The sequence below is a fragment of the Rattus norvegicus genome, chromosome 12 (assembly GCF_021556685.1).
Source record: "Rattus norvegicus strain SHRSP/BbbUtx chromosome 12, alternate assembly SHRSP_T2T, whole genome shotgun sequence".
Taxonomy (NCBI): Eukaryota; Metazoa; Chordata; class Mammalia; order Rodentia; family Muridae; genus Rattus; species Rattus norvegicus.
The window spans coordinates 10,698,717-10,808,197 of record NC_141545.1 but is presented as its reverse complement, the minus strand read 5'-3'; the positions used below and the strand labels follow the sequence as shown (position 1 = coordinate 10,808,197).

General features: G+C 39.7%; 1 protein-coding gene, 1 long non-coding RNA gene and 2 pseudogenes across 4 annotated transcripts; 1 reads left to right on the top strand and 3 right to left on the bottom strand.

Moving 5' to 3' along the window:
* The first annotated feature begins 1,267 nt into the window (after nt 1-1,267).
* On the top strand, nt 1,268-45,863 carry Ralbp1l1 (ralA binding protein 1 like 1). Of its 3 annotated transcripts, XM_087578212.1 has the most exons (15): nt 1,268-1,383; nt 3,207-3,387; nt 6,255-6,401; nt 9,466-9,507; nt 10,068-10,149; nt 14,531-14,608; nt 16,210-16,273; nt 19,755-19,937; nt 22,069-22,247; nt 22,661-22,822; nt 23,777-23,886; nt 24,271-24,460; nt 25,904-26,162; nt 41,322-41,461; nt 43,686-45,863. In XM_087578212.1, exons 2-15 carry the CDS (start codon nt 3,245-3,247, stop codon nt 45,687-45,689), a joined length of 3,783 nt encoding a protein of 1,260 aa, XP_087434338.1. In that variant the 5' UTR covers nt 1,268-1,383; nt 3,207-3,244; the 3' UTR covers nt 45,690-45,863.
* LOC148002153 (N-alpha-acetyltransferase 11-like) lies at nt 7,384-8,141 on the bottom strand (annotated as a pseudogene).
* LOC148002152 (thioredoxin-like protein 4A pseudogene) lies at nt 8,076-8,384 on the bottom strand (annotated as a pseudogene).
* A 4,391-nt stretch (nt 45,864-50,254) lies between the features above and the next one.
* Nucleotides 50,255-57,167, bottom strand: LOC148002151 (uncharacterized). Its single transcript, XR_015634575.1, has 2 exons — nt 56,515-57,167; nt 50,255-56,480 (listed from the first exon to the last, which is right to left on the bottom strand). It is a non-coding gene; the product is annotated as an uncharacterized LOC148002151 (long non-coding RNA).
* Between the last annotated feature and the right edge of the window lie 52,314 nt (nt 57,168-109,481).

Below are 109,481 nucleotides of genomic sequence, written 5' to 3'. Positions count from 1 at the left end.
AAATTACTTTTAAGATATGTTACCATATTCTATGACTAAAGGAGTGCTAATATTTTTATAAATTATTTTAATTTTTATATAAAAGTATGGCACACATGGAGCTCTCTATGAAGACCAAAAGAGGATGCAGGGTGAGTTGAAGATAGGGTTATAAGATGTGTGAGCCACCAAAAGTCAACAATAGGAACCAAATCTAAGTCCTTTGGACAGGCAGGAAATGCCTAGACAAGATAACCTATGGATGTTAATCTTTGGGCACAAACTAGGAAAATCAAGTTTCCTGAGAATTTCAAAAGTAAATGCTGGTCTTGTATTTCTTCTGTTTTTTTTTTACTGTGTTTTGTTTTAAAAAAACTTGACTAAGACCAAACAAATTGGGTATAAGTTCAAATACTTTGAGTTATTTAGTAATAATAATCTAATTAATTTATTAGGTTAATAATTTTAATTTACAAATTAATTAGATTAATCTAGGCTTTGCTCTATAAAATTTACTATATATTGATAGCTGTGTGTCCTCCTCTGTATCCTTCAAAGCTGTCTGACTTCACAGAAGTGTGTGAAGGTTTCTGATTCTATGTCAGGAAAGCACATTACAATTTAAAGTTCCTTGTGATTTTGTGTCTATTCAGCTCTAAGGTTCTCAGTGTTAAAGAAGTCTCCATGCTACCTTTTTCATAAGGAACCTTAGGTTGAAAAAATAAGAATTGACAATTTTTGAAGATTCAAATGCATTTCACAATATTTTAAATCAATATCTTCTTATACACGTCTGTCTAACCATCTGTCTGCCTGTCCATCTGTCCATCCATCCATCTGTCCATCCATCCCTCTCTATCTATCTCTCTCTCTCTCTATCTCTATCTATCTATCTATCTATCTATCTATCTATCTATCTATCTATCTATCTATCTGTCTGTCTGTCTGTCTGTCTGTCTGTCTGTCTGTCTGTCTGTCTGTCTATCTATCTATCTATCTATCTATCTATCTATCTATCTATCTATCTATCTATCCTATCTATCTATCCATCCATGTATGTGTCTTCTAGCTCATCTATATCATATAGGTATATCTACATCTATATATATATATTTAAAGTTGTGAAAATGTTATTCATTACAACACTTGTGGTTCCACCTGTGTACAAAAATTATGTTTAAAAGCCACAGGGAGAGTAAATGAAATGCACGTGTCACTTTGCCAGATGACATGTGCCTTAGAATATTGACATCACAATGGTCCTTCAGCCTGACAACTACAGAATCCTGAGACTTCAGTAGTTTTCTAGCCACTGTAGTCACCAGTTTGGTGTCTAGAGGCAGGAAGGCAAACGAAAATTTCACATTGTTTGATAAGTTCTTCATCGCAGGCTTTACTAAAAAGGTATATATTTATATAATTTGATTCTCATGATAGACTTATGGTATCATGAAGTGTTCTGTCTTGATTATTCAAGATCATATGAAATAACTCAACTCAGCAGTGGTTTCTTGATAGGGTAATCATTGTAGCAATATTCAGTACCAATGTTCTACAGAAACAAAGTTATCACATGGAGAGGGCTATATTTTGTGCTACATAGGAGATAAATTTCTGTAAAGTTTTAAAAACTGTACAAGTTAGAAGTGAGGATTATTTTATGCTAAATCCAATTACTTCACCCCCAATGACTGTAGATTTTTATTTTAAGAAACTGGTAAATCTAACCCACAATCTAAGAATTCTCTGGTTTTTAAGAAATTGTTATTGTTTCCAACACACATTGTGCTCTTTGGAATCTAATGCTCAGAATTTAACACTGACTCAGATGAGACATGCACAACTTTGATGACATGGTCATTAACTTAAAATTTTGTTCATGAAGCTGAGGTAGTACTATTTTTTAAACATATTTTTACAATATTGCTTGATGTGTGTGATGGCAACTATTGTCTGTTCTCCTTTTGATTCATGTGAGTCTTAAGTCCTTTCTAAGTGAAAGCTATGACATTTCTGTACATATTCTTTGAAAGATGTAACATATATTATGGGATGAATTATAGTCACTTTGAGTAACTATATATTTTAAATATCCAAACTGAAAGAGCAGGGCACAATAAAGAAACCACCAAAACGGAAGCCACTCCCTTATTATAGGGAACAATTTTATTATGGATAAGAGAGAAAAATGTTCAGAGGCACATGGAAAATTTCAGAATATAGAAAACAGAAATAGGCTTGACCAAGTCTGGGAAAAGACAAGGAAGACTATCAGAAGAGAGAATGGAGATAGCTTGGTCACGGAAAAGGACTCACAAAGAGAGGAAGGGGTTCTAGCACATGTTAGGAGTTAGTATAATGAAGAAGGGGATGAGGATGTTGGAAAATGTCTGTAACCTAGATGTGGGATTTTAAATTTATACCAAGTATGATTACCCCCTTCAAGAATAAAGAAGGTCGAATGGAAATTTATATCCTAATATGAACAAGTCAATGGAGAGCATTATGTCCCTTCTGCCAGAGTCAGGGGAAATGTCTACCTTTGCTAGACAAGACCAATTTCACAAATTTTTTGATGAATGCTTGTATTGTTTTCATTTTTCCTGTTGTTGTTCTTGTTGGTTTTTTTTTTGTTCATAACTATAAGGAATCTTTGTTTCCTGTATCTTGAGCTGGACCAAGCCTGGCAATTCTGAGACTCTCCCAGAGACCTAACTGGTTTAAATCAAGATAACCTGATGATTTTCAGCACATCTACAATATTAGCTCACAAAGGTTTAGTTGTAGCATTTTCTCAGAGTATCATATCTGATATCTGACACAATATATATCTACATTAGGATTTATAAAAGTTTCAAAAAATCAGTTATAAAGTTGCAATGCAATAATTTTATTGGAGGGTATCACCACAAGTTTAGGAACTACATTAAAGTGTTGTAGCATTTAGAGTTTGAGAACCATTGCTCTATATCCTACCAACTACACTTCTTCAAACTATTCCCATGACACTTCTGAAAAGGGTCCCTCTTCTGGAAAGATCCTACTTCTTCAACATGTTCCCAGTAGTTCCCTTCATCCATGACATATTTTCTGTTACATTTTAAAGCTGTCTATAGCTCAACAGAATCATGCTTGGAAAACTTAGTCTGCATTTTAACACCGTTCACCCTTAGAAATACAGTATGAACATTGGTTTTTAACTTATCCACTGAGTACTTGTTCTCTAGGTGGAGCTCTGCATCAGGAGAATTGGTTTTTTTTCAATATGGATACGACTAAGGAGGAAGATGTAGGAGAAGAAAATCGAACCGTGGTTTGCCAAGGTGCTGCGGTTATCCAAAGAGGCTGGAAAAGAAAGAAACAATATCTGACCTTGTTCAATGACATTTTGGTGGTATCCAGTAAACTGTAAGTAAAGCATCATGCTTTCCTTACTATAAGAGGCTACTCAGTGGAAAGGCCTTAAGTTACAAAACTGTTTATGACTTCCTTTATTTTTGAGATTATAATTACTTCACATTCTCCTTCCTTTTCCTCTTCCATGTCCTTTCACATCCTTACATATACTCCTCCTTATTCTCTTTTGAAATCATGGCTTTCTGGTTTTTTTATTACTCATTCTTACACATTATTTCTATGTAAGCTAACATAAGATACACATATATAATAGATATGCATGGATACATTTATATGTACAGTTTCTAAGTACTTACATATAACCTAATCAGTCAGTATAGTATTGCTTGTATTTGTGTTTTCAGGAATGTGTATTTGGTATTAGATAAGCAATCTAATTGACAATCCTAGGGGAGATTTCTCTTACTCTCAAGTTTCCTTAGTGGCATATACTTCTTTGAGTAGGATTGATGTTTACTGGACTACTCCTATATATTTCTCAATTTGTTTTGACACATTCTTTGGGCACATTTAAAAAACTAATTAATTAAGGTACTACTCTGCTGTTTGAATCTGGTGAAAGATTAGCGACAAGCTACCAAGGAGACAGTTATGCAGGCATGTGCCCACATTTCTAGCATTTTTTAAAACTAACTTAGGAGTATTACAACTGGTAATGAGAGCCTTGTGAACTATATAGTGACACATTTCTCTAAATAAAATATTAAACTCCTGATAAGCAGGAGCCTTCTTGCTTGGTGTTTACAAATAGATTACAGAAGCAAGATTGTTGGTCGTAAGGGGCCACACATGTAAGCCTCCTGACCTCATAGCTTCCAGATTAGCATGAAGAGACAGGAAGCAGCTTCTATCTCTCCACTATCAAGGGAAACTGCTGGCACTAAGTCTTGCTTGGTGATTCTGCAGACACTAGAGAAAACTGTTGTGATTGAACGAAACTGTGTACTTGGTTATATTAGAAATTATGACCATAGAGATGTTTTCTGGGACCACATCATGTATAATCTCCACTACTTATGATCACAGCCTTCTAGAATATGTGATGCTGGTATTGATACTATCAAGTAAATATCTTAAGTGGTGTTCTCATAAGTACATAAATTTATCAGACAGACATCAATAAAATAGTCTATTCCATTTTTGGGGGGACAGGGGTTAAATTTTCTGATCATCAGTGAATCATTTTCCAGAAGATCCATTTCACAGATTGTGAGAAAAATAAAATATTCAGGTGAGAGTTCTTCTATACATTATAAATACACCAACTGGGTACGTTTTTCTGGCAACCCTGATCAGTCATGTAAGCTCCTTCACAGAAAATGGTAATTAGTGTCTGAGGCAGGCTGAAAATAAAAGAATGGACTGGGTGTCTGTCAATCTGTCCATCTTTCTTGTTTTTTGTACACAACTCCCTTTCCACAGTGGGAAATCTTCACATTTTATTTTAAAAGATAGTAATCAACTCATCGGAAATGTAAAAAGAAATAAACTGATCATTTGCCATATAAGTGTAGTTGATGGAAGGAAGTAAACTTAACTTTGTGTTGAGAATAAAGGAAACGGAAATGGTTGGTTTCTTAAAGGCAGTACATGTGGTCCCTTCTGTCGTGTTGCAATTGTAATTAAAACTGTTTTTAGATTCTCATTCACATTATGGAAAGAAGTTTATCAAGTTTATAAGGAGTGATTATTGTTATTTCCATTTTCAAGGAAGATTATCTCTTATCAGACATTGGAATTAGAGGTTTCAGGTTCAAGCATTTCTTGGGAATTTTGAGATATATATATATGTATATATATGTATATATGTTTAAATGGTGAATATAAAATGTAAATATAAACATCTCATTGTTGAGACATGTGTGTATGTATATCTTGAAGTACATGTTGCATGACGGCTTGTATTTTAACTATAGTATGTTACATTAGATTATATGAGGAATCTTTCTTTGTAGTGCAATTAGTCTTCCCATGTTTTGAATATTAAAGGTTTATATACAGGATTTTTGAACCATGATTTATTCTTGTGATATTCTGTCCCCTGAATTTGAGAGGGAGTCATTATCTTCAGTTATGTAGCCACATATTAGCTCACGAGTATCTGAAGGAAAGTTCAATACCTAGGTTTACACAGCAAATGCACCAGATAATATTAGGTCCATCATTAAAAAAATACAAAAAAAATCATGAGTGTGGGGAGGAGATCTGTCAGGAGATAGAATGGAAGGAAAAACTGACAAAAAAAATCATCAAATGCATTGTATTTTAATGTATAATTCTCGGAGAGCAAATTACTCAGAAAAAGAATGACAAAAGGAGAAAATTTATGCTTCAAAGATTATTGTTTCTTAAAAACACTTCTAATAATATCAGAATGCTTGATAGGAAGACATTATTCTAACTATTTGGCTAAATTATTGGAAAAAAGGATCGCCTTTTTGGTTACTTGTGTGATATGTACTTTGCGGGTTTTCTACAGGAGCTACTGGAATGAGGTTATTGACTATTTCAGTACAGGGAGATAGACAACAGAAAATTAATTTAGTCAAATAAATAAATTAATTAAGTCAAACAATATTTTTGTTCTTATTCTGGAAAGATTTTTTCATGTAATTAATTAAAAAAAATCTTGAAATAATTTCCTTTGTGTATTATGGGAAAAAAACAAAGCAATATAGTTACTCCTTAACTAAATCCAGGTAAGAAATATTGATACAGGTGGCTTTCTGTAAATGCCGCTGTGCTTAGATTTAGCAATGGATGTGTCGTTTTTTGCTCTGGGGCAGGAAGAACTTGGTTTTACCACAACACCAACTACAATGCAAATTAAACTAACAGATATTTGATTCTCTTTATAGAAATAAGAAATTTAAGATAAAACATGTCATTCCATTGGCTTACCTGTGGATTGGTGATGAAGTGGACGCATTCAGGTCAGACAACACTGCTGCTTCCAAGTCCATTTACCTATACTGGCCGATGGGACATGTTGTTGCCACCTTTCGGTAAGACCTAGAGTTCGGACCTGTGATCACAGGATGATAACTTCAGAGATTGTGGGTCAAATTAATGGAGTGTAATTCACTTCCCAGTGAATGAGTATACTCATTCTAATATTCTCCAATTAGAAAACAATAATCAGGCTATGGCTATTGGTGACCATTGAAGAGTGTGTATCTAGTAACTCCTTTCACCAAATGCTTTCATCATCCCAAAATGTTTGCAAAAATAGAATCAATCTTAGTCTGATTATGTACAGGATGCCAACTCAAATTTCCCCCTTCTATGATGATCCTAGATTTTTCTATACTCTTCATTATATCCATTTCCACATGTAGGTAGGTGCTTTATGGTTTTTTGTTTTGTTTTTGTTTTTTGTTTTGTTGTTTGTTTGGGTTTTTTTCTTCTCCTTATATTTTTATTTGTTCAGGTTAGAGATTGCAGTTTAATTTCTGCTTGTCCTTTCCTTAAGATCTACAAATTCTGCTCCCGTATTAGTCCAGAACCTATCATCGTCTCCCACCAGGAAAGAGAGCATTCTTCTTCAAAAGGAGGGAGGGCAAGGCCAGGCAGTTCCCCAGAAAGCAAGAGCGGATAACTCCCCACAAGGGAGAGGGCATGAGGACTAGCTTGATGGTTCTACTCCAAGGGAAACCCAGATAAACACTGGCAAATGCAGGACGCTGGGGTATTCTCAAGTTGTCCCCACTTCCTGTTTAGCATTCTAGGGTTTGGAAACCTGCAGGATATACAGAACCAGTACAGCACTGAACAGAATCTGATGGCAGCATGAAGAAGCCAAGAAAGGCGCTGCCTGGCAGTCCTCAGGCCTCCTTGACTCCGCACAACAGGTTCTGTGTCCAGGTGTGCCTCCATGATCACACAGGTTATGCAGAAGGTTGCTAAGCATCGAAAGGAGAGTCATTTAGGTCACTGGACTGCAGAACAAGGTTCCCAAGAACAATATGACTAAAATACAAGGACCTGTTTTGCTCAAGCAGGTCCTAAGAGGCGGACCCCAAGGCCTGCAAGCTGTCTTGGACACCAGTGCTATCTTTGCCATTACTGCCACTGTCACCTCCAGCCAGGTTCTCCTGCTGATAGGCCTCTTCGGAACCAGGAAGTGTGCTACCCTGATTCTCCTTGGAACCGAAAACCACATATCTGCCTTTCTTCAGCACCAGTTGCCTTCTCAGCTCATCTGCCATCTGTGAGAGATCTCGCTTCAGAGCATACGCATCTTCGCCATCTGCATAGTACTTGGGCTCCACCTCACTAACCTGCAAGTTCAGGGTGTTGGAACAGAGGTGCAAGGCTGCTCGGTTGCTCTTCCTGGCATGCAGGGAGACATACTTTGCACTGAAATTCTCTATCATGGCCTGGGAGGCCTGGTCCATTAGCTTCTTGGCCAGGCCAAAGCGTAGGTGGGAGCGTTTCACAGCCAATGAGGTGATGTGTCCATGAGGGACATTATCAGGATCCTCTTCCACTTTGGCCAGAACATAACCCACAATCTTCCCAACCTCATCCTCAGCAATGTAGGAGAGCTGGGCCACGAGAGACCATGATAGTAGTACTTCATCTGGTAGTTCTCGGGCAGGCAGAGCAGGTTGCAGTGTTGTATGTTTATCAGGTCATATGGTCGAGCCCAGCACTTGTTCATATTGGTGGCAGAAAAGTCTATCAGACTCGGGAGAATCAGAGAGGATGCCACAGAGCGCAAGCGACACCAGCACCATTTGCTTTAAGACACCTGGGTTATCCAAACGGAACTCATACAAGATGAGGAAGATCTCTCACTATCTTCCATTTCGTTTCGTCGATGCTGTACAGAACTTCATCTATCTTCATGCAAGTGGGGTCCTAGTCGTGTCCGAAGTGAATGACGACCACGCAGTCCTCCTCTGAATGGATTGCCTGGTCTACCTGCCAGCCATTGTGTAGATGCGGAAGCATGGACAACATCTTGAACGCGCTTGCGCAGCAGGACCTCGCGAGCTACCTATAACCTGTGTGAGCCCACAGGGCCGGACCAACAGGCCCTCCACCCAGCACAGCGCGCTTTATGTTTTGATCTGCGATGTTCAAGACTCCACGAGGTCCATGGGGCAGGACAGAGGTGCATTGTCTTCTTAGAAGAATATGGACAGGACAAGATCTTATTTATCCTAGACATTCTTCTTCCCAAAATGATCTGATTTTATCTGTGTCTTAAAAGTACACAGATCTATCGCTTCCCAGTAATATTGTGTAGTATAATTAAATTTGAAAAATACTTTATATACTCCCACGTTTTCTTAAACATTAGTATTTTAATTGAGTGATGAAAAGTTACTCATGCAATACTCAAGTATTTGAATGTCTCTGTAGCAGAATATCACTGGTTTTTATAGTCAATTAAAAAGGACTGGTGTCACAAGACCATCAGAGTCAGGTATAATTTTCTGAGTTCAGGAAAATTTCAAATTTGCATTCTAATCTTTCATGAGAAGGTGTGCTCATGGCATATTGATATTATATTGAGTGTAGTTGATGGAATCACAGAGATTCTGTAGCATGTGCCTTCTGCTCTAATCAAACATACACCAAAATTCAAGTTGTTTTCCACGTGAAAAGTTCATGCATACTCCATATTTGAGCTCTTCATTCTTCTATCCAAATTCTTAGTGTCATCACACAGTTGACTCAAATAACACAAACATAGTTTTATGAGCATTCTAGGCTCTGTGACTTTGCTCTTTACCTGGAAAAGCATTTGTCATAGACTCTGACAAAAGAGAAGATCACCTTTTGTTCTCTGAATGTTTTCTATTCCTCTAGTAAAATCTCAAAAGTTTGTTCTTTAATGCTTAGGGTTTCTCTCTTATCAAATATTATATTTAGGGATGGTAAAGTGTCACATAGCAGCACGACAGTACAAAAATTAGGTCATTTAGAGGTGGAATCATGTAGAGACTGACAAATATACCTATACCATAATTGATGACCACAGACGTAAGTTATTTTTATGCATAATAACCTTAATAATTTTACCATTTATCATGACTCTAATTTTTTTCAATTTCACAGTTCCATGGAACAGACCATTTGGTGGTATTTCTTTCTACAAAGGTATTTTACTTTTGTTAATATTTTAATTCCTTGGTGATATAGGAATGATATATATATACGTATATATATTATATATATATTTGATATTCTGTCTCGAAATCAGTTAATTAGATGGTCAATGGAAAATGCTTTGCATTCTCCTGTCCATTCCTTATTTTATTTAATTTGGTGGAAGTTCTGCATTTATTATTTCCTCTTTGTATTAGAGTAAACAGTACTCTCAAGTCTTATTTTAAATTCCACTAAGATATCACTCTGGCATGCACATTCCAACCATCTGCTGCTTCCTCCTTTGAGGTCAAGCAAATTTCTATCCTTCTGTTTGTTTCAGGCACATCATTTTGAGGACTGGCTATACTACTTAGGTCAATGTGTTATTACCTGACTATATCTGTTTCTGAAACATTTTTGAGTATTCACCAGTCGAATGGTGAATATTGCTGAACTTATTTCCTTATATTGAAAGCTAAGATGATCCTGAAAAAATATTAACAGCGATTAGCTTGAAATATGCTCCTAATTAATCTTGCTGTATTGTATATTTTTGTTGCATTTCACAGATCCATTCGTGAAGCCAAGAAACACAACAAAATGGGACTTCCCATGCAGATATTCACTGAGGACATTGCAGGCTGTGACACTGTATGTGAATACAAAACCAAAATAATATTCCATGTTCATGACTAGGAGAGAGACAGTTTGTAAAGTAATGGAAGATGGAGACATAAGAAGAGCATGGATGGGGAGAGCGGGACAGAGGGAGAGAGGGACAGAGGGACAGAGAGACCGAGGGAGAGAATTTAGACAGTATTGTGTGGAACTAATTAAATTATTTTACATTAAATTATATTACATTATATCTGTAGTCAATGCAGACATAGGACTCTCATATGTGATGTGTAGAGAGCAACATGAAACAAGACTGATTCACGTACTAGAGATCCAAAAGAGAAGAAATACTGTTTGTTATATCACTGAAAATTGAACCAAATATTTCCAACAGCATATATTTCCAAGTGAAGTATTATTACTACAATTAAACTGCCCCTTCCTGAGTCCTTATGGCTTATATATAGACTTGTGTGTTGTTTCCACTATTCCTTATTCATTTTAAAATATTTATGACTAGTAAACAATTTTTATTATATAATATTATCATAAAGCATAACATTTTCTCTCCATTCCTAAGTGTTCAATGATATATTAGCTCTTTATCTCCATTCTGTGCTCTTTCTCTAAGTCTCTTACTATGCATCCTTATACCTTCCTCTGAATACCAGCTACAAAGTCATGGCTTTCATCCTCATGTTTATGTAAATAATCTAGTCATAATCTAGTCATGAGGGTATCTTTGCACGTGACTTCTGTTCAGAAATTACCTTTATAAATTTAACAGAGGTGTGTGTGTGTGTGTGTGTGTGTGTGTGTGTGTGTGTGTGTGTGTGTTCATCTTTGTGTATGGTGTTTAGGATAAAACTCACAACCTCACAATACTATACAGTAGTTCTATCATTGAGATAAACATAAATATCTATTGAATAATTGTCTATTTTTCTCAGGCTCATATTATTGTCCACTTTCCTGTATTGGGTTTAGCGCAGATCAAAAATGTAACTACTATGTAACATGTAGAGCATTGAAGACATTTCCTGCTGTAAAGCAGAATAGACTGTGACTCAGGGATCACAACCTCTCTGCCTTTCATAAATGCTAATGGGTACAAAATGGACCTAGAGTTAGTGTTCTAACATGTCACTGTGGACACTGCACTAGACTTACAAAGGGGACTATAATGAAGATATTTTAGATCACCAAGCAATTTCTTACTCATACCAGGTCCACGTTACACAAAACAGTATTTAAATATAGTATAAAATAGATTTTGAGTCAGTGACATAAATCAGGGAACACTCATTAGCTTGGCTGAACCATATGTGTCCTCAGGACAGAGAAGAGCAGAAGAGCAGAACGTCCCACAGGGAAATGGTCTCTTGCCTCTGCTGTTTGACTTCAGCTGTGGCAAATGCTCAGCGTTGTACACTTTTGTGACTTAGATCCATTTGCTTTAACATGAACATTTTTACTAATTCTCTCCCACGACTCTAGTGCTTTAATATTTTATCCTACCACAATTATTAAAAACCTTTCGTGTAGTTCAGAAGATTGGTAATAGATAATTTTTAACTTTTATTCATGTTATATGTTTATTTCCTTTTTGTCTTTGAAGAGATATTATCAGATCATCAAAACATTCTTCTACCTTTCTTTTTTTTTTTTTTTTTTTTGGGGGTTCTTTTTTTCGGAGCTGGGGACCGAACCCAGGGCCTTGCGCTTCCTAGGCAAGCGCTCGCTTCTACCTTTCTTAAATATCTTCCCTTATTTTCTTTCTCCATATTCTCTAGTCAGTATTCAGAAATAATTCTTCATATGTATATTATATATATCAATTTCTTATTAGTTTTCTTTGATATTTTTGTTTCTACTTTAGCCTTTTCTTTAATAGTTTGAAAATTCTTTGAATCATCAATGTATTTCATTACACTTAAGATAAACCTGTAAAGTTTTTCTATGGATAAATTAGGAAAATGTTTTAATCCTATTTTTATATTAGGATTTTCCACCTAATTTTTGTTTTTTCTTTACTCTTAAGATTGAATGTAGATCCCTCAGACACTGCTTATATTTTAAAATAGGTAGATGCAGATGATTTTAGAATTATCTTTACTCGATAATTTCATGTAAGTATAGAAATGCCAAATCACCTGCACAATCACAAGATATCCCCAAACCTTTCCCTATATTCATGTTCTTTCCCTTTCTTGACTTTAATAATTACCAATGTATAAAATATCGACTTTTGGTCTTAGCATTGTATAGAAAACAACTGCACTGTCCTCATGAGTCAATGCTTATGCCATGGCTAGGGGACAGCATTTTACTACATGCCTCCATGATTTTAGTAATCTGTTTTAAAATTCATACCTTGCTAGTGATAGTATCACCTCACTGTTTCACATTTAGTCTATTAATATGTAATTTCAATATTTACAGTTATTATTTCTATCTGAAGATATAGGCAAATATATTTACATTAAATGTTTTATTTGTCTTTGAACAATTAAAACATTTTATTCCTCATAGAAGGAGCATGAGAACTATTCTAAGGTTGATCTTCTCTCTTAAGAATTGTTTACATTTCTGTGGTTCATCATGAGTCAAGAAATATTTTAGTACATATAATAAAACTACCAGTTCTATTTTAACTTTCATGCTTTAAAAATGTTATTTGTAGAAATATTTTATTTAAAAAGTCTCTTTGTCTTGAAATCTGTTTTACAAAGAAAATCACCATCAGAAAGAGATGTACACATCTTTGCAATCATTAATTAGACATTAATATGTTTCTAATGCTCTGAAAACAAAATATTTTTCAATAATGTGAAATAAAGTCTTAAAATTATACCAATGTTTTCAGATATTCATCAAAATATCAGAAGCTTTACTTTTCTTTAAATGTTCTATGCTTACGTGTTTGTGTGTGTCTGTCTCTGTGTGTGTGTGTGTGTGTGTTCCTATGAGTATGTGGTTTATGAATATATGTACATATTTCAATGTGCCATATTGGTGTAAGAAGGAAACTTGCAGGTGATTATTTCCTTCTGGGATGTATGATTTCTGAGCCCTGATCTATATTTTCACCCATAGGCGATTAATTTTACATTCTGAACAAAACCTTAAATTTGTTCCTTTCTTGTTACATTCCAACCACAAGATCAGAGCTGTTTTTTTTCATATTCTAAGATGCTTTTGCATAATTGTTAGCCTCTGCATAAAAAGATACAAAGTCAGTTAGTATAAGTTGTCCTTCTCATAAAATTCTACTACGCTGACATGTGACATTGGGGTCTTGGATGAATCATCAGAAGCACTCAAACATATGCACAAACACAGACACACACATACACACACACAGCCACACGCACATGCACACACAGACACTTACTCATATTATTTTCAAAGTAATACATTATGCATAGCAGTTGATTAATAAAAAGTAAAAATTAAAAAATAATGAATGAAACCTCTGTAAAAGAGATGGCTTGTGAAGTGGTTTTCTTAGGTTTGGGTTCAAGGTTGTTATGGATAGGGAAAGAGCACATGTGCTGTGTTTCTTATTTAAGGGACTGTTTCTTAGATACTTACAATCCTCATCAAAGATAATTGATAATAAAGATACTAACTTCATAAAAATATACTTATCTACTCACTGTCTGGTTATTTATTAGATTTCCAGTACATCAGTGGTTTCTTGTCCGATTACTATGCTTTGATTTCATGCTATATTCTTGCTGCTGTCTTCCTAGGTCTCTGGAGCAGATTCTAAATGTGAGAGGCAGTAGAGAGCTAAACAAGTACCTTGTTTTTTCCTGGGAGTGTTAAGAAATGGCGTCTTGTTTCTAAAATATTCATTTTGGATCCCTAGATCTATCACCATAAAAGAATTCAACACTCTATATCTGTATGCCATCTAAGTATTTACAAACCCTGATATGATAAGAGTGCTCACTAATTTTAATTTTTATAAAAATAATTGTGCTGCTTCCCAACCTCATTTTCCTAGAACTGTGCATATGAAGCACATGGGAGTAAGGCTGTAATAATGGAAGTCCAGTTGGAGAGGAAGCAAACGTCTCTGCTCTCTTTTTAAGTGTCCTCCCTGACTACGTTCTGCCATAATGAAAGAGAAATCAGGATGCTGAGCTCTAGCACCCATGGCTTCTCAGTCACCCTTTATCATACACAACCTGTTACAGTTATGTTTGATTTTTCAGTACCCAAGAACTAAATTCTAAAATAAATATGGTAGACTGAGTGTCTTCCAGACTTAGCCTATGGGAAGAAAATAAGTTATACATTAGAGGAGTTGTTACAGATTATAAATTGTAAATGAGTAGATCATATTAATTTTGTATTCATGAGCTTTCAGGTTATTTTATAGCATTTTTCTCTCTGCATTCTATAGCCTCTGTATGTAACAGCAACAAACTTTGATGTGGTAAATGACATAATCAGCAAGTTACTACCAATGATAAGAAAGCATGTAAGTTACTTTCAATCTATTTTGAGTTAAAATTGAATTTTGCTTTTGAGATTCACATATGTGGAAATGTGTAAATACAGATGAAATTTGATCATGATACATTTACAAATCATATTTTACAAATGCCTCTTTTTTAGTCAGAAGTTATTGAAGACATAATAATAGTCCTTTGAGTGACATTTTTTCTTGAATTTGTGTCTAGTTTTATGTGAAATGAAACTCATAGCCCAATGGTTTGAGCTGTATGTGTAGTTTCACTAGATAATACATATCCACTGTAATAAATTGTGATTAATTTGTCATATGCTCACACCTAATTTAAAGGATGCCAATGTTAGAGGGAATATTTTTCTTTCTTTCTTTTTCTTTTTTAAATTAGACTATACTGCCTATTTGGTATGTAATTCTGTAGTCTTTCCCATTTCTTCTTGTTTTTATTTCTCTTGTGTGGATGTGTAAGTGTACATGTTCTAGTGTATTTATTTTTAACTTTTAATAAATCTTTAATGAATGAGTCTACATTTCTATGTCTTTTCTGCATACATATCTGTGTATATATTGTCTTTCTATTTTTAAATGTGCATGTGTATCTCTTTGTAACTGTGTGTGTGTGTTTCTCTGTGTTTATGCATCCCTGTCTATCACTTTCTGTGAGTTTGTACAGTGAGAATCCACATGTCAGTCTGCCTCTCTGACTTTATGCCCCTCTACCTATGCCTCCCTCTCTCTCTCACTCTCTTTCTCTTTCTGTTTCATTACCACCTCTCCATGTATGTTGGGGTGTAAATGGGTATTTGGTGGTGTGTCTGCTTGAGTGCTTTTTGTCTGCTATTTTAACACTTAAAAACTCTATGTGACAATGTCATTGGTTTTAAATAGGAGTCTACAAGAAAATAAAATTAATAATAATTCCAGTTAGAGCCACTCCTAGAGGGTGCTCAATATTTCAACAGAATGTTCTATTTAGATGATTATTTCAAATGGATCCATAACACTGTGTGCAGTAGTTATGTTCTAGAACTTCTTTTCAGCATGAGGCCTATTTTCCAGGATAGACACATGTCCTTCATCTCCACAGACTTGACATCTCTCAATGAAAGCCAAAGTCTGTTTTCACTTCTAGGCACCCTCAAAGACTCTCTGTTTTTGACTCTTGTGTTCACTGTTGTCGAAGTTATCATATCATTTGAACGTTAACTTTGCTAAACTCATCATAGCCACCATGAGTATATGCCTCTGTGGACACTAGGTTCTGTGCTCATGTTAAGTCGAAATTCAATATACCACACACAGTCTGCACAGATGTAAGAAATTTCATAATACTATTTGTCTTGGTTAGTGGTAATGGCTGAATGCAACTTCTTATTTTATTGTGGATCAGTAGATCAAGGCTCCCTCCAAGAGGAAAGGCAAGTACCCAAAGATTTTCTCCTGAAATCAGTCCCGTTTACTCAAACCTGTGGTCAGAGGAAATATCATTAATACTGGTTTAAATAATTTCCCTGCTAGAGAGCTAGAAATGGTAAGTAAAGGAAATTGCAAGACTCTTCAAGACTCTGATGTCAGTTTATTTGTGATGGTTGGTTCTTTTTGCCTCCCAGAACATTGAAGATTACCAACTGTGGTTCTGTCCTGGCCCTGGGAAAGCTCCAAGAGTACTCCAAGGTAATAACAGGGAAATCTAAGGAGGGACTAGCTGAGTTTGGTGAATCCTCACTATTTTCATTATTTAGTCTTAAACTTGAATAAACACTAAAGCAGAATGACTTAAATATAATTTCATTCATTTAAATCATAATTAATTACTAATATAACATTCAGATACAATTTAATACCTCATAAACAACAGCCTTAGAATGACAGGAATTTTTCTGTGCTTTCTGTTTCAGAAACAATTTTCCTGATAAGGCAAACAAAACAAAACTCTAGACATATTGTTTCTGGAGAAAACAATTTAAAAAAGTCATTTGGTGATCATTACAGAAACTCTTCCTAGCTATATATCTCAAGGGATTCCATCACTCACATGGTAGCTCATAACCGTCTATAACTCTGGTTTCAGGGGATCTAATTCCCACATCTGACCTGCACAGACACCAAGTCTAACAGGGAGATCAGGTATATATGTGAGCAAAAGACTTACACAGAGAAACAAGTTTAAATCTAAAATGTAAAATCTTCACTTTTTTATTTATTCCAAATTACATAGATTGTTTTGTAATAAATATTAGAAATATAGCCCTTTCTCCGAATCCATGTAAAATATTCAGTTCACATCTCCTATGACCAATAATTCTGCAACTGAATATGAAATCATATTCTGATTTCTGGAGACAACCTGACTTAATTACAGCTATTCTGTTTGTTGCCTTCTTTTCTTTCTCACTAGATAATTGCCAAATAAATAATAGTAATAAAATTATCAGAAAAGTTTGAATAAGAATTAAAAATTTGAGATCACCAAGTATTCTGGCAAAGCTGATCTTTTAAAAGCTACTGAAAATTTGAAGCTCTAACTGATAAAGTTGACCTTCATACCAGTGACATAAGTCTCTGCAGACTTAAGAGCATGCTCTCCCACTAATGCCAGATAAGAAAACATTCTCGTACGTAGGTGCCTGTGGCCTCTGAACAGCACATGTATGCTCTTTAGTTGGTGGCTCAGTCTCTGATAGCTCCCAGGGGTGCAGGTTGATATTGCTGGTCTTTCTATGATGTTTCCAATCCTTTCAGTTCTTTCAATTCTCCCAACTTTTCCATAGGGGTTGTTGACCTCAGTCCAATGGTTAGATGTAATATCTATATCTGTTTTAGTCAGCTGCTTGCAGGGCCTCTCAGAGGACAGCCATGCTAAGCTACTGGCTGCAAGTACAACATTGCATCAGTAATAATATTTGGGATTGGTGCCTAATAATGGGATGGATCCCAAGTTGAGCCTGTCTTCAGACTCTATTCCATTTTTGTCCTGCATTTCTTTTAGACAGGAGCAATTTGAGGTTGAAAGTTTTGTAGGTGTGTTACTGTCCCTATCCATCCACAGGTGTCCTGTCTGATTTAAAAAGGTGGTCTCTTCAAATTTTACATCTGCGTGATTTTGTGTTTTGGCAAAATTTCCTACCCTGACTCTTGGGAGCACACCTATCCCATGTCTCTGGGATATTCTAGAGGTTCCCACCAACCCCGAGTGCTGTATATTTCCATTCATTCTCTTGGGTACCTTGTCCTCTCTCATGTCTCTCCCATACCTGATCCTGACCGGTTCTCTTCTCATTCCACTCTCACACATATCTCTCCTTCCCTCTGCCTCCCATAGTTATTTATTTCCCTTTGCTAAGAGGGATTGAAGCATCCTTACTTAGGCTTTCCTTATGGTTTAACTTTTAGTGTCATGGATATTCTGTATATTTTGTGTAGTGTCACTGATTAATGAATATATACCATTCATGTCCTTTGGAGTCTGGGTTAGCTCACTCAGAATATTTTCTAGATCCATGCAATTGCCTGCCAATTTCACGATGTCCTTTGTTTTTAGTAGCTGAATAGTATTCCATTGTGTAAATAAACCATATTTTCTGTATCCATTCTTTGGTTGAAGGACATCAGGGTTGCTTCTTATTACAAATAAGGCTGCTATTAACATAGTGAGCTTGCATATTTGTGGTACTGTGGAGCATCTTTTGGGTATATGCCCAGGACCAGTATATCAGCATCTTCAGGTGCAACTATTTCCTGTTTACTGAGGAACAGCCAGATTGATTTCCAGAGTGGTGGTAGAAGTTTGCCATCCCACCAGCAATGGAAGAGCTTTCCCATTTCTCTACAATCTCACCAGCAAGTTCTGTAGTTCTGTTTCTATTTTGAGAATAGTTTAAGGAGTTTTGGTATTAGCTTTTATTTGAAAGTCTGGTAGAATTATGCACTGAATTATACATCATGCCCTAGTCTTTTTGTTACTGTTATTGTTGCTGGTTGTTTTTAATGAATTCTTCTAGTTTCTTAGGGGTTATGGGACTGATTAGTTTATCTGATCTTGATTTAACTTTGGTATGTGGTATCTGTCTAGAAAATCATCCATTTCATGTAGATTTTCAAGCTTTGTCAAGTATAGTCTTTTGTAGTAAAGCCTGATGATTTTTTTAAATTTCTTCAATTTCCATTATGTCTCTCTTTTCATTTCTGATTTTGTTAATTTGCATACTATTTCTGAGACTTTTAGTTAGTTTAGGTTTATGTGTCTTGTTGATTTTCTCAAAGAACGGAATCTTGGTTTTATGGATTCTGTTTCTAATTGATTTCAGACTTAATATTATTTCCTATTGTCTGCTTCTCTTTAGTGTGTTTTCTTATTTTTGATATGGGTTTTCATTGTGCTTTTAAGTTGCTAGTATAGGATATCACAATTATCTTTGTGAAGACAATTAGTGCTCATATTTTATTTTATGTATGCAGTGTGAAATATTTAAATTGCTTAATATGAAGCTAGAGGAGTGAAGTAGGATTCTTTTTTTTTTTCTTCTTCTTCTTTTTTTTTTTTTTGGAGCTGGGGACCGAACCCAGGGCCTTGCGCTTGCTAGGCAAGCGCTGTACCACTGAGCTAAATCCCCAACCCCGGTGAAGTAGGATTCTTATGATGTAAAAATATTATTGGTATTAATACTCCAACAGGCATGTCTTAAAACGGATAGAGAAGAATACAGCAAAAGTCCCCCTACATAGTGCATTCTTAGGTCTATATTCTCTAAACAAAGTGATACACTGAAAATTTTCTCCTCATTATTTTTAGAGTTCTCAGCTTAATTTATTATAGTATCCCTGTAATGGTTCTAATGTTCTAGTATGTATAGTCTACATTATCCTGAAGAAGGAGGAGGAGGAGGAAGAGAGGAAGAGGAGGAGGAGGAGGGAGAGGGAGAGGAGGAGGAGGAGGAAGAGGAAGAGGAGAAGGAGGAGGAGGGAGAGGGAGAGGAGGAGGAGGAAGAGAAGGAGGAGGAGGAAGAGAAGGAGGAGGAGGAAGAGGAGGAGGAGAAGGGGAAGGGGGAGGGAGGACAAGGAGAAGAAATACAGCAAAGCATTCTAAAGCATTGTATCAGAAGGGTTGCCTATATTCAGTTACAGTAGTTACAATTCATGTTTTTTTTTCTCATAGGGCATGAGTATCCACATGACATTAGAATGATAAATATTCAAAAGAACTTCAGTTCACGGGACTTAAGAAATTTTACAGCTTTCTGTTCCCTACATGGGGTAATCATGAAATACCTAAATGCTGATGTACATGGGAAATTCATCTTGAAGCCCAGAAACTCAGCAAGAAGCCAGCAGCAAAAAAGTGAGTCTGCCATCTTCCTTTGGGTGGCTTTTCTTAGTTCCCATTTTAATTTGTCATAAAATATCGCAGCATACTATCATTTTCTTGCTTAGGAAAGGGGCACTGTAAAAAAAACCACACTAAAGCAGTATGTTTCAGGTCCATATTAAGGAAACTCTAAATTCCGATGTAAAGACTAATCTTGGTTATAGGGAGAACATTTCATTTTTCCCAGGCAGATATTTGCCATAAACTGGTATGCCAAGACATTGTGTACACACATTTTTGTCCCATTAGAATAAGCAGGTCTAAGACATGGATCGTGATATGTTCCCATCAAGTGGTTTCATGATTAGAGCACAAAATTACTTATGAACTATATTTTGACAATCTATTGCAATGAAATCTACATAGAAAAACAAGATGTATGGTGTTGAAGATAATTTGTTGCAGGCTTGACTAGAAATTATCTTAGGCTTGTAGCCCAGTCTCTAATCTCATTTCAAATCATATAACAAATATCTTTTAGACATATATCCAGATTCCTAATGGCTCTAACATTGATAGACTGGGGCTTTTTAATTATTTTTTCAAATGATAGAATACTATTATTATTTCTCCTTATAGTCTCCTTAAGGAGACTTTCTTGAAAACCTCCCACTTATACCCTTGATTTCTTTTAAACTTTGCTTTCTTATTTATTAATTTTATTTACATTTGAAATGTCCCATTCCTGGTCCCCCCACCAAGAATACCCCACCACATCCCTCTTCCCCTTTGCCTCTAAGAGGGTGCTCCCCCACCAACCTACCTACTCCCACCTTACCCCTCTAGCATCCCTCTTCTTTGGGGCATCAAGCCTTCACAGGAACAAGAACATCCCTTCCCACTGAGGCTAGACAAGACAGCCATCTCTTTACATATGTAGCAGGGACTGCAGACTGGCAATGTATGCTCTTGGGTTGTTGGCTAAGACCCTGGGAGCTCTGAGGGGTCAAGTTAATTAATATTTTTGTTCTTCCTATGGGGTTGCTATCCCTCTCTCCTCCTTCATTTCTTCCCCTAACTTTTTCATTGGGGTCCCAGGACTCAGTCATGTGGTTGGCTGAGAGTATCTGCATCTTTCTCTGTCAGAAGCTGGTAGACTCTCTCAAAGGACAACCCTGTCAGGTTCCTGTCTGCAAGCATATCATTTCATCATCAACACTGTCATGGTTTGGTGTCTATGGATGGGATAGATCAGATGTTGAGGCAATCTCTGGATGGTCTTTCCTTCAGTCTCTGCTTGAATTTTTGTCCATGCATTTTCTTTAGACAGAAACAATTCTGAGTCAAAAATTTTGATATGTGTTTTGGTATACATATATATAAACACACACACACACACACACACACACACACATACACACACACTCAGACATCTTTGTCCATCTATCTAATATTACTTGTGATTTCAGCCCTCATAATTTTGCATTAGATAGCCAGGCAGGCAATATGTTTTTTTTTACAGTGAAGAAGACTATTTTATATTGTGTTATATGACTCATTTGTTTACTTTTAATTTATTTGTTTTAAGTAACATATTTAAAATTGTATTATAGTCCAATATTCTAAAAGAAAACTCAGAAGCGAAAAAGAAACTTAATTTCAGCTCTGAACTGACACTGTAGTGCACACTCATGTATATTTTCTCATGAGGGGGACATGCTGCTGCTGAAATAAACTTAACAATGGTTCTTCAAAATGCTGAACAAGAAAAGGATGAAAAGAGCTCCACTATGACATTTGAAAAAATAGAAAATTTTTAACTGAGAATAAAAGTGAGGGTGGCTATGAAAATGGATGTAATTATTGAAGCAACAGCCTATACATAGTTCAGGGAGCTTGTTCAATCAATGTATCTAGTATTTCATGATACAGTATGGAGTTAGACATCATCATGTTGTGAGAATTCCCACTACAGAACACAAGGCCATGTCTTAGAGACATCACTAAGATTAATAACAGTGTAGGGCATATGAGAAGAAGGTTACATAAGCACAACAGGATGATTAACCCATTATAACAGGGGCATTTTGCAATTGAAATTTGGTTTTGTAAAAGATCTTTATAAATTATACTATCCCATGTAATGATCTCAACTCCTGCTCAGATATGAAGGAAAAAACTTTTAAGAAACAAAGAACTTCTATGACGTCGCAGTTGGACAGGGGCTCTGTGCCCCACCAGGACCAAGTATGCACCACCCCACCAGTTAAAAAGGGAAGAAAACTGTTTGGAAGAGAACTCAGTTCCATTTGTCAGGATGGCATCCTGCCCGCAGCAATTCTGGTATGTCTCAAATGGTGTTTCTCTGCCTCTCCTAAGACAAAATCCTGCTTCTTAAATACCTGACCCCTTCACTTCTATCACCATGTGGAGCAAGAATTGTTTCTCAAATCATTGGCTTTCCAGTAGGACAATGAGAGAGGGCTATTCAGAAACCATCTATTGGAAAAGTTGGATTTAATCCCTTAACTATTTTGGAAAATCTGATATGAAGAAATGTTGCCTGATCTTTAAGGGATAATATTAGGGTGGGATGTGTAGAACAAAAGATTGAGGCACAAAACCAGCTTGAGGTCGTCTGTGTCCATGCCAGCACGTGCACTGCACCTGTGCACACCATTGGTCTGGTTCTCAAGGAACAAATAGTAGTCTGTGGTGTGTGAAGCCTGACCAGTATTTCTCTATCTTCTTCTCAGGACATGCTGTACCTACTAAAAAAGAAAGGGCCCACAACCACGGGTGTCTTTTTAGAACCTCCGAGTATAACTTTGTGGCAAACAGTAAAGGACAAATTGGATTCGGAAGAGGAGGTGGATATGAACAAGCAATCAGTTAATGTAGTGGCGTGGATCTTTAAGGTAGGGAATGTCTTTCCATCATCCACCTCAGGATTCCTCTCAGTCTATGGGAATAGTTGTCTTCATTTTGTATTCCCTTGAGTGACAGTAGATATGTATGAGAGAAATCGTATATGCTCAAAGTCTCCTCTGTTAGTGGATGATGTTTCAGAAATTGTTTAAGCAATGTGATTGTTGAACTATCAAAAGTGAACCGTCCCCTCATTTCTAGGAGACCAAATCTCAAAGCAAATGTCCCTATCCTCTGGTGTACGATTTTTCTGACTGTCTCAACCTATGCTCAGAGCCAACAGTTCAGGAGTTACTATGTATATATATATAAACTGGGGCTCAGAGTCACAGGATAGTTTGTTCTTTGTACCTTGACTAGCTGTGGTTTTCAGTAATAGTCTCCATCCATTTCAAAGAGAACCTTTTTTGATGGGTAAGGGTATCTTATCTGTGAACATTAAGTTAAATATTTATAATAGAGTTCAGAGTTACACCTGTTTAGTGAAATAGGGGCAGGGCATTATCTAAGAACCATGACCACGTGTGCCTCTACGCTTCCAGTACCAGACGTGGCTTTCTGCTCCTGAGAAATCCAATAATAACTTCCTATGGTTGTCTTTATTGTGGGTATCATAATTGTATGTTTCTATCATTTAAAAATAGTATTCGAACTGGAGTATTGATCGCTTATATGTGCTAGTTTGCTCAGCTGTCCACTAGAGGCATGCTGAGCTAAGGAAAGATTTTCCTATAGTCCAAGTAAATCTGAAAATTTACTCTTTGGTCTCTAGCTTAAATAGATAAAACTTACTGGGCCCACATATCATGGAACGTTCTAACTAGGGGAAATTTGGGGAACTGTGAAGAAAGTTGGAACTAAACTGAAATTTACAGGCGAATGTACTTTGAATAATTTCCATGTTTAATTTTTTTCCACAAAAATATTTTTCCTCTCTTTATAAGGACTTCCTCCAAAACATCGAGGGAAGTCTAATGACTTCAAAACTATATGATGAGTGGATTCGTGTACCCGAAAAGGTCAATGATGAAGAGAAATTAGCCGCAGTGCAGAGGTAATTGTTGGCAAACTGTGAACAACCTCAACATAGAAGTAACATTTGCTTACACACATTTAGAGATTATAAATCACAGAAACATTTACTAAGAACACTGACAGACAGCAAAAGCTTTCAATTGTTCACAGACATGGAAGACACTTTTAAAAGAGTGTGAGTTACAGTGGGAATCACAGTAGCCCAGGCTTATAATCTTACTTTCATATTCCAATTAGATTTGTCTCTTTTCTGAATTGGGTAAATATTTCAAGCAATAATTTGAGTACAAACTCTTTCATTTTATTTACAGTGCATCCTGCATACGATACGATTACTCTGTTCCCTTCCTTCATATTTACAAATTGAGTATACTTGTTTTAAAATAACTCTCTCTGTGTTCAGTCTTTTAGATAAAATGCCACCTGAAAATGCGGCTCTTCTGAGGCAACTTTTTTGTATATTATATGAAATTAAAAGTAACTGTTCTGTTAATGAAATGTCTTCTTACCACCTATCTGTTGGGTTAGCCCCATGTCTCTTATTCGTGCCCAGCTTCTGCAATAATGGAGTGACAAATGATATTGGCAAAAAGGTAATTAGATAAGAACTTTATGCCTAGCATTGATAAGCCTTTACAATGAGACAGGAAAACAGGATTACCCTGAGAATCTTGGTTATTTTGTTGTTGTTGTTGTTGATTGTTTTGGTTTTTGTTTTGTTTCATTTTGTAAAGTAAGTACAGCTTTGAAAGGTGTTCTTCTGGAGGGAAGGAATCATTGGTGAATTTTAAGTAAAATATAAATGGGTATTTGAGCTCAGTGACTCAGTCTTTTGTCTTTGTCATTTAGAATATCCTTAGACTAAGCCAGTGAGAACAAATGCTGTAAAATGATACAAAAAAATAAAAAATAAATCCTAGGTACTTGGTTCAGCAATCAAGACTTAATTCTGACATATTCAGTGTAGAATGTGTGAAATTCTACTTGTTTTCAAGGTGGTTTCCCCAACAAAAAAAGGCAATGCAATTTGGATTTTTTTTATCAGATATGGTCCTTAAGAATTCCTGATTAATGTGAGTAAAATACCATTGGCTTCAGGATGCTGTTTATGATTGGTTTAGAGAAATTATTGTGTATGCTTTTCTATGTTAGCCATCTTTCAAGTACTATAATAAACTACCAAAACTTACGCAGTACAGTGATCAAATGGTTATTTTGACTCTAAGTATTTGAGTTTCTGATCCATTATTAATTGACCAATTTGTCCTTGGACCTGTAAGGAGCAAACTGTAAAACAACTCAACTGAGAAACAATAATATTCTTCATATTGTGTAGAATCAAAGATCAGGAGAAGACAGGGTTCCAAAGTACCTGCCATTGAAGATACATAATTATCCCATTTCCTCCCAGTAGATCTTATTTCAAATACCTCCCAATATAATGAATCATAAAATCAAGATGTTACCATTGCATCTGCACTGAGTCATCACTGTATTAAGATTAAGTAATTAACTAAATATGTGAAGAAATGGCACCTACCGTGATATATTGATGCAGCTGTTACCATTGCACTGCACTGAGACACATGAATTTCACTGCTCAGATGGGTTTGCCTGTCTCTTACTTTTTAGACAGCCCATGGGAACTTTCAGTAGGATGGTACCCACATTCAGAGGCCATCTTCCCTCCTTAGCTCTGCCTTTCTATAAGCAGCCTTATAGTCATGCTCACACATTTATGTATAAATGTAACCAAAGCTATTTCAGTGTACAGTATGTATCACATACTGGCCATCACAATGTAAAAACTGGAAATCATTCTCTTATGTAACATTGCACTGTGATGATCACACTTGAACATCTGATCTCACAATCTTTTAAATTTCTGACAAAAGCCTGCCCCTATTTCTAACAGCTAAATTGTTCTCAGAACTTTGAACTGCATATTTTTAGCCCCCAAGACTAAGAAGTAAAATGTGATTTTGCAACCATGCAAAATGACAGAGACCCTCTGTGTTTGCCCTGTTTTTTCATAGATTTCTCTAGTAGAATTTATGATCGAAAATTCTACAAAAGTTTTTGGAGAAGACCTGGCTGCAGTGGGGCTTGGAACATCACTATATCATCCTCCTGGAGGAAAGTCCTCATGTTCCCAGAATAATGCAACAAATATTGGAAACATTAAGGAAACCGAACATGGACTTAGCAGCTGCCCCATTGGGAGAACATGCACTCCTGGCTATAATACACTGCCGAAAAGTCCAGCTGCTTCTCTTCCCTATGAAGGCCTTATAGGTACATATACTTGTTCTACTCCCAGAAATTAAAGTTAAACCAATGAGCACTGAAAATATGATTTATAACAAACAGCAATGAAGGATTTACCATGTGAGGGAAAATTTCACCTGTGCATTATAGATATTATCCTATTGTTAGAATTTGCTTCCAAACTTTAGTACCTCTTTCCACTGGTCCTGAGTTTATGCTAGAGGTTAAACACAGAAATGAGATTAAGAAATTAAGAATATGTAAAGAAATGATACTTACAGTGATATATTGATTCTTAACATTTTTTCCATCTTTATTAACTTGAGTATTTCTTGTTTACATTTCGATTGTTATTCCCCTTCCCGGTTTCACAGCCAACATCCCCCTAACCCCTCCCACTCCCCTTCTGTTCCCCTCTCTATCCTCCCCCCATTACCACCCTCCCCCCAACAATCAAGTTTACTGGGGATTCAGTTTTGGCAGGACCAAGGGCTTCCCCTTCCACTGGTGCTCTTACTAGGATATTCATTGCTACCTATGAGGTTGAAGCCCAGGGTCAGTCCATGTATAGTCTTTGGGTAGTGGCTTAGTCCCTGGAAGCTCTGGTTGGTTGGCATTGTTGGTCATCTGGGGTGTTGAGCCCCTTCAAGCTCTTTCAGTCTTTTCTCTGATTCCTTCAACGGGGGTCCCATTCTCAGTTCAGTGGTTTGCTGCTGGCATTTGCCTATGTATTTGCTGTATTCTGGCTGTGTCTCTCAGGAGAGATCTGCATCCTGTTCCTGTCGGCCTGCACTTCTTTGCTTCATCCATTTTATCTAATTGGTGGCTGTATATGAATGGGCCACATGTGGGGCAGGCTCTGAATGGGTGTTCCTTCTGCCTCTGTTCTAAACTTTGCCTCCCGATTCCCTCCCAAGGGTATTCTTGTTCCCCTTTTAAAGAAGGAGTGAAGCATTCACATTTTGGTCATCCTTCTTGAGTTTCATGTGTTCTGTGCATCCAGGGTAATTCAAGCATTTGGGCTAATAGCCACTTATCAATGAGTGCATACCATGTGTGTTTTTCTGTGATTGGGTTACCTCACTTAGGATGATATTTTCCAGTTCCATCCATTTGCTTATGAATTTCATAAAGTCATTGTTTTTGATAGCTGAGTAATATTCCATTGTGTAGATGTACCACATTTTGTGTATCCATTCCTCTGCTGAAGGGCATCTGGGCTCTTTCCAGCTTCTGGCTATTATAAATAAGGCTGCTATGAACATAGTGGAGCACATGTCTTTGTTATATGTAGGGGCATCTTTTGGGTATATGCCCAAGAGAGGTATAGTTGGGTCCTCAGGTAGTTCAATGTCCAATTTTCTGAGGAACCTCCAGACTGATTTCCAGAATGGTTGTCACCATCTGTTGTTGTAAAAATATAAAAACAATAAAAAGTATTGTTGGTCTTTTACCCCGCTGGGCCCACACCGCGGTGCCCAGATATCTGCTAGATTATCTTGGCGGAAACACAGCCCAGCCGCACACTTTCCTACACTCAAACCCTCACATAAAAGAACACACAATACAATAATCTTAGATCCAATTGGTAAGATATAATTGCCCACTTAAACATACAAAGCCTGGTACTATCCATCCCTTGAGAACATTAATAACAATCTGTATATACACAGAGCAGAATCTTTTTTTTCTTTTTTGTAAAATTTATTTAATACTTAATAATAATTCTTTGGTTTCCGGGCAAACATCCCCCTCCCCCCTCCCCTTCCTTATGGGTGTTCCCCTCCCAACCCTCCCCCCATTGCCACCCTCCCCCCAACAGTCTAGTTCACTGGGGATTCAGTCTTAGCAGGACCCAGGGCTTCCCCTTCCACTGGTGATCTTACTAGGATATTCATTGCTACCTATGAGGTCAGAGTCCAGTGTCAGTCCATGTATAGTCTTTAGGTAGTGGCTTAGTCCCTGGAAGCTCTGGTTGCTTGGCATTGTTGTACATATGGGGTCTCGAGCCCCTTCAAGCTCTTCCAGTTCTTTCTCTGATTCCTTCAACGGGGGTCCTATTCTCAGTTCAGTGGTTTGCTGCTGGCATTCACCTCTGTATTTGCTGTATTCTGGCTGTGTCTCTCAGGAGCGATCTACATCTGGCTCCTCTCGGTCTGCACTTCTTTGCTTCATCCATCTTGTCTAATTGGGTGGCTGTATATATATATGGGCCACATGTGGGGCAGGCTCTGAATGGGTGTTCCTTCAGTCTCTGTTTTAATCTTTGCCTCTCTCTTCCCTGCCAAGGGTATTCTTGTTCCCCTTTTAGAGAAGGAGTGAAGCATTCACATTTTGATCATCCGTCTTGAGTTTCATTTGTTCTAGGCATCTAGGGTAATTCAAGCATTTGGGCTAATAGCCACTTATCAGTGAGTGCATACCATGTATGTCTTTCTGTGATTGGGTTAGCTCACTCAGGATGATATTTTCCAGTTCCAACCATTTGCCTACGAATTTCATAAAGTCATTGTTTTTGATAGCTGAGTAATATTCCATTGTGTAGATGTACCACATTTTCTGTATCCATTCCTCTGTTGAAGGGCATCTGGGTTCTTTCCAGCTTCTGGCAATTATAAATAAGGCTGCGATGAACATAGTGGAGCACGTGTCTTTTTTATATGTTGGGGCATCTTTTGGGTATATGCCCAAGAGAGGTATAGCTGGATCCTCAGGCAGTTCAATGTCCAATTTTCTGAGGAAACACCAGACTGATTTCCAGAATGGTTGTACCAGTCTGCAATCCCACCAACAATGGAGGAGTGTTCCTCTTTCTCCACATCCTCGACAGCATCTGCTGTCACCTGAGTTTTTGATCTTAGCCATTCTCACTGGTGTGAGGTGAAATCTCAGGGTTGTTTTGATTTGCATTTCCCTTATGACTAAAGATGTTGAACATTTCTTTAGGTGTTTCTCAGCCATTTGGCATTCCTCAGCTGTGAATTCTTTGTTTAGCTCTGAACCCCATTTTTTAATAGGGTTATTTGTCTCCCTGCGGTCTAACTTCTTGAGTTCTTTGTATATTTTGGATATAAGGCCTCTATCTGTTGTAGGATTGGTAAAGATCTTTTCCCAATCTGTTGGTTGCCGTTTTGTCCTAACCACAGTGTCCTTTGCCTTACAGAAGCTTTGCAGTTTTATGAGATCCCATTTGTCGATTCTTGATCTTAGAGCATAAGCCATTGGTGTTTTGTTCAGGAAATTTTTTCCAGTGCCCATGTGTTCCAGATGCTTCCCTAGTTTTTCTTCTATTAGTTTGAGTGTGTCTGGTTTGATGTGGAGGTCCTTGATCCACTTGGACTTAAGCTTTGTACAGGGTGATAAGCATGGATCGATCTGCATTCTTCTACATGTTGACCTCCAGTTGAACCAGCACCATTTGCTGAAAATGCTATCTTTTTTCCATTGGATGGTTTTGGCTCCTTTGTCAAAAATCAAGTGACCATAGATGTGTGGGTTCATTTCTGGGTCTTCAATTCTGTTCCATTGGTCTATCTGTCTGTCTGTGTACCAATACCATGCAGTTTTTATCACTATTGCTCTGTAATACTGCTTGAGTTCAGGGATAGTGATTCCCCCTGAAGTCCTTTTATTGTTGAGGATAGTTTTAGCTATCCTGGGTTTTTTGTTATTCCAGATGAATTTGCAAATTGTTCTGTCTAACTCTTTGAAGAATTGGATTGGTATTTTGATGGGGATTGCATTGAATCTGTAGATCGCTTTTGGTAAAATGGCCATTTTTACTATATTAATCCTGCCAATCCATGAGCTTGGGAGATCTTTCCATCTTCTGAGGTCTTCTTCAATTTCTTTCTTCAGAGGCTTGAAGTTCTTATTGTACAGATCTTTTACTTGCTTGGTTAAAGTCACACCGAGGTACTTTATATTATTTGGGTCTATTATGAAGGGTGTCGTTTCCCTAATTTCTTTCTCGGCTTGTTTCTCTTTTGTGTAGAGGAAGGCTACTGATTTATTTGAGTTAATTTTATACCCAGCCACTTTGCTGAAGTTGTTTATCAGCTTTAGTAGTTCTCTGGTGGAACTTTTGGGATCACTTAAATAAACTATCATATCATCTGCAAATAGTGATATTTTGACTTCTTCTTTTCCGATCTGTATCCCCTTGACCTCCTTTTGTTGTCTGATTGCTCTGGCTAGAACTTCAAGAACTATATTGAATAAGTAGGGAGAGAGTGGGCAGCCTTGTCTAGTCCCTGATTTTAGTGGGATTGCTTCAAGTTTCTCTCCATTTAGTTTAATGTTAGCAACTGGTTTGCTGTATATGGCTTTTAGTATGTTTACGTATGGGCCTTGAATTCCTATTTTTTCCAGGACTTTTATCATGAAGGGGTGTTGAATTTTGTCAAATGCTTTCTCAGCATCTAATGAAATGATCATGTGGTTTTGTTCTTTCAGTTTGTTTATATAATGGATCACGTTGATGCTTTTCCGTATATTAAACCATCCCTGCATGCCTGGGATGAAGCCTACTTGATCATGCTGGATGATTGTTTTGATGTGCTCTTGGATTCGGTTTGCCAGAATTTTATTGAGTATTTTTGCGTCGATATTCATAAGGGAAATTGGTCTGAAGTTCTCTTTCTTTGTTGGGTCTTTGTGTGGTTTAGGTATAAGAGTAATTGTGGCTTCATAGAAGGAATTCGGGAGTGATCCATCTGTTTCAATTTTGTGGAATAGTTTGGATAATATTGGTATGAGGTCTTCTATGAAAGTTTGATAGAATTGTGCACTAGACCAGTCTGGACCTGGGCTCTTTTTGGTTTGGAGACCTTTAATGACTGCTTCTATTTCCTTAGGAGTTATGGGGTTGTTTAACTGGTTTATCTGTTCCTGATTTAACTTTGGTACCTGGTATCTGTCTAGGAAATTATCCATTTCCTGCAGATTTTCAAGTTTTGTTGAATATAGGCTTTTATAGTAAGATCTGATGATTTTTTGAATTTCCTCTGAATCTGTAGTTATGTCTCCCTTTTCATTTCTGATTTTGTTAATTTGGACACACTCTCTGGGTCCTCTCGTTAGTCTGGCTAAGGGTTTATCTATCTTGTTGATTTTCTCAAAGAACCAACTTTTGGTTCTGTTGATTCTTTCTATGGTCCTTTTTGTTTCTACTTGGTTGATTTCAGCTCTGAGTTTGATTATTTCCTGCCTTCTACTCCTCCTGGGTGTATTTGCTTCTTTTTGCACAGAGCAGAATCTTAACATCACCTGTCATCTTGTTCTGCCACGGTTTCTCAGCCCCTCTCCTCCGCCCTGTCTCCTCCTCTCTCCCCTAGTCTCCTCCTCTTCCTTCAAACTTCTCTCCCACCCATCCTTCCTTCTCCTCCAATGACAGGCCTCCTTCTATCCTGTACCTGCCTCACCTGTGACATCATCCTACATTTCACCCTTTTGTCTAATCAAAAAAAAAGTTTCTCTCAAATATAAGCTAAGCACAACTACTATCATTTTGTAATTAAGAGCATAAAATATATCTAACACCCTGTCCAACACTATATCAGTTAAACAGAACATTTAGTTATCCATTCCAGCTTAAGAAAGGCTTAAAATCTGTATTATATCTTGGCTAGCTTGCATACTACCTGATAACTATCCAATAAAATATGTATATTTAGAGTTAAACAGCCTGATAGGCTATGAGACTATAATCAGTCTTCAACCCCATCAGAAATCTGGGAATGACCAAATCTCTATACACATAGGAAGCCTAACACGGCTTCCAGAACTGAGAGGTTGTAGAGACAAATCTCTGCTAGCACAGTCCCTTGTTAGCAACATGTGAGCTCAAATCTTCAGCCTTTTGGCCCAAAATCAACTGACAGACTCTAGAAATGCAGATTTTGAAGGGCTGATCACCCTGTCTTGGCAGGGTTTATCAGTCAACTATTCTGCATAATTTGTCCTTTTCTGGACAGTATTAGTCTGCAGATGAAACAGGCAGTTTTGTCCAGTGGCTGCCTAGCCACAAAGTATTGCCTTACCTGGAGGTAGATATGTTCACATTCTTCGTTAAATCCACCAAAGGGTAACTGTTAGGAGCAGATATGTCTCAACAAAAGATAAATAACTTTAAATCTCAAATTTTGTGGATTTCTGACATTTTTGAAAACCATCTATCTATATAAGACAATCTCGACTGTTGTCTTTATATCTTAATATTGTCTTGAAAGTTCTCTCACAAAGTCAGTAATATGTTTGGTATTTGGCCCTTAACTCACATGTGTAATCAACTCATAAGTTTGTAATGACATCAATAGAAGGACTGGCTCTAAACCTTGTACTTTTAATCTCTTTTAACAAATAAATTCTATATCAAAACAAAGATGATTTTAGCTTAGTTAACAAATAGGATTACGACTCTATAACTCAAACTACCCAATTCCTCCCTGTTAAAATACAATCATTTCTAAATTTCTCATAAAAATAACTTTAGAATAACCACTTCCAGCCCCCCAAAGTCCAGGGAATTGGGGCGACGACTTCTCCATAACTTCTTCAAGCTGTACATGGGCATTGAGATATCCTTAGGGGTAGGGGGTAGGAAGAATGAAGCAAATACTGTAGCGGGATGTGTCCTGACTGGACCCAGCTGAAAGTCTTTGAGACCAGGATTCCAAGTAGGCACACTCTGTAAAATACAACTCTGAAGACAAAAGTTTAGAATTGAGATATCTTTTTGTTTGATTCTCCTGAATAAATTTTTCAGGTGGTCTACCTCTATCAAATCTGATCAGTATGACTCTGTGAGGTTTCCAGAGCCTAATCACAGGTTTTAGAAACACAAAGACAAAATCTTTCTCCCAAAATACTGTGTTCCTTAGTCTGAAACCAGAAAAGCTTGTATCTTGCACTTTCTCCCAGAGTAATAATATAATCATAAAACTCAAAAGTCACACCCATCATGAATATTAAACAATTTTTTAAAAAAGGAAGTAAGCTAAACAATGAACCTGATAGGCTTTTGTACTCTGTGATACTGGGAAAGTATCCCAAAGTTCCCATGGAGCCCACGTTAAGAGAATTCGAGCTTCATGTTGTGGTATATATCAAAAGTAACCACAAACCCTCGCTAGCCAGCATCAACGAGCCATATGGCCTTTAGTGGTGTAATTCATAAAACAAACCAAATACCTTTTATCAATTCCAGTATCAATAAGCAACACATCAAACCAGGACTTTAGCCCAAAATATCTCAATCTGTTAAGCTCTCTACCCGGAACCACAGATTTTTCTTTAACCTTAATAACTTCTAAAATATATGCCTGCATTCACTCTCCTTGGTGTTACAGACATTAAATCACAACTCTCTACTTGGAGTTAGTGACTAATTTTCCCCTAAGTTCTGAACCGTGGATGAAAATCCCCACCTGATTCAGGTAATCTCTTTACTCTCTTCTTTCTAAAAACAAACTCAATCACCTTTTAATAATACCTGTAATTAAGAAGTAGCTTGTCTAACTAGGATTTCAACCCAAAATTCCCATGGAGCCCACATTAAAAAGAATATGAGTATCCTAAACAACTTTCTTTAAAAAGCAGCTTTTAATCTCTAACTCTCTGAGCTGCCATTACTTATCACACAGCAGGAGACCTACAGCCTGCCAGCCCAGGTGGCTTCCCCATTTCTTTGTTTGAATTCCTGCCCTTAAGATATCACATGACTTAACATGACATTGGCCTCCTCTTACTTAGAAAATAAAAACTTTCTCTCAACTCTAAGGGTTACTAGTGGATTCTTGTCCATCACTTTGGCTTGCCATCTGTTGTTGTAAAAATATAAATATAAAAAAGATTAATGGTGTCTTTTACCCCGCTAGGTCCTTACCACAGTGCCCCAAGATATCTGCTAGATTATCTTGGCGGAAACACAGCCCAGCCGCACACTTCCCTACACTCAAACCCTCACATAAAAGAACCCACAATACAATAATCTTAGATCCAATTGGTAAGATATAATTGCCCACTTAAACATACAAAGCCCGGTACTATCCATCCCTTGAGAACATTAATAACAACCTGTATATACACAGAGCAGAATCTTAACATCACCTGCCATCTTGTCCTGCCACGGCTTCTCAGCCCCTCTCCTCCGCCCTGTCTCCTCCTCTCTCCCCTTGTCTCCTCCTCTTCCTTCAAACTTCTCTCCTGCCGATCCTTCTTTCTCCTCCAATGACAGGCCTCCTTCTATCCTGTACCTGCCTCACCTGTGACATCATCCTACATGTACTAGTCTGCAATCCCACCAATAATGGAGGAGTGTTCCTCTTTCTCCACATCCTCGACAGCATTTGCTGTCACCTGAGTTTTTGATCTTAGCCATTCTCACTGGTGTGAGGTGAAATCTCACAGTTGTTTTGATTTGCATTTCCCTTATGACAGAAGATGTTAAACATTTCTTTAGGTGTTTCTCAGCCATTAGGCATTCCTCAGCTCAGAATTCTTTGTTTAGCTCTGAATCCCTTTTTTTATAGGGTTATTTGTCTCCCTGCAGTCTACCTTTTTGAGTTCTTTATATATTTTGGATATAAGCCCTCTATCTGTTGTAGGATTGGTAAAGATCTTTTCCCAATCTGTTGGTTGTCGATTTGTCCTAACAACAGTATCCTTTGCCTAACAGAAGCTTTGCAGTTTTATGAGATCCCATTTGTCGATTCTGGATCTTAGAGCATAAGCCATTGGTGTTTTGTTCAGGATATTTTCTCCAGTGCCCATGTGATTGAGATGCTTACCCACTTTTTCTTCTACTAGTTTGAGTGTATCTGGTTTGATGTGGAGGTCCTTGATCCACTTGGACTTAAGCTTTGTACAGGGTGATAAGCATGGATCGATCTGCATTCTTCTACATGACTGACCTCAGGTTGAACCACCACCATTTGCTGAAAATGCTATCTTTTTTCCATTGGATAGTTTTGGCCCCTTTGTCAAAAATCAAGTGACCATAGGTGTGTGGGTTCATTTCTGGGTCTTCAATTCTATTCCACTGGTCTCTCTGTCTGACTCTGTACCAATACCATACAGTTTTTTATCACCATTGCTCTGTAATACTCCTTGAGTTCAGGTATAGTGATCCCCCCCCCCCAGAAGTCCTATTATTTTTGAGGATAGTTTTAGCTATCCTGGGTTTTTTGTTATTCCAAATGAATTTGCAAATTGTTCTGTCTAACTCTCTGAAGAATTGGATTGGTATTTTGATGGGGATTGCATTGAATCTGTAGATCGCTTTTGGTAAAATTGCCATTTTTACTATATTAATCCTGCCAATGCATGAGCATGGGAGATATTTCCATCTTCTGAGGTCTTCTTCAATTTCTTTCTTCAGAGACTTGAAGTTCTTATCATACAGATCTTTCACTTGCTTGGTTAAAGTCACACTAAGGTATTTTATATTATTTGGGACTTTTATGAAGGGTGTCGTTTCCCTAATTTCTTTCTCGGCTTGTTTCTCTTTTGTATAGAGGAAGGCTACTGATTTATTTGAGTTAATTTTATACCCAGCCACTTTGCTGAAGTTGTTTATCAGGTTTAGTAGTTCTCTGGTGGAACTTTTGGGATCACTTAAATAAACTATCATATCATCTGCAAATAGTGATATTTTGGCTTCTTCTTTTCCGATCTGTATCCCCTTGACCTCCTTTTGTTGTCTGATTGCTCTGGCTAGAACTTCAAGAACTATATTGAATAAGTAGGGAGAGAGTGGGCAGCCTTGTCTAGTCCCTGATTTTAGTGGGATTGCTTCAAATTTCTGTCCATTTAGTTTAATGTTAGCAACTGGTTTGCTGTATATGGCTTTTAGTATGTTTAGGTATGGGCCTTGAATTCCCATTCTTTCCAGGACTATTATGATGAAGGGGTGTTGAATATTGTCAAATGCTTTCTTAACATCTAATGAAATGGTCATGTGGTTTTGTTCTTTCAGTTTGTTTATATAATGGATTACGTTAATGGTTTTCTGAATATTAAACCATCCCTGCATGCCTGGGATGAAGCCTACTTGATCATGGTGGATGACCGTTTTGATGTGCTCTTGGATTCAGTTTGCCAGAATTTTATTGAGTATTTTTGCTTCGATCCTCATAAGGGAAATTGGTCTGAAGTTCTCTTTCTTTGTTGGGTCTTTGTGTGGTTTAGGTATAAGAGTAATTGTGGCTTCATAGAAGGAATTCGGTAGCAATCTTGTCTGTTTCAATTTTGTGGAATAGTTTGGATAGTATTGGTTTGAGGTCTTCTATGAAGGTCTGATAGAATTCTGCACAGAGCCTGCCTGGTCCTGGGCTCTTTTTGGTTGGGAGACCTTTAATGACTGCTTCTATTTCCTTAGGAGTTATGGGGTTGTTTAAATGGTTTATCTGTTCCTGATTTAACTTCGGTACTGGGTATTTGTCTAGGAAATTATCCATTTCCTGAAGATTTTTAAGTTTTATTGAATATAGGCTTTTGTAGTAGGATCTGATGATTTTTTGAATTTCCTCTGATTTGATAGTTATGTCTCCCTTTTCATTTCTGATTTTGTTAATTTGGACACACTCTCTGTTTCCTCTCATTACTCTTCTAAGGGTTTATCTATCTTGTTGATTTTCTCAAAGAACCAACTTTTGGTTCTGTTGATTCTTTCTATGGTCCTTTTTGTTTCTACTTGGTTGATTTCAGCTCTGAGTTTGATTATTTCCTGCCTTCTATTCCTCCTAGGTGTATTTGCTTCTTTTTGTTCTAGAGCTTTTAGGTGTGCTGTCAAGTTGCTGATATATGCTCTCTCCTGTTTCTTTCTGCAGACATTCAGAGCTATGAGTTTTCCTCTTAGCACAGCTTTCATTGTGTCACATAAGTTTGGGTATGTTGTACCTTCATTTTCATTGAATTCTAAGAAGTCTTTAATTTCTTTCTTTATTTCTTCCTTGACAAGGTCATCACTGAGTAGAGCATTGTTCAACTTCCATGTATATGTGGGCGTTCTTCCCTTATTGTTATTGAAGACCAGCTTTAGCCCGTGGTGGTCTGATAGGACACATGGGATTATTTCTAACTTTCTGTATCTGTTGATGCCTTTTTTATGACCAATTATGTGGTCAGTTTTGGAAAATACCATGAGGTGGTGAGAAGAAGGTTTATCTTTTTGTTTTAGGATAGAAAGTTCTATAACTATCTTTTAAGTCAATTTGGTTCATGACTTCTCTTAGTCTGTCTATGTCTTTGTTAAATTTCTGTTTCCATGATCTGTCCAGTGTGAGTGGGGTGTTGAAATCTCCCACTATTATTGTGTGAGGTGCAATGTGTGCTTTGAGCCTTAGTAAGGTTTCATTTATGTATGTAGGTGCCCTTGTATTTGGAGCATAAATATTTAGGATTGAGAGTTCATCTTGGTGGATTTTTCCTTTGATGAATATGAAGTATCCTTATCTTTTTTGATGACATTTAGTTGAAAATCGATTTTGTTCAATATTAGAATGGCTACTCCAGCTTGCTTCTTCAGACCATCTGCTTGGAAAGTAGTTTTCCAGCCTTTCACTCTGAGGTAGTGTCTGTCTTTGTCTCTCAGGTGTGTTTCCTGTAGGCAGCAGAATGCAGGGTCCTCATTGAGTATTCAGCTTGTTAATCTATGTCTTTTCATTGGGAGTTGAGACCTTTGATGTAGAGAGATATTAAGGAATAGTGATTATTGCTTCCGGTTATATTCATATTTGGATGTGAGAATATGTTTGTGTGCTTTTCTTTTGTTTTGTTGCCAAGATGATTAGTTTCTTGCTTTTTCTAGGGTGTAGCTTGCCTCCTTATGTTGGGCTTTACCATTTATTATCCTTTCTAATGCTTGATTTGTAGAAAGATATTGGGTAAGTTTGGTTTTGTCATGGAATATCTTGGTTTCTCCATCTGTGTTAATTGAGAGTTTTGCTGGATACAGTACCCTGGACTGGCATTTGTGTTCTCTTAGGGTCTGTATGACATCTGTCCAGGATCTTCTGGTTTTCATATTCTCTAGTGAGAAGTCTGGTGTGATTCTGATAGGTCTGCCTTTATACGTTACTTGACCTTTTTCCCTTACTGCTTTTAATATTCTTTCTTTATTTTGTGCATTTGGTGTTTTACTATTATGTGACGGGAGGAGTTTCTTTTCTGGTCCAATCTATTTGGAGTTCTGTAGTCTTCTTGTATGTTTATGGGCATCTCTTTCTTTAGGTTAGGGAAGTTTTCTTCTATGATTTTGTTGAAGATATTTACTGGTCCTTTGAGCTGGGAGTCTTCACTCTCCTCTATACCTAGTATCCTTAGGTTTGATCTTCTCATTGAGTCCTGGTTTTCCTGTATGTTTTGAACCAGTAGCTTTTTCCATTTTACATTATCTTTGACCATTGTGTCGATGATTTCTATGGAATCTTCTGCTCCTGAGATTCTCTCTTCTAACTCTTGTATTCTGTTGGTGGTGCTTGTATCTGCAGCTCTTTGTCTCTTCCTTTTGTTTTCTATATCCAGGGTTGTTTCCCTTTGTGCTTTCTTTATTGCTTCTATTTCCATTTTCAATTCCTTCACCTGTTTGTGTTTTCCTGGAATTCTTTCAGGCATTTTTGTGATTCCTCTGAATAGGCTTCTACTTGTTTATTTCTGTTTTCCTGCGTTTCTCTAAGGGAGTTCTTCTTGTCTTTCTTGAAGTCTTCCAGCATCATGATCAAATGTGATTTTAAATCTAGATCTTGCTTTTCTGGTGTGTTTGGATATTGAGTGTTTGCTTTGGTGGGAGAATTGGGTTCCGATGATTGCCATGTAGTCTTGGTTTCTGTTGCTTGGGTTCCTGTGCTTGCCTCTCGCCATCAGGTTGTCTCTGGTGTTACCTTGTTCTGATATTTCTGACAATGGCTATACTGTCCTATAGGCCTGTGTGTCAGGGGTGCTGTATACCTGTTTTCCTGTTTTCTTTCAGCCAGTTATAGGAACAGAGTGTTCTGGTTTCAGGTGTATAGTCTTTCCTGTCTACTGGTCTTCAGCTGTTCCTGTGGGTCTGTATCCTGAGTCCACCAGGCAGGTCGCTTGGAGCAGAGAAATTGGTCTTACCTGTGGCCCAGCGGCTCAAGTTGCTGGTTGGGGGCTGCTGTTGAGCTCTCCGTGAGGGCGGCAACCAGGAGGGCCTGGGCTGCCTTTTCCTGGCCCCCCTTACACCGGGATCCCAGATGGTATTATGTGTTTTCCTCTGGAGTCAAAAATGTGGGCAGAGTGTAGTGTCTTCTGGTTTCCCAGGCATGTCTGCCCCTCTGAAGGTTTAGCTCTCCCTCCCACGGGATTTTGATGCAGAGAACTGTTGATCCGGTGTCTTCAGGTCCGGGCTGTGTCTGGAGTGCAGGGATCCTGCTGCTCGAGTGCTGATTCTTAACATTCTCAACATAGACCCTTTTTTATTTTCCTCCATTATATTAACCTGGGTATTTCTTATTTACATTTCGATCTTTATTCCCTTTCCTGGTTTCCAGGCCAGCATTCCCCTAACCCCTCTGCCTTACCTTTTCTATGGGTGCTCCCTCCTCATCCTCCCCCCATTACTGCCCTCCCCCCAACAATCACGTTCACTGGAGATTCTTTCTTGGCAGGAACAAGGGCTTCCCCTTCCACTGGTGCTCTTAATAGGCTATTCATTGCTACCTGTGCAGTTGGAGCCCAGGGTCAGTCCTTGTATAGTCTTTGTGTAGTGGCTTAGTCCCTGGAAGCTCTGGTTGGTTGGCATTGTTGTTCCTATGGGGTCTCAAGCCCCTTCAAGCTCTTTCAGTCCTTCCTCTGATCCTTCAATGATGGGGGTCTCATTCTCAGTTCACTGTTTTGCTGCTGGCTCTGAATGGGTGTTCCTTCTACCTCTCTTCTACACTTTGCCTCCCTATTCCCTCCTAAGGGTATTCTTGTTCCCCTTTTAAAGAAGGAGTGAAGCATTTGAATTTTGGTCATCCTTCTTGAGTTTCATGTGTTCTGTGCATCTAGGGTAATTCAAGCATTTGGGCTAATAGCCACTTATCAAGGAGTGCATACCATGTGTGTTTTTCTGTGATTGGGTTACCTCACTCAGGATGATATTTTCCAGTTCCATCCATTTGCCTATGAATTTCATAAAGTCATTGTTTTTGATAGCTGAGTAGTATTCCATTGTGTAGATGTACCACATTTTCTGTATCCATTCCTCTGTTGAAGGGCATCTGGGTTCTTTCCAGCTTCTGACTATTATAAATAAGACTGCTATGAACATAGTGGAGCACATGTCTTTGTTATATGTAGGGGCATCTTTTGGGTATATGCCCAAGAGAGGTATAGCTGGATCCTCAGGCAGTTCAATGTCCAATTTTCTAAGAAACCTCCAGACTGATTTCCAGAATGGTTTACTAGTCTGCAATCCCACCAACAGTGGAGGAGTGTTCCTCTTTCTCCACATCCTCGCCAGCATTTGCTGTCACCTGAGTTTTTGTTCTTAGCCATTCTGACTAGTGCGAGGTTGAATCTCATAGATTCTTAAAATAAAGAAAATAGCAACTCAATAGCAAATTGGATTTTCTCTATGTAACAGCTCTGGCCGTCATGGAGCTTGATCAGTGAACCAAACTGAAATCAAATTTACATAGATCCCCTTGGCTCTGCTTCCTGAGATCTAGAAATAAAGGCATGTGCCAGCATCCTAGTCTTTTATGAAAATCTGAAAATATAGCATAATAACCCATATGGTTGACATAGACACTACGATCTCAGATTTGAGCTCACAGATCAGTGGAGAAAGCCAAGGAATGTAACAGAAGTGCAATTAGGCAAATTGTGTTGTGAAGCACAGATACTGCTGGTACTTTACTGTTGTCCACGGCAGTCACAAGTCACACAAGGGGATGAAAAGATTGGTACTATATGACTGTTTGACTCTAATACCTTTAAGCATAGCTTTCAAGGCAAACACAATAACTTACGCTTTATACATGAAGAATGGGCCATATACAACTATATATCGAGTGACTTATGAAGCAAGATCATTATAAATGTTGTAATATTAATTAGTTATTTTCTGTGTTGATATTGCATAAGGCATGCAGGTGGTAAAGGGAAAAAGGTACACTAGGGCTAAATGAAGACTAAATGAGTTCAGCAATTACAGCAATGATTTCCCTTCTTCCTTAGATTCACAAAAACACGAAGGCATTGTATATACTAACCCAACTGTAACATCTATTAATCCACCACAAGCAAAACAGAAATGTTTGTTTGGCAAATCTCTTTCGGGTCTTTTAGAAGACAAAACGTTGCCTACTCCAAAACTTGTGAGTATCAGTTTGGGTTTCTACAGCACCTTCATTCTAAGGAATTATTTAATCAAACAAATTAATGTTTAGATGACCTATACATGAAGATAAGATCATTTTAAAATAGAAATAATTTGCACTGAAGTTTGAGTCATGTAATTGAAAGAAATCAAAAATACAGAATAAAGAGAAATAATATTCCCATGTTTTACCCTGATTGCATCAAAGATCCTAACCCACCAGCTTCTTGGATGAAATGGGTCTAGGGAAGTACACCGCTGATAACCCTACTATAAAGTCTTCCAGCTTCTTTATGACTCCATATTATTCTGGAGTCAATCCCTTAATATCATTGCCTCTGAGATTACTCAATCTTTTATAATTAATGATATCTATAGACTTTTACTGTGCATTATCAATGAATTAGATATATACATTATTTTTTTGCTATATAGTAACATCTTTTATCATAGTGGACTAGATTTAAATGCTGCCTAATATGGCTTAATCTATTTTAAACTAGTTACTAAACTTCTTTGGAAATATATATTTACTGTCCACATCTATTTTAGCACTATAGCTGAGCTAGGAATTTATGCTATGTGTGATCAAATTTATCTTGTCAGACACATGAGCATTACTACACATTTCTTAGGTATTTTAGAGCAGAGTTTTCTGGTAACCATGTTTTTGATCATGTAATCAATTGAAAATAGAGAAAATATGGAATAAATCGGTGTATGGTAGTCATTTTTAGAGAATAAAATTATGGAGGAATAATTGACAAATACTTGGGTTCTTAAATGTGACAGTATCTTTAGACATAGTTAAAAATAAGAAGTCACAGAAAGGGTTGGGGATTTAGCTCAGTGGTAGAGCACTTGCCTAGCAAGTGCAAGGCCCTGGGTTTGGTCCCCAGCTCCGAAAAGAAGAAAAGAAAAAAAAAGAAAGAAGTCACAGAAAAGGAAATTAAAGTCTTAGAAGTATAGTGAAATAATATTTATTAAAATAAAAAACAGGATACATAATAGAGTCCATGACAGACAGGAAGTAAAATACTGATTTGATCTCTAGAAGGGAAATATCCCAATATTTACTTAGAATGCCATGCTTGAGAAAGATATTCATAGAAGGAAACAGAAAGTAATAAAGGACCATTCACCAAAATGCTTTGGGGAACAGAAGTCCAAACAAAACCATGATGTTACAAATGGGGGGAAAATGGATTAGGGAAGAAAATGTATTTGGAAGCTAAAACAGAAAAAAGTTCAATGACTACTTTATTCCTCTCAGTTATAGCTGTGCAGCCAAAACTGTTCTTGCTCAGGTTCACAATAAAAGACATATTTGTGCTTCAGGTGTGTATTTCTAATACTACAAGCTTATCCTTATCCCACACAGGATATGTTATCCATAATTGCAGAGAAAGGACAAGAATCAGATCACATATTCAAAATTCTACCTAAAGAATCACACTGGTCCCTGAGGTATAGGGTTGACAGTGACAACACATTGACTGGAACGAAGAATACGTGCTTATAACAGCATCGTTCTTAAAGATAAGGAAGGGTTTTACATCATCAACATTAACATCCCTCTAGAGATGCGTATGTCCTTTCTGTCCTTTTTTTTTTTTTTTTTGATTCTTTTTCTCAGAGCTGGGGACCGAACCCAGGGCCTTGCGCTTCCTAGGCAAGTGCTCTACCACTGAGCTAAATCCCCAACCCCCTTTCTGTCCTTGAGATTACATGAGGATGTCTGTTTCCTGGAGCTATGGACACATGGCGTCTTGATAAGAGGCATAGCATTTAAAAGTCTGACAACCTCAAAGATCCATCACAGAGACACTGGTGAACAACCTCTGTTGGAAGTTAACATCCTCATATATCAGATGGGCTTTAGTTTGGCATTACAAAAGTTTTCCTGATTTCACCTCTGACCATACCATGTGAAGTAATAGTGGAACAAGTTATAATAGTGGTAAAAGTGTGTTTCACAAAACACGTTTCAATAACACTTACCAAAAAATGTCCTTCAGAAATAACAGCTCAAAATGGCTAGTCCACCACTGATCAAGAATTGGTGTAAACAGGCGAAGGCTGGGCGGGGTGGGAATGGGGTTCCTGCGGTCAGCCAGGGGGACAGCACAGGAGGCAGCGGCTTCAGCAGAGCAGATTGTCGCTCGGCTGCAGGCACTGATGGAATGGATAGGTAACAGAAGACCACTTCTCTTCCTCCTCAGGGCTTCAGCATGACCGAGTCCTTCCTGCACCCCACCAGCAGCCCTAGTGAACACCGCCGGGCCGAGCATGGCAGCGGGCTGACCCGGACTCCCAGCTCCGAGGAGATCAGCCCTACAAAATTTCCTGGATTGTACCGGACGGGTGAGCCTTTGCCTCCCCATGACATCCTCCACGAGCCTCCTGATATCGTGTCAGATGATGAGAAAGACCATGGAAAGAAAAAAGGAAAATTTAAGAAAAAGGAGAAAAGGACTGAAGGGTACGCTGCCTTCCAGGAAGACAGCTCTGGAGATGAAGCTGAAAATCCTTCCAAGATGAAGAGGTCCAAGGGAATCCATGTGTTCAAAAAGCCCAGCTTCTCTAAAAAGAAGGAAAAGGATTTTAAAATCAAAGAAAAGCCCAAAGAAGAAAAGCATAAAGAGGAAAAGCATAAAGAAAAGAAATGTAAAGTCTTGATGGCAGCCGATGTTGTTAAAGAGTGGAAGGAGAAGAAGAAAAAGAAAAAGCCAACTCAGGAGTCAGAGGTGCCTCAGACGGACGCCCCAAGTCTCAGACCCATTTTCGGCGTTCCCTTGGCTGACGCAGTAGAGAGGACCATGATGTATGACGGCATCCGGCTGCCAGCTGTCTTCCGAGAGTGCGTGGACTACATGGAGCAGCACGGCATGAAGTGTGAAGGCATCTACCGAGTGTCAGGAGTCAAATCAAAGGTAGAGGAGCTGAAAGCAGCCTATGACCGAGAGGAGTCTCCAAACTTGGAAGAATATGAACCTAACACTGTAGCCAGCTTGCTGAAGCAGTATTTGAGAGACCTTCCCGAGAATTTGCTTACCAGAGAGCTTATGCCCCGATTTGAAGAGGCTTGTGGGAGGACCACAGAGACGGAGAAAGTGCAGGAGTTCCAGCGCTTGCTCAGGGAACTGCCCGAGTATAACCACCTTCTGCTTTCCTGGCTCATTGTGCACATGGACCACATCATTGCGAAGGAGATAGAAACCAAGATGAACATCCAGAACATCTCTCTAGTGCTGAGCCCAACTGTCCAGATCAGCAATCGGGTCCTGTATGTGCTTTTCACACATGTGCAAGAGCTCTTTGGCACCGTGGTCCTGAAGCAAGTAACAAGACCTCTGCGTTGGTCCAACACGGCCACAATGCCTACACTGCCAGAGACCCAAACAGGCATCAAGGAAGAGATCAGGAGACATGAGTTCCTTTTGAACTGTTTACATCGAGATCTGCAGCGCGGGATAAAGGACTTATCTAAAGAAGAAAGATTATGGGAAGTACAGAGGATTCTGACTGCCCTCAAGAGAAAGCTGAGGGAAGCTAAAAGACAAGAGTGTGAGACCAAGATTTCCCAGGACATAGCCAGCCTTTTGAAAGAGGATGTTTCCGAAGAAGAAACGAGCGAAAATGAGGAGGACATAAATATCCTCCTTGCCCAGGAGAATGAGATCCTGACTGAGCAGGAGGAGCTCCTGGCCATGGGGCAGTTTCTGCGTAGTCAGATCGCCTCGGAGAAAGAAAAGGTCCACTGCCTCCGAGCTGAGATTGCGGAGATCCAGAGTCACCAGCATGGCCGCAGCGAGACAGAGGAGCACTCTTCTGACAGCGAGTACGACAGCAAGGATGAGGAGGAGCTGCAGATCATTCTGGAAGACTTACAGAGGCAGAATGAAGAGTTAGAAATAAACAACAATCACTTGAACCAAGCAGTCAGTGAAGAGCGGGAGGCCATCGTTGAGCTCCGAGTGCAGCTCCGGTTGCTCCAGATGCAGGGAGCCAAGTCTGAGCAACAGCTCCAGGAGGAGGAGCCCGAGAGGCAAGGGGACACAGGCCCACTGCCCTGTGAGGGTGTCCCTGAGGTGATAGCAGCCAAGGAGCAGGTGAAGCCCTCGCCCAGCAAAGACCCGAAGGAGACGGATCTGAACTGCCCCGGCCCTGTGCATCATACTGTAAGCCAGAGTCCACTGCCTGTCCTGCCCGGCAGCGTTCTGTAAAGGCTCTCAGAGACGCTCACTCTTGCACACGTCTGACTCCGTGTCAGGCTCAGGTCCTGGGAGGGTGAAGCGGTGGACACTCGGTGGTGGGGGGCTTGCAGGGAACACAGGCATTTCCAGATAGTGTCAGTTTATTTGAAAATTAATTTTCTTTGATAAAAATAACTATTTTAACCCTTGAGTGGCTTCTTTTTAAACCAAAAAACTTTTTGCTTTTGTTGTTGTTGTTGTTGTTGTTCTTTAAATCACAGTAAAATCATGATCTCTTTCTTATCAAAGGGTGGGAACCAAACCAGGTCACTTCTGCGCCTGCCTTGTGGACGCTCGTGGTCTCACCAGCCCTGCAGGGTCCCTGGCCACTCTTGCTTGTGCCTTCCACACCTTTTGATGCAGATTGTTCAGTGGGGATCTGCCTCATATTCTCTGACTGGCCAAAAAGGCTCACGCTGGGGTTCCTTGTTCCTGCCCTGTGTGTACCACTTTTCTTTTCCAGCTCCGAGTCTGTCAATGTGAGTCAGGACGGCCCAGTTTGGTTGCAGAGGGAGATTACCATGCAGCCTGCCACCAGCCTGGGCAGGGCAGGCCACCCACTCACTGCCAGGGAGCAGCAAGGGCCTCTTCTCAGAGGTGACCCTGAGGTTGCAAAGGACGCTTCTCACACCAGAGTCCTTTTCCACACTGACCTTCCAGGAAAGTCACCTTCCACAGTGACTTCAGTTGCTAGCTTGGGCTGGGATACCCACACCTGTGCCAGGATAAGCCATGTAGATGCTGTCATGCACAACTTTCACCTGTCCATGTCATCTCAAGGGGCTGCTTAAGGACTCTGACAGAACTGAGCGGAAGGAAGGAAAGAATAACTGTAATTGACCCCACCTGGTGTTTGCCTCTAACCCAGACAAACTGCTCCCAGCCGTCTGGGAGGCCTGACTCTTAGGCAACCGGATTTCACTGTCAGATGAGTGGCCCCCAGGGAGGTCCCCTGTGGCTCTGAAGACAAATGCCACACTCTAAAGTGAGCAACAAACCCACAGGAGGGCTCTAGTCTACTCCTAGTTAGTATTTATTTCAGCACCTATTTTGTGCGATTTTTCATTAGCCTCTACCTATTGCACTGTTGTGACTTGTTGGCCATTATTTGATTTTTGTACAGTAAAAAAAGCTTTGTTATAGAAATCAGCATACTATTTTTTAAATCTGGAGAGAAGATATTATGGAGACTGGAAAGGTGGTCAGGTGTCAAATGCTACACCCGTCAGATGTGCGACACTCATTTTATATTTGCTGGCAATATTGAAGAATTCTTTTTGTTTGTGTAAACTCTAATTTCTATCAAGGTATCATGGGTTTTTAAAATTTCATTACAAATGTCTCAATGTTGGTTAACTAATTTTTGCCAGGACCATTATTAAGGAAATAAATTCAGCGACCTTTGAGAAAAAAAAATTGGTGTTCGATGTTGGATATTGCCCTCCCTACAGTAGATACATGAAATTGTTTTCATTCCCAATCAAAAAAAAAAAAAACTAACCAGCAATTTCACTTTATCTGAATATTCACACTGGTCCCTGAGGGATAAGATAGACACCAAACGATATATTAATTGGAATGAAGAACGGGTGCTTGTTATACCATCCCTGTTTCCTGGAACCATGGACTCATGATAAGATGCATGGCAGGTAAAAGTCTGACAAAGATTAGAATGTCACAAGATTCATCCCAAAGACACAGGTGAACAGCTTCTGTTGGAAGGTAAAATAATCACATAACAGATCGGCTTTAGTTTGGCATTACATATATTCCCACTTGTCCCCGCCAGCGGGGACCCAGTTATTCAGGGTCCCGAAGGGGCGCTACCCTTGGGCCTAAATGGGGGGCGAGAGAAGAAGGAGACCAAGCAAGATTCTGTTGTCAAGGTCTCGTTTATTGGGGTGAATGTTACAGCTTTTAAGGCTTTCAGGTAGGGGGAGTGTCCTTTGTGAAACACAGAGGAGGGGGAGGTGCGGATATAGGTAGTGATAGCTGGAGGCAAAGAGGTCAGGCGGTAGACGATGAGGTCAGGCGGTGGAGACACCGGGTGTTGATTCAGGAGGTAACAGGTATCTGCTAAGGGAGCTGAGGCATCCCTTGAATGTTATCTTCCTGTGCCATAAATTCATGGGAGAGGCTTTCATTCAACAATCTCAAGACTTAAGGCAGTCATCTTAGGGGTGAGTCTCTGTGGCCAAACAGCCCAAAGTCACCTAGCCACTTTGAGCCATGCAGTCAAAAAGCGGCTAGGCCCAAATCCAATACGGCTCCGTGCATCTCCCCCATTTTTCTTTTATAAAAAACCATTAGGTGGAAGTAGTCCCCCCATTTTTCTTTTATAAAAGACCATTAGGTGGAAGTAGTGGTCTGAGAGAGATCAGACATGCCTCACAGAGTGCCCAGCTCGGCCATGGTGAGCCACTCATGCAGTTAGGACTGCACCCCAATGGCTAGGAATGAACTTATGCTGTAACACACCGTTCTGGGCTATACGTGTGTGTTATTGGGGGAGAAACTGGGCAGAGGAGCATTTGACCGGCCCGCACGTTTAAACGGGGTGTAGCCACCTCTGTCTTAGGATCGACCTCTCAAACCCCAGCCTCTCTGTCATAGGACCACCTTGTCGCCCTCAAGGCTCCATGTCTAGATTGGTCAAGGGTCAGAGGAAGTTGCCCGTCACTGAGGAAAGCTACATTGGATCATCTTCTCATTCCTCTTACTTGAGCCCAGGGGCGAAAGAGTAGGAGCCAGATGGCATTAATATAAAAGATTGTGGAAATTGAGCCTCTCCCGATGATAAGTAGTGGGCACCTCATCTGGTTCTCCTCAGCTGCTATGGCCATACCACCAAGGACCTAGTCAAGCCTCTCCTGTAATAAAATTTAGAATTCCCAATTGTTAGCAACTACTCCAGAAAGTTCACCCACTGTGCTTGCCTAACAATAGATTGGGAGAGGGTAGCTCCAGACACTGCAGACACAATGGCTGCAGCAGTAATGGCTGCTACAATAGCAGCGAAAGTGCCAAGGTCTTTCCCAGGACAGTTCAGGATCGGCCATCCTTCTCTGGAACAACCAGCAGGCAATGGAACCATGTCTGAGATCTGCAAAACCAGGGCAGAGTTCCCCAGTCCACAGCAGCTTCCACCAAGCAACAGTGCACAGAGGGTCGGAGCGCAGGCCGTGGTGGGACGGGACACAATGACTGCAGTAACGCCAGAATTTCTGTGATGACAAAAGATGAGTGGGAATCCTCCATATTCCTCCAAGGACACAGGAATGACTCCATGGACCCGAACCAGGAGAGCTGAATCTTCATGCTCCCAGGATCAGCAAGTCTCACCAGCCACTCGGGCAGCTGGCACACTCCTATAGCCTCCTGTAGAAAAAACACAAAGATTCCCTCTTCCCCATATAAAATATCTGAACAGGATCATGCCAATATGTGGATCTTTCTATTTCACCTAGGCAGAAGTATGCTTAGTTGTAGGGTGCCATAAACTCAGAGTGTTCCTTGGCATCCAAATTTTAAAATTGAAATAAAAGGAGCATATTTTAGCATACAGGGATAACTCCCCTTTTTATTTATTAAAATATTGTTAAAATATTATTTATTAAGATAAGTCCTTGAGGATTAAATTGAGGACACTGAGCACTTGTATTTATAAATTGACTTTTATACCAAATTATTGTCTCCAGCATTATTGTTTTGGATATATAAAGAATGAGATTTTTTGACTAACTGTTTCTATATAAGGCCTATAATCTGCCTGGTATCATTGTCCTCCCTTGCTAAGTAAGGTGTCCAGGCAATCCAGTTTGAGTTCTTAAATGGCCTATAAAGGAACAGTACTTAGTGCTCTTAACCACTGAGCCATCTCTCTAGCCCCTCACCAGCTTTATTTACCTAAACATAAGCATTAATTAGAGATGCCAAATCCTATAAATATTGTCCAGATTTGGTCGCACTAGAAATCCCTGAGCCGGCAGGGTGAGGCTGGGTGTTGAAAGTAAGCAAATGGAGTCTTCCTCTTTTCAAGAGGGTGTGTTATCAACTCTATTACCATTTTTAAAGAGCTGGGTCTATGGTTTTGTTTAGTTGTCTGAGCCAGAGCACTGAAAGGACAGTGAGTTGTCAGACAATTCACACTGAAATCACTCATTGATTTTAAGTAGAAAACCTGTCTCTAATATAGCATTAAGTAATTGTATAATTTGAGGGCTAGTAGTATCTAAAAAGGGAAACTGTAAACCATAACCCATACATTGGCTATCAGTATATGACTTAAAAGCTTGATTTTTTTTTAAAAACAGTGGCTACAGCACGTAATTTAAAAATCTGTGCTAAAGCAGGGGAAACTGAAGAGAATAAACAAGTGATCCAATCATACATGTAGCCTTTTCATTAGATGAACCACCTATAAATACAGCAAGCTCATTTCTTATGGGTTGTATGTGAAAGATCTCACGCAGAGAGACCCTTACTCAAGTCTTGGGAAATCGCGGACCCCAGACACAGAGAGACCATTTTGGATGTAATAAGCAAAGGCGAGGTTTATTACGGAGACCTATTACAGAGATCTCCGGGCCGACACATATCCCACGCAGGAGACAGAGGTGTCGACCCCGAGAGGCTGGGAAAAAGAGTATTTAAAGGCAGAGGCTGTGAGCACCAGGGGATGGGGGATGTCAAAGGGGAATGCACCACAAGTTACAAGATTGTTTTATGGCTCCAGGAGATAAGGGGACGCCAGAAGGTTTTATGGCCCCCTGGTTCCTGGAACAGAGCTACTAAATCAGGAGAAGGGTAGGGTCTTCAGGTCCTCATTATTTTTAAAATTTTGTCAAAATTGATGAAGCATCTGTTTTGAAACACCTCTGGTTAGGCTTGGGCTGCCCGGTTTCTTGGAGTGCTCTCTGCAGGACACAATGGCTGAAAAGCACAAGTAGGGGCTTATCAGGGTCTGGAGGACATCTGGTTAAAGTATGACTCTGAGTAAGCTGGGGGGATGTCTTTGGATGGTTTATGGCTCAGTCCTCGATAGCCTGAGCTGGATCTTGCATTCCTTTTCTTTATCTTTATGGCCTGTTATTCCTGGCGGCAGGGCTTAGCCCTGAGTTTGTGGCTTTTGGGGCTAACCCTTTTAATTTTTATATTTCTAAACCTAGAATTCATATAATTTTCTTTTCATTCCTGTCTTCTCCTACTAAATAATTCTAATCTTAGAATTTTGATATCAAGTCTTATTTGGTCTCACCAGTTGTCCTAACTGACTGGTACTGTTGTCTCACAACCATCAACCGCACAGCACCCACTCAATTTTACCAAAAGCAATTAACCTGTTTGTCACGCAGGAGCCAAAAACTAAAACCAAGAAAATTATTAATAATGGCCCAGCTGTAGCAGAGAGTAGGGTAGTCATCCAGGGAGATCTACTAAACTAGCTCTCGAACCATCTCTTATGTGTTTTTTTTTTGTCTGTCTTTGTCTAACCTTTTTCTAAGTTTATTTATGGAGTCTTTAATTACTCCTGAATGGTCTGTATAGAAGCAACATTTTTCTTTCAGTATAGCACACAGACTCCTTCTTTAAGGAATATCAGGTCTAATCTTTTTCTATTTCGAAGGACTACCTCTGAGAGGGAGGTTAGGTATTCTTGGAGGTCAGCTAAAAAGTCTTTCATTCTTTTTATATCTGAGTCAATGGCAGTTCTGAATTCTCTATAAGCTTTGTATTGTAGGGCAACAGCAGATGTCCTTGTGCTGCCCTTGCAGCACCTAGATAGCCCTAGCCCTAAGTAATTCTCAACTCTTTTTTTTATTAAGTTTTTAGCATCAGGATTCTATCTGGACACTATCTGAACCTATATATCAAGGTCATGACTGTCTTTCAGAACTTTTAAACTTATACAGGTTGTGATCCCTGAGGCACAGTCCCAAGAAGTGTTAGGAGTACTAACATATGTAATGTTACATCATTTGTAATAGAAATCAAGCCTATCCCCACACCTATCTCGATGGAACCAGGACAAACATGACTGAATTTCTCTCTAGGTCCCAGCTCTCAGCCCTAACAGCTAGTACACGGCTGGTGAGGGCTGAGAATTGACGGCTGTCAGGGTGGTCAGCAGCACCAGGTATGGTCCTTTCCAGCGAGGCTCGAGTGTCTGGGCTCAGTGTAGCTGCAATCTCCGACCTGGAACTGATGGGATGTCTCAGGGGTCTCCGGGGCATAGGCTGCTGTCAGCTGTGAGCAGATTTTTTTCTGTATCACCTGTAGGTCTTTTAGCCTGGCACACAAATCATTATTACTATGGCACTATGACATGTTGGTTCAGTAACATCATCTAATACAGTGAGGGGAGCTGAGGCCCCATATAAGATCTCAAAGGGGGTAAGGCTGAATTTGGAAGGGATATTTCTTGCTCTGAAGAGAGCAAGAGGGAAGGAGTGTCACCCAGTCTGTGCCAGTCTCCATGGTCAATTTGTTCAGGGTCTCTTTTAGAGTTCTATTTATTTACTCTACCTGTCTTGAACTTTGAGGTCTGTAAATATAATGTAATTTCCAATCGACCTCTAAATATTTGGCCACACCCTGGCTTACCTTGGCAACGAAAGTAGGGCCATTGTCTGACCAGATTACCTTGGGCATTCCAGACCTGGGGAAGATTTCTTCCAGTATCTTCTTGATGATTGTAGAGGCCGTCTCTTGTTTGGTGAGGAAAGCTTCTATCTATTCTTGAAGAAGTATCTACAAGCACTAGGAGATACTTGTGATTATATTTTTCTGGTTTTATCTCAGTGAAGTTCACTTCGACTTTTTACTAAACTCTCTAAGTCTCTTTGTCCTGTTTGTTTGTTAAGCATTTACTTATTGACATATCTTATATTTTTTACTGTCTCTCTGGCTAAAATCTTAAAGTCTATTATATACACTTAACTATTTGGACAAATTTTTTATCTCTTAAATGAGTCCATTTTTTAATTTGGCAAAGTGAGTCTTTTGTTTGTTCTCTGGGGGGTATAGCTTTCTCCCCAAGTGTGTCATTGTCCTTTTATCTTTTAAACAACTTGGGCCTTTTCTTCTGTTGTACATTCTAAGTGAGGCCATCCCTTAGTCCAATCTCAGTTCCCAGTGGCTGTCTCTTGTAGGCCTGTAACCAGGATAGGCTCCTGTATAGCCATTTCTCGAGCCACTTTATCTGTTTTGTTACTGTCCCATGTCACTGAATCTCTTTCCTCCTGATATCCTGAGCAATGAATAGTACTCACAGTTGTTGGCTTCATCAGGGCATCTAAGAGATGGCAAAGGCATCTTTGGCGCTGATGTGCTGGGGGGTTGGGGTTCAGCCATTCTAGTTGACATTGTGTTGTCCACCATGGCAGCACCCACTTGTCTCTGACCTTCATTCATGAAGAGAACTGTTCCCGTCTGTGGACAAGGTCCTCAGCTTTCAGCAGGGGTCAATCAGCCAGTCGCAGAGGTCTTTCCTCCACCCATGTGCTTCTGTCAGTGTTTGACACTCGTGCTGTGGTGGCTCCAGGTCCGGATTGGGCAGCAAGGTGACCAGATTGTCCCCAACCGGTGGAGAATCTAGTCCATGGCAGCTGACCAGTGGTCCCATCTTTGGACACTCTATCAGCCACTCTATCACAGTTTAAGTCCTGGATTGGGTGATAATTGTTAGTGCCCGGCTGGCAGGAGTGATGTGTTCCAAGCAGAAAAGCACTAAGCCATTCATCGCCCAGCATCAGTTACTGGTGTACTGAGACAGGTCTTAAGCTCCACATACACAGTCTATAGATATGTATACACATGGCCTCATCCAGCCATTTCAGCCACGCAAGCCAATTTGGAGAGCAATTTTCTCATGAGCAAGGGATAGGGGCAGTCAGGGATGACCATGAAGTAGTGGGTGGGTTACCCGGCCCACGCCAAGGTCCACTGTTCTTTGGGCAGTCCATAAGTATTGTTCGTTGCCAGTAGCTCTTTGTACTCAAGGTCTTTGGATATTGGCCCACTGGAGCATAGGAGCACAGAGCATTGGGTCCCTGTATCCACAAAACAACTGGGCGGGCTTCCCTTATATCTCTGTGCATAGCTAGCACCAAGAGGCTCTCCAGTGTCCCCTCTTGTTCTTTCTGGGGCAGTCCCTGACCCAATGTCCTTTTTCTTCGTATTAGGCACACTGATCTTTAGCCAGGAATTCTCTTCTGTTGCCAGGTACTATCTTCCTAGGTTCCCTAACTACTGTGGCCAGTATATGTTCCTCTCTTGTCTTTTATCTCTCTTTAGCTCTTTAACTTCTTCTTCTTTTTGTCTCTTTTCTTCCCTAGCTTTCTGTTCTTTTTATCTCTTTCTTTTTTAACCTTACTTTCTCTGTAACTTATACTAACTCTCAGCAACTTAACTTAACCCTTTAAATTTCTGTAACATTCTCTTTATATCCTTTCCTTATCTTAGCCAGATTGGTGGGGCATTTTCTAGCCCCTCAGAGACCCACTCTTGGAGCCTGGCGGCAGACCTGGAGCACTCCCTACCTTCAGGCGTCTGAAGAGAGCAGGCAGAAGTGAGGGCCTTCCATCCATCTCTGGAACACTTTTTCTGGCCTCTAGTAGGATTCTGTCTTTCCTCGGTGGTAAAGGAGACCTGTAACAGTTACTAACAAGCATCTTAAATGGGATGGTGGAAAACAAGAGAATCTTGAGAATAGAGGTCCACTGAAGAGGGCAAACAGCATTTAGTCACACAGCTAAGCCAGGAGGCTTTCTTGGGACAAAAAGACCTTGTGTCTGTGAAACAGAAAAGTGAGCAGAGGGGCAGCCTATCTGCTACCGGCTGTCTCTCTGGACTTAGATTTTCCCTTAAGGAGTACCTCCCTTTAGTGCCAGCTCAGTGGCTTTATCGCTCAAGAGACCCATCCTCTAAATGGCACTAGGCTTCCAGTAAGAACTAATAACAAAAGGATGGAGAGACGTTAGAACCTGGGTGTTAGATACTAAGCAGCTGACAAAAGAATTGTAACCAGTTTACCTGGGGCTTCTTGTCTCTTACATCTAATAAGGAGATTGTTAATACTATAGTACCAACCTTTAATAATAAAAAAACTATAGCTCTCTCCATGTCTCTGAATATCAGGACTGCAGTAGTAGTCCTTCACCAAACTGTCTCAGTGGGCTAAAGGCCCATGGAAAAGAAAACATTAATCCTGACCTTGGCCACAGCCAAAGCCTGAATTTTAAATTCTGACTGGCAAAACAAAACAAAGTTCTTCATGGTTTGTTGTAGATTCTTTGAAACTATTTTAGGGGCTTCTCTGTCCCCCAACCTGGGACATTTCGACCACAGGGGCAGGAACTGGCTGCTGTGGGGATAGGATCAAAGGCATTCTCCATGCTAATGATGACCAGTGAGAAAAGTAATTTAATGCTGGAGACTGGCTACTCTCTTGGAATAGGGCCAGCAGATAAGGCAGGCTCCCTAAAGAACTTTTCTTAATGAGCACTCTCTTTCTGTGAGCAAGAGTTGAAGGTCTGGCCACTAAAAGCAGAAATTCCTTTCTTGTTCTTGTTTTCCTTAGAGTCCTCCCCCACCTCACTCTCAGTCTTTTTAGATCATTCTTCTTGTAGCATTTCTAACACAGCCTGTCCCTTTTTTATAGCCTGTTGACAGCATTTCTGATCTTTTAGGCAGCTATGCACTAAGTGCCATACCGGCTGAAACTCCGCCTTTAAGATTCCTTGTTCCCAAGCAAAATTTAAATCCTTTTCTAGCTTATCTCAGCTGTCCACTGTGAGATTCCCAGAGATCGAGAACCAAGGTGTAGCAATTTACTAAGAAATCTCTCTATAGTGTTTCTTTTTACCTTAAGCCTTTTCCTTTTAAACAGCTCTTGAAGAGCCAGAAAAATTGGGTGAGACTTGAGAAGTCCCCATGCTCGCTGCAGCAGCTCCTCAGCTAATTTTGCTCCCCCTACTGTGTGTTGCGAGCACAAGCACAGATAAAACACTATGTTTTAAAAATTAACGTTGGCTATCAACCAACACACCTCCACTAGAGCAGGGTCAATAAAATTAAGTTTTCTACTCACTATACATGTTTTATAGCAGAAGGCCTAATCTGGGGAACTTTTTTATTTACAAGCGGTTTCTTCCTCAAGGCTTTTGTTAATGTCTTTTTACACAACTGTTAACAGCAGCTAGGCTGATCAAGGGGAGTAAAGGGAGGGGCCTCTCTCCTTGGGGAGGAGGCTCAAGAGAGAAAGACAAAACTCCCTGGCAGAAAACAATTTCTCTCAAGCAAATTATTTTTAACTTTTAACTTAAGCACCAAGAGGACCAAGTAAAACTCTTTGACGAACAAAGCAAACAGTTTCATGATTTCAAACACAGTCGTCAGTCCAAGATTTTAAACACAGTCATCAGTCCAAATTCAAAGTGAAACAAAAGCCAAAAAGACACTCGACAATACCACAGAAAACAAGCCAGACAAACGAGACCAAGACAAAGCATCCTATAACCAATTTCCACAGATGTCTGGTACCTTCAGTACCTGGCCCAAACTGCAGCTTAACCTTAGCTGCTTCTGGGATACCAAACACAGAAACAGAATACAGACAACAGACACTAACACGTATTCCACTTCCACTCTCTAAGCACTGACCAGAGTGAGACTCCACGTCCACTCTCTAAGCACTGACCAGAGTGAGACTCCACGTCCACTCTCTAAGCACTGACCAGAGTGAGACTCCACGTCCACTCTCTAAGTACTGACCAGAGTGAGACTCCACTTCCACTCTCTAAGCACTGACCAGAGTGAGACTCCACGTCCACTCTCTAAGTACTGACCAGAGTGAGATTCCACGTCCACTCTCTAAGTACTGACCAGAGTGAGATTCCACGTCCACTCTCTAAGCACTGACCAGAGTGAGACTCCACGTCCACTCTCTAAGCACTGACCAGAGTGAGATTCCACGTCCACTCTCTAAGTACTGACCAGAGTGAGATTCCATTTCCACTCTCTAAGTACTGACCAGAGTGAGACTCCACGTCCACTCTCTAAGTACTGACCAGAGTGAGACTCCACCGGTACCGAGACACACACATATACACACACGGCGGAACCAAAACAGAGACAGACACAGAATGACAAATGCGGCGCCGCTCACACAGAAACACTCAGACAAACATCCAACTCACCTCCAAGGGGTCTTCGGAGTCTGGGGTGGTCGCGCAGATCCCGGACGAGCCCCCATTCTGAAAGATCTCACGCAGAGAGACCCTTACTCAAGTCTTGGGAAATCGCGGACCCCAGACACAGAGAGACCATTTTGGATGTAATAAGCAAAGGCGAGGTTTATTACGGAGACCTATTACAGAGATCTCCGGGCCGACACATATCCCACGCAGGAGACAGAGGTGTCGACCCCGAGAGGCTGGGAAAAAGAGTATTTAAAGGCAGAGGCTGTGAGCACCAGGGGATGGGGGATGTCAAAGGGGAATGCACCACAAGTTACAAGATTGTTTTATGGCTCCAGGAGATAAGGGGACGCCAGAAGGTTTTATGGCCCCCTGGTTCCTGGAACAGAGCTACTAAATCAGGAGAAGGGTAGGGTCTTCAGGTCCTCATTATTTTTAAAATTTTGTCAAAATTGATGAAGCATCTGTTTTGAAACACCTCTGGTTAGGCTTGGGCTGCCCGGTTTCTTGGAGTGCTCTCTGCAGGACACAATGGCTGAAAAGCACAAGTAGGGGCTTATCAGGGTCTGGAGGACATCTGGTTAAAGTATGACTCTGAGTAAGCTGGGGGGATGTCTTTGGATGGTTTATGGCTCAGTCCTCGATAGCCTGAGCTGGATCTTGCATTCCTTTTCTTTATCTTTATGGCCTGTTATTCCTGGCGGCAGGGCTTAGCCCTGAGTTTGTGGCTTTTGGGGCTAACCCTTTTAATTTTTATATTTCTAAACCTAGAATTCATATAATTTTCTTTTCAGTATGCACAAATTTATAGGAAATACAAAAGCATGCAAAGAGTAAAATTATCAATTTTGCCTGAGATTTGTATAGGTGATAGGCCAAATATCAGTATTTTGTAATAACCAATTTAATTGCTGTTTGGAATAAGATATGTTTTACCAGGTTTCTTTTTTAAAATACTTCCATGACTCTAGTCTACAATTCTGTATTAACACAACTGAAGCTTTATCTCCAATGAGGATAACAAAGGAAGGCTTAAGTCCTCTGGTAAGGTGAGGTAGTTAGCCAATTAACATATCCTTAGAAGCTTAAAATTAGCTTCAAATATTCTTTTCTGGAGTAGTGCAACAGCTACTCCCCAAATATTGGAGACCCAGAAGGGTCTTGTTGCGGCTGAAAACATTCTATGAATGTAAACTTCTTGTGCCGTAAATTACAGGGAGAGGCTTTTGATCCTACAATCTAAGGCTAAGGCCAAACAGTGACAAGGCAACCAGGCCCATGTCACATGTTATCTAGAATGACTTCATCTAAATTACAATTTTAAGCCAACTTTCTGTTACCAATGTTACACCTTTTTAACCATATCTAATAACTTAAAAGCCAATAGTACATAACCAAGGTGTGTAGAGCATATATATACATTTAAAACCAATCAGAAACAAAATTGAAGTGGCTATATATGTCCAGCAGACTTAGGCTTCTAGCTACAGATGTAGGCTCCAAAAGCCAATTGAAACTGTTTTTATTTATTGTTCTCTTCTTGAAACGAGTTAAAACCAAGTCAAGGTGTGAAAGACTGGCAGATAAAGTTTTTACCATTTTTTCTTTTGAACACGAAACATAAAACATTTAAACAACGAGAAACAAAAATCACAGACATAAACTGACAGACATGGATAGCTTGGTGTACCAAGGACAGACAATAGACAAAGAGGGAAAAAACCAGATGGTGTCCCACCCGAAGGGACCCACATATCCTACCTATGGAACCCAGAACCAGAAATAAGCATTTCTCCAATAGGAGCCAGCAGAGAGGCAGGACGTCTCCTGCCTTCCCTCTGTTCCTAGGAGAGCTCTAAAAAGTTTTTCTCTTTCTCCAAAGCATCTGTGGAGAGTCCGGGAGGACTGTTTTTCCCAAACCCATTCTCTCTCATGTCTAGGGTGTAAACTATCTCTAGTCAGGATCCAAAGACTAAAATATAACTCTAAAAGAACGCATATGCAAAAACACTTTACCATTACCTTGTCCCTTTTTTATTACAAGTTTTACTTAAGCTAGCCCCACACTGCTTAAAATTAACCAGGGACACCTTTCACCAATAAAACAAAAAAACTTGATTAAATCCTTTTTCTTAACTCTTAATCCTCTCTCCCTGAGTGAGCGCTTGATCTCTCCTATGAAACAAGCCTCCTTAGACAATACCTTCCCCATGGCGATGGGACGACACTTATTCGACCCGTCTTACCTCCCTCTCCAGCGATGCAGGAGCGATGCAGCCTGAAGAGTCCTCAATCTCTCCGCGGATCTCCTGTCTCCGTTGTCCGGTAGTTGGCCATACTTCGGGGTCCCTGTTCAGGCGCCACTTGTCCCCGCCAGCGGGGACCCAGTTATTCAGGGTCCCGAAGGGGCGCTACCCTTGGGCCTAAATGGGGGGCGAGAGAAGAAGGAGACCAAGCAAGATTCTGTTGTCAAGGTCTCGTTTATTGGGGTGAATGTTACAGCTTTTAAGGCTTTCAGGTAGGGGGAGTGTCCTTTGTGAAACACAGAGGAGGGGGAGGTGCGGATATAGGTAGTGATAGCTGGAGGCAAAGAGGTCAGGCGGTAGAAGATGATGAGGTCAGGCGGTAGAAGATGATGAGGTCAGGCGGTGGAGACACTGGGTGTTGATTCAGGAGGTAACAGGTATCTGCTAAGGGAGCTGAGGCATCCCTTGAATGTTATCTTCCTGTGCTGTAAATTCATGGGAGAGGCTTTCATTCAACAATCTTAAGACTTAATGCAGTCATCTTAGGGGTGAGTCTCTGTGGCCAAACAGCCCAGAGTCACCTAGCCACTTTGAGCCATGCAGTCAAAAAGCAGCTAGGCCCAAATCCAATACGGCTCCGTGCACCCACTGATTCACCTCGGGCTGTATATTGTAAAGTAATAGCAGGACAAGTAGTAATAGTGATAAAAGTGTGTTTTACAAAATTCATGTCTTAAATAATACTTACCAAAACTTATCCCTCTCAAATAACAGTTCAAAATGGCTAGTCCACCACTGACCCACAATAGGCTGTCAATGTTTGATATTGCCCTCTGTCCAGTAGATAAACAAAATTGTTTTCCTTCTTAATCAAAAAACAATCCAGCACTTTAACTTTTGCCAGATATTGACATTCTAATTCCATGTCAAGTAGTCAAGAATTAACCTAAGCTACATTTAACCTGTCTACCACTCTTAATTTGGCAGGGAGCTGCAGTGAGTCTAGAGCAAATATCATTGTTTTATTTCTGTTTGGGCCTTGATCTGAATTCACCTCTGAGAAGACTGTGGACCTATGGCCCAGACATCAAGAGAAAAGATAATGTTCTGCGATTAACTATGTTTAGTAACATTGGGCAAAGGTACCCAATGATTCCTCCTTGGCTCTTGAGCTTGCCAAGTGTGTCTGGTTCAAATTGCCAGAAACTTGGGACCACATCATGGGGAGAAAGTTAAGATCAGTGACTGAAGGTAGCCATGTGCATTCAAAGCAATTTACAGATACAAGAGCACCTGGGATTCTTCCAATTTTATGACTTGCTACCCTTAGTACAACACGAAAGTTATTTGTGGTATTTTACAAACAAAGACAGTTTCTGTTCTTTAAACAAACTGATGCTTACAACTTAATTTATATTGTTGAATATTTACCAATTTTAAGAAAAAGATATGAAACTGAGATGTTCTCACTTGGAAAACATATAAGAAACCTCATCACTATTCCAGGTGGTCTGTAAGTACAGGTCTGCATGTATATTACAGCTTTACTCTGTGTGTACTCTACACATTCACCAAATTATACAATTAGGATCAGGTAACTTCTGGTGCTGCCATTTTTTGACAGTTGCCTATTTTCAAGAAGAGGACTATGGTCTTTGTTTCTTTGTTTTGTTCATTTATTTTATTAGTTACTATCATCATCATCATCATTATTATTATAATCATTATTATTATTATTTTACACTTATTTATTTGTTAATTTTATGTTTCCTATAGTGACACCCCCCATTCTCTCCTCACAAAGCCTTTTTCCTTCTCTGAGCCAGTTATGAGCCCCTGGTTTATCCTACTACCCTGGCACCTCCACTCTGTTCAGGGTTAGACCATCTTCTCCCCTAAGGCCAGTTGGGAAGGGGTTTCAAGTCAAGAGCTTGCAGATAGCCCTACTCCACATTATGGGGGACACACATGGAGACTAAGCTTTACGTTTGCTATAAATGTGCAGTAGGTCATGGTACAGCTTCTGTAGGCTTTTTAGATGGTAATTCAGCCTTTGGTAGCTCCTAGTGGTCCTGTGTAGTTGATTCTGTAGCTCTTCCTATGGAGTTCCTATCTCCTTTAGGGTGTGGAATCCTTCCCCCATTTCTTCCTTACAAGTCCCTGATTGATCCATAAAATCCAATGATTGGCTATGGCTCCTCATATCCTATTCCAGTCAGCTGCTGGATGGAGCCTCTCAGAGGGCACTTATGATAGGCTCCTGTCTGGATATTCCATGTAGGAGCTGGTTTCCTTTAGGCAGAGAGAGCTTTGGGCTGGGAAGTGGAGTGGAGATCTATGATTGCAAGGAGTGGTGTGGACTAGAAGCCAGGAGAGGCAATTTGAACAGACGGTAGGTTTACTTCATTGCTATAGCAACTAGGACTCTGCTTCATTGATTCTAGTCTTAGGGAAGAAAAACATAAGATCCTGCATATATAGGTTCCACTTTTGAGCCAAGATTCTGGAGCCATGGCAATTTGGGAATCTTTTAGGGAAGTACGATCTCAACCAATGATTCTCAGCCTCCCTAATCCTGTAACACTAATATATTTTCTCATGGCTTTGTGACTCTTAACCATTACTTCATTTTGCTTCTCTTCATAATTCAAATTTTGCTCCTGATGTGATTATAAAGAAAAATGGATAGAATATCTGATATGGAAAATATATGTGACCCCGTAATGATTATGACCCACAAGTTGAGAATCACTGGTCTAAACTGCTAATTTTAAACAAAAATGTTTTCAAGTACTTTCTACAATGTACATTGACCATTATTTTTTGTTTTATTTTCAATAAAAAAATGATTTTATTATTAACATTGATGGAAGCTTACTAACCTTGGATTTTTATGAAAATTGGCCTAGCATCTCAGATGAAGGAACTCTGGCTGGAAAAATTAATGCCATTCAAAGGTAATGATACAGTAAACACTTGGGGAACTGCACCAATATATAAGCAATGCTTTTGTAAGGTACATAGGCTTGTGTTTACAGGATTATAAGCTGGAATGATGTTCTATGCCAAGAGGTTTCCTTAGCTCAGACATGTATTGTCACTTTTCAAACATTCCCATTTCTCAAGCTAGCATGTTGAACCATGTCTACAATCTTACCTGGGAGCCTTCTCCTTTATAAATGTCATGATTTAGAAGACAGTCTATGTAACACCTCGTGTTCAGGTCAGTTTAGAGTATTGGTTTAGTTCCTGTGTGAGACAAATTAAAAGAAGTAGGTGTGTATAATACCTGTGGGTTACTTGCATCGTAGCATTGTTACCATGGTATTGTGAATATGTCACATGGTCAATATATGTCATTGATTAGAACAGGAATCTCTTACTGAATTCTTCTTTCTCAACTATAACTACCCAGAGAAGTCTAGATCAGGTATAGCTTTGACTTTTTTGAATCATTTTTCTGTGTGATACTCCATAGAATGATTTCATACTTAACCAGAGCTTTGAGCTCCCATTGCAACCCAGGAGCCCTGCCTCTGTCTCGCTGTAGTGAAGCTTTTATAATTGCATTTTGCAGGGTCACTAGTGTGCTTTCTGCTCCTTATGTTCTAGAGTGTCACAAGAGTGTTACATGGATTCATACTACATTAGATATTAAATGTGTCTCCACTCCATGATGGTTGGAAAGATGATTTGCTGTTTAATAACACTGAATGTTTTCATACACAGAACACACATGGTCTTCAAAAATCTTCATTCATTCTAATACCAGGGCATTGAGTAGAGTCATGAGTGTGATTTTGCTCCTTATGTTCTAGATTGTTATAAGGGTGTGTCATCGATTCATAATACATTAGATATTAAATGTGTCCCCATGGCGGCAAGAAGGATGGTTTGCTGTTTGATAACACTGGATGTTTTCACACACAGAACATACATGGTTTGCAACAATATTCATTCATTCTGTTACCAGGGATCCTGACATGTTCCTCTGGCTTCTGTAGGTAGCAGTCATACATCTAGTACACTGAAATTCCTAAATAATTTGAAAAATGTTTTTTCCATGATTCTGTACAGAAAAGTGATTTGCAGAAAATATTTTATGTAATACTCTAGCTATATATTCTTACTTCTTTTGAATTCTGATTATACTATGAGTTGGTCTACAAAACATTTACCCTATTTGTTCTTTGTAGTTAGATTTCTAACTTACATTATTTTCAAGATGGTCTAACCTAAAATTCTCCTTTTTCTGTGTTTAGCCTTTTGCAACAGATCCCAGAACCAAACTTTATACTATTAAAACATCTCATATGTGTATTAGTAATAATAAAAGATTCTTCCATGAATAATTTAGACAGTTACAGGTTATCTCTGCACATAGCTCCACATGTACTGTGGGGTCAGACTTCGAGATTCATTATTTGGGAGTGACGTCTTAAGAAAAGTAAGGGGATCTGAAATTTGCCTTTGGGAACAAAAGTCTAATTATTATTCAGTAATTGGGAATACTTTACAAAGATGATTTCTCTAACAAGAAACCCTAGGATTGCATTCTTATGGAGTGGAGTAGAATATGTATTGATCTATTTCAGTAAGATTTGGGAAGGGAAATTTTTAATGTAGTTTAAAGTAAGTTAATCATTTCTTTCTACTGTTCTTCTTTCTTCTTAGATATTGAGTTAGATATTGATGTTTTAGCCAACAATAATCTGTACATGTAATGGTAATCCAAGAAGACGAGAGTGAAATTTTAAAAGATCCGGGTTACCTATGTTTTGTTTGTTTTTTTCCATTGTAGCCCTATTTTTGGAGTATAGAATAGTTGTGTTTCACAGTGGTGAGACCATGATATTACTAAATATTCACATCATGTGAATTGCTGGTCATATTAAAGCACATTGCATATATGTGTGTGTGTGTGCGTGCGTGTGTGTGTGTTTGTGTACATATATATATGTGTGTGTGAGTGTGTGTATGAGTGTGAGTTTGTGTGTGTACATATACATGTAAGTGTACTTGTACATGTGCATGTATTTGTATATGTATAAACATATGTAATGATGAATAATTGGTGTATATTATTTTGTATGCTTTCCATTATTTTAGCACTAACCTATTTCAGGTACAGTTTTATTTTTATTTTTTTTTTATTAACTTGAGTATTTCTTATATACATTTCGAGTGTTATTCCCTTTCCCGGTTTCTGGGCAAACAACCCCCTCCCCCCTCCCCTTCTTTATAGGTGTTCCCGTCCCCATCCTCCCCCCTTGCCGCCCTCCTCCCAACAATCTAGTTCACTGGGGATTCAGTCTTAGCAGGACCCAGGGCTTCCCCTTCCACTGGTGCTCTTACTAGGATATTCATTGCTACCTATGAGGTCAGAGTCCAGGGTCAGTCCATGTATAGTCTTTAGGTAGTGGCTTAGTCCCTGGAAGCTCTGGTTGCTTGGCATTGTTGTACATATGGGGTCTCAAGCCCCTTCAAGCTCTTCTCAGTTCTTTCTCTGATTCCTTCAACGGGGGTCCTATTCTCAATTCAGTGGTTTGCTGCTGGCATACGCCTCTGTGTTTGCTGTATTGTGGCTGTGTCTCTCGGGAGAGATCTACATCCGACTCCTGTCGGCCTGCACTTCTTTGCTTCATCCATCTTGTCTAATTAGATGGCTGTATATGCATGGGTCACATGTGGGGCAGGCTCTGAATGGGTGTTCCTTCTGTGTCTGTTTTAATCTTTGCCTCTCTCTTCCCAGCCAAGGGTATTCTTGTTCCCCTTTTAAAGAACGAGTGAGGCATTCACATTTTGATCATCCGTCTTGAGTTTCATTTGTTCTAGGCATCTAGGGTAATTCAAGCATTTGGGCTAATAGCCACTTATCAATGAGTGCATACCATGTATGTCTTTCTGTGATTGGGTTAGCTCACTCAGGATATTTTCCAGTTCCAACCATTTGCCTACGAATTTCATAAAGTCATTGTTTTTGATAGCTGAGTAATATTCCATTGTGTAGAGTACCACATTTTCTGTATCCATTCCTCTGTTGAAGGGCATCTGGGTTCTTTCCAGCTTCTGGCTATTATAAACAAGGCTGCTATGAACATAGTGGAGCACGTGTCTTTTTTATATGTTGGGGCATCTTTTGGGTATATGCCCAAGAGAGGTATAGCTGGATCTTCAGGCAGTTCAATGTCCAATTTTCTGAGGAACCTCCAGACTGATTTCCAGAATGGTTGTACCAGTCTGCAATCCCACCAACAATGGAGGAGTGTTCCTCTTTCTCTGCATCCTCACCAGCATCTGCTGTCACCTGAGTTTTTGATCTTAGCCATTCTCACTGGTGTGAGGTGAAATCTCAGGGTTGTTTTGATTTGCATTTCCCTTATGACTAAAGATGTTGAACATTTCTTTAGGTGTTTCTCAGCCATTCGGCATTCCTCAGCTGTGAATTCTTTGTTTAGCTCTGAACCCCATTTTTTAATAGGGTTATTTATCTCCCTGCAGTCTAACTTCTTGAGTTCTTTGTATATTTTGGATATAAGGCCTCTATCTGTTGTAGGATTGGTAAAGATCTTTTCCCAATCTGTTGGTTGCCGTTTTGTCCTAACCACAGTGTCCTTTGCCTTACAGAAGCTTTGCAGTTTTATGAGATCCCATTTGTCGATTCTTGATCTTAGAGCATAAGCCATTGGTGTTTTGTTCAGGAAATTTTCTCCAGTGCCCATGTGTTCCAGATGCTGCCCTAGTTTTTCTTCTATTAGTTTGAGTTTATCTGGTTTGATGTGGAGGTCCTTGATCCACTTGGACTTAAGCTTTGTACAGGGTGGTAAGCATGGATCGATCTGCATTCTTCTACATGTTGACCTCCAGTTGAACCAGCACCATTTGCTAAAAATGCTATCTTTTTTCCATTTGATGGTTTTGGCTCCTTTATCAAAAATCAAGTGCCCATAGGTGTGTGGGTTCATTTCTGGGTCTTCAATTCAGTTCCATTGGTCTATCTGTCTGTCTCTGTACCAACACCATGCAGTTTTTATCACTATTGCTCTGTAATACTGCTTGAGTTCAGGGATAGTGATTCCCCCTGAAGTCCTTTTATTGTTGAGGATAGTTTTAGCTATCCTGGGTTTTTTGTTATTCCAGATGAATTTGCAAATTGTTCTGTCTAACTCTTTGAAGAATTGGATTGGTATTTTGATGGGGATTGCATTGAATCTGTAGATCGCTTTTGGTAAAATGGCCATTTTTACTATATTAATCCTGCCAATCCATGAGCTTGGGAGATCTTTCCATCTTCTGAGGACTTCATCAATTTCTTTCTTCAGAGTCTTGAAGTTCTTATTGTACAGATCTTTTACTTGCTTGGTTAAAGTCACACCGAGGTACTTTATATTATTTGGGTCTATTATGAAGGGTGTCGTTTCCCTAATTTCTTTCTCGGCTTGTTTCTCTTTTGTGTAGAGGAAGGCTACTGATTTATTTGAGTTAATTTTATACCCAGCCACTGTGCTGAAGTTGTTTATCAGGTTTAGTAGTTCCCTGGTGGAACTTTTGGGATCACTTAAATATACTATCATATCATCTGCAAATAGTGATATTTTGACTTCTTCTTTTCCAATCTGTATCCCGTTGACCTCTTTTTGTTGTCTGATTGCTCTGGCTAGAACTTTAAGAACTATATTGAATAAGTAGGGAGAGAGTGGGCAGCCTTTTCTAGTCCCTGATTTTACTGGGATTGCTTCAAGTTTCTCTCCATTTAGTTTAATGTTAACAACTGGTTTGCTGTATATGGCTTTTAGTATGTTTAGGCATGGGCCTTGAATTCCTATTCTTTCCAGGACTTTTATCATGAAGGGGTGTTGAATTTTGTCAAATGCTTTCTCAGCATCTAATGAAATGATCATGTGGTTTTGTTCTTTCAGTTTGTTTATATAATGGATCACGTTGATGCTTTTCTGTATATTAAACCATCCCTGCATGCCTGGGATGAAGCCTACTTGATCATGCTGGATGATTGTTTTGATGTGCTCTTGGATTCGGTTTGCCAGAATTTTATTGAGTATTTTTGCGTCGATATTCATAAGGGAAACTGGTCTGAAGTTCTCTTTCTTTGTTTGGTCTTTGTGTGCTTTAGGTATAAGAGTAATTGTGGCTTCATAGAAGGAATTCAGTAGTGCTCCATCTGTTTCAATTTTGTGGAATAGTTTGGATAATATTGGTACGAGGTCTTCTATGAAGGTCTGATAGAATTCTGCACTAAACCCATCTGGACCTGGGCTCTTTTTGGTTGGGAGACCTTTAATGACTGCTTCTATTTCCTTAGGAGTTACGGGGTTGTTTAACTGGTTTATCTGTTCCTGATTTAACTTCGGTACCTGGTATCTGTCTAGGAAATTGTCCATTTCCTGCAGATTTTCAAGTTTTGTTGAATGTAGGCTTTTATAGTAAGATCTGATGATTTTTTGAATTTCCTCTGAATCTGTAGTTATGTCTCCCTTTTCGTTTCTGATTTTGTTAATTTGGATACACTCTCTGTGTCCTTTCGTTAGTCTGGCTAAGGGTTTATCTATCTTGTTGATTTTGTCAAAGAACCAACTTTTGGTTCTCTTGATTCTTTCTATGGTCCTTTTTGTTTCTACTTGGTTGATTTCAGTTCTGAGTTTGATTATTTCCTGCCTTCTACTCCTCCAGGGTGTATTTGCTTCTTTTTGTTCTAGAGATTTTAGGTGTGCTGTCAAGCTGCTGACATATGCTGTTTCCTGTTTCTTTCTGCAGGCACTCAGCGCTATGAGTTTTCCTCTTAGCACAGCTTTCATTGTGTCCCATAAGTTTGGGTATGTTGTACCTTCATTTTCATTAAATTCTAAAAAGGCTTTAATTTCTTTCTTTATTTCTTCCTTGACCAGGTTATCATTGAGTAGAGCATTGTTCAATTTCCACGTATATGTGGGCATTCTTCCCTTATTGTTATTGAAGACCAGTTTTAGGCCGTGGTGGTCCGATAGCACGCATGGGATTACTTCTATCTCTCTGTACCTGTTGAGGCCCGTTTTTATTATATGGTCAATTTTGGAGAAAGTACCATGAGGAGCTGAGAAGAAGGTATAACCTTTGGCTTTAGGATAGAATGTTCTATAAATATCTATTAAGTCCATTTGGCTCATGACTTCTCTTAGTCTGTCTACGTCTCTGTTTAATTTCTGTTTCCATGATCTGTCCATTGATGAGAGTGGGGTGTTGAAATCTCCCACTATTATTGTGTGAGGTGCAATGTGTGTTTTGAGCTTTAGTAAGGTTTCTTTTACGTATGTAGGTGCCCTTGTATTTGGGGCATAGATATTTAGGATTGAGAGTTCATCTTGGTGGATTTTTCCTTTGATGAATATGAAGTGTCCTTCCTTATCTTTTTTGATGACTTTTAGTTGGAAATTGATTTTATTTGATATTAGAATGGCTACTCCAGCTTGCTTCTTCTGACCATTTGCTTGGAAAGTTGTTTTCCAGCCTTTCACTCTGAGGTAGTGTCTGTCTTTGTCTCTGAGGTGTGTTTCCTGTAGGCAGCAGAATGCAGGGTCCTCGTTGCGTATCCAGTTTGTTAATCTATGTCTTTTTATTGGGGAGTTGAGGCCATTGATGTTGAGAGATATTAAGGAATAGTGATTATTGCTTCCTGTTATATTCATATTTGGATGTGAGGTTATGTTTGTGTGCTTTTCTTCTCTTTGTTTTGTTGCCAAGACCATTAGTTTCTTGCTTCTTCTAGGGTATAGCTTGCCTCCTTATGTTGGGCTTTACCATTTATTATCCTTTGTAGTGCTGGATTTGTAGAAAGATATTGTGTAAATTTGGTTTTGTCATGGAATATCTTGGTTTCTCCATCTATGTTAATTAATTTTTGCAGGATACAGTAACCTGTGTTCTCTTAGGGTCTGTATGACATCTGTCCAGGATCTTCTGGCTTTCATAGTTTCTGGCGAAAAGTCTGGTGTGATTCTCATAGGTCTGCCTTTATATGTTACTTGACCTTTTTCCCTTACTGCTTTTAATATTCTTTCTTATTTTGTGCGTTTGGTGTTTTGACTATTATGTGACGGAGGTGTTTCTTTTCTGGTCCAATCTATTTGGAGTTCTGTAGGCTTCTTGTATGCCTATGGGTATCTCTTTTTTTAGGTTAGGGAAGTTTTCTTCTATGATTTTGTTGAAGATATTTACTGGTCCTTTGAGCTGGGAGTCTTCACTCTCTTCTATACCTATTATCCTTAGGTTTGATCTTCTCATTGAGTCCTGGATTTCCTGTATGTTTTGGACCAGTAGCTTTTTCCGATTTACATTATCTTTGACAGTTGAGTCAATGATTTCTATGGAATCTTCTGCTCCTGGGATTCTCTCTTCCATCTCTTGTATTCTGTTGGTGAAGCTTGTATCTACAGCTCCTTGTCTCTTCTTTTGGTTTTCTATATCCAGGGTTGTTTCCATGTGTTCTTTCTTGATTGCTTCTATTTCCATTTTTAATTCCTTCAACTGTTTGATTGTGTTTTCCTGGAATTCTTTCAGGGATTTTTGTGACTACTCTCTATGGGCTTCTACTTGTTTATCTATGATTTCCTGGAATTCTTTCAGGGATTTTTTGACTCCTCTCTATAGGCTTCTACTTGTTTATTTATGATTTCCTGGAATTCTTTCAGGGATTTTTGCGATTCCTCTCTGTAGGCTTCTACTTGTTCTCTAAGGGAGTTCTTCACGTCTTTCTTGAAGTCCTCCAGCATCATGATCAAATATGATTTTGAAACTAGATCTTGCTTTTCTGGTGTGTTTGGATATTCTGTGTTTGCTTTGGTGGGAGAATTGGGCTCCGATGATGCCATGTAGTCTTGGTTTCTGTTGCTTGGGTTCCTGTGCTTGCCTCTCGCCGTCAGGTTATCTCTAGTGTTACTTTGTTCTGCTATTTCTGACAGTGGTTAGACTGTCTTATAAGCCTGTGTGTCAGGAGTGCTGTAGACCTGTTTTCCTGTTTTCTTTCAGCCAGTTATGGGGACAGAGTGTTCTGCTTTCGGGCGTGTAGTTTTTCCTATCTACAGGTCTTCAGCTGTTCCTGTGGGCCTGTGTCTTGAGTTCACCTGGCAGGTCACTTGCAGCAGAAAAGTTGGTCTTACCTGTGGTTCTGAGGCTCAAGTTTGCTCGTGGGGTGCTGCCTACAAGCTCTCCGAGGCGGCAGCAACCAGGAAGATCTGTGCCGCCCTTTCCGGGAGCCTCCATGCACCAGGGTTTGGTGTTTTCCTCTGGCGTCAGAGATGTGTGCAGAGTGCAGTCTCTTCTGGTTTCCCAGGCGTGTCTGCCTCCCTGTAGGTTTAGCTCTCCCTCCCACGGGATTTGGGTGCAGAGAACTGTTTATCCAGTCTGTCCCTTCAGGTTCCGGCGGTGTCTCAGGCGCAGGGGTCCTGCTGCTCCTGGGCCCTCCCCTGTGAGAACCCAGGGGCCGTATACAGTTTCCTATTGGGCCAGGGATGTGGGCAAGGGTGGGCAGTGTTGGTGGTCTCTTCTGCTTTGCAGCCTCAGGAGTGCCCACCTGACCAGGCGGTGAGGTCTCTCTCCCACGGGGTCTGGGAGCAGAGAGCTGCTGTGGGCCGGGATCCGCAGATTTGGGACTCCCGGTAAACACCGGAAGTGCCCGGTCCTAGAGGAATTTTGCCTCTGTGTGTCCTGAGTTCACCAGGCAGGTCTCTTGCAGCAGAAAAGTTGGTCTTACCTGTGGTCCCGAGGCTCAAGTTTGCTCGTGGGGTGCTGCCTATGAGCTCTCTGCGGCGGCATCAACCAGGAAGATCTGCGCCGCCCTTTCCGGGAGCCTCCGTGCACCTCAGGTACAGTTTTATGATCCTCAGGTATACTGTAGCTGTTAATTTTATTATAAACACATATACGTCAATATTCTTCACTAAGTTATTTACTTTATATCCTGATTGCAGTCCCTTCCTCCAAGTCCCATCTTTACAACCTGTTTTTCCCTCCATTCTTCTTTACCTCAGTAGTGTAGAACTTCCATTGACACCAACCCACTCTCATACATCAATTCACAACAGGAATAAGTGAATCACCTTCCACATGAAACCATACAAAGCAGCCCAGATAAAAGAAAGCAATCCAGTTGTAGACAACAGAGTCAGAGCTAGCCTGCATATGAACTGGTAGGAGACATACCTGAAGATCAAGCTGCATATCTGCTACATATATATAGGGGCCCTAGATCCTGCTGCTGGAGCATATGATGGGGGAGATCCTGCAGATTCAAAGCTGAAGGATCACAATGATTAAAGGCTACAGCAAAATACCAGGATATAGAAGGAGAGGCATCTCCAGGAGGTTCCAGTATTGAGAGTATAGTAAAATACAGAGAGCTTAAACCAGACTTATTTCATTATACATTTGCAAGAAAATCTGTTTGGACAAGAGGGTATAATGTGTGACCACTTATGGCACAACACATCTCACACACTGTATTTTCAATTTATTTATTTAAATTTTAGTTTGATTTTTTTAATTAAATTTAAATTTTATTTAGTTTTAATTTTTGAAATTTAGTGAGGGGGGATTGTTTCCAAGGGATATATGGAAGGATTGAAAAATGAAATGAGAGTTACTTGGTAGCATGATTAGAAATTTCAGAGAATCAATAAAGGACACATATTTTGAAAAGGATAAAAGATAAAGAAAATGTAAATATGACAGAAAGCAAGGTACATGTTAACTAGTAGCTCCCAGGTATTAGGTCCACAGGAAAGAAGATATCATGATGTTACTCACAATGGAGGATGATAGCCCAAGGGATAGCTTGAATAAGATTCTTGCTCAGGACTGTACTTGACTTGAACTAGAAACGTAGCTTTTTTAGTTAATTTCTAATTACCAAGGTACTGGAAACCTAAAATCCAAGACTATATCAAACTGCATGTTTAGTCCAAATGAAACAATAAAATGTATTTTTCACTCTTAATAACTATTAAAGATTCTTCCTTTATGGACAGTTTTTTCAAATATATTCTTTTGTATGGTCAGGTATGAAAACAAAGAAGCAAAACTATCCTGTACAATCTGCATATAAAATAAGACTATCCTGTGCAGGACTGCTCAAAAATAAACTTAGGTGCATGCTGAGAAGAAACATATGTGATGAATAGAGTTTGCTTAACCTAAGTCATCATCTCAGAAGAAAAGTAACTTACCAGTGTTGTTCAATTTAGGAAGTGTCATAATTTTCTACAATTGCTGTGACAAAACACTGATGAAAAGCAACTAATGGAAGACAGGTTACACTCCACAATATACTTGCAGTTACCAGTTAAATACTGAGAAATGTCAGAGCTAAAAATAAAACAGAGAGGCAAGAATTGAAGCAGAAGCCTAGTAGGAGCACTGCCTCCTGCCTTGTATCTCATATCTTTCTTTTTCTGACTAATAACTCAAGGGTGGCACCATCCTGGAGATCTGGGCCCTACAAATTCCAAGGTTGATCAGGACAATATCCCTTAGACTTCACTATACAATAAGTCCATCTGATGGAGGCATTTTCTCAATTAAGACTCCCTCTTCTCACCAACTTCTTCTCTCAGTCACATTTCTATTGCCTTAATAAAACATCAGGAATTAAAAGACCAGGGTTGGGGATTTGGCTCAGTGGTAGAGCGCTTACCTAGGAAGCGCAAGGTCCTGGGTTCGGTCCCCAGCCCCAGAAAAAATAAATAAATAAAAGACCAACCAAAGAGTGCACATGGGGGAACTATGGCCCCAGCTGGATATGTAGCAGGGGATTGTCTTATTTGGCATCACTAGGACCGGAGCTGCTTAGTCTTGAGGGGCTTGATGATCTAGGGTAGGGAAATGCTAGGTTGTTGAGGCAGGAGTGTGTGGTCAAGTGAGAGAAAACTGCAGGGGAGGAGACATAGGATTTGTGGAAGGGATCTGTGAAGGGGGATAACATTTGAAATGTAAATGAATGAAATAAACAATAAAAAATAAAACAACATGACCAGGGAAACGTATTGAAGTAGGTGGTTATTTGGGACCTACAAATGCTGAGCGAGTATAGCACCTCAGTGTCATGACAGAGGTGCACGACTGCAGAAAAGAAGAAAAAACAAACAGGAAGCTGAGACCTGATGGTTCTTATCTTGGGAAGCAAAAATGTAGCACAGAAAGTACATTGAAAAGGGGCACCTACCTTTTGTAACTATAAATTCTAAGCAATGGCACTCTTCACCAGGCAGACCAAGGCACCAGAAAATTGTCAACGAGAGGCTATTGCGATGCCTGGAACTAGAGAGGCATCCCATTCAAAACATCACAATAAACAGCTACCCCCACCCACACACTAAAAATTAACACACAACAGTCATTAATTTGGTACACTCACAGTTTTTTGCAGCATATCAGTTCTGAAATGTTGCTTTACTTAAGTAGTTCTTCTGCTCTTTGCAATAGGCATGAAATTTTAACAAGTTGTGTAAAGATGCAAAAGACTTAGAGTCTCCATTTCAGAGACTTCATTTCATGGGTTCCTATCTGTAATTTTCCTCCTAGTATTTCTTTTCATTTTTAAATTTATTTTGTAAACTGTGTGAAATGACAAGTTTGTTTTTGCCTTGTGGTGTTACAGATGTCTCATAAACAAATCATGATTGACAACTATCATCGAATATTTGGAAATGATGATATATTTAGTAAACACATTGACAAAAGGTCTGAAGACTTAAAGACATACAAAGAATCAATAAATTATTCTGGAAAATCTCCTATTGTGACAAAAGCCATAGCTTGGCCACAACTGGAAAACCAATGATATTGATGAAAAATTTAATATTTCATATGCTGCACTGCAGGAAGAAGGTCCTACAGGTAAGACAAGATTTATTTATTCATCAAATGAATGGAATCATTTGATCAAATCATTCCATGATGTCATAAATTTGTGTATATCAGAGAAGCTTTGGGACACAAAATGATTATTAGAGTATGGGAAAAGTTTTTAAACATCACTTTAATTAAATTATACTTAAATATATGCATCTATACATACATTCATATATATGTACACATACATTCACATATATATACTCATATACTGAAATGCATCTGGATACATTCCTGTATGTATGACACATTCTTTTTTTAAGGAATCCACCAATATTGTCTGCTATATTTTCCCCCTTTCTTCCCATGGTCCTTAAGTTAGAGAATTTCTTGCATATTAAATTATATATTTTTGATAAGATCATTTAGAAACAATGATTTGATTTAAAAATTAATTAGACATTCTGCAAGATTAAGCCCTGCACCACTGTGAAACATGCTTTGGTTTCCTAGCACGAAAATACTAATGTTTGTTTAATTTCCTATGAGAAACAATATTTTTCAAAATCTTATCATTGGTAAAAATATTAATTTGCACAGGATCCACTACAAAACCTATGAGAGGTATGATAAAGAGGTTAAACACACCTGATTATCAGGTAGTAGTACACAAATTCAAAAAACTTTTTTTTTTTTTATTAACTTGAGTATTTCTTATATACATTTCGAGTGTTATTCCCTTTCCCGGTTTCTGGGCAAACAACCCCCTCCCCCCTCCCTTTCTTTATAGGTGTTCCCGTCCCCATCCTCCCCCCTTGCCGCCCTCCCCCCAACAATCTAGTTCACTGGGGATTCAGTCTTAGCAGGACCCAGGGCTTCCCCTTCCACTGGTGCTCTTACTAGGATATTCATTGCTACCTATGAGGTCAGAGTCCAGGGTCAGTCCATGTATAGTCTTTAGGTAGTGGCTTAGTCCCTGGAAGCTCTGGTTGCTTGGCATTGTTGTACATATGGGGTCTCAAGCCCCTTCAAGCTCTTCTCAGTTCTTTCTCTGATTCCTTCAACGGGGGTCCTATTCTCAATTCAGTGGTTTGCTGCTGGCATACGCCTCTGTGTTTGCTGTATTGTGGCTGTGTCTCTCGGGAGAGATCTACATCCGACTCCTGTCGGCCTGCACTTCTTTGCTTCATCCATCTTGTCTAATTAGATGGCTGTATATGCATGGGTCACATGTGGGGCAGGCTCTGAATGGGTGTTCCTTCTGTGTCTGTTTTAATCTTTGCCTCTCTCTTCCCTGCCAAGGGTATTCTTGTTCCCCTTTTAAAGAACGAGTGAGGCATTCACATTTTGATCATCCGTCTTGAGTTTCATTTGTTCTAGGCATCTAGGGTAATTCAAGCATTTGGGCTAATAGCCACTTATCAATGAGTGCATACCATGTATGTCTTTCTGTGATTGGGTTAGCTCACTCAGGATGATATTTTCCAGTTCCAACCATTTGCCTACGAATTTCATAAAGTCATTGTTTTTGATAGCTGAGTAATATTCCATTGTGTAGAGTACCACATTTTCTGTATCCATTCCTCTGTTGAAGGGCATCTGGGTTCTTTCCAGCTTCTGGCTATTATAAACAAGGCTGCTATGAACATAGTGGAGCACGTGTCTTTTTTATATGTTGGGGCATCTTTTGGGTATATGCCCAAGAGAGGTATAGCTGGATCTTCAGGCAGTTCAATGTCCAATTTTCTGAGGAACCTCCAGACTGATTTCCAGAATGGTTGTACCAGTCTGCAATCCCACCAACAATGGAGGAGTGTTCCTCTTTCTCTGCATTCTCACCAGCATCTGCTGTCACCTGAGTTTTTGATCTTAGCCATTCTCACTGGTGTGAGGTGAAATCTCAGGGTTGTTTTGATTTGCATTTCCCTTATGACTAAAGATGTTGAACATTTCTTTAGGTGTTTCTCAGCCATTCGGCATTCCTCAGCTGTGAATTCTTTGTTTAGCTCTGAACCCCATTTTTTAATAGGGTTATTTATCTCCCTGCAGTCTAACTTCTTGAGTTCTTTGTATATTTTGGATATAAGGCCTCTATCTGTTGTAGGATTGGTAAAGATCTTTTCCCAATCTGTTGGTTGCCGTTTTGTCCTAACCACAGTGTCCTTTGCCTTACAGAAGCTTTGCAGTTTTATGAGATCCCATTTGTCGATTCTTGATCTTAGAGCATAAGCCATTGGTGTTTTGTTCAGGAAATTTTCTCCAGTGCCCATGTGTTCCAGATGCTGCCCTAGTTTTTCTTCTATTAGTTTGAGTTTATCTGGTTTGATGTGGAGGTCCTTGATCCACTTGGACTTAAGCTTTGTACAGGGTGGTAAGCATGGATCGATCTGCATTCTTCTACATGTTGACCTCCAGTTGAACCAGCACCATTTGCTAAAAATGCTATCTTTTTTCCATTTGATGGTTTTGGCTCCTTTATCAAAAATCAAGTGCCCATAGGTGTGTGGGTTCATTTCTGGGTCTTCAATTCAGTTCCATTGGTCTATCTGTCTGTCTCTGTACCAACACCATGCAGTTTTTATCACTATTGCTCTGTAATACTGCTTGAGTTCAGGGATAGTGATTCCCCCTGAAGTCCTTTTATTGTTGAGGATAGTTTTAGCTATCCTGGGTTTTTTGTTATTCCAGATGAATTTGCAAATTGTTCTGTCTAACTCTTTGAAGAATTGGATTGGTATTTTGATGGGGATTGCATTGAATCTGTAGATCGCTTTTGGTAAAATGGCCATTTTTACTATATTAATCCTGCCAATCCATGAGCTTGGGAGATCTTTCCATCTTCTGAGGACTTCATCAATTTCTTTCTTCAGAGTCTTGAAGTTCTTATTGTACAGATCTTTTACTTGCTTGGTTAAAGTCACACCGAGGTACTTTATATTATTTGGGTCTATTATGAAGGGTGTCGTTTCCCTAATTTCTTTCTCGGCTTGTTTCTCTTTTGTGTAGAGGAAGGCTACTGATTTATTTGAGTTAATTTTATACCCAGCCACTGTGCTGAAGTTGTTTATCAGGTTTAGTAGTTCCCTGGTGGAACTTTTGGGATCACTTAAATATACTATCATATCATCTGCAAATAGTGATATTTTGACTTCTTCTTTTCCAATCTGTATCCCGTTGACCTCTTTTTGTTGTCTGATTGCTCTGGCTAGAACTTCAAGAACTATATTGAATAAGTAGGGAGAGAGTGGGCAGCCTTTTCTAGTCCCTGATTTTACTGGGATTGCTTCAAGTTTCTCTCCATTTAGTTTAATGTTAACAACTGGTTTGCTGTATATGGCTTTTAGTATGTTTAGGCATGGGCCTTGAATTCCTATTCTTTCCAGGACTTTTATCATGAAGGGGTGTTGAATTTTGTCAAATGCTTTCTCAGCATCTAATGAAATGATCATGTGGTTTTGTTCTTTCAGTTTGTTTATATAATGGATCACGTGGATGCTTTTCTGTATATTAAACCATCCCTGCATGCCTGGGATGAAGCCTACTTGATCATGCTGGATGATTGTTTTGATGTGCTCTTGGATTCGGTTTGCCAGAATTTTATTGAGTATTTTTGCGTCGATATTCATAAGGGAAACTGGTCTGAAGTTCTCTTTCTTTGTTTGGTCTTTGTGTGCTTTAGGTATAAGAGTAATTGTGGCTTCATAGAAGGAATTCAGTAGTGCTCCATCTGTTTCAATTTTGTGGAATAGTTTGGATAATATTGGTACGAGGTCTTCTATGAAGGTCTGATAGAATTCTGCACTAAACCCATCTGGACCTGGGCTCTTTTTGGTTGGGAGACCTTTAATGACTGCTTCTATTTCCTTAGGAGTTACGGGGTTGTTTAACTGGTTTATCTGTTCCTGATTTAACTTCGGTACCTGGTATCTGTCTAGGAAATTGTCCATTTCCTGCAGATTTTCAAGTTTTGTTGAATGTAGGCTTTTATAGTAAGATCTGATGATTTTTTGAATTTCCTCTGAATCTGTAGTTATGTCTCCCTTTTCGTTTCTGATTTTGTTAATTTGGATACACTCTCTGTGTCCTTTCGTTAGTCTGGCTAAGGGTTTATCTATCTTGTTGATTTTGTCAAAGAACCAACTTTTGGTTCTCTTGATTCTTTCTATGGTCCTTTTTGTTTCTACTTGGTTGATTTCAGTTCTGAGTTTGATTATTTCCTGCCTTCTACTCCTCCAGGGTGTATTTGCTTCTTTTTGTTCTAGAGATTTTAGGTGTGCTGTCAAGCTGCTGACATATGCTATTTCCTGTTTCTTTCTGCAGGCACTCAGCGCTATGAGTTTTCCTCTTAGCACAGCTTTCATTGTGTCCCATAAGTTTGGGTATGTTGTACCTTCATTTTCATTAAATTCTAAAAAGGCTTTAATTTCTTTCTTTATTTCTTCCTTGACCAGGTTATCATTGAGTAGAGCATTGTTCAATTTCCACATATATGTGGGCATTCTTCCCTTATTGTTATTGAAGACCAGTTTTAGGCCGTGGTGGTCCGATAGCACGCATGGGATTACTTCTATCTCTCTGTACCTGTTGAGGCCCGTTTTTATTATATGGTCAATTTTGGAGAAAGTACCATGAGGAGCTGAGAAGAAGGTATAACCTTTGGCTTTAGGATAGAATGTTCTATAAATATCTATTAAGTCCATTTGGCTCATGACTTCTCTTAGTCTGTCTACGTCTCTGTTTAATTTCTGTTTCCATGATCTGTCCATTGATGAGAGTGGGGTGTTGAAATCTCCCACTATTATTGTGTGAGGTGCAATGTGTGTTTTGAGCTTTAGTAAGGTTTCTTTTACGTATGTAGGTGCCCTTGTATTTGGGGCATAGATATTTAGGATTGAGAGTTCATCTTGGTGGATTTTTCCTTTGATGAATATGAAGTGTCCTTCCTTATCTTTTTTGATGACTTTTAGTTGGAAATTGATTTTATTTGATATTAGAATGGCTACTCCAGCTTGCTTCTTCTGACCATTTGCTTGGAAAGTTGTTTTCCAGCCTTTCACTCTGAGGTAGTGTCTGTCTTTGTCTCTGAGGTGTGTTTCCTGTAGGCAGCAGAATGCAGGGTCCTCGTTGCGTATCCAGTTTGTTAATCTATGTCTTTTTATTGGGGAGTTGAGGCCATTGATGTTGAGAGATATTAAGGAATAGTGATTATTGCTTCCTGTTATATTCATATTTGGATGTGAGGTTATGTTTGTGTGCTTTTCTTCTCTTTGTTTTGTTGCCAAGACCATTAGTTTCTTGCTTCTTCTAGGGTATAGCTTGCCTCCTTATGTTGGGCTTTACCATTTATTATCCTTTGTAGTGCTGGATTTGTAGAAAGATATTGTGTAAATTTGGTTTTGTCATGGAATATCTTGGTTTCTCCATCTATGTTAATTAATTTTTGCAGGATACAGTAACCTGTGTTCTCTTAGGGTCTGTATGACATCTGTCCAGGATCTTCTGGCTTTCATAGTTTCTGGCGAAAAGTCTGGTGTGATTCTCATAGGTCTGCCTTTATATGTTACTTGACCTTTTTCCCTTACTGCTTTTAATATTCTTTCTTATTTTGTGCGTTTGGTGTTTTGACTATTATGTGACGGAGGTGTTTCTTTTCTGGTCCAATCTATTTGGAGTTCTGTAGGCTTCTTGTATGCCTATGGGTATCTCTTTTTTTAGGTTAGGGAAGTTTTCTTCTATGATTTTGTTGAAGATATTTACTGGTCCTTTGAGCTGGGAGTCTTCACTCTCTTCTATACCTATTATCCTTAGGTTTGATCTTCTCATTGAGTCCTGGATTTCCTGTATGTTTTGGACCAGTAGCTTTTTCCGATTTACATTATCTTTAACAGTTGAGTCAATGATTTCTATGGAATCTTCTGCTCCTGGGATTCTCTCTTCCATCTCTTGTATTCTGTTGGTGAAGCTTGTATCTACAGCTCCTTGTCTCTTCTTTTGGTTTTCTATATCCAGGGTTGTTTCCATGTGTTCTTTCTTGATTGCTTCTATTTCCATTTTTAATTCCTTCAACTGTTTGATTGTGTTTTCCTGGAATTCTTTCAGGGATTTTTGTGACTACTCTCTATGGGCTTCTACTTGTTTATCTATGATTTCCTGGAATTCTTTCAGGGATTTTTTGACTCCTCTCTATAGGCTTCTACTTGTTTATTTATGATTTCCTGGAATTCTTTCAGGGATTTTTGCGATTCCTCTCTGTAGGCTTCTACTTGTTCTCTAAGGGAGTTCTTCACGTCTTTCTTGAAGTCCTCCAGCATCATGATCAAATATGATTTTGAAACTAGATCTTGCTTTTCTGGTGTGTTTGGATATTCTGTGTTTGCTTTGGTGGGAGAATTGGGCTCCGATGATGCCATGTAGTCTTGGTTTCTGTTGCTTGGGTTCCTGTGCTTGCCTCTCGCCGTCAGGTTATCTCTAGTGTTACTTTGTTCTGCTATTTCTGACAGTGGTTAGACTGTCTTATAAGCCTGTGTGTCAGGAGTGCTGTAGACCTGTTTTCCTGTTTTCTTTCAGCCAGTTATGGGGACAGAGTGTTCTGCTTTCGGGCGTGTAGTTTTTCCTATCTACAGGTCTTCAGCTGTTCCTGTGGGCCTGTGTCTTGAGTTCACCTGGCAGGTCACTTGCAGCAGAAAAGTTGGTCTTACCTGTGGTTCTGAGGCTCAAGTTTGCTCGTGGGGTGCTGCCTACAAGCTCTCCGAGGCGGCAGCAACCAGGAAGATCTGTGCCGCCCTTTCCGGGAGCCTCCATGCACCAGGGTTTGGTGTTTTCCTCTGGCGTCAGAGATGTGTGCAGAGTGCAGTCTCTTCTGGTTTCCCAGGCGTGTCTGCCTCCCTGTAGGTTTAGCTCTCCCTCCCACGGGATTTGGGTGCAGAGAACTGTTTATCCAGTCTGTCCCTTCAGGTTCCGGCGGTGTCTCAGGCGCAGGGGTCCTGCTGCTCCTGGGCCCTCCCCTGTGAGAACCCAGGAGCCGTATACAGTTTCCTATTGGGCCAGGGATATGGGCAGGGGTGGGCAGTGTTGGTGGTCTCTTCTGCTTTGCAGCCTCAGGAGTGCCCACCTGACCAGGCGGTGAGGTCTCTCTCCCACGGGGTCTGGGAGCAGAGAGCTGCTGTGGGCCGGGATCCGCAGATTTGGGACTCCCGGTAAACACCGGAAGTGCCCGGTCCTAGAGGAATTTTGCCTCTGTGTGTCCTGAGTTCACCAGGCAGGTCTCTTGCAGCAGAAAAGTTGGTCTTACCTGTGGTCCCGAGGCTCAAGTTTGCTCGTGGGGTGCTGCCTATGAGCTCTCTGCGGCGGCATCAACCAGGAAGATCTGCGCCGCCCTTTCCGGGAGCCTCCGTGCACCTCAGGTACAGTTTTTTTTTTTTTTTTTATTAACTTGAGTATTTCTTATATACATTTCGAGTGTTATTCCCTTTCTCGGTTTCCGGGCAAACATCCCCCTCCCCCCTCCCCTTCCTTATGGGTGTTCCCCTCCCAACCCTCCCCCCATTGCCGCCCTCCCCCCATAGACTAGTTCACTGTGGGTTCAGTCTTAGCAGGACCCAGGGCTTCCCCTTCCACTGGTGCTCTTACTAGGATATTCATTGCTACCTATGGGGTCAGAGTCCAGGGTCAGTCCATGTATAGTCTTTAGGTAGTGGCTTAGTCCCTGGAAGCTCTGGTTGCTTGACATTGTTGTACTTTTGGGGTCTCGAGCCCCTTCAAGCTCTTCCAGTTCTTTCTCTGATTCCTTCAATAGGGGACCTATTCTCAGTTCAGTGGTTTCCTGCTGGCATTCGCCTCTATATTTGCAGTATTCTGGCTGTGTCTCTCAGGAGCGATCTACATCCGGCTCCTGTCGGTCTGCACTTCTTTGCTTCATCCATCTTGTTTAATTGGGTGGCTGTATATGTATGGGCCACATGTGGGGCAGGCTCTGAATGGGTGTTCCTTCAGTCTCTGTTTTAATCTTTGCCTCTCCCTTCCCTGCCAAGGGTATTCTTTTTCCTCATTTAAAGAAGGAGTGAAGCATTCACATTTTGATCATCCGTCTTGAGTTTCGTTTGTTCTAGGGATCTAGGGTAATTCAAGCATTTGGGCTAATAGCCACTTATCAATGAGTGCATACCATGTATGTCTTTCTGTGATTGGGTTAGCTCACTCAGGATGATATTTTCCAGTTCCAACCATTTGCCTACGAATTTCATAAACTCGTTGTTTTTGATAGCTGAGTAATATTCCATTGTGTAGATGTACCACATTTTCTGTATCCATTCCTCTGTTGAAGGGCATCTGGGTTCTTTCCAGCTTCTGGCTATTATAAATAAGGCTGCGATGAACATAGTGGAGCACGTGTCTCTTTTATATGTTGAGGCATCTTTTGGGTATATGCCCAAGAGAGGTATAGCTGGATCATCAGGCAGTTCAATGTCCAATTTTCTGAGGAACCTCCAGACTGATTTCCAGAATGGTTTTACCAGTCTGCAATCCCACCAACAATGGAGGAGTGTTCCTCTTTCTCCACATCCTCGCCAGCATCTGCTGTCACCTGAGTTTTTGATCTTAGCCAATCGCACTGGTGTGAGGTGAAATCTCAGGGTTGTTTTGATTTGCATTTCCCTTATGACTAAAGATGTTGAACATTTCTTTAGGTGTTTCTCAGCCATTCGGCATTCCTCAGCTGTGAATTCTTTGTTTAGCTCTGAACCCCATTTTTTAATAGGGTTATTTGTTTCCCTGCGGTCTAACTTCTTGAGTTCTTTGTATATTTTGGAAATAAGGCCTCTATCTGTTGTAGGATTGGTAAAGATCTTTTCCCAATCTGTTGGTTGCCGTTTTGTCCTAACCACAGTGTCCTTTGCCTTACAGAAGCTTTGCAGTTTTATGAGATCCCATTTGTCGATTCTTGATCTTAGAGCATAAGCCATTGGTGTTTTGTTCAGGAAATTTTTTCCAGTGCCCATGTGTTCCAGATGCTTCCCTAGTTTTTCTTCTATTAGTTTGAGTGTGTCTGGTTTGATGTGGAGGTCCTTGATCCACTTGGACTTAAGCTTTGTACAGGGTGATAAGGATGGATCGATCTGCATTCTTCTACATGTTGCCCTCCAGTTGAACCAGCACCATTTGCTGAAAATACTATCTTTTTTCCATTGGATGGTTTTGGCTCCTTTGTCAAAAATCAAGTGACCATAGGTGTGTGGGTTCATTTCTGGGTCTTCAATTCTATTCCATTGGTCTATCTGTCTGTCTCTGTACCAATACCATGCAGTTTTTATCACTATTGCTCTGTAATACTGCTTGAGTTCAGGGATAGTGATTCCCCCTGAAGTCCTTTTATTGTTGAGGATAGCTTTAGCTATCCTGGGTTTTTTGTTATTCCAGATGAATTTGCAAATTGTTCTGTCTAACTCTTTGAAGAATTGGATTGGTATTTTGATGGGGATTGCATTGAATCTGTAGATTGCTTTTGGTAAAATGGCCATTTTTACCATATTAATCCTGCCAATCCATGAGCATGGGAGATCTTTCCATCTTCTGAGGTCTTCTTCAATTTCTTTCCTCAGTGTCTTGAAGTTCTTATTGTACAGATCTTTTACTTGCTTGGTTAAAGTCACACCGAGGTACTTTATATTATTTGGGTCTATTATGAAGGGTGTCGTTTCCCTAATTTCTTTCTCGGCTTGTTTCTCTTTTGTATAGAGGAAGGCAACTGATTTATTTGAGTTAATTTTATACCCAGCCACTTTGCTGAAGTTGTTTATCAGCTTTAGTAGTTCCCTGGTGGAACTTTTGGGATCACTTAAATATACTATCATGTCATCTGCAAATAGTGATATTTTGACCTCTTCTTTTCCGATCTGTATCCCTTTGATCTCCTTTTGTTGTCTGATTGCTCTGGCTAGAACTTCAAGAACTATATTGAATAAGTAGGGAGAGAGTGGGCAGCCTTGTCTAGTCCCTGATTTTAGTGGGATTGCTTCAAGTTTCTCTCCATTTAGTTTAATGTTAGCAACTGGTTTGCTGTATATGGCTTTTACTATGTTTAGGTATGGGCCTTGAATTCCTATTCTTTCCAGGACTTTTATCATGAAGGGGTGTTGAATTTTGTCAAATGCTTTCTCAGCATCTAATGAAATGATCATGTGGTTCTGTTCTTTCAGTTTGTTTATATAATGGATCACGTTGATGGTTTTCCGTATATTAAACCATCCCTGCATGCCTGGGATGAAGCCTACTTGATCATGGTGGATGATTGTTTTGATGTGCTCTTGAATTCGGTTTGCCAGAATTTTATTGAGTATTTTTGCGTCGATATTCATAAGGGAAATTGGTCTGAAGTTCTCTTTCTTTGTTGTGTCTTTGTGTGGTTTAGGTATAAGAGTAATTGTGGCTTCATAGAAGGAATTCGGTAGGGCTCCATCTGTTTCAATTTTGTGGAATAGTTTGGATAATATTGGTATGAGGTCTTCTATGAAGGTTTGATAGAATTCTGCACTAAACCCGTCTGGACCTGGGCTCTTTTTGGTTGGGAGACCTTTAATGACTGCTTCTATTTCCTTAGGAGTTATGGGGTTGTTTATCTGGTTTATCTGTTCCTGATTTAACTTCGATACCTGGTATCTGTCTAGGAAATTGTCCATTTCCTGAAGATTTTCAAATTTTGTTGAATATAGGTTTTTATAGTAAGATCTGATGATTTTTTGAATTTCCTCCGAATCTGTAGTTATGTCTCCCTTTTCATTTCTGATTTTGTTAATTTGGACACACTCTCTGTGTCCTCTCGTTAGTCTGGCTAAGGGTTTATCTATCTTGTTGATTTTCTCAAAGAACCAACTTTTGGTTCTGTTGATTCTTTCTATGGTCCTTTTTGTTTCTACTTGGTTGATTTCAGCTCTGAGTTTGATTATTTCCTGCCTTCTACTCCTCCTGGGTGTATTTGCTTCTTTTTGTTCTAGAGCTTTTAGGTGTGCTGTCAAGCTGCTGACATATGCTCTTTCCTGTTTCTTTCTGCAGGCACTCAGCGCTATGAGTTTTCCTCTTAGCACAGCTTTCATTGTGTCCCATAAGTTTGAGTATGTTGTATCTTCATTTTCATTAAATTCTAAAAAGTTTTTAATTTCTTTCTTTATTTCTTCCTTGACCAGGTTATCATTGAGTAGAGCATTGTTCAATTTCCACGTATATGTGGGCATTCTTCCCTTATTGTTATTGAAGACCAGTTTTAGGCCGTGGTGGTCCGATAGCACGCATGGGATTATTTCTATCTTTCTGTACCTGTTGAGGCCCGTTTTTTGACCAATTATATGGTCAATTTTGGAGAAAGTACCATGAGGAGCTGAGAAGAAGGTATATCCTTTTGCTTTAGGATAGAATGTTCTATAAATATCCGTTAAGTCCAATTGGCTCATGACTTCTCTTAGTCTGTCTACATCACTGTTTAATTTCTGTTTCCATGATCTGTCCATTGATGAGAGTGGGGTGTTGAAATCTCCCACTATTATTGTGTGAGGTGCAATGTGTGTTTTGAGCTTTAGTAAGGTTTCTTTTACATATGTAGGTGCCCTTGTATTTGGGGCATAGATATTTAGGATTGAGAGTTCATCTTGGTTGATTTTTCCTTTGATGAATATGAAGTGTCCTTCCTTATCTTTTTTGATGACTTTTAGTTGGAAATTGATTTTATTTGATATTAGAATGGCTACTCCAGCTTGCTTCTTCTGACCATTTGCTTGGAAAGTTGTTTTCCAGCCTTTCACTCTGAGGTAGTGTCTGTCTTTGTCTCTGAGGTGTGTTTCCTGTAGGCAGCAGAATGCAGGGTCCTCGTTGCGTATCCAGTTTGTTAATCTATGTCTTTTTATTGGGGAGTTGAGGCCATTGATATTGAGAGATATTAAGGAATAGTGATTATTGCTTCCCATTATATTCATATTTGATGTGAGGTTATGTTTGTGTGCTTTCATTCTCTTTGTTTTGTTGCCAAGACGATTAGTTTCTTGCTTCTTCTAGGGTATAGCTTGCCTCCTTATGTTGGGCTTTACCATTTATTATCCTTTGTAGTGCTGGATTTGTAGAAAGATATTGTGTAAATTTGGTTTTGTCATGGAATATCTTGGTTTCTCCATCAATGTTAATTGAGAGTTTTGCTGGATACAGTAATCTGGGCTGGCATTTGTGTTCTCTTAGGGTCTGTATAACATCAGTCCAGGATCTTCTGGCCTTCATAGTTTCTGGCGAGAAGTCTGGTGTGATTCTGATAGGTCTCCCTTTATATGTTACTTGACCTTTTTCCCTTACTGCTTTTAATAATCTTTCTTTATTTTGTGCGTTTGGTGTTTTGACAATTATGTGACGGGAGGTGTTTCTTTTCTGGTCCAATCTATTTGGATTTCTGTAGGCTTCCTGTATGTCTATGGGTATCTCTTTTTTTAGGTTAGGGAAGTTTTCTTCTATGATTTTGTTGAAGATATTTACTGGTCCTTTGAGCTGGGAGTCTTCACTCTCTTCTATACCTATTATCCTTAGGTTTGATCTTCTCATTGAGTCCTGGATTTCCTGTATGTTTTGGACCAGTAGCTTTTTCCGATTTACATTATCTTTGACAGTTGAGTCAATGATTTCTATGGAATCTTCTGCTCCTGGGATTCTCTCTTCCATCTCTTGTATTCTGTTGGTGAAGCTTGTATCTACAGCTCCTTGTCTCTTCTTTTGGTTTTCTATATCCAGGGTTGTTTCCATGTGTTCTTTCTTGATTGCTTCTATTTCCATTTTTAATTTCTTCAACTGTTTGATTGTGTTTTCCTGGAATTCTTTCAGGGATTTTTGTGACTACTCTCTATGGGCTTCTACTTGTTTATCTATGATTTCCTGGAATTCTTTCAGGGATTTTTTGACTCCTCTCTATAGGCTTCTACTTGTTTATTTATGATTTCCTGGAATTCTTTCAGGGATTTTTGCGATTCCTCTCTGTAGGCTTCTACTTGTTCTCTAAGGGAGTTCTTCACGTCTTTCTTGAAGTCCTCCAGCATCATGATCAAATATGATTTTGAAACTAGATCTTGCTTTTCTGGTGTGTTTGGATATTCTGTGTTTGCTTTGGTGGGAGAATTGGGCTCCGATGATGCCATGTAGTCTTGGTTTCTGTTGCTTGGGTTCCTGTGCTTGCCTCTCGCCGTCAGGTTATCTCTAGTGTTACTTTGTTCTGCTATTTCTGACAGTGGTTAGACTGTCTTATAAGCCTGTGTGTCAGGAGTGCTGTAGACCTGTTTTCCTGTTTTCTTTCAGCCAGTTATGGGGACAGAGTGTTCTGCTTTCGGGCGTGTAGTTTTTCCTATCTACAGGTCTTCAGCTGTTCCTGTGGGCCTGTGTCTTGAGTTCACCTGGCAGGTCACTTGCAGCAGAAAAGTTGGTCTTACCTGTGGTTCTGAGGCTCAAGTTTGCTCGTGGGGTGCTGCCTACAAGCTCTCCGAGGCGGCAGCAACCAGGAAGATCTGTGCCGCCCTTTCCGGGAGCCTCCATGCACCAGGGTTTGGTGTTTTCCTCTGGCGTCAGAGATGTGTGCAGAGTGCAGTCTCTTCTGGTTTCCCAGGCGTGTCTGCCTCCCTGTAGGTTTAGCTCTCCCTCCCACGGGATTTGGGTGCAGAGAACTGTTTATCCAGTCTGTCCCTTCAGGTTCCGGCGGTGTCTCAGGCGCAGGGGTCCTGCTGCTCCTGGGCCCTCCCCTGTGAGAACCCAGGAGCCGTATACAGTTTCCTATTGGGCCAGGGATGTGGGCAGGGGTGGGCAGTGTTGGTGGTCTCTTCTGCTTTGCAGCCTCAGGAGTGCCCACCTGACCAGGCGGTGAGGTCTCTCTCCCACGGGGTCTGGGAGCAGAGAGCTGCTGTGGGCCGGGATCCGCAGATTTGGGACTCCCGGTAAACACCGGAAGTGCCCGGTCCTAGAGGAATTTTGCCTCTGTGTGTCCTGAGTTCACCAGGCAGGTCTCTTGCAGCAGAAAAGTTGGTCTTACCTGTGGTCCCGAGGCTCAAGTTTGCTCGTGGGGTGCTGCCTATGAGCTCTCTGCGGCGGCATCAACCAGGAAGATCTGCGCCGCCCTTTCCGGGAGCCTCCGTGCACCTCAGGTACAGTTTTTTTTTTTTTTTTTTATTAACTTGAGTATTTCTTATATACATTTCGAGTGTTATTCCCTTTCTCGGTTTCCGGGCAAACATCCCCCTCCCCCCTCCCCTTCCTTATGGGTGTTCCCCTCCCAACCCTCCCCCCATTGCCGCCCTCCCCCCATAGACTAGTTCACTGTGGGTTCAGTCTTAGCAGGACCCAGGGCTTCCCCTTCCACTGGTGCTCTTACTAGGATATTCATTGCTACCTATGGGGTCAGAGTCCAGGGTCAGTCCATGTATAGTCTTTAGGTAGTGGCTTAGTCCCTGGAAGCTCTGGTTGCTTGACATTGTTGTACTTTTGGGGTCTCGAGCCCCTTCAAGCTCTTCCAGTTCTTTCTCTGATTCCTTCAATAGGGGACCTATTCTCAGTTCAGTGGTTTCCTGCTGGCATTCGCCTCTATATTTGCAGTATTCTGGCTGTGTCTCTCAGGAGCGATCTACATCCGGCTCCTGTCGGTCTGCACTTCTTTGCTTCATCCATCTTGTTTAATTGGGTGGCTGTATATGTATGGGCCACATGTGGGGCAGGCTCTGAATGGGTGTTCCTTCAGTCTCTGTTTTAATCTTTGCCTCTCCCTTCCCTGCCAAGGGTATTCTTTTTCCTCATTTAAAGAAGGAGTGAAGCATTCACATTTTGATCATCCGTCTTGAGTTTCGTTTGTTCTAGGGATCTAGGGTAATTCAAGCATTTGGGCTAATAGCCACTTATCAATGAGTGCATACCATGTATGTCTTTCTGTGATTGGGTTAGCTCACTCAGGATGATATTTTCCAGTTCCAACCATTTGCCTACGAATTTCATAAACTCGTTGTTTTTGATAGCTGAGTAATATTCCATTGTGTAGATGTACCACATTTTCTGTATCCATTCCTCTGTTGAAGGGCATCTGGGTTCTTTCCAGCTTCTGGCTATTATAAATAAGGCTGCGATGAACATAGTGGAGCACGTGTCTCTTTTATATGTTGAGGCATCTTTTGGGTATATGCCCAAGAGAGGTATAGCTGGATCATCAGGCAGTTCAATGTCCAATTTTCTGAGGAACCTCCAGACTGATTTCCAGAATGGTTTTACCAGTCTGCAATCCCACCAACAATGGAGGAGTGTTCCTCTTTCTCCACATCCTCGCCAGCATCTGCTGTCACCTGAGTTTTTGATCTTAGCCAATCGCACTGGTGTGAGGTGAAATCTCAGGGTTGTTTTGATTTGCATTTCCCTTATGACTAAAGATGTTGAACATTTCTTTAGGTGTTTCTCAGCCATTCGGCATTCCTCAGCTGTGAATTCTTTGTTTAGCTCTGAACCCCATTTTTTAATAGGGTTATTTGTTTCCCTGCGGTCTAACTTCTTGAGTTCTTTGTATATTTTGGAAATAAGGCCTCTATCTGTTGTAGGATTGGTAAAGATCTTTTCCCAATCTGTTGGTTGCCGTTTTGTCCTAACCACAGTGTCCTTTGCCTTACAGAAGCTTTGCAGTTTTATGAGATCCCATTTGTCGATTCTTGATCTTAGAGCATAAGCCATTGGTGTTTTGTTCAGGAAATTTTTTCCAGTGCCCATGTGTTCCAGATGCTTCCCTAGTTTTTCTTCTATTAGTTTGAGTGTGTCTGGTTTGATGTGGAGGTCCTTGATCCACTTGGACTTAAGCTTTGTACAGGGTGATAAGGATGGATCGATCTGCATTCTTCTACATGTTGCCCTCCAGTTGAACCAGCACCATTTGCTGAAAATACTATCTTTTTTCCATTGGATGGTTTTGGCTCCTTTGTCAAAAATCAAGTGACCATAGGTGTGTGGGTTCATTTCTGGGTCTTCAATTCTATTCCATTGGTCTATCTGTCTGTCTCTGTACCAATACCATGCAGTTTTTATCACTATTGCTCTGTAATACTGCTTGAGTTCAGGGATAGTGATTCCCCCTGAAGTCCTTTTATTGTTGAGGATAGCTTTAGCTATCCTGGGTTTTTTGTTATTCCAGATGAATTTGCAAATTGTTCTGTCTAACTCTTTGAAGAATTGGATTGGTATTTTGATGGGGATTGCATTGAATCTGTAGATTGCTTTTGGTAAAATGGCCATTTTTACCATATTAATCCTGCCAATCCATGAGCATGGGAGATCTTTCCATCTTCTGAGGTCTTCTTCAATTTCTTTCCTCAGTGTCTTGAAGTTCTTATTGTACAGATCTTTTACTTGCTTGGTTAAAGTCACACCGAGGTACTTTATATTATTTGGGTCTATTATGAAGGGTGTCGTTTCCCTAATTTCTTTCTCGGCTTGTTTCTCTTTTGTATAGAGGAAGGCAACTGATTTATTTGAGTTAATTTTATACCCAGCCACTTTGCTGAAGTTGTTTATCAGCTTTAGTAGTTCTCTGGTGGAACTTTTGGGATCACTTAAATATACTATCATGTCATCTGCAAATAGTGATATTTTGACCTCTTCTTTTCCGATCTGTATCCCTTTGATCTCCTTTTGTTGTCTGATTGCTCTGGCTAGAACTTCAAGAACTATATTGAATAAGTAGGGAGAGAGTGGGCAGCCTTGTCTAGTCCCTGATTTTAGTGGGATTGCTTCAAGTTTCTCTCCATTTAGTTTAATGTTAGCAACTGGTTTGCTGTATATGGCTTTTACTATGTTTAGGTATGGGCCTTGAATTCCTATTCTTTCCAGGACTTTTATCATGAAGGGGTGTTGAATTTTGTCAAATGCTTTCTCAGCATCTAATGAAATGATCATGTGGTTCTGTTCTTTCAGTTTGTTTATATAATGGATCACGTTGATGGTTTTCCGTATATTAAACCATCCCTGCATGCCTGGGATGAAGCCTACTTGATCATGGTGGATGATTGTTTTGATGTGCTCTTGAATTCGGTTTGCCAGAATTTTATTGAGTATTTTTGCGTCGATATTCATAAGGGAAATTGGTCTGAAGTTCTCTTTCTTTGTTGTGTCTTTGTGTGGTTTAGGTATAAGAGTAATTGTGGCTTCATAGAAGGAATTCGGTAGGGCTCCATCTGTTTCAATTTTGTGGAATAGTTTGGATAATATTGGTATGAGGTCTTCTATGAAGGTTTGATAGAATTCTGCACTAAACCCGTCTGGACCTGGGCTCTTTTTGGTTGGGAGACCTTTAATGACTGCTTCTATTTCCTTAGGAGTTATGGGGTTGTTTAACTGGTTTATCTGTTCCTGATTTAACTTCGATACCTGGTATCTGTCTAGGAAATTGTCCATTTCCTGAAGATTTTCAAATTTTGTTGAATATAGGTTTTTATAGTAAGATCTGATGATTTTTTGAATTTCCTCCGAATCTGTAGTTATGTCTCCCTTTTCATTTCTGATTTTGTTAATTTGGACACACTCTCTGTGTCCTCTCGTTAGTCTGGCTAAGGGTTTATCTATCTTGTTGATTTTCTCAAAGAACCAACTTTTGGTTCTGTTGATTCTTTCTATGGTCCTTTTTGTTTCTACTTGGTTGATTTCAGCTCTGAGTTTGATTATTTCCTGCCTTCTACTCCTCCTGGGTGTATTTGCTTCTTTTTGTTCTAGAGCTTTTAGGTGTGCTGTCAAGCTGCTGACATATGCTCTTTCCTGTTTCTTTCTGCAGGCACTCAGCGCTATGAGTTTTCCTCTTAGCACAGCTTTCATTGTGTCCCATAAGTTTGAGTATGTTGTATCTTCATTTTCATTAAATTCTAAAAAGTTTTTAATTTCTTTCTTTATTTCTTCCTTGACCAGGTTATCATTGAGTAGAGCATTGTTCAATTTCCACGTATATGTGGGCATTCTTCCCTTATTGTTATTGAAGACCAGTTTTAGGCCGTGGTGGTCCGATAGCACGCATGGGATTATTTCTATCTTTCTGTACCTGTTGAGGCCCGTTTTTTGACCAATTATATGGTCAATTTTGGAGAAAGTACCATGAGGAGCTGAGAAGAAGGTATATCCTTTTGCTTTAGGATAGAATGTTCTATAAATATCCGTTAAGTCCAATTGGCTCATGACTTCTCTTAGTCTGTCTACATCACTGTTTAATTTCTGTTTCCATGATCTGTCCATTGATGAGAGTGGGGTGTTGAAATCTCCCACTATTATTGTGTGAGGTGCAATGTGTGTTTTGAGCTTTAGTAAGGTTTCTTTTACATATGTAGGTGCCCTTGTATTTGGGGCATAGATATTTAGGATTGAGAGTTCATCTTGGTTGATTTTTCCTTTGATGAATATGAAGTGTCCTTCCTTATCTTTTTTGATGACTTTTAGTTGGAAATTGATTTTATTTGATATTAGAATGGCTACTCCAGCTTGCTTCTTCTGACCATTTGCTTGGAAAGTTGTTTTCCAGCCTTTCACTCTGAGGTAGTGTCTGTCTTTGTCTCTGAGGTGTGTTTCCTGTAGGCAGCAGAATGCAGGGTCCTCGTTGCGTATCCAGTTTGTTAATCTATGTCTTTTTATTGGGGAGTTGAGGCCATTGATATTGAGAGATATTAAGGAATAGTGATTATTGCTTCCCATTATATTCATATTTGATGTGAGGTTATGTTTGTGTGCTTTCATTCTCTTTGTTTTGTTGCCAAGACGATTAGTTTCTTGCTTCTTCTAGGGTATAGCTTGCCTCCTTATGTTGGGCTTTACCATTTATTATCCTTTGTAGTGCTGGATTTGTAGAAAGATATTGTGTAAATTTGGTTTTGTCATGGAATATCTTGGTTTCTCCATCAATGTTAATTGAGAGTTTTGCTGGATACAGTAATCTGGGCTGGCATTTGTGTTCTCTTAGGGTCTGTATAACATCAGTCCAGGATCTTCTGGCCTTCATAGTTTCTGGCGAGAAGTCTGGTGTGATTCTGATAGGTCTCCCTTTATATGTTACTTGACCTTTTTCCCTTACTGCTTTTAATAATCTTTCTTTATTTTGTGCGTTTGGTGTTTTGACAATTATGTGACGGGAGGTGTTTCTTTTCTGGTCCAATCTATTTGGATTTCTGTAGGCTTCCTGTATGTCTATGGGTATCTCTTTTTTTAGGTTAGGGAAGTTTTCTTCTATGATTTTGTTGAAGATATTTACTGGTCCTTTGAGCTGGGAGTCTTCACTCTCTTCTATACCTATTATCCTTAGGTTTGATCTTCTCATTGAGTCCTGGATTTCCTGTATGTTTTGGACCAGTAGCTTTTTCCGATTTACATTATCTTTGACAGTTGAGTCAATGATTTCTATGGAATCTTCTGCTCCTGGGATTCTCTCTTCCATCTCTTGTATTCTGTTGGTGAAGCTTGTATCTACAGCTCCTTGTCTCTTCTTTTGGTTTTCTATATCCAGGGTTGTTTCCATGTGTTCTTTCTTGATTGCTTCTATTTCCATTTTTAATTTCTTCAACTGTTTGATTGTGTTTTCCTGGAATTCTTTCAGGGATTTTTGTGACTACTCTCTATGGGCTTCTACTTGTTTATCTATGATTTCCTGGAATTCTTTCAGGGATTTTTTGACTCCTCTCTATAGGCTTCTACTTGTTTATTTATGATTTCCTGGAATTCTTTCAGGGATTTTTGCGATTCCTCTCTGTAGGCTTCTACTTGTTCTCTAAGGGAGTTCTTCACGTCTTTCTTGAAGTCCTCCAGCATCATGATCAAATATGATTTTGAAACTAGATCTTGCTTTTCTGGTGTGTTTGGATATTCTGTGTTTGCTTTGGTGGGAGAATTGGGCTCCGATGATGCCATGTAGTCTTGGTTTCTGTTGCTTGGGTTCCTGTGCTTGCCTCTCGCCGTCAGGTTATCTCTAGTGTTACTTTGTTCTGCTATTTCTGACAGTGGTTAGACTGTCTTATAAGCCTGTGTGTCAGGAGTGCTGTAGACCTGTTTTCCTGTTTTCTTTCAGCCAGTTATGGGGACAGAGTGTTCTGCTTTCGGGCGTGTAGTTTTTCCTATCTACAGGTCTTCAGCTGTTCCTGTGGGCCTGTGTCTTGAGTTCACCTGGCAGGTCACTTGCAGCAGAAAAGTTGGTCTTACCTGTGGTTCTGAGGCTCAAGTTTGCTCGTGGGGTGCTGCCTACAAGCTCTCCGAGGCGGCAGCAACCAGGAAGATCTGTGCCGCCCTTTCCGGGAGCCTCCATGCACCAGGGTTTGGTGTTTTCCTCTGGCGTCAGAGATGTGTGCAGAGTGCAGTCTCTTCTGGTTTCCCAGGCGTGTCTGCCTCCCTGTAGGTTTAGCTCTCCCTCCCACGGGATTTGGGTGCAGAGAACTGTTTATCCAGTCTGTCCCTTCAGGTTCCGGCGGTGTCTCAGGCGCAGGGGTCCTGCTGCTCCTGGGCCCTCCCCTGTGAGAACCCAGGAGCCGTATACAGTTTCCTATTGGGCCAGGGATGTGGGCAGGGGTGGGCAGTGTTGGTGGTCTCTTCTGCTTTGCAGCCTCAGGAGTGCCCACCTGACCAGGCGGTGAGGTCTCTCTCCCACGGGGTCTGGGAGCAGAGAGCTGCTGTGGGCCGGGATCCGCAGATTTGGGACTCCCGGTAAACACCGGAAGTGCCCGGTCCTAGAGGAATTTTGCCTCTGTGTGTCCTGAGTTCACCAGGCAGGTCTCTTGCAGCAGAAAAGTTGGTCTTACCTGTGGTCCCGAGGCTCAAGTTTGCTCGTGGGGTGCTGCCTATGAGCTCTCTGCGGCGGCATCAACCAGGAAGATCTGCGCCGCCCTTTCCGGGAGCCTCCGTGCACCTCAGGTACAGTTTTATGATCCTCAGGTATACTGTAGCTGTTAATTTTATTATAAACACATATACGTCAATATTCTTCACTAAGTTATTTACTTTATATCCTGATTGCAGTCCCTTCCTCCAAGTCCCATCTTTACAACCTGTTTTTCCCTCCATTCTTCTTTACCTCAGTAGTGTAGAACTTCCATTGACACCAACCCACTCTCATACATCAATTCACAACAGGAATAAGTGAATCACCTTCCACATGAAACCATACAAAGCAGCCCAGATAAAAGAAAGCAATCCAGTTGTAGACAACAGAGTCAGAGCTAGCCTGCATATGAACTGGTAGGAGACATACCTGAAGATCAAGCTGCATATCTGCTACATATATATAGGGGCCCTAGATCCTGCTGCTGGAGCATATGATGGGGGAGATCCTGCAGATTCAAAGCTGAAGGATCACAATGATTAAAGGCTACAGCAAAATACCAGGATATAGAAGGAGAGGCATCTCCAGGAGGTTCCAGTATTGAGAGTATAGTAAAATACAGAGAGCTTAAACCAGACTTATTTCATTATACATTTGCAAGAAAATCTGTTTGGACAAGAGGGTATAATGTGTGACCACTTATGGCACAACACATCTCACACACTGTATTTTCAATTTATTTATTTAAATTTTAGTTTGATTTTTTTAATTAAATTTAAATTTTATTTAGTTTTAATTTTTGAAATTTAGTGAGGGGGGATTGTTTCCAAGGGATATATGGAAGGATTGAAAAATGAAATGAGAGTTACTTGGTAGCATGATTAGAAATTTCAGAGAATCAATAAAGGACACATATTTTGAAAAGGATAAAAGATAAAGAAAATGTAAATATGACAGAAAGCAAGGTACATGTTAACTAGTAGCTCCCAGGTATTAGGTCCACAGGAAAGAAGATATCATGATGTTACTCACAATGGAGGATGATAGCCCAAGGGATAGCTTGAATAAGATTCTTGCTCAGGACTGTACTTGACTTGAACTAGAAACGTAGCTTTTTTAGTTAATTTCTAATTACCAAGGTACTGGAAACCTAAAATCCAAGACTATATCAAACTGCATGTTTAGTCCAAATGAAACAATAAAATGTATTTTTCACTCTTAATAACTATTAAAGATTCTTCCTTTATGGACAGTTTTTTCAAATATATTCTTTTGTATGGTCAGGTATGAAAACAAAGAAGCAAAACTATCCTGTACAATCTGCATATAAAATAAGACTATCCTGTGCAGGACTGCTCAAAAATAAACTTAGGTGCATGCTGAGAAGAAACATATGTGATGAATAGAGTTTGCTTAACCTAAGTCATCATCTCAGAAGAAAAGTAACTTACCAGTGTTGTTCAATTTAGGAAGTGTCATAATTTTCTACAATTGCTGTGACAAAACACTGATGAAAAGCAACTAATGGAAGACAGGTTACACTCCACAATATACTTGCAGTTACCAGTTAAATACTGAGAAATGTCAGAGCTAAAAATAAAACAGAGAGGCAAGAATTGAAGCAGAAGCCTAGTAGGAGCACTGCCTCCTGCCTTGTATCTCATATCTTTCTTTTTCTGACTAATAACTCAAGGGTGGCACCATCCTGGAGATCTGGGCCCTACAAATTCCAAGGTTGATCAGGACAATATCCCTTAGACTTCACTATACAATAAGTCCATCTGATGGAGGCATTTTCTCAATTAAGACTCCCTCTTCTCACCAACTTCTTCTCTCAGTCACATTTCTATTGCCTTAATAAAACATCAGGAATTAAAAGACCAGGGTTGGGGATTTGGCTCAGTGGTAGAGCGCTTACCTAGGAAGCGCAAGGTCCTGGGTTCGGTCCCCAGCCCCAGAAAAAATAAATAAATAAAAGACCAACCAAAGAGTGCACATGGGGGAACTATGGCCCCAGCTGGATATGTAGCAGGGGATTGTCTTATTTGGCATCACTAGGACCGGAGCTGCTTAGTCTTGAGGGGCTTGATGATCTAGGGTAGGGAAATGCTAGGTTGTTGAGGCAGGAGTGTGTGGTCAAGTGAGAGAAAACTGCAGGGGAGGAGACATAGGATTTGTGGAAGGGATCTGTGAAGGGGGATAACATTTGAAATGTAAATGAATGAAATAAACAATAAAAAATAAAACAACATGACCAGGGAAACGTATTGAAGTAGGTGGTTATTTGGGACCTACAAATGCTGAGCGAGTATAGCACCTCAGTGTCATGACAGAGGTGCACGACTGCAGAAAAGAAGAAAAAACAAACAGGAAGCTGAGACCTGATGGTTCTTATCTTGGGAAGCAAAAATGTAGCACAGAAAGTACATTGAAAAGGGGCACCTACCTTTTGTAACTATAAATTCTAAGCAATGGCACTCTTCACCAGGCAGACCAAGGCACCAGAAAATTGTCAACGAGAGGCTATTGCGATGCCTGGAACTAGAGAGGCATCCCATTCAAAACATCACAATAAACAGCTACCCCCACCCACACACTAAAAATTAACACACAACAGTCATTAATTTGGTACACTCACAGTTTTTTGCAGCATATCAGTTCTGAAATGTTGCTTTACTTAAGTAGTTCTTCTGCTCTTTGCAATAGGCATGAAATTTTAACAAGTTGTGTAAAGATGCAAAAGACTTAGAGTCTCCATTTCAGAGACTTCATTTCATGGGTTCCTATCTGTAATTTTCCTCCTAGTATTTCTTTTCATTTTTAAATTTATTTTGTAAACTGTGTGAAATGACAAGTTTGTTTTTGCCTTGTGGTGTTACAGATGTCTCATAAACAAATCATGATTGACAACTATCATCGAATATTTGGAAATGATGATATATTTAGTAAACACATTGACAAAAGGTCTGAAGACTTAAAGACATACAAAGAATCAATAAATTATTCTGGAAAATCTCCTATTGTGACAAAAGCCATAGCTTGGCCACAACTGGAAAACCAATGATATTGATGAAAAATTTAATATTTCATATGCTGCACTGCAGGAAGAAGGTCCTACAGGTAAGACAAGATTTATTTATTCATCAAATGAATGGAATCATTTGATCAAATCATTCCATGATGTCATAAATTTGTGTATATCAGAGAAGCTTTGGGACACAAAATGATTATTAGAGTATGGGAAAAGTTTTTAAACATCACTTTAATTAAATTATACTTAAATATATGCATCTATACATACATTCATATATATGTACACATACATTCACATATATATACTCATATACTGAAATGCATCTGGATACATTCCTGTATGTATGACACATTCTTTTTTTAAGGAATCCACCAATATTGTCTGCTATATTTTCCCCCTTTCTTCCCATGGTCCTTAAGTTAGAGAATTTCTTGCATATTAAATTATTATTTTTGATAAGATCATTTAGAAACAATGATTTGATTTAAAAATTAATTAGACATTCTGCAAGATTAAGCCCTGCACCACTGTGAAACATGCTTTGGTTTCCTAGCACGAAAATACTAATGTTTGTTTAATTTCCTATGAGAAACAATATTTTTCAAAATCTTATCATTGGTAAAAATATTAATTTGCACAGGATCCACTACAAAACCTATGAGAGGTATGATAAAGAGGTTAAACACACCTGATTATCAGGTAGTAGTACACAAATTCAAAAAACTTTTTTTTTTTTTATTAACTTGAGTATTTCTTATATACATTTCGAGTGTTATTCCCTTTCCCGGTTTCCGGGCAAACATCCCCCTCCCCCCTCCCCTTCCTTATGGGTGTTCCCCTCCCAACCCTCCCCCCATTGCCGCCCTCCCCCCATAGACTAGTTCACTGTGGGTTCAGTCTTAGCAGGACCCAGGGCTTCCCCTTCCACTGGTGCTCTTACTAGGATATTCATTGCTACCTATGGGGTCAGAGTCCAGGGTCAGTCCATGTATAGTCTTTAGGTAGTGGCTTAGTCCCTGGAAGCTCTGGTTGCTTGGCATTGTTGTACTTTTGGGGTCTCGAGCCCCTTCAAGCTCTTCCAGTTCTTTCTCTGATTCCTTCAATAGGGGACCTATTCTCAGTTCAGTGGTTTGCTGCTGGCATTCGCCTCTATATTTGCTGTATTCTGGCTGTGTCTCTCAGGAGCGATCTACATCCGGCTCCTGTCGGTCTGCACTTCTTTGCTTCATCCATCTTGTCTAATTGGGTGGCTGTATATGTATGGGCCACATGTGGAGCAGGCTCTGAATGGGTGTTCCTTCAGTCTCTGTTTTAATCTTTGCCTCTCCCTTCCCTGCCAAGGGAATTCTTTTTCCTCATTGAAAGAAGGAGTGAAGCATTCACATTTTGATCATCCGTCTTGAGTTTCGTTTGTTCTAGGGATCTAGGGTAATTCAAGCATTTGGGCTAATAGCCACTTATCAATGAGTGCATACCATGTATGTCTTTCTGTGATTGGGTTAGCTCACTCAGGATGATATTTTCCAGTTCCAACCATTTGCCTACGAATTTCATAAACTCGTTGTTTTTGATAGCTGAGTAATATTCCATTGTGTAGATGTACCACATTTTCTGTATCCATTCCTCTGTTGAAGGGCATCTGGGTTCTTTCCAGCTTCTGGCTATTATAAATAAGGCTGCGATGAACATAGTGGAGCACGTGTCTCTTTTATATGTTGAGGCATCTTTTGGGTATATGCCCAAGAGAGGTATAGCTGGATCATCAGGCAGTTCAATGTCCAATTTTCTGAGGAACCTCCAGACTGATTTCCAGAATGGTTTTACCAGTCTGCAATCCCACCAACAATGGAGGAGTGTTCCTCTTTCTCCACATCCTCGCCAGCATCTGCTGTCACCTGAGTTTTTGATCTTAGCCAATCGCACTGGTGTGAGGTGAAATCTCAGGGTTGTTTTGATTTGCATTTCCCTTATGACTAAAGATGTTGAACATTTCTTTAGGTGTTTCTCAGCCATTCGGCATTCCTCAGCTGTGAATTCTTTGTTTAGCTCTGAACCCCATTTTTAATAGGGTTATTTGTTTCCCTGCGATCTAACTTCTTGAGTTCTTTGTATATTTTGGAAATAAGGCCTCTATCTGTTGTAGGATTGGTAAAGATCTTTTCCCAATCTGTTGGTTGCCGTTTTGTCCTAACCACAGTGTCCTTTGCCTTACAGAAGCTTTGCAGTTTTATGAGATCCCATTTGTCGATTCTTGATCTTAGAGCATAAGCCATTGGTGTTTTGTTCAGGAAATTTTTTCCAGTGCCCATGTGTTCCAGATGCTTCCCTAGTTTTTCTTCTATTAGTTTGAGTGTGTCTGGTTTGATGTGGAGGTCCTTGATCCACTTGGACTTAAGCTTTGTACAGGGTGATAAGGATGGATCGATCTGCATTCTTCTACATGTTGCCCTCCAGTTGAACCAGCACCATTTGCTGAAAATACTATCTTTTTTCCATTGGATGGTTTTGGCTCCTTTGTCAAAAATCAAGTGACCATAGGTGTGTGGGTTCATTTCTGGGTCTTCAATTCTATTCCATTGGTCTATCTGTCTGTCTCTGTACCAATACCATGCAGTTTTTATCACTATTGCTCTGTAATACTGCTTGAGTTCAGGGATAGTGATTCCCCCTGAAGTCCGTTTATTGTTGAGGATAGCTTTAGCTATCCTGGGTTTTTTGTTATTCCAGATGAATTTGCAAATTTTTCTGTCTAACTCTTTGAAGAATTGGATTGGTATTTTGATGGGGATTGCATTGAATCTGTAGATTGCTTTTGGTAAAATGGCCATTTTTACCATATTAATCCTGCCAATCCATGAGCATGGGAGATCTTTCCATCTTCTGAGGTCTTCTTCAATTTCTTTCCTCAGTGTCTTGAAGTTCTTATTGTACAGATCTTTTACTTGCTTGGTTAAAGTCACACCGAGGTACTTTATATTATTTGGGTCTATTATGAAGGGTGTCGTTTCCCTAATTTCTTTCTCGGCTTGTTTCTCTTTTGTATAGAGGAAGGCAACTGATTTATTTGAGTTAATTTTATACCCAGCCACTTTGCTGAAGTTGTTTATCAGCTTTAGTAGTTCCCTGGTGGAACTTTTGGGATCACTTAAATATACTATCATGTCATCTGCAAATAGTGATATTTTGACCTCTTCTTTTCCGATCTGTATCCCTTTGATCTCCTTTTGTTGTCTGATTGCTCTGGCTAGAACTTCAAGAACTATATTGAATAAGTAGGGAGAGAGTGGGCAGCCTTGTCTAGTCCCTGATTTTAGTGGGATTGCTTCAAGTTTCTCTCCATTTAGTTTAATGTTAGCAACTGGTTTGCTGTATATGGCTTTTACTATGTTTAGGTATGGGCCTTGAATTCCTATTCTTTCCAGGACTTTTATCATGAAGGGGTGTTGAATTTTGTCAAATGCTTTCTCAGCATCTAATGAAATGATCATGTGGTTCTGTTCTTTCAGTTTGTTTATATAATGGATCACGTTGATGGTTTTCCGTATATTAAACCATCCCTGCATGCCTGGGATGAAGCCTACTTGATCATGGTGGATGATTGTTTTGATGTGCTCTTGAATTCGGTTTGCCAGAATTTTATTGAGTATTTTTGCGTCGATATTCATAAGGGAAATTGGTCTGAAGTTCTCTTTCTTTGTTGTGTCTTTGTGTGGTTTAGGTATAAGAGTAATTGTGGCTTCATAGAAGGAATTCGGTAGGGCTCCATCTGTTTCAATTTTGTGGAATAGTTTGGATAATATTGGTATGAGGTCTTCTATGAAGGTTTGATAGAATTCTGCACTAAACCCGTCTGGACCTGGGCTCTTTTTGGTTGGGAGACCTTTAATGACTGCTTCTATTTCCTTAGGAGTTATGGGGTTGTTTAACTGGTTTATCTGTTCCTGATTTAACTTCGATACCTGGTATCTGTCTAGGAAATTGTCCATTTCCTGAAGATTTTCAAATTTTGTTGAATATAGGTTTTTATAGTAAGATCTGATGATTTTTTGAATTTCCTCCGAATCTGTAGTTATGTCTCCCTTTTCATTTCTGATTTTGTTAATTTGGACACACTCTCTGTGTCCTCTCGTTAGTCTGGCTAAGGGTTTATCTATCTTGTTGATTTTCTCAAAGAACCAACTTTTGGTTCTGTTGATTCTTTCTATGGTCCTTTTTGTTTCTACTTGGTTGATTTCAGCTCTGAGTTTGATTATTTCCTGCCTTCTACTCCTCCTGGGTGTATTTGCTTCTTTTTGTTCTAGAGCTTTTAGGTGTGCTGTCAAGCTGCTGACATATGCTCTTTCCTGTTTCTTTCTGCAGGCACTCAGCGCTATGAGTTTTCCTCTTAGCACAGCTTTCATTGTGTCCCATAAGTTTGAGTATGTTGTATCTTCATTTTCATTAAATTCTAAAAAGTTTTTAATTTCTTTCTTTATTTCTTCCTTGACCAGGTTATCATTGAGTAGAGCATTGTTCAATTTCCACGTATATGTGGGCATTCTTCCCTTATTGTTATTGAAGACCAGTTTTAGGCCGTGGTGGTCCGATAGCACGCATGGGATTATTTCTATCTTTCTGTACCTGTTGAGGCCCGTTTTTTGACCAATTATATGGTCAATTTTGGAGAAAGTACCATGAGGAGCTGAGAAGAAGGTATATCCTTTTGCTTTAGGATAGAATGTTCTATAAATATCCGTTAAGTCCAATTGGCTCATGACTTCTCTTAGTCTGTCTACATCACTGTTTAATTTCTGTTTCCATGATCTGTCCATTGATGAGAGTGGGGTGTTGAAATCTCCCACTATTATTGTGTGAGGTGCAATGTGTGTTTTGAGCTTTAGTAAGGTTTCTTTTACATATGTAGGTGCCCTTGTATTTGGGGCATAGATATTTAGGATTGAGAGTTCATCTTGGTTGATTTTTCCTTTGATGAATATGAAGTGTCCTTCCTTATCTTTTTTGATGACTTTTAGTTGGAAATTGATTTTATTTGATATTAGAATGGCTACTCCAGCTTGCTTCTTCTGACCATTTGCTTGGAAAGTTGTTTTCCAGCCTTTCACTCTGAGGTAGTGTCTGTCTTTGTCTCTGAGGTGTGTTTCCTGTAGGCAGCAGAATGCAGGGTCCTCGTTGCGTATCCAGTTTGTTAATCTATGTCTTTTTATTGGGGAGTTGAGGCCATTGATATTGAGAGATATTAAGGAATAGTGATTATTGCTTCCCGTTATATTCATATTTGATGTGAGGTTATGTTTGTGTGCTTTCATTCTCTTTGTTTTGTTGCCAAGACGATTAGTTTCTTGCTTCTTCTAGGGTATAGCTTGCCTCCTTATGTTGGGCTTTACCATTTATTATCCTTTGTAGTGCTGGATTTGTAGAAAGATATTGTGTAAATTTGGTTTTGTCATGGAATATCTTGGTTTCTCCATCAATGTTAATTGAGAGTTTTGCTGGATACAGTAATCTGGGCTGGCATTTGTGTTCTCTTAGGGTCTGTATAACATCAGTCCAGGATCTTCTGGCCTTCATAGTTTCTGGCGAGAAGTCTGGTGTGATTCTGATAGGTCTCCCTTTATATGTTACTTGACCTTTTTCCCTTACTGCTTTTAATATTCTTTCTTTATTTTGTGCGTTTGGTGTTTTGACAATTATGTGACGGGAGGTGTTTCTTTTCTGGTCCAATCTATTTGGAGTTCTGTAGGCTTCCTGTATGTCTATGGGTATCTCTTTTTTTAGGTTAGGGAAGTTTTCTTCTATGATTTTGTTGAAGATATTTACTGGTCCTTTGAGCTGGGAGTCTTCACTCTCTTCTATACCTATTATCCTTAGGTTTGATCTTCTCATTGAGTCCTGGATTTCCTGTATGTTTTGGGCCAGTAGCTTTTTCCGCTTTACATTATCTTTGACAGTTGAGTCAATGATTTCTATGGAATCTTCTGCTCCTGGGATTCTCTCTTCCATCTCTTGTATTCTGTTGGTGAAGCTTGTATCTACAGCTCCTTGTCTCTTCTTTTGGTTTTCTATATCCAGGGTTGTTTCCATGTGTTCTTTCTTGATTGCTTCTATTTCCATTTTTAATTCCTTCAACTGTTTGATTGTGTTTTCCTGGAATTCTTTCAGGGATTTTTGCGATTCCTCTCTGTAGGCTTTTACTTGTTTATTAATGTTTTCCTGTGCTTCCCTAAGTGTGTTCAGGTCTTTCCTGAAGTCCTCCAGCATCATGATCAAATATGATTTTGAAACTAGATCTTGCTTTTCTGGTGTGTTTGGATATTCCATGTTTGTTTTGGTGGGAGAATTGGGCTCCGATGATGGCATGTAGTCTTGGTTTCTGTTGCTTGGGTTCCTGCGCTTGCCTCTCGCCATCAGATTATCTCTAGTGTTACTTTGTTCTGCTATTTCTGACAGTGGCTAGACTGTCCTATAAGCCTGTGTGTCAGGAGTGCTGTAGACCTGTTTTCCTCTCTTTCAGTCAGTTATGGGGACAGAGTGTTCTGCTTTCGGGCGTGTAGTTTTTCCTCTCTACAGGTCTTCAGCTGTTCCTGTGGGCCTGTGTCTTGAGTCCACCAGGCAGCTTTCTTGCAGCAGAAAATTTGGTCTTACCTGTGGTCCCGAGGCTCAGGTTTGCTCGTGGGGTGCTGTCCAGGGGCTCTCTGCAGCGGCAGCAACCAGGAAGACCTGTGCCGCCCCTTCCGGGAGCTTCAGTGCACCAGGGTTCCAGATGGTCTTTGGCTTTTTCCTCTGGCGTCCGAGATGTGTGTGCAGGGAGCAGTCTCTTCTGGTTTCCCAGGCCTGTCTGCCTCTCTGAAGGTTTAGCTCTCCCTCCCACGGGATTTGGGTGCAGAGAACTGTTTATCCGGTCTGTTTCCTTCAGGGTCCGGCGGTGTCTCCGGCAGGGGTCCTGCCGCTCCTGGGCCCTCCCCCACGGGAGCCCAGAGGCCTTATACAGTTTCCTCTTGGGCCAGGGATGTGGGCAGGGGTGAGCAGTGTTGGTGGTCTCTTCCGCTCTGCAGCCTCAGGAGTGCCCACCTGACCAGGCGGTTGGGTCTCTCTCTCACCGGGTCTGGGAGCAGAGAGCTGCTGCGGGCCGGGATCCGCGGGTGTGGGACTTCCGGTAAACACAGAACGTGCCCGGTTCTAGAGAAATTCTGCTTCCGTGTGTCCCAAGCTCACCAGGCAGCTTTCTTGCAGCAGAAAATTTGGTCTTACCTGTGGTCCCGAGGCTCAAGTTCGCTCGTGGGGTGCTGCCCAGGGGCTCTCTGCAGCGGCAGCAACCAGGAAGACCTGTCATCAAATAAACTTTTAACTGAAGTAATTCTTTCTATAGAGTTAAGAAAATATACCCAAATATTACCCTTATCTTAAGTGATGTGAATCTATCATCTGAGAATATTTGTCTGATGATGACATTTTATGTTTCGTTTAGCAGGACAAAACAGGACAACTACCACATATAAGTGGTAGTGGATGATTTAAGAAGGTCTAAGGTCATTGTATTTTAATGTTCCCTTCTACCTCCCATTTAATCATACCAGAAGAATTATTCCAAGATACTATGTTAGCTTTATATTTCACTGTATTAGTTACAAATAGTTTTCACTCACTGTACTTATTTTATGCTGCATATTTCATATTGTTTGCTATTGTAACAAATGTTATTATATTGGGTTATTGTTTACACTCCAATGTGCCTTGTTCATGGTCCTACACAGTCTTTGGAAAATTTTTCAGTCTCTGCCTCTACAGCCCAGTTATAGTATTAGTTTTCCCACCTCAGTTACCAATGTGTGGCCAGAAGCTAATGACACTGAAAAATCCCTCAGAATTCTGCATAGAATCCCGTGCCATAGAAAGTTATAAATAAAATTCCATTAACAATCAAAATTGATCATCACACATGATGAACTTAGAGGTGTATCATGGTTTTAGAATATACAAAATGACCTGAAAAGATAATCCAGTGTCTAAAGCAATTGAGATTTAGACTTTGCAACATGAATTTGGGTCATCAAAACATACATTAAAAACCAAACAAGGGCTGGAGAGATGGCTCAGCGGTTAAGAGCCCCGACTGCTCTTTCAGAGGTCCTGAGTTCAATTCCCAGCAACCACATGGTGGCTCACAACCATCTGTAAAGAGATCTGATGCCCTCTTCTGGTGTGTCTGAAGACAGCTACAGTGTACTTATATATAATAAATGAATAAATCTTAAAAAAAAAAAAGCAAAACAAAACTAGGTATTGGAGCACAATCATCTCCAAACTAGAAGTTTCTACCTGAATGGAGATGGCAGTCAGAGACAGTAATTAGCAGAAGCTTATTGGACAGATATTCCTGACATATTGTTCAGTAATGATCAAAAGAGACTCCCCCACAAAAAAAAATTAAAAGAGACAGAAAGACCAATACTGGAGACTCCTCATATGTTAATAAACTCAAAGTTCTAATTAAGCTCTAAATTTATATCACCAGTGATGTGATCTGCACGTGTTTTACACACACACACACACACACACACACACACACACACACACGCATGCATGCATTACATACACTGAGAAATGCACAGAAGCATACAGCATATTTTTTATATATCTCTTCATCACCTGAGGCCTCAACATGAAATATTCTTTATTCATGGTTTGTCTATCTCAAAAGTGTCTGTAATACAAATTTGAGAAATGGAAATCTTAGAGAAAACCTCCAGTAAAGAAATTGATAATTTCCATATTTACTGTTCTTGGTCCTTCCTGAACTCCCATTACTATAAGTCCACAATGTTTTCATTTATTGCTAGTATTATTTTAAATTTTTATCAAAAATTGAATTATAGCACTGTAACCTGACTTTTCTCCCTTAGGTTCATCACAGTCACTGCACTTTCATACTCATTTCAATATTGTTTTGTACATGTTTATATAAAGATATATATATCTTTAAAAATATGAATATTACTTGAGTTCATTTTGTTCTGTTTGTGAATATGGTTTCCATGATATACAGTGTGTATTAGACAATCCACATGCAGTTCATTTCTGGAAAAATTAATATTCTATCAGTCATAATTAGCTGCCTATAACTTTTGACAAGTGAAATTTTGATCATTGCCTTAACACTGCATTGACATTGCTTTATTGTGATTTTGCACCTATTTTTATGAGAGGCAATTTCAAAACAGACTTTCAAGTATGCTGGGTCTTACAGTATTTGTAACCCCTCTTCTACAATGGTCCCTGAGCTACAGAGCATTTAGCTCTAATGTACATGCATTCACTGGTGCTGGATTTTTTGTAATGCAATTATCTCTTCATTGTGTCCAAGTTTTTGTTTTCTGTAATGGTCTCCATTTTCTATACAAAGAGGCTTCTTTGACATAGGATGATGGCCCCACTTGTTGGTACATATAAGACTAATATTTAAATGCTGTAAGGAACGTCGCTAATTTATTAAATTAATGTCATCAACTTTAAAGTTTATGACCAAACTAGCTACATAAATCGGACTAGATTTCTAGTTCCGGCCATGATTTCAATCCTGGTGAGAGAAAGTCTACCAATTGTTAAAGTATTTTCTGTGGCTTTCCCCCAAAATATGGATGCGTCAGGTAGCACTCGGATTTCTCTCAAGGTTGGGGGCTTGAGTGCCAGTTGCCAAATAAATCTTACAAGGAATCTCAGCAATCTACCTGGTTATGTCTTAGAAGCCTCTAGGTTTAAGTCAAAGTTCTAAGATAGATAAAACAGTAGGCAAGTTGACACGTTAGGGAAGCAATTGATAGTTGTACCCACCTGTAATACCTATAAATTACGATGATAACCACTATGGCAAGATAGCAGAATAGGTTCAATAAGTGACACTAACAGCTCAGTTCAAAACAACTGTTCTTTGATTAGACTTAAATGTATTTTCTTTACCATAGAATTGAACATGGTTCTGGGTCTTTCATTTGGTTTCTCAGAAAAAAATGTTATTCCTAAGTATGCTTTTAAAGTTGAACATTTGGTATCTTGTTATTTCTCTTTAGGATCATCCGTGCAGGTCCTTTGACTTGTCCAAGTCACACATTTTCACTCCTCTCTGACAAGATAAATTCATTTTCCTAAAATAATATGATATAAATGTTATATAAATATACAATTCCTTCTCTTTGGTTACTTTAGTTTTCTTCTTTCCACATCTGCAATTAGCCTTAATTGACAATAGTCTAAAACATTAAAAATTGAAATTTCTAGCAATAAGAATGCTTACCATGGGGTTGGGGATTTGGCTCAGAGGTAGAGCACTTGCCTAGCAACCGCAAGGCCCTGGGTTCGGTCCCCAGCTCCGGAAAAAAAAAAAAAGAATGCTTACCATATTGAGTTAATTGAAGAATATTTAGCAGTGAGTGCCTTATGTTTGCAAGAATGATAATGATTCTATCATCTAGAATTTCTTTATAGTGTGTTGCCCCTCATCAAGTTATTTATGAAATATTATGGTACCAATGGCTTCCTTTGCTGATTTTTGGTCATACTCAAGCTACTCTTGTTTCATAATGTAAACAATTAAGATAATATTAAAACTGCATGTGACCAAGGGGACATATATTAGAAATGAAGAATTCAAAGTATGTCTTTTTGAAAATCATGATAGTAAACATAAGTGAGCCTAAATATTCCATAAGAATAATCAGATATCTTGTAAATTCTTTCAAAAGTAGCAACATACAAAATTAACACACAAAGTGAGTACTCCTTCTTTGTAAAAATCACAAACTTACTGAAAAGTAAATCAATGAAAACCTGTCATTAACAGTAACTTTTAAAAGTATTAAGTTTCTTGGGAAAATTCTAACCGAGAAATAAAAGGCTTTTATGATCAAAAAAAACCAAAAACAAAATAAAAAAAAGAAAAAAATTCAACCCAAAACAAAACATAATGTCTTATAAATTGAACAGATATCAGATATATGGAAAGAGTCCCACATGTTCATGAATCAGTGAGATTTAAACAGTAAAAATTCTAGACCATCCTGTAGTAACATTTTGATTCTATCCTTTGAAAGCTTGATAAAATTTATAACACTATTGATGTTATTAGGAGAAACAATATTATAGAAGTGATTTTTTTTAAATTTCTTTCCTCGCAGTCTTCTGCCATGTTCCCTTGACCTCACCCATAAAGCCTCACCAACATCACTTCCTAAACATTAACTGAACAAGGCAACACCAATGAACATGGAAAACTAAATGGAATCTGAAACCTAGACAAAGAAATATAGGCAATTGCATGGCAAACACGAGTATGTGATTTTATCTAAAACAAGTGTATTTTTTTGAAAGCAGGAGAAAGATGAAACCTGTTTTCTGACCCAAACTGATAGTCTGTATATTATTGGTATGAGACAGTTAATGCTTAGAGTTATTAATGAGCAGTATTTATGGGTCTTTGTTATTTTTTTTGTTGACACATACTTTCCCCCCTCTTTTTTGAATGACTACAGGGTTATTTATCATTTCTGTCCTCTTGTGTATATGTACGTTATCTTCAGCCTGCTGTTTGCCTTTTGTAGACCAGGATTGATGATGAGAAATGACTTAGTGGTGCTTAAACTA

Excerpts from the sequence above, each read along its gene's own strand:
- Ralbp1l1 (XM_087578212.1), top strand. The coding sequence starts at position 3,245 with ATGGATACGACTAAGGAGGAAGATGTAGGAGAAGAAAATCGAACCGTG. Across the intron at positions 3,388-6,254 it reads TTGGTGGTATCCAGTAAACT|AAATAAGAAATTTAAGATAA; the intron begins GTAAGTAAAGCA and ends TTCTCTTTATAG. Across the intron at positions 16,274-19,754 it reads AGCTCCAAGAGTACTCCAAG|GGCATGAGTATCCACATGAC; the intron begins GTAATAACAGGG and ends TTTTTCTCATAG.